Raw genomic sequence first — 144179 nt, 5'->3', positions numbered from 1 at the left:
AGATGATCTGGGAGACACAGAGCGTTCAGACAGCTTTGCCCCAGAATATATAATTCCATGCCTGCAATCACCCCGTGCTCGCTTAGCTGGCCTTCAGCAGACGCCTGAGCATCCCCCTGATGTGATTTCCAGTGGCAAACTGGGTTAATGGGACAAATTGTAAGAATTATTTCCTTTCCACAGAGTACAATTGTATTTGTAGCCAATGTTTGTGTGTGAGTGTGTGTGCTTGCATGCACTTGCTTGAGTGTGTTTTTTCATGTTTTTTATTTTGAATATATATAATGTATGTGGACTTTTTTTAGGTTAGTTTGAGGTCACACTTCAAAATGTTTTAATACATTTCTCATTGAAAAGGATTCATAACAGTGATGCTAATCACCTTTGCGAGTGAACAGCATGACTACACAGAGTTTTCTTTAAAAAGAAAAGGTTCAATTTGCAGAAAATTAGGATTGCACTGAAATAAATGAAAGGTTTTTATGTGGTTGCAGGAGTTCGAATGTTGTAGAGAGTGGGTTCTCTGTAGATCACTGCTTTTCTCCCTCCAACTGAAAACAGCTCTGTTGAAAAGATTTAACAACCGCTTACTTAGGATGGGGGATGGGGTTGGAGTGGAGTGGGGCACCGCTGGGTCACCAAAGATGTGGGGGCCTCTCTACTGCAAAACTGGGAAAAAAGGAGCGGGGAACGCAGCCAAAATCCACATCTAGCCAAGCCTAGGAGAAGAGGTTGGGGGCGGGACTAGCGGCAGAGTGTGGCTTATTGGTAGGCACCGGACCGCTCGCTTGATGGATTGAATCAGGGAATGGATCGAATTACAGCGTTTGCCGTGCATTAGTTTGTTTTTCTCCAAGCCTGCACTGCTCTGCTCTGCGAGAAGTTCTTAGACTTCAGGCTTCTTGTTTGGATTTGTTATAATACACAAAGGATACAAAATACTTTCAGATGAGGTGAGTTTTTACATAGACGTGTTCATGCTCGTGCTCATTACAACAGTTAATGTATAGAAGTGAGGAGATAAAGATTTCCGAATATCGCAAGTGGTGGAATCACAAGATCAGAAGCGCTCTATGCTAACTGCGCTTTCGAGTAGTGGTTATGCACAAAAATAGTAGCCTATCCAGCTGGCCAAGCTATTTTTGTGTATAGTACATTTAGATATTTTGCGCGTTCACTGTACATTTTTAATTTAAGACAAATTACTGTACCCTTTAATCATTACGATACATTTGGATTTGGAAACAAATGATACAGCAGTTTATTGCATAGGCACAATGTTTTCCTCCGTGATTTCAAGTTACGGGGGGATGGTCGAGTCAGGGGAGGGTGCTGTCTTGGTGCCATTTGATCGGTGTTGAGCTTTGAAGATCACAAAGCTTCGAGTCGGTCCCAAGGACGGAGTAGTCTTCGGGAGCGTCTTTTGCCTCGTATCGGAATTATTGCTAAGGTTTTCAACTGGATACAGACGAGAATGGAGTCACTGTGGTGGTACAATGGACGGGGATCATTTTAACTTACCGAATGGATGTTCATATGATCTAGGGAATGTATTTTGTGGATATGAAGACCCGCTAGAATCTTCCGTGATTGTTTGGAAACCAGGTAGGCAATTATTGACTCTTGTTGGTTCGGGGAAGCAAAACAGATAGCGATATAGTACATTAGTCTATCGCGAAGGCTATAACCCAGTTTGTTTTACACAGATACCCCGTTCAAAATATACTATAACACTTAAATTGCTTTCATGCATGATATGCCTTGAGAATGGCCAACTCTCAACAAGAATAAAAGTAGTAATCTTGCTACGAGGCTACTACATTCATTCCGATGAAACGACCGGGGCTGTTGTGTTCAAGCTAGAGGTGGACAAAAACTTCTTCCACAAATAACCATTGACAATAGCTTATGCTAATGTTTGTAAATGGTTCGTTGTAACCTAAGTAGTGGACTATATATGCATATTAAAAATAAACAACTGGACACTTTTGAAGTGAAACAAAACCGTGTTTCTATTAATTTTTTTATCAAGGACACAGACGTGGATTCAGCGCATGTATTTATTAGGGTTTAAATGGACACCTCTAAGCTGTGTCGAGTAGATGAGCGGCTGTGCTTCTAACTTTAATAAGTAAACTGAGCTATATACGTACAGAGGCGAATTCATATAGATTTAATTTTCGAAAATAATACCGCGGACCAGGCAAACTACAAGAGGGAACGAAATGCAAGGTACAAAAAGTGTCCTCCGAATATACTAGCGTAGCCACCTCCCACTGATAAGGAATAACTGACCCTCCAATCTTTAATACGAGAACATGTTGACTATGTCTAATAATAATAATAATAATAATAATGGATATAGGCGTTGGTGGTTGTAGTGTTGCATTCATTAAATCTGGCCCCGTAGTCATGCATTAGCGGAGAATCAATTTACCAGCAAATCCATTAGGGTTACTGTTTTGGCACTTATGCAGCTCTCACGTCTTTGTTGGCCAACGCATTTAATGTACCACGAAATATTTACCACGGATCAATTCTGAATGCATTTACTTACTGCACAAAAAGGTTGTATGTCAATGTTTCCGGGATAGGATTCTACGAATGTGTGTAGAAAAAACACACTTTGTGTACTATAACTATAATATAAATGAATTGTCATGCCAGTCACAGGCATAAATGTTTCCTTGCCAAACTGAAATGCAAATTGAGTTAGATCACTGAGTGACAGGTATCTCATGTCATGTCAGCAGAACATTTGCATTCAATCAAATTATTTTTGAAATTTGTTTATATCAATACATGTACTATCTTAATAGGCGAAATCAAAGAAGTAAATGCTTAGATAATTAGACAGTGTAAGATGTGTTTTAAACTTTTAAAACAATTGTGTAACAATTTACACCAATTTATGGTCCAAGCCATTTCTTTTTTAATATATAAAATGTTTGAGTTCGGCCATTATTTTCTGTCCAGTCTGTAAACATATTCTTTCCAAAAGAGTTTAGAATGGTTCCCAACATTGGCATTATTTCACATTTCTTCCCAAATGACCTTTATTAGGGACTGATGGCATGTGTTGGCCAACTCTCTGGATGTCTGAAAAGTCTGCAACAGATCATCAACAAACCTGTTCCTGACCACAACAGGATGCTGGTGCTAGTGCAGGATAATCATCCCCAGCCCCCACGATGATCATTGGCCTGTTAACAACACAGCTGGCCACTGCAGCAGCTCTCTTCCACGTCGCTGCCCGCGCCGTCAGGCTAGAGTAGCTCAAGTTAACCCTCAGAGCAGGGAGAGGGGGGGCTCCATTGTGTTCTGTCCAGGCTTCCCGGCCCCCCAGCCCCTATTGTTCCAAGCCACACCTGCAGCAGAGAGCTCTTTATGGGGGAATTAAAGCCGCGACACAGCTGAGTTGGCCAGGCCTCTCCCGTTTCATCCTTCTCACGAAGGTAAGGGAGGGGTGGGGTTGGGGCTGGTGTGGATCAGCGCTGCCAGGTTCCTTCTCAGTGCACTCCGAAGCAACAAGTTCAAACTCCTCACATCTAATCCTTTTTGGATAAATACCTAAGGACCATACACTATTGTCATCGAAGCTGAAAAGCAGTCATCTTTTCACTGTCATTGCTGAGGTCTCGGTCTCATCAGATATCACTGTCCCCTTGAGAGAGGGCTCTGATTGCTTTGTAAAAGCACAGATTTGGATGAAATCGTAATATTGTTCATCCAATTTAACAGCCTCTTCCCAGCAGACGCCTCAGGGAGTGCCAAGAGTTCTCCACAATACTGCCGAGGGAGAGAGAGAGAGAGAGAGAGAGAGAGATAGAGGCGGAGAAGGAGCAAGTGTCCAGTTCACAAGTTATCTGATTTTGTGGTCTTAGACTTTATGGCACAGCATGTAACACAATTGACCTACCCAGTGCCACCAAAATGGACCAAAGGCTTGACAACTGTTGTTCCGTCTGGTTAATCCTAGCAATCTCATTGTTAGGGGGGACTGAGGGACACCTGTTTGTATTGTGTGGCAGGCTTTTATTGGCCCTATTTCTCCTGTAAGACCTGGCTGCAGGGCACAATCTGACCATGTACTGCCGCAGGCAAACTTTCCTGAAACAACCTGTGAGCCAACGACCCCCATTCCCATATTTTTTTTTATAATAAAATGAAACCCAGCCAACAACATCAGTGGACAAAGTGCGTGATTGTAGGACATTCAAAAACCCTATAATAACAGGGAGAGTATGGGTGGGGGGGGGGATGCTAAATTGTAAGAAGTTGCGTGACTAGCGGTCTACTCGCGTCCTGGAACTTGTCGAGGCTCATACACTGGAGGGCAGGAATGAGAAACCGTACCGAGACATTCAATCGAAAACATGTTGCGCTGGCTGTAGATTGCTGAAGTAATTTTAGATCTCTGACCTTTGGTTGTCCTTTTGTTTCTGCTTTGCATTAAGTTCCTGGGCAAAACTGTTCTGCCCTCCCTGGCACTCTAATGCACTGTGGCAGGGAATTACAGCCCAATGACATGTGTATTCAGCTCTTTTCCGCTTTCCCATGAATAATGATCAGTGAGCATTGGGTGCTTTAGTTGTCTGGTGGGAATATGATTCACTTCAGTGAAAACACTCATTTCATTTCCAGGGGTTATACAGCATATAGGGAAGTTCCAAGGCAGAACGTAACAGAATGGTTAAAGGCTGCTAAAGATCCTGAAAAGGAGGTCTATGATACAGAAAGTTTTGCAAGGACATCACCGTTTACAATAAACTGGTTAGACAGTGAAAACTGCTGACTGGGGCTATTCACAGACAACTGGAAATCCAGATATCATTTGTTAATTAAAACTATAGCATTTCCTTCAGATGCATCGACCCAAGAGAGAATACTACGTGCCTGCCCTTTTGTAATCTGCATACTGTCCAGACATTAGAGTCTTTAATTTCTCAATCGACAGAACTAATTTGGGTGAAGGCTCATTATCCCTATCAATCTGTTCACTAATATAGCTCAGAGTTTCTGGCAGTTCATTTATCAGAAAGTAGTTATATTCACACAGCCTCACGATCGCATACCCAGTCACAAGGAAGTCATACAGCTGGATGTTTTACTGCTATCACATGGAAACAAAGCCCCTTCATACTGACAGCCCATTAAAAAGCAACAGAATGGCTAATCAACTCTGCTCCCTTTATCTCGATATTGGCAGTTTGTGCCTAGCATGGCCTTGGAGCAGGTGTGCAGTGTAGGCTAATTGAAAACGTGTCAATACCAGTGTGTGCGTGTGTGAGAGGAAAGGCACTCTGGCGCCCGTGTGCTCGACTCTCTGCTCACCGCACGCTGCCGCTTAATCCATTTCCCTGGCTGTTTGTTGTCTCCCAGTGAATTGTTTATATCCGTTCAGGCTCAGCCCACATGAATAATTTGTTTCCCTTATAAATATTTGACTGGACATCGTTCATTAATATGCACATACACAGGGCTGTCTATAACTACTGTCTCTCCAGGACACTGGCCAGCCCCAGCGCTGGTATGACTGTCATTTCCAAGCCTAGCCTGTGTGTGGCCAATTAGCATGCTAACGTGAACATCCCTTCATACACACATATGTCCAGCGCCACAACTGCAGTATTAAACACACCGTCTCAAATGATACAGAAACACACACTAGATTGGGTGGCGAAGAATAAACAATTGAAACGAAGCTGATGGGGTGCCCTTGTGCCAAACAGCAAGGGTATCTGTAATATGCCTCCTGTCTGCCAAGCACCCCTGCTGCTCAATAATCTGCCCTTCCTGTGAGGACCAGATGTAATAATGGCTCTGAGTCACCACTGACTGTCAAAGTCCTCTGCACAGTGTTTTGAGAGAGGGCAGGATGTGTTTCATGCTAGAGTAACACTGAGATAACAGTGGGCCCCACCACTTACCAAGCATACCAACATACCAAGCACAACGTACCATCCCATAATCTTGTTGTTTCTGTGTTTTTCAGGTAACATCACAGTTTTTGCCAAACAGGAAGTGTCCACTTTCTGTGTCAACCATGGGCAGCATACCTTTATTTCCCCTCATCTTTGTTCTGCTGATGGCATCACATCTTGAGGCTGTCAGTTTTCCAGAGGACAATATTCCCATCGATGTGGTTGACTACCACTGTAAGTATCAATTATTAACTAAACACTAAAAGGCATGTGCTTATTGCCAGAAGCTATGCTTTCTATTGTGACCTTTGGCGGCCTTTTGATTGTAGGCATTTTGACTTGAGCTAGCTTCTGTATTGACATACCCAGTAGTCAGCGACTGACTCCCAGTACAACTTAAATCCATACGTTGAGTCAGCATGGAGTCATATATGATATGATCTTTTTCCATGAGTTGCTGTGACAAAAGAGAGAAATCTGCAGACACAGCATTATGCATTTAGGTTGCAGCTCCAGTTTTCATGACATTACCATGGGATTTCTTCAAAGCCATTATACATGGCATATATACAACCAATCAATACATGCTATTGATTGTGTGGCCCAGTAATCCCAAATAATGCTGCATCTTATTCCTTGTTCAGATACACGGCAGTACCCAGTGTTCCGGGGCCGCCCTTCAGGCAATGAATCTCAGCACAGACTGGACTTTCAATTGATGACAAAAATCCAAGACACCCTCTTCATCGCTGGCAGGTACGTCTTTAGGGGGAGAGAAATCCTTGATGATATTGGATCTGGTAATGCCCAGACTGTAATGTATACTGGCAGCATCGATCGGTAGAACTGAAGTATGTCACACCACGGGCCATACTCTCATTACTCTTGGCTACCTTTTGGTCCTCATGTTTGCCTCTCTTCTTTCCTAAAGAGACCAGGTCTACTTGGTCAGCCTTCGAGAATCCTACAGGAATGAAATCATTCCTTATAGAGTAAGTAATGTTACTACATTAAGTATTATTACTCATAAATGCACTTACTGCAGTCAAGCTTACAGTCATGTCTCTGTGTTTAAACAAACTCATAAACTACAAGTTTAAGAGCTCATAAATGAGAGACTGAAAAAACTGAAGAGCGTGTTAATCATTTTTTTCCCCACCATTAAAATAACAGAAATTAACATGGAGATCGGGCCAAGCAGACAGGGAGACGTGTGCCTTGAAAGGAAAGCACAGAGTAAGTGTCGCGATGGCTAATTTCCTCAGTGCTTTACGTGCCTTATGAATCTGAGAAGGCTCTTAGACCTTCAGTTCTTGACTGTGCTAGTGGCTAATATGTTCTCCCATCACTTTTGGCCCTCAGGATGAATGTCACAATTTCATCAAAGTGCTCGTCCCCAGAAACGATGATCTGGTTTTCATATGCGGTACAAATGGCTTCAACCCCATGTGCCGATATTACAGGGTAAGTAATCACAGAGGATGCTCTGTTCTCACCAAACCGCTAGTCACACATGTTGCTATGTCATCGTCAGCGGGGGGCATTTTGTCCCAGCTCTCCATTTATGCTTTGGTTTATGCCTTGTGTGGGTTGGACTGCATGCAGCTAAACACTGCTTGTGCCTGGCAAACAAACTGTCTGGCACAAATACAACTGGAAACATCTCTGTAGTTTAATGTGAGGCTGAGATAAGACGCGGCTGTTTATACACGCTCTGTTCCCTTTCAGCTGGATAACCTGGAATTTGATGGGGAAGAAATTAGCGGCCTGGCCCGGTGCCCGTTTGATGCCAAGCAGACCAACGTTGCCCTCTTTGCTGGTATGAAAGACCCCTCTAAATAATAAGGCAGGATGATGAATGGCTCTTTCAAGTGTTGTGGGGGGCTTCAGGCTGAAAATTAAAGGGCGACGTGAGCACCCCATCACAGACATTAATCATCATTTTTCTGTGGCCCCAACGAGTGGTGTACTAACAGTATCCATGGCAACAGAGGCCCTGGGCCTGTCAGTGAACAAGAGCACAACCTGTTTTGTAATAAAGAAATTGTTTGGTGTCTGTCAGGAGTCTCAAACCAAGTAATGAAATAGTGACCCTGTGCGTGTCCTTCTAGATGGGAAGTTGTACTCGGCTACAGTGGCAGACTTCCTGGCGAGTGACGCTGTTATTTACCGAAGCATGGGGGATGGCTCCGCCCTAAGGACCATCAAATATGACTCCAAGTGGTTGAAGGGTAAGCACACTGGTTTACTGCCTGAATAATCTTGACTTAGTTATTCATTTAGAGCCAGCAGAGGGGAAACAGAGCTCAATGTATTTCACCTTCCTTTGTTCATATTTCCATAGCCCTCTGTAAAATGAGAAGTTGTATTTTAAGATTGAATAGTCTCTAAATAGACAGAGACGTGTTGCTGACACTGGGTGCTTGATGATTTATTGTCACAAAAGTGGCTCTAGTTTTTACCTATATTTTGGTTCCAGAGGTTAGCCCCTATCCTGTACTAACCTGCATGTACATTGTCCCTTCAGAATAAAGATGTCTGCTTTGTGTACAGCACAGCATCCTGTCAAACAATCTAGGTCAACTCGCAGACACTCTGAGCTTACTGAAAATGCTGTATCAAAAATGTAGCACAGGTCATTGACTATATGAAAACCTCTTTTCCAGAGCCACATTTCCTGCATGCAGTGGAATACGGCCATTATGTATACTTCTTCTACAGAGAAATAGCAGCCGAACACAACAACCTGGGAAAGGTATGATTTGTTTCAAACTAAGACTGCATACTTTATGAGGATCCAGTACTCTTTGATTTATTTCATATAATATATGTGAATATATTGCCATGCATGTGCACCCACTCCTCAAGTCGTCTTGATAATAGATGGTTTCCCTCAGGTATTCAAAAACACTCTACCCCCTGGAGCTTGGTTTAAATTTACCAATACATCACAAGCGCATTGCTAGTCAGATTTAAAGCGCTTTCGCTTCACCACAGGTTAATAAATATTTCAGTCGCACTAATGCGGGGGATGACACCTGTACTGGGGTGGAGATTTGGCCTGGTAAATTATTAAACCTGTAACACTTGACTAATTTCAAGCCTAAAGCCCATTAGTCAAGCTTGTCCTTGCTTAGTAAGCAAACGGTATACTGCAAATGTATGCTTCTAGTTCTCCAAACTGGAAGAATCCGTTTTTGAAAGCGGAAGCTGAAATGGTGCTTGTTTGCTGCCTCAGGGTAAAAGAAGCCCTCTTCCCGTGTTGGGGAAGGCGGTAGCATGTGGAGATGTATTATTCAAACCATGGAAGTGTTTTCCCACTGCTGATTCTGGACTCTCTCTCTCTCTCTGCCTTGTGCTGTCTTCGCAGGCTGTGTATTCCCGTGTGGCGCGCATATGCAAGAACGACATTGGTGGATCCCAGAGAGTGCTTGAGAAGCACTGGACCTCGTTTGTGAAGGCACGCCTGAATTGTTCCGTCCCCGGGGAGTCCTTTTTCTATTTCGATGTCCTTCAGTCCATCACGGATATCATTGACATCAACGGGGTCCCCTCAGTCGTTGGCGTTTTCACTACTCAGCTAAACAGGTGGGGAGTGTGTCTCCGGCTTCTTTCATAGCCGAGGATCTGAATCACCTTCACTAAACTTGTCGAATCTAACACGTTTTATTGTGTTTCGTCCACATTAACAGCATACCGGGCTCTGCAGTCTGCGCTTTCTCAATGGCAGACATCGAGAAAGTGTTTAGAGGAAGATTTAAGGAGCAAAAAACACCAGACTCAGTTTGGACACCTTTCCCTGAAGACAGACTGCCCAAGCCAAGGTGAGGGTCTGACAGCAGTGACTATTTCAAATAGGTTGAGAGAATAGGTTTGAGATGAAAACTCAGTATACAGTATGCACCATTTAGGCACAAAAGAATGCACAGTGGGCACAAACTTATTTTTTGGTGCATTGTCCACCTCTCACCTTTTAAGGCCCGGCTGCTGTTCGGGGCATGGTCAAGCAGAGTCCTTCAAAACCTCCATGGAGTTTCCGGATGAAACTTTGCAGTTCATCAAGTCCCACCCCCTCATGGATTCAGCCGTGCCCTCAATTGGAGATGAGCCGTGGTTCACCAAGACACGAGTGAGGTAAGTCGCCGCCCCCTCGCCATCTCTCGGAGGAGATACCAGGTTAAGCACCTGGGGGAGATATTGATGTCTGTTTTCTGTTCCTCTGCAGGTACAGACTGACAGCATTGGCCGTCGACAGTGAAGCAGGACCCAACAAGAACTACACAGTGGTTTTCATTGGCTCAGAGGCTGGCATTGTCCTCAAAGTCCTTGCCAAGTCGTCCCCTTTCTCTCTTAATGACAGTGTGCTGCTGGAGGAGATTGACGTCTTCAACTCGGCAAAGTATGTGGGCTTCCTCCTCACACCTGTTATCTCCTGTTTAGTCATCCTCTTAGAAAATTCCCAAGAACTGCTTGACAAAGCACCCCCCCTTAGTTACCCTGTTGCTTGTTTGAACCATGTTCTGTTACGTCACTGCTGGGCAGCAAGGCAGGGAAGACACACCTCACAGTGTTGTTTGATGGGACTGGAAATAATGGTGTGTCAGTCCATCTGTCTGATCCTCCCTACCCTATCTGTCTCACCCTCTGCTCACGTTCACTCCAGGTGTTTATTAAGCAATGAGGACGACCGGCGCGTTCTGTCATTCCACCTGGAGAAGGACACGCACACGCTGTACGTGGCTTTCTCTACCTGTGTGGTCCGCATCCCCCTGAGCCGCTGCGAGCGCCACAGCTCCTGCCAGAAGTGAGTCTGATACATCTGGACTTGACCGCATATGAAGAACACCTGTTTGACAATTCAATTGGCAGCAACCATTTTTTTTTTGACATAATGAAAGGATTTGTTACAAGATTTCTCGCTGAGAAGCCTCTGCACTGTTTGGTTAATAAACATTCGTGTGATTTAGGTCGTGCATCTCCTCACGGGATCCATACTGTGGATGGACGCCTGAGGGTTCCTGTGAGAAGATCCCTCCAGGAGTCCTGTAAGTAGCTGAGCTTGCTGTGCACATGGCTGAGAAACAAATGGCCAAATGAATGTGCATTCCTCTCATGTCTCCCCCCTCTGTCCAAATTTACAGCACGGGCTATGAACAAGATGTGGAATATGGCAACACAACGCGACTTGGTGACTGTCATGGTGAGATTCCAGTGGCCATCCATACTCATGCTCACAAACACCATTAGCTTGCAAACGTCACACTAGTAACACCTTAATACACACCTCAGCCTTAATACACACATCAAGCAGCCACCTTGTACTAATGGCACATGTAATGCATAAACATAGCAGGCAGTGCTGGCACAAGAGACAGCAAGCTGAACTGTCAGACTGGAACAGTTGCTTGTCACAGGAAACTTTTTTTTCCCCAGTGGGTGCGACTAAGAGGATAATTCAGCTAACGACTTTTTGATTAAAACTAAAACACTGGGCGTTTTTTATTTTTGTGTTCTATGATTTTAGATTATTATTTTTATGCTGATTTCCTGTTCCTTTAATTCCTTTAGAATTTTTGGCTACTACATCTGCGCCAGATTACAAATCATATGGCGACCCAACCTCTGGTTAGTTTTGATTTCCTTCAATTGATTTCTTCCCCTTCTGAGTTCAGCATCCTCCAACCCCACTCTCCTCCTCTGCCGCTGGCCTCAGCCCCCTAACATTGCTCTTCATCCCTCATCACCTCGTCATCACAGCCACCCGAGACAATCAGCGTCCGAGTCATTTTTCTTCACCTATGAAACCTTTTATAACACCTCTTCCTGTTTTCACTTCCTGCATGGATATCACCCACCTGGACTATGCCCTCTTCACCTCATGACCAGCCCCACCCCCTCTCCTTTCCACTTTCAAATGAGAACTCTGATCCTTTTCCCCTTCAAACTGTATTATGTCTGCGAAATGAATGTTGCTCATTGTAATTGGCATCAAAAACAGTTAATGGTTAAGCACTCGGACCGTTTCTCAGGACGAATACAACAATGCTATTTTGTATTTGTTGCCTTTAACAATTCAAAAATGCATACATTATTTAAAAAAATTCTGTTAACTAACCAATGACCATGACCCATGCCTACTAACGAGGTTGTTAACCGTATGCTTTGCCCACTGTCTGACCCCGTTTGTTGACAATTTGTTTGCCACCACAGACATGGAGTTGTCATCACCATCAGTCACGCCAAAGGCTTCTGAGCCCATAGACTCACCCAAAATCATTGCCACACAAAAACCTGAACTCTTTGGTTCAAGGAAATTTGTGCTCCAGGACGACCCAGCCACTTCCCATTCTTTTGACTCATTCCCAGGTGTCCCGGAGGGTAAGGGAGAGCTCTGCTCTGCTGAATGGAGTCCTGACTAATAGCTGCCATTATCGAGCCCCACTGACAGTGGACCAGCAGCCCTGAGAGCATGCTATTCTAGCCACACTGAGCAGCACAACACACATCACAATAGCGAGACACGGAACATTTGGGAGCCAAAGTGTCCTATTCAAAATAAGTGCATGTATGCCACAGAGATTTTATTTACAAGGCCAACCCTACTTTACAACATGCCATCTGGCTCCCCACCACACACAGTCGTTAGCAGTAGGATAGCAAAGCAGCTATGCAGGACTTCCATCAGCTTACATGGCAGTTTTTTTCTTTGTTCTTCTATTTCACTGTTTGTCTATGATTTATGTATCCTCATGGTATTTCACTGTTTTATGGGTTCTTTTCTCCATGTATAAATATTCTTTGATGGGTTTCATGTCTGTTCCTGTTTCCTTTCACCTTAGTTTTCTGTACACTTGCCTTTTTTTTCCGTCACTGCCATGACGCTATTAACCTTGGGAAATTAGGACACCTTTGCGGATCTTGACATTAACTCACACTGCTCGAAAACAGTTCTCGCACCAATGATGACTAACTCCTTCGAATGTCTGTGGTAACTAACAAATCCTAGACTTTGAAACACCAACCAGGAGGTGTTGACAACCCTTTTCTTCTCTCGATGCACAATGGTTAATCATTATTTTCCCTTTTCTGGCAGAGGGCAGTCTTTTCCATTAACAAGGGAAATACTACCAACCTTTTCTATTAAAATGCATGCCATTTAGAACAAAACCCAGAATCTGTAATGAAACGTTAAGTCAAGGTACAGTATTTAACCAACTTAAATATGTCTGCTCGAAAATAACAATTTCTCCTCTAGTAAAGACAACTAATCCTCCTCTTGTTCTATCTCTACTTTCTATAAAAGAATAATGCACAAGCAAAATTAAATGCGGTGTATGTAACATCCTTTCCCAGGCCGATTCATAAAACTTCTCTGAATGAAAATTGACAAATACCTTTGGGGGAGGGAAAGGTAGAGAGTCCATGCATTTCCAATGTGTTACAAAATGAGACTGAGAATCTGAAGGCTTTACAGTAAATTATTTCATTAAACTTACACTACGTGATGTGTGTTCCAGGTGTGTGGGAGGTTCAGTCAGGAGAGTCCAACCAGATGGTACACATGAACATCCTGATCACCTGTGTGTTCGGTGCTTTTCTGCTGGGTGCCTTCATCGCCGGAATGGTGGTCTACTGCTACCGCGATGCTTTCCTACGCAAGCCAAGGAAGATCCACAAGGATGCAGAGTCTGCCCAGTCCTGCTCAGACTCAACCGGCAGCTTTGCCAAGCTCAATGGTTTGTTCGACAGCCCAGTTAAGGAGTATCAGCCCAGCATCGACTCCCCAAAGCTTTACACCAATCTCCTGAGCAACGGGAAGGACATGCCTCCTAGTGAAGACACAAAGACAATGATACTAAGCAGCCAGCCACCAGAGCTGGCAGCCCTCCCAACACCGGAGTCTACCCCAGTCCTCCAGCAGAAGAGTATGCAGCCCATAAAGAACCAGTGGGAGAAGGCCCATTGTAAGATCAATGGATCCCGCAAGGAATTTTCCTCGAGCCCTCCGCCACACATCGTGGTTGGAAATGTCCACATTCCCAGTGCTGTTGTTCTCCCCAACGCCACCCATGACCAACGGTCTGCCTTCAGCACCGCTGAAATGCCGCGTTCTGAAAGGAAAGTTCAGAACACTGAACAGCCTGTTTCTAAATCAAGTAGAAAGGAGCAACGCCGCACTGTGGATGCCAGGAATACCTTAAACGATCTTCTAAAGCACCTAAATGACAGCAACGGTGCACCAAAGGCTATTCTTGCAGACATGCCACAGAGGTCCAGGCAGCACTTGATGCTTGACCCCATGGTGAGCATGACGGAAATGCCGCCAAAAGTTCCTAGCCGGGAGGCTTCCTTGTACTCTCCTTCCTCGTCCCTTCCCAGGAACAGCCCAACTAAACGGGTGGATGTGCCCACCACTCCCACCACGCCTACAGGGATGATGAACACTCTGGAGAGGCAACGGGTGTACCACCGGAGCTCCTCACAGAGGCATTCCATTTCATCTCTGCCTAAAAACATGAACTCTCCCAATGGGGTGTCGGTGTCACGGCAGCCCAGTTTGAACAGGGGGGGGCATATGCCTCCCAGCCCTCCGTCGAGGATGGACTCACACGGGGTTCCCATGGGCATGCACCCGCAGCCCTCCGTGTCCCGACAGAGCAGTTACAGTGGGCATGGCTCACTACCCCGCATGGGTGTAAAGAGGACACCTTCACTAAAGCCCGATGTGCCCCCCAAACCCAACGGCTTTGTGCCACAGACTACACAAATGAGGGTGGTAAACAAATACAGTTACTAATTTTGACACTGATTTTGATTTCACTCTACTGATTGACGGTGGGGTGAGAGGGTAGGCCTGTGCAGGTGTGTCCTGGCATTGGTGGAGTTCCCCAGCGAGTGCTTCAGCACACTCGGGAAAAAAGGGAACTCACAAGTGGCCAAAGAAGCTACTCTAGGTATGTCCACCAGTTGTCATTTCTGTTTTCACACCATTCACAACTCAAGTGACAGGTGGCAGCCTGCTGGGAGAGCCTTCCATTTCAAGACCTTGAGAAGAGGCACGGCCAAGTATTCAGTGGCACTCCTGCGTTGGATGCCAGGGCCGGGGTTGCGGCATGGAGCATCCCGGTGGCCCATCTTGTACAGCCTGGCTGTCCTGGTCATTTTGAAGTTATGACACACGGGAATACTTGAAGAATGGCTTTCATTTATTCATTGCCGCCATGCTCTGTCTTCCCATTCAATGTGAACTTCACGAAAGTAAGAGACAAAAATGTATGTGGTTGAAGCAAGATCAAGCTGAGCGAAGGATACGTGTGGAATAACAGGCACAATGGAGGAGCAAATAAAGTGCTAGTGTTCAGTAGTGCAGAGTAGGTAGCGCCCGTGGGCTATCTAGTGTGCACCAACTTCACAGACAAAAGGATGCACTTAAATTCATTTTGCAGTCAGTCATCTGTAAACAGGACCAAGTCATTCATGTCATACAATTGAATCCCATTTCAAGGTACATTAATACGAGTTGTGTGGATGTAGAAGTGCAGACATTAATCAAGAGTTTCTGTGTGTGTGTGTGTGATGTCCAGGGTGCCTACTTGGACAGCTGATGTTTTTAACTCACTGGGGAAATTACTTAACACTTTGCTGCTATCAGTTGAAATGAAAATGATCATTGTTGTGTATTTTGGACTCCAAGCTTGTTGAAATCCTCTGGCTCCGGTTGTCTTGTCTTGGTTGCATTTTGGTTTCTTAACTGTGTGGAAGTACAGAGTGGTAGCATCAGCACAATACCATGCTGGATGCCTAGTGGTGCACTACCGCTGAGGGCCTAGCAAGGCAAATCTTAACAACGTGAAGGCAGGTTTGGGAAATGCTTAATGTATCTTCTCATCCAAAACCAGAATCATGGCCTAACAGGTCAAACAAATAACATGTCTTGTCATAGGCCATGCTATTGATTTTGTTTGTTAAGATTTTTTGCATAAAAAGCTTTTGGTGAATTTTGCCATTGAGTCTTGACACTGGGCACTGAATGAACAACAGGACGTTTTATTGAATCAGTTATTACATATTATTTTGCCTTAAACAACAGGTACTCTTTTATTTACCTCCCAAGTATTTAACAATTTCTCATTGGTATTACTGGCATTTAATTATACATTATTGGTAATGCACAGTAAAGACAGTAATAGTTATGATAAAATTCCTTCAAAATATATTAATAGTGTTTCTGACGCAGCCCATTCCGAGAATGAAATGGTATTTGCCCGTGTGGTTTGCTTGAGCTTACGTACCGTGTCACCTCAAAAGCTCCACAGAGTTGTTCAGCACCAACATGAACGCCAAAATGCATGTCTGTCACTAGTGTTTGTCTCTTCGTGGTCTTGGGAACCAACACATAACTGCATTGATGTCGCTGCAAAGTCAAAGGGCCAACACTGCTCTCAGTCTAACAACTACTTTAGACACAGTAGTAAATATTCTGTAGTTCTCTCATTTGAATGAATATTGTACAATCATTGCAACATATACCAAGGTGTCCTGCGCTGTCATGCCGGTAATGACAATGTTGTAAATATAAATATATTAATATTTTTAGGCAAGTTTACCTAAATCTGTGCATTGTGTGCCTTATTCAAAGAGTAATTCTTAGACATGCTCAATTGGTTCTGAAGATATCATAATCTTTCCACAATCTGACAAATTTGATTGGCAAAAGACAAATGTGTGTCCTGTGAAACAACTTCAACTGCAGTTATTGGGATATAAGAGTCCATTTAGTGACAAACATTCCATTTCAGGATGTAAAATCTGAATAATCTGATCATTTCATGACAGCCTTTCGAAGGGTGCTAATTTGAAACACTGAGGTTCCACATGGTGAATGTATTATGACAGTGGGATGTACACCAACATACTCTCATCTGAGGATTTAAAAATACATTTTTTAAATTAAGTAAAGACAGTAACACAAAAAAGGAAACATTCTCAGTGTTTTTTTGTTTTACTCCATAAAACCAAGTAATTTCAATATCTTGCTTTTCAGTATATATCGAGAATGAGGTGTCAACAGCCTGTACGAGCCCAAAGTTTCATTTTGTTTACAAGCGATGATTGTATTTGAATAATTGCCTGTTTGTTCAGTTGGATGTCATCATCTGCTAATATAACATTTTTGTACTGACTGAGAGCTGCACATGATTTCCATCCTCAACAGTGTCATGATAAGCTGCCTTGTATATTGCAATATGAATCGGAGTTTTTCTGTTGCAATCTGAATCCAAGCCTTTATTTCAGTGTATGTGCAAATAAACCAGATTGGTTGAATTTTCATTTTTCAATACTGTGCGATTTGGCAGTTGGAATACAGTTGTATGTTTTACAGAGTATTTTAACGTGTAGATATATTGTAAAGTTGTACTGTGAATGTGTAAATAGTTATGTTCTTTGTTTTAAGGATATTTTTGTTGATTTTTTTTAACACGGCATGTATAGTTGAAATAAAATATCACTGCACAGATGAGTACTTCCCTCTGTAATTATAATGCTAATCTGATAGCATGAATAGCACATCGCATTTAAAAACCAGGCACATGACTCACACCATCACACCTTTCAGTAAGTGATACTAAAAAGCAAAACATAAATCATTCTGAAGCAGCTGAGGTTGATGGACCGGGTGAGGGAGGGGGGGGGGCTTTATTTTTAGACACTGTCTTGTTTTGAAGTTCCAGGCCAGTAGAGAGTCGAGCACTCCAGATAGCATTGGGAAAGTTTCCAAAGTCGTTTGTAACCGTAGTGGCCAACATCTGGCCGGCTTGCTCCTCTCTACAGCTGCTCAGAAGTGGGGTCCAGCGCAGCTGGCTGATAAGATCAGGTATGGGAGACTGCAGCAGCAGGGACAGGCCCGCGCCAAAGGCAACTGCGTGAATGGCTGAACGTACAGTAATTACACTGTCCACTGAAGAATGACATTTCTTCTGAGCACGGCTGCAAGCTCCACCAGCTTATCTGCCGTGATTCATAGTGTTGTCATTACCGCTGCAGACAAAGCATTGTTTAATGGGCTCTTAGTTTCCGCTCCATGTGGGGACATTTCTCACTGTTCAGCATTAAAATGTCATGTCCATGAGGACACCATCCATCAGCAGGTCATTTTCACCACCACTGCGGAGGTAGAAGCAGTCAGATTTAACTCCAAACAAGTTAGGGACCACATCAAGAAAGATTATGGCCCATAATGTTGCCTATTGGGAAGGGCTTTACTGCAAATGGCTTGCAGAGCCTTGATGAAAAGCAAGTATTCTTCTAAATCACCACAGCAAACAACCAACATTATTTGCTTGCAGTAACACTTTGTGCAGTTTCTACTCTGTTTATCCTTGCTGAACTTCTTCTATGTTTGATCAAGCTGCCTTTGTGTGTCGTTCCTGCCATCTCCATGTTGGCACAAGTGGCCCTTCATTTGCTTTTGCCAGGGAGCATTGAAAATTCACAAACGCTGGTAAACCCACCATTCCTCCTCCTCTTTCACACAATAGTGGCACATTCCCAACCCATGTCACTGGCCTGCTGAAGGGGGGCCAACACAGGGACGTCTTGATTCAAATGCAAGCCTCATCGGGCCCTCGTCTATCAGAGGATAAATAACAAGGGGACGGGCAAACACACGGTGCTTTGCTTGCTTTCATTCAAACCATCAGCACTCACCCCCTCTGCATTTCACCAGGGGGATGTGACACAAACACAGCAGAGGACTGGGGGAAGAAAGGGTGCAAAGGGGATGAGTGAATGAAGCCTTAAAACAAATCCAGACCCCTGCTGCCTCCCAGTTCAAGTGGGGCAGAGAGAGGACAGAAGACGTGACACAAACTGAAATAATTAAATGGCTATAATCACTGCTGGTAGCAACCAAACAACAACAAAAAAGTGGGAAAAACCATTAAGAGTGCCAAGCTTTGGTCCTGCATTTACGGCGCAGGGCAGCTCTAAGGCATACCCTCCGTGATCCTCCGTGATCCTCCCTGATCTAGGCCTTGAGAAAGTTTCAAAGGTTTAAAGGCAATTGCAAGGTAGCAATTACACAGAAAATTGTGAGGCACATGTATGACTGTTCTTTTTGTCTAGAATATCTGGGAGGTAAAGCATAATTACTATTTGGGGAGCAGCTTGAACAGCGCTGACTTAAGAGCAGTTTGCGCTTTGAAGGAAGCTATGAGACACAGACATTTTTCAAGCATAAACATTCAACGGGATAGTAAATGACTTCAAATTGCGCTTCAAATACATCCAATAATTTGATTTGGGTGCCTTCATTTTAATTAAGGGTTTACGGAAAGAAAAACAGCATGATAGGCAGATGATTCAATTCAGTCCAATTCAGTCAAGTCCTTGCAACCACAGAACCACAGAAATAACAAAGAGAAAGAAAAAACTGTCTATGTTGATGGAGATGTTCTGAGCTCCGCTGAGAAAAGTATTAGTAACTAGAGGACAGAAAGTCCATATGGACATAGATTCTGAAAAGTAAACCAACAGAACTAATGAAAATAACAAACAAGGCTTGTTCTCTCTCTCTCTCTCTCTCAGCCAAGCTCAATCAATCTGACAAAATAAGCAGAGCGCAAAGCTTCATTACCAAACCAAGGAGATAAGAGGTTGAGGGTGAGGGAGAGGAATTGCCCAGTTGGGATTTAAGTAAGAGCATAAATTGGGTTGCCAATTGGGAACCACTGCCCTGAGTTCATGTAACCTCCTATCGGTCAGACTTAATCCCCGGCTCTCCTTTTCTCCTCTGTCCATCATGCGCCTCCCGCCCCCGCCTCTGTAACTTTTTCACGGCTAAAGAAAATGGCCTCTCTGCACCTTAGCACACAGCAGCTGTTTCTCCTAGCTTGGCAAACTGTCACAAGACATCACTCAGAGCACTAGGCATCGTCTCCCACTAAGGCAGCAGTGTTTCGACAAAAGATTAAATCACGAATGTGACTCTGATTTCATGATCACACGAACTTTGATTAAATTGCGCTACATGAATATCATAGCTGTACAGCACCGTAAGCACAGTAAATGAAAGATGGAAAACAAATGATACGTTTCATAAGAATCCCAAGTTCAGAAGGACACAAGTACTCCACAAGAGTTTCTTACACTCCCACCAGAGCTGGACTCAAGCTCATTTTCACCCTAATGCAATTCAAATGAAATTCCTGCTTCGTATCCAGTAAATTTGACCTTAACACAAACTATTATGCAAAATATTCCAACCCTCTGTTGTTTAAGGGCTGCTTGTCAATCAGTGAGTTTCACAGAAAAAAAGTTTCATTGAACTACAATGCATATGACTTTCCTTCCAGACCTCTATTATGCATTCTTGACTGGGTGTTGAGCTTGAAAAATAAGGGGAGCGTTTGGAGGGCTTTTCCATTACTGTTGAGTATTGTTGCTGACGTAGCAGTAAGCAACAAACAATAACCCAGTGCGGGGACTTGGGGGAGAGAGAGGAGGGAAACTGAATTGTCTAATGCGGCTTTTTGAAACCTACCCACACAGCCAGCATGCTTCCAGTCGATGCAGGGAAAGGTGCTTAGCTGTCGATTCTCATGAGGAGGCCTTTGTCAGCTCTATGGAGGATCAGGCGAGTGGCAGCACGCCTGGTAGGCACACGCTACCGTGACTTGGCCCCACCTGGGGCCCTCCAACGCTGGGGTGGGGCTCGGGAAAGCCCCCAGAGCGGAGGGAAGCAGCCTGGCCATTATGTGGAAACACACCTAATCATCAGTCTTGCACGCAAGTGCTTTCACTGCCTGCCGTACAGGAGGGTTGGTATTAGTCACCAGCTCAGGGAGAGGTGTGTCTGGCAAAGGAGAGAGAACAGCAGTGATGCTTATTGCTTTTCTGACAGGCCAAGCTTAAAATAATAATAAAGCATTACCATCCCTCCTCAGGCAATGAGACGAGACAAATGACCATGTGTGCGTTGGCTCACCTGAGCATGAATAAAGGCCAAATTATATTGTCATGTTTTATGAGTCCATGTCAGGACCTCTCAGTTCGCTTGTTTCTCCATTCGTTTGAATAATGTGTCACTTTGACTCAGGGATGACAAAAGGATTTCACCTATTCTCATGGCTAATGCATCCCAGCATCCCAGAATTGAATTCAATGAATCATTTAGCACTTAGCTATATACAAATACATTACTTTTACTTTCTACAAAAATCCTTGACAAAAATAATAAATGACTCCATTTTCAAATGCATTTCAGATATTGCTATTTCACAACCATATTCCTAATCCTCCCACCCCCTGACCACGTCCCCTCCTCCACTGAGCTAAGTGATGAGATAGTGGGCTTGGCATGCACAGGCATACACACAAAGGCCTCCTGTGACCAAGACAGGGCGCACGGATCGATGGGTAATGACCGCAGCACTGAGATGAGCTGCCTCTGCCGCGTCCGTCCGCTGGGCAAACACTGCCCTTCTTGTGCCAGGGGGAAAGCTCACCTCAGGCTCCCCGAGCTGGAGGGTGGGGGGGGGGGGGGGGGGGGAGGGGGAGGGGGCTGGCAGGCAGGCTGACTGCTGCTGGGCAGTGCCAGTGAGAATCCCAACAAGGATGACTTTGTAAACCAGGGCAGGGTTTGCGATCTCCGGAGAGAAAACAAGTACAGGAAGCACTGAGGGACTGAGGAATGGTGAAACATATCGGTCAGTTGGAGCGAAAAACATTGTTTTGGTGTCCTACAGTGGCACATACTCAGAAGTGTGGTAGTGTGTGAATGTGTTGTGGTTCTTGGAGAGTGTTTTTCTTTTTTTATTGCACAAGTCTATGCTTGGCAAAAGGTCTGTCATATGGCCTGGCAAATAGTAAAAGCACTTCAAAAGCCCAGGGTGGATTTGAAACCCAGTTAAAGTGACAGTGGGCAACCAAGGGAGGGGGGAGGGTCGAGCGCAGGTTGAGACTGGCCTTGTTATAAGCCTGCCTGAGGAGAGCTCTTTCACCGGGGAATCGGCAGGGGAGAGTTCAGCCTCCCAAGCCTTTTGTGAGGAACAGAGGAACAGCTCCATCTCACCCAATAAGATGAGGTGAATGGAGAGGGGGGGGGGGGGGGGGGGGCAAGCCATTCTGTTTTGGGGCAGCTAGGGGTGCTGCACAGAGGGAGTGTCCACTCTTAATTATGAGTGTGTGTCTGCTGAACTCTGTGTGACAGGGCTCCATGCAGGCAGGGGACGGCGGTGTTATTGCTGTTCCTCTCTGATTGCCAGAGACATGAAGTGGGCTTTTATAATGAGAAAAGCCGTTATGTCAAGCGGTCTCCGGAAATTCGACACTCAAAAAAATGACATCACACTGAAAATCACAGCAACGTTGACCGAGCACACATCTCTTTATGAGCTTCCACTTCTTCTGCTCTCAAAAGCCTGGCCTCAGTCCAAATTCAGCTCGGAGAGCACCGACCACCTGCAATTGTGTCTTGGACAAATATTTGCTGATCCAGTGCTTATCGGATCATTGTATCCCTGCCTCTTTTCAACACCTCAAACTAAATGTTAATGAATATTGATGTTCAATAATGATCAGGCATTACTCCAACGAGTACAGTAAATATTTGTACTAGTTGTAATTATAACTGGGTAGTAGACAAATAGAGATAAATATGTTTTTAAATTTCAAGGTCATTTCCAACAAAGCTTCCAACATTAAACAGTTTTTGAAAGATATGCAGATATCCTTGGCGCAGAGGCTTCTAATGTGTACCAGTAATCTATGACCACAGTTACTGGCATGGGCAAGAGCTCTTACGTAAACAGCTTCCAAGTGAAATAAAAGTCAAACGCATCATAAGGTTCATCATCATACTATCACATGGGGGGATTGTCCTGCCTTTCACCCAGCGTTCTCACGTGGTCTGGTCACGTCTCATGCTCATGCTCATGCTCTGGCTGAGTCCACACATCAAATGTGAAGCATCTCCTGACCTTGGAAAGAACTTCCTGCCCTTGCTATATCTGGCGGAACCTTGTCCTTTAATCTGAGTTGGCTTGTCTTGTTCTGCCTGATTACTCTCCAGCTACTGGGACCTGACAGATCCATTTCAACACAGAGGGGTGCTGACTGACTAACAACAGCTCCAAACCCAGGGGTTCAATTACAGATGAGGTTTCCAGTCCCAAATACATTTACACATGCTGATGCCTGCTCTGTACATGGGGAAATGAAAAGTCCTCAAATCAAAGCTGTCCTGCGCCTTCCTCAGGCGGAAGATTGCACAAAGTCGGTACACAGCAGTGTGGAACATGGGTAAAAACAAAGAGCTTTGTGTTCATTCTCTGGTCTGCAAAGACCGTTTCAATGTTTAACCAAGTTTTACACACAACAGAAACAGTCCAGCAACTGGGGGTTAAAAAAAAAAAAGAATGAAAACATTTCTTCGAAATCTAAATGTAGGACAATAACAATCGACTTAGAACTAGGTGCACGGACTGTGAACAGCGTGAGGATCTTTCATCTTCAGTGAGGAGAAAGGGAAGAAAACATCAGGTGGTGGAGGAAGGGGCTCTGCACTTTCACATTCTGAGGCCCTGCCCACTAGTGTGAGAAGGTCATGAATTTGAATAGCAGGCCTTTGATCGTGGCAGGACACAGACTGACTTTAGCCCAGTGAGGTGGAAGTGAGGGGAGGGGGGCTTTGCCATGCTGATGGGGTTACTGCCACTCAGCTGGAAGCAGTAAAAAAAAATGATGGCGGCCCATGAAGGATAGGAGCTGAACCTCTGAGGAAGGAAAAGAGATCTAAGTGCTGAGGCCAATCATGTCTATTGTGAGAGCAAAGAGAAGCCGCTAACACTCAAGAAGACTATGAGATTTGTACTGCTGTATTTCAGACGTACGGGCAGGGACGGAGCAAGAAGCTCTGTTTTTTTCCTTCCACGGAAAATGCCAGCAGCCTGCAAACCCTTGTCTGCACAACTGAAAGGACTTGGCTTATCACTGACTAAATATAGTGACAAGTGACCTGTCTGCAAACAATGGTGGTGCTGTGAATGTGGTTCACCTGTGGATGTGATGTAGGTAACGGTTGGGTGAACACAGCTCCAGTGCTCAGGCTGGAGAAGGAGTCCTCTCCTCTCCTCTCCTCTCCTCTCCTCTCCTCTCCTCTCCTCTACTTATACCCGCATTGATCCCCTGTTCCCTGCAGTCTTACATTGACCAGCTTGGGTTGTAGGCATTGTTGTCGTTGTTTCACTTGATTTACCATGGTTGCACAGAGAGGGGCCAGACTGTTAGGTTAGCCATAAATTAAATCTTTACCACAGTAGGGGGTTGAGGCTGTTTTTTGTATGTTTATGTATGAGTGTCTATGTGTGTCCATGTGCGTATTGTGTGAGTGTGAGTGTGAGTGTGAGTGTGAGTGTGAGTGTGTGTGTGTGTGTGTGTGTGTGTGTGTGTGTGTGTGTGTGTGTGTGTGTGTGTGTGTGTGTGTGTGTGTGTGTGTCTGTGTGTGTGTGTGTGTGTGTGTGTGTGAGAGAGAGAGAGAGAGAGAGGCTGTCAAAGACAAAGAAATAGAGTTTGTCTATGAAGGCCTGTGAGGAGGAGTGCAAGGGAGGGAGATATTGGAGGTTAACCCTCCCGTTCCACTCCCTGTTGTCAAATCACTATCACTTACGTTTTGCAGAAAACAAAAACATATTTCCAGCCCAACACATTGAGATTCTTTTACAATGGCCCTGTCTCATATTGTGCATGCCGCCAACTTCTCGGATTAACACAACTGTTGACCACAAAAAGGGAAAGCAAACAAACAAACCACAACACTGACCAAATATGTCAGCTTTTTGGTTGATGAATTGGACTCTCTGTTGCACCCACAAGCAAGTGCTATGCTAGTATCAGATGTTGTCCTGAGGACAAGCTCATCCATTCTTGCACAAGAAAACACCCCACACTCTGAATGGTACTACCTTAAATCCAAGCCCACATATCCCTTACAATTTCAACAAAAGAAACCTTCACTGGCCAGTAATCCATTCCTTTCCATATGTATCGCCTGAACAATGCACTCCATTATATGCCTGTGACAAAACCTTTCATTGTCTCACTTTACAAAAGACATCATGTGTGTGCAAGTATTTGTTGATAGACTATGAACAACCTCCCTTTTTCATATTTCATTTATCTTGGAGAATTCTTTGAGATCTTCAGAGAAACTCATCCTTGGTTGCGCATACACAATACTGGCATCGTATTCATGGTTTGAAATTATTTCAATTTTCTCTCAAAAAAAGTCCCTCAAACTAATATTGTTTGCCAAAACCAAGTCACAGACATTCTTCCGAAGAACTGAGAAGAAAAGCAGAGTTCCCTACATTTGTCAACTCAGAACAAATGTCCAATCACAGTGACTCTACTTACTGGCCACAAACTGCTTGACAACTTTGCAAAATAGGCATACTGTCCTCTAGGATGTTTCTCTCTTGAGAGGATGGTTAATTATGCACCCAATCATTATGATCATCAATAGTACAAAAAGAATGAATTGCTATTGAAAGAGTAAATCTTACAAACTGGGGGTCTACTACTACAGAGAGTGGATGCTTCAATTGATGGCAATGAAGGGGAAACACGTATTTCCAATAAAGTACATCCAAACAGGCTGAATGTCCAGGACATGCATGTTAGCCGTTCTATGGACATGCTTCTGATCCTGTATCCCTTTCAAACAGTTTTTGTCCTGTTTGGTGAGCTTAAAGTGCATCTGCTGCCACCCCAGTTTCTCTCCAACTATAAGCTACTCAGAGGTTTTCCCAGCATAACAAAACTAAAACAAAACAACTTGAGAACGTTAACATTCTGAAGGAACATTTGGACTCCATTCTACCCATATGCAAAGCTCCAACAGGCCTGCTCTGCAAATGGCTCTCCTGGAGTCCTAAACGGACAGATGGCCACTCTGTTTAGGTGGTCTTTGGTCAAGGTTCGGTGGGACAGCTGACTCAGCACACACTGGCAGAGAGGGAGAAAGAGAGAGAGAGAGAGAGAGAGCGCAAAACCCCTTTCAGTGCACGCCACTTCACAAAAACAAGCCTGCACATCATGCAGTGGTGAAACAAAGCTTGTCCTTATTGACCACAGGGAAGACAATGAGCTGGACACCCCAGGGCCTCACCTCTGGGCCGGCCCAGCTATACAAACAGCACGGGCTGTTTGGGCAGCTCCAGTTGGCCCGGCAGTGCCCTGCGGTCTGAAGCCATTCAGCCAGAGACAGCTCAGGGAACATCTAACTCCCCCGAGTCCATACAACTCCCAACAATGACAGGTCACCTTCCATTCACCCAAGGGCCTATTCAGCTGGCGGGCTTTGTCCAGCCTGACCCTTGGCTGTGGGTCAATCAGAGAACGTGTCAAAGGACAACCAAGGCCCATTTTAATTTCTTTAAATAAGTAACATCCTGACACCCATACTTAGCTCAGCCTGTACAGTCGAGAGATATCGTTTGCTGTACACTGAGGTTCAACAGCAAATTCCACCCCTACTCAGTTCAGTGCAAAGGGCTCTTTTGAAAGACAACAACAAACAAACGGGCAGTGATGGTAGATTCTCAGTAATCTATTTCTTAATTATACGAGGCAGTTAGGACAAATGCTAATGCTTGGCCCTCTTCCCACCGTGTCTTCACCCCAAAGAGGAATACACCAGGCAAATAAGCACACAGCCTACTCAGTGCTTTGAATTGCGCCGGCCAGCAGATTCCTTTAGGATTTAAACCTGCTTGGCCAGGGCAGCATGGACAGCCGGCACTGAAGTAATCTGACATATGGCAATCCTCAGGCTTGGAGCAACAGCCTCTCCTCTCCCCGAGCACTTTCACTGTGCCCACAAACAGCAATTAAGAAAATGTGCAATTAATTACCAGCCGGGGGCAATAGGAACGGAGCATTGATTGGTTGCTGAGCAGGACGAAACAGTGCTTCATAAAATATCGACAGTTTCGAGAGGGCATTAAAAAGTAGGGCCCTTTTAAAGGAGTGGCAGGAACATGCGGGGAAAAAGTAATTTGATAATCAATCTCCCATTTAGACTGATCAGAAGATCAATTAACTCTGGGCTACTCATGATGAATGAATAAAGTCTGATAGAAACAAAACACTACATACAAAAACACTTAGAAAGAATGTTATTGGGAAATTATGCTTCATGTTTTAGTTACACATTACCCCAAACCCGACCCCCCTCTCTTCTCCAAGCGCATCACCCAGTGAACTCACACCATGTCAAATGACTGTGTTGTGAATGCACTCAGTGGCTCTGCACCTAGTCAGCTGGAAAGGTGAGTCGGTCCGCTGACACGTGTGCACAGTCCTGGTGAGCACACTGCAGACAAAGGTTACTTACTACCCTCAGGGTTCACACCCTCAGCAGTGCAGAACATAACCACGCACAAAGTGCATGTTCAGAGATACTCTTTCACAAATAGCCTGTTGCACACAAACACACCCTTTTCTTTTTCTATTACGGACTATTTTCAGGTACAAACAGGAGGTTTTCTTTACAAGAGTAAAATGAATAAAATCAGAGAAAGACTTGGAATCGTTCCTATTTGACAGTAAATAGTGTGTTTATATTGTTGCTCAAGGTGAGAGTTAAGCAGCCATGGTGCTCTGTCAGAGCCCTGCCAGTCATACAAGGATTTGGTCATTGTTAGATGTTGACCTTCAGACTATCTCAAGGATACTATTGCACAGCCTGTCAAAAAAACGAATGCTTCTTCATCCTGGCTTGTCAGAGCATATGTCCATGGAAAAGAACTGTCTCGCAGCAGAGGTCAGCACCATTGATCTTTTTCTCTTATTTACAAAAGTCTTCACGGATATCTGTGCCAGCAAAGTGGCATGAATTACATTTATCCTGAGAGAGCATGGGCTCTACAGCGATATGTAGCTGGCAAGCCTCTGTCCGTTAGGTAACTGAATTGCACGAAAACAGGCAGCAGAGCAAGTGGTGACTTGACTGCCCTACTATATTTAATCATCTGCCATTATGCTATCCTGCCAGAAGATGGCGCTACTCACCCCAATACTGTTCACATCTCAGAGGACTGCAGAAGGTGTTGGAGACTTTTGATGAATGTCCTGAAAGGTAAAGTGATACAGAAGTTGACTGCCAGTCCCATTCAAATATTTAACAATTCAACCAAATTTAAATCAAATGCAACTTTAGAGGTCATGACAAGTTTGTAATCTCTGTTACCGCGTTACGTTCTGCCTAATTCTATATTACCTGATAATAGTCTTTATCGCATGCTAATACATTGGAGAAACCTGACCATGTCTCCCGAACCAATACGAACACAATTTCATAAAGCCTTAAAGATTTAAAATGACACTAAAACTAATATGAGAGCACAATAAAATACAATATAATATAAAATAAATGTGTCGTTAACTTGAACTTGAACGATTTATGCAACTATTCAACTCCAGCAACTTGGCCAGTCCATGACACTAACTCATTCAGTCTTTCATTAGTAAAGGGGAAAACATTGACTCAATAACTTTTTACGCTTATGGTCCTAGATTTATTCCCTCAGCTTCAATAACATTAGACCTCATGGCTTTGCTAACCACTTACCCACAAATTGGATTTCTTTTTCCAAGAATGTTTTGTTTCCCACATTTGTCAGGCCCTTCTTCAATCAAGTATATTTACTATTCATTATTGTTATTGCTCCAGGGATGAAACTAAGCTGACCACTGTAAATTGAATTAGCGCACTTTAGATAATGCAGTGGTAGTAGACACAGGATTCAAGAGGAACCTTTTTTCACAGTAAAAGATTTAGTGTGTGAATTTAATGAATGAAGAAGACAACTGAGTTCCTCAGACACTTTTGATGATTCTTGAATGCTCAGATTTCATTAAATACAAAACGATGCAGATCTCTTGATGCTGAAAGGCTTCCAGAAGAGGCAGGAAAGAAAAACAAATGTGCTACACTTGTAGTCATGACAGCCTATCTGAAATGTGTATACGCACATATATGTGCAGATTCACTCCCTCAGACACACACATGAAAAACACAAATGTTCCACAGTCTGCAGTTATTACTTTTGCATGGATCACATACTATTGCTATGTTTACCATTAAAATAAATCCTCACAGAATATTTGCATGGTCTGATTTTTGGGTTCAGCTCGAGCGAAAAGCCAACAGACTGTTAATGAAGTCTACCCACTGTGCAAGCCTTCACCAAAGCCTCTTTTCTTCCTCCAGGCAAACTCTCCTACTCCACGGACTCATGACTCTCAACACAGCCCTCCACAATATAGCACGAAACCTTTGCTGGGCTGGGCACTTTCAAAAGAATATAAAGGAACTAATTGGTCCGTGTAGCTTCAGCCCCTCATTCACATCATGCCTTGGAGTGCAGCATGCTGCTCTTCAACCCATTACGGGCACTCCGCCTGGAGACGCTCACATAGAAAAGCACGCCCTAGATAAAGGCAACCGTGGCTGTCCAAAAAGTGTCAAGAGGTCTCCTAACTGGTAGTCAAGAAGGGGGAGAAGTCATCCTGTTGGATTATTTTCTTGCTAATTAATGAGTGACTTTTAATATCAGGCTACCATGAGGGCCTCCGTGACAAAGTCAGACCCTGACACCTCCCGAGACCCCTTGTACAACCTCTGAATATGAAATAATGGGGTAGGCCAGCAAGGTGTGAAGAGACTCTCACTCCCCACCAAGAGGTAATTACTGCCTTGCACTCTCTCTATGCACACTGGACCAGACTCTTTATTACGGGGCTTCCTCTCTAGGCGCACGGACAGGGGAAATTGATGAGGCTCATTGTTAAACATACTTTTTAATTGAACTTGGATTGCAGAGGGCTTGAAACTCAGGTTCTGACTTGTGGGAAAGAACGTCTGGAGAAGCTGCCTGAAGGAGGGGCTCTCAGAGATTTCTGTGTGGTTTGTACGTTTGCCAATCCAGTGGCCAAGCTTCACACGAAGTTGAAGAGGAGATATCTGATTGTCCTTTGCCTGAGTTTCCCCTCTTTCTCTTGTTTCCCAGCTGGGTAGCTTTACTTGTTTCACACAAATGTGTAGGAAATCATTTAATCCATCCAAATGCCACAGGGAAGACATGCAAATTAATTCCTTATTACATTAAAGCACCAAAGAAAAGCACCAAAAAAAGTTACGACGCAATATTTTTCCAAGTTAGGTGCAAATAGTCTAACGTAATCGGTGGTGACACTGAACATTTTCCACCACAAGCCGCAGAAAAAAAAGAGAAAAAAACAACGAACTGTGAAGCTCCAGTCTGGCAAGTAGCAGAAAGATGAAATTTAAGCTGGTCTGTCCCCTCCAGGGCCTCACACTCAGCTCCAAGAAAGCTCAAAAGGCTGCTCTGCATTTAAACTCAGAGTATGGAAAAGACAGAAAACATATGGGTTTAATAAGAGGGCAATATGTTTGATTTTGATGTAGCACAAGGAAAAGCAGATGCTGTCAATTCATGTAAACATGGCTGTGTGCTAGAAACTTGCAGAAAAGATGGGGTAGCACGTCTAATAAACGACTTGATATACACAGTCTGCTTTGTTTCAGCACGCAACAGCGAAAGACTATGTCAACATTTGTGCTCCAATTTCCTGAGTCAAATAAGGTCATTGCTCTAATCTACTGGAAATGGAAAAATACAAAAGGAACACCCCTCAATGGGAGGATGGACAACAAAAATGATTTTCTGAAAAATGTTAGATATGAACTAATACTGCCATCTGCTGATTGTGTTGGAAAGCACATGGGGAACACTTTGTGTCGGACATACTGAGAGGTGCTCATTTAGAGAGCTCAGAAAGAAATCAGAATCAGAATGGCCGAATCAATAACTACTTGCAGTATTAAGGTTAAACTAATTAGTGAGATTTCTCCAATACCAATCAGAGCCCATAGTAAACAGGATTTTTGTTGCACTTCCTATGTGAATACAATTCAGACTAATATGTCAAAAGTTTGTTTTTGTTATGCATAACAGTGCTTTTTCACACGAAAATGTGTAACAAAAGGCAGATTTATGTATAATGCATATGGCCAAAATGCTGCATCTGCCTATACTGTAAAATGCAAATACTATTTTCAAAAAAAAAAGGCCTGGATACAATTCATATGGTACTGTTTTCCATGATTTGTTAAAGCCTGCAGACTTAGGTAGGTGGATCGTGTCTAGCAATATAGGTAAGATAGGTAAAGCAACAGACTGAGTGCACTGTCTATTTGAAACTCAAGAGGTCACTATACCCAAAACACAGAGAAGTGGGCGTGTAGTGCGACACAAATCAATACCATGCTATGAAAAACAAACATAAGGGTTAAGTTCTACAAGTCATGTTTTCGCCATGAAAAGGAACCTTGTACAAGGATTCAAGACAGGAATCTTTAGAAATGTCTCTAATTCACATATTAATTACAAATAGAAATTTGGTAGGTATAGAGAGCCACCTGTAAAAAAAAAAATGCTTTCAATAAAACGCAGAATTTTGCAGATAGCCTGGACTACATTAACGTGTAAGATTGTATATTGCTCAGGCAAGTTGAATATTACTGTATATTGCAATAAGTCAAAAGTCAAAGGCCGGATAGGCTACACGGGGTTCATCCCCTCATTTCACGCGTTGTCTATCCTGTATGAATGAAAAGCAATGGCAAAATCATTCAACTTACCGTCCTTATCGTTTGAGAACATGATAAAGTGTCGGCCTACTTCGAGCAAAGCAGAAAGTTAGACACCCCAAACGTTAAAAGGTCAGTGCGCTATCGGACAAATTCAGGAGAGTCCAAACAGCATCATCTCATCTTTGGGAAACAGAAGGCTACACAAGAACATGCCTCAACATGACCCTGCAGTCTCGTCCATACACTTCATCGCAGCGGTCCTCATATGGGCAGTGAGGTCAACAATACAATACCAAAGGTTACAACATATGGAAATGTCATGGTATGCCAGTGATACTGGTTACTACATAATTTCCAATGCTGGACTATTTCACAAATTTAAAATTCTTACAATCTCACTGGGCCTAGGCTACCACAACAGCTTTTTGCAACAGGTTTATACATTTATGCAGCACAAAAATAAATGCAATTTGGCCGTGCATTAATAATGACAATATACGATTTATGACAACAGACGTTTAGATATTCATATAGGCCCCAGGAATTAACCGTGGGTCAATTAGCTGTATTCTGAGGCATTCCAGCCTTGGGGTTTGATATGGTGATATGGTATTAGCCACAGGCACGGGGCCTATTCAGGCAGAATAAATGTGTCTCGTGATTTGCAGTCTTTTGTAGAGCAGCGTGCAAATGATACTTTCCTTGAATGGTCCATGTCGAGTATTTCAGTTGAGCTGTGGATGTAAGAGGCTTAAGACAAGCAAACTGTATGCGGGAGTCTCATGACTTGATGCTTTAGTAGTTTCAAAGTTAGTATAGGCATTCTAATTAGATAATGTATAAAATAGCAATTAATCACAAGAAAAAGAGGAGAGATATTTTATTATATATTTTCGCCTTGGTATTATTTTTGCATTGCTCGGTACAAATACTGTTCTACGTTTCAAAGTCCTTTCAGCATTTGCATTCTCCGAGAATACGCCGGGACACTGGTAAGAAACTAATTTGGATACTTATTTAAAGTCTCTGAAAGTCGCTCAGTGTAAATATGACTTCAGAACAGATTAAGTCAAATTAAGTTGTTTTCGATTCGTGAACATGCACATTTGCAGTCTTACTGTCTTAAATATTGTCTGTTTCTTTCAGAAAATGAAACGGAGTGCGTATCCCCACAGTCGTCGGAATTTCCAGAGGACTTTTTCACATTGCAAGAGAGAAAAGATGGCGGGATTATTATACATTGTATGATTATTTCCTATATGCTTTTGGCGATTGCTGTAGTTTGCGACGACTACTTTCTGTCATCCCTTGAAGTTATCAGTGAGCGTAAGTGGTTATTTGTATGTATTTGTTTGAAATATGTTGTTTTCACTTGATCAGGCCTACCCTAAGGATATGCACAGAGTAATGAACTTCACCGTTATGCAACTTCACAGGTCTCGGGCTCTCTCAAGATGTAGCTGGAGCAACATTTATGGCAGCTGGAAGCTCAGCTCCAGAGCTAGTTACAGCGTTTCTGGGTAAATAAAGGTGTAGGCCCGGCCAGGAATTAATTACCTGTGTAACTATGTTGTGTTTTACCAGTTTTACTTCTAAACTGTTCAAAAGGTCACAAAATGTAGTGACACTGTGACAATCTATTTGATCATCTATGTGATTGTTAACCAAGTTCTAACATGGTATATATGATCTAATAATGCATATACCACAGAAATTCAGACATATATTAACATTTCTCATAGGTGTTTTTGTCACAAAGGGAGACATTGGTGTCAGTACCATTGTGGGATCAGCAGTTTACAACCTCCTAGGTATTTGTGCGGCGTGTGGACTCTTAACCTCTGTGGTATGTAATCTTTCATAAAAGTCTCACTTAACCACATTTGTACATGAAATGACCATTTGAACTGGCACCCAGCTCTAGGTCAATTACAGAACTGTCACCTGTGTCGTTATGCATATACACAACACTGTGCTGAAGTATTGTCTTGACACTGTCTAGGTGGGACGACTCACCTGCTGGCCACTGTTCAGGGACTGTTTGGCTTATGCGATAAGCGTGGCTGCTGTAATTGCAATAATCTCAGATAACAAGGTGTACTGGTGAGTGCCTTAGGAAACAATCATTTCCTCAATATAACAGTATTGTCAGGAAAAGTGGTGTTGCATACTGTGCTTTTTAAACAAACATAGGATACCGACTTTGCTCCTACTGAGTCATGCATCATTAAGCAACTGTATTCTTTTTCAGTATATTTATGATCTCTTGTGTGATGTCATCTTCCAAACCAAAACAGCTCTGTACAATTACTGCTCTTATGCTCTTAAAATGAGCTTACTGTTCTAAACATGCTTTACCCCTAATGGTCTTGTATGACCTTGCATTGTGAACAAAAAGGAAATTTTAAAATTGAAATGCCACGTCAATGTGTGTACTATCATGCTGTTTGTCCTTTTCCAGGTATGAAGCAGCTTGCTTAATTCTTGTGTATGGGGTGTACATAGTGGTGCTCTGTTTTGACATCCGAATCAGTGGGTACATGATGCGCAAATTCAGCCCTTGCTGTACCTGGATGGCCAAGAGTACAGAGGAACACAGTGAGCAGCAGCCTTTGGTGGGCTGGCAGGATGACACAAGCCTTCACATGCGCCACAGATCCAGGGCAGACAGTGGAATCTTCCAGGATGACTCGGGATACTCTCACCTCTCTCTTAGCCTTCACGGGCTAAATGAAATCCCAGAGGGTAAAAAAAAATGAAATGTATTTACAGTGTGACAGCATGAATTATGGATTGGTCCATGTAAAATTATGTACAGTCCTTTTGTGGTTGTAAATTATTACATGTAGTTGGGTCAGGCAAAATTGATTATAGATGTGCCTCTGCACTTGGACAGCGAACATAAAATAAAAAAAATTGTAATTCATAAAAACTCTAATTCTGAAATTCTCTGTTGTTTCACTGCAGAGCCCACAAGTGTTTTCAAGTTGCCTGAGAATGACCTGAAGCGTATCCTCTGGGTGCTCTCCCTGCCGGCCATCTTGCTGCTCTATCTGACTGTGCCAGACTGCCGCAGGCGCTTCTGGAAGAAATGGTACATGATGACCTTTCTCATGTCAGCTGTGTGGATCTCAGCATTCACCTATGTACTGGTGTGGATGGTCACAGTACTAGGTAAGGGAGAACAGTCATTGTTTCAACTTTATAACACAACAATACATTTGTATTCTTTGTATTATTGGGTAATTGGCAGAGGAAAATATATTTAGGAATTTGGAATATTTAATTTAGTAAGTATACTTCTTTTGAGGGATGTCATGTAGAGAAATGCAGAGAAAACATCTACAAATAAATTGCCTTGAAGATCCCATGTTTTGAATGGTGGGCATCTGAAGCAGGAGAGAGCGGTAGGCCATGCAGAGTAAAATCACATGCTGCACTGGCTAATTCCTGAAATGCCGCGAGTTGTATCCCGGGGAGATTAGTGTAGCCCCCTCATCTTGGGGTAGACGTGACTCTCCGCCAGCCCAGGATTAAGGTCTGTTTTGCCCTGTGGGTTACCATGAGAAACCATGTGATGCTAGCAGAGGTTGTGGAGTATAATAGGATTATTATCCTGTTAACCATCATAAAAGTCTCACATGAGAAAATCAGGAGAGTAACCATCGTAAGCCAAATGAATGGACCGCCCAGGTACTACGACTGTGTAGCCCCCGGGGAGTGTAATGGTCACTGCGTACATCCTGAACGTCGTTGCCTCCAGGGAGACATTCTTGTACATTGTGTGTTCAATGTTGTACCACCGTCTTCTGCGAAATTTTTATCACGAGACGTAGCTCTCCATGTACGGCTTCTAAAATCCCCCAGGCCTACTCACAACAAACAAAGCACTACGTACATGATATTCGAATACATTACCAGTAAGTCCTTGTCTTCATTCCTTTTCAGGAGAAACTCTGTCCATCCCTGACACCGTAATGGGCCTCACTTTGCTTGCTGCCGGGACCAGCATTCCAGACACAATTGCTAGCGTCATTGTAGCTAGAGAAGGTGAGACTATATCAGAGGCCATAGATCAATTTGTTCGTAGTTGAAAGGACGAGGTCCCTCACCTCTGGTTTTCTCTCTTCTCAGGCAAAGGAGACATGGCCATGTCAAACATCGTGGGATCTAATGTATTCGATATGCTTTGCCTGGGTCTGCCATGGTTCATCAAAACGGCATTTGTGGACAATAGCTCTCCAGTTGAGGTGAACAGCACTGGTTTGGTATTCACGACGGCCTCCCTACTCATCTCAATCGTCATACTTTTTGTGACTGTACATGCAAACGGATGGAAACTGGACTGGAAGCTTGGACTCGTTACACTGTTTTTCTACATTCTCTTTGCCACTCTGTCCGTTTTATATGAACTGGGAATTATTGGCAACAACCCAATAAGAGCATGCAATGACTAACAGAGTATCCAAAACTGTTGACCCCACTCAGAAAACACTGGACAATTTGAAGTGGAAATACCTGCTTGGCCTTATCTTGCTTCTCAAATGAGTAGGTCGTGGAAGGCCGAAACTGATAAGCATTTATGATCACCATTTATACAAGTGACAGGAAGAGGGACAAACAATACAGAACAAAATAAAACAGAAAACGCAAAACATTCCATTCACCTCATTTGTAAGTGTTGCAAGGCCATGCAAACGGAAAAGTACCACCTCGCAACTTCATGGAATTTAACTGGCTTAAGGTTTAAGTGTTGTTCTCCGAGTACATTTCAAAGGCGTTTATGATATGCAAGCTAAAATTAACCTTAAGCAATAAAGACACTTTGATCTCACAAAAAGGTTACAAAACAGCCAACTTTAAAAATTAAAAAGTTTATTCTGTCATTCAAATAAACTGGTGGCCCACAAATTAAAAAGGGTTTACAAAAAAGAAAAGAAAAAAAAAACACGGTATATAAACAAACCTTATACACATCCAGTTACTGAGGCTGGCGGTGTCATTCACTGAGCTTGTGGTACAACAGCAGAGACTTATGGAAATGTGTTTTTACAACAAAACAAAAAACAGGGTGATGGGTGATTATTAGTACTATGATGTTTTTAGGCGTTCCTGTCGATACGGACATCAACTTCACGGCCATTAATTTTGGTGCCATTCATCAGCCGACAGGCCGTGTCTGCACTCTCTGGTGAGTCGAAGCGAACGGTACCGCACCCTTTTGACTTCCCATTCTCCATCTTGATCTCTGCAAACATCACCTGACCTAGGGTGCACATCAAAGCAGACAAGTCAGTACAAAAGAACCATGGGAATTTTTCAAGGTTTTGAAATATCACTAACTCTTCTAATGGGTTTGATTACAATCCACTAACACACTTACCACAATGGCCAAATTTTTCCTTCAGTTTCTGCCAGGTAAGATCATAAGATAGCTAAAATAAAAAAAAAAAGGAAAATGTCACTTTCAAGTCACAAATCTAGGCAACCAAGTGTCGGACGCTAAATTGAAGAGGTTAATGCTCATGCTTACATTTCTCACAAATATCTGGCATCCTCCCTTTGATCCTGATCCCCTGTCGGACATTCCTCCGCCCATGTGACCGGCACCACCACCGAAGCCTCCAAAGCCACGGTTCATGTCCATGCCCCCGCCCATCCTGTCGAAGCCGGCGCTCATGCGGTCCATGCCCATGTTCCCCATCCCACCACCTGTGCCAGAGTCAGAATTAGTCACATTCAGCCCGTGTGGCCTTTTCTGTTCGTTTCGGAAGGAGTTTCCTTTCAACATCTCGGGGTCTAAAAAGGTAGCAAGGAAATGGCTAAAAGCAAATGATAGATATTGCAGGTTGTGGGGCAGGGGGAGCAAACAAACTTGGGTTGAAGTGCATGGAATGTTAGCGGTGAGGGTGTGATGTACCTAATCCAGACCCCATTGGACCCATGCCAGCATTCCCCATGCCTCCTCCATAGCCTCCCATCCCTCCTCCTGGTGAGAGAACGCACTGGTAGTCAGAACTCAGCAGCAGGCCAAAAACACAGGCAGGTCCCAATCCATACAGACTTCAAACAAAACCACACACCACACTGCCCGCTCTGAATGTCACAGCGATACACAACTCCAGCCAAATAAGACTGCTGTAATGTCTCCCCACCCTAACGAGTCACCCTGCTAATTTTAAGCAAAGGATCCATCATGCTGAAGATCTGAGCAAATCAATGGCAAATCAGTGTCTTTCGATACCACAAGATGGCACACACTGTGTATGTCCTCACTCCATATATATTGACCATGTATATTCGCCATCTGCTGCACTATTCACCGGAGTGAACACATGGAGATTTTTAACAGAAAGATTTGTGTTTTTTAAGTGGCCTTGCCACCACAACCTCTAGGGGGCTGGAGTAGTGAATCCTTGCAACAGGGATTGTGACAGCAGCAGGTTTAAATAAACAATCTTGCCTATAAACATGATTCATTTGGATCCAAGCACTTTTCTTACAAACATGATGAATTTGGTCTATGCATACTTTAATGAGCTAATCAAATCCCCCCCTCATGCAGCTTGTCTTCTTTCTGAAGCCCCTCTAATTAGTGGAAATGAATGATGCAAAGGAGCAAAGCTCTACACTCTCACCAAGTCCACCAAAGGTATCACCGTAGGGACGATTCACTGCCATGTCATTTCGGCCAAAATCGCGATCCATTCCCATACCAGAGCGGTACATGTCTAGAGAGTAGGACACAAAAGTAGGCTGTTAAAAAAAAGAAGAAGCCCTGAAATAAATCTGTAAAGGCTCTTGTCAGAATGAGTGGTGCATTCGCCATACCTCCCATTCTTCCCATGGGACCCATGTCACGACCTCCATAGCCACCCATGTTTCCCATGCCGTCCATGCCACCATACCCACCGCCCATTCCTGAGGGAGGACAAGAATAGCATGATACAAATTGTAAATGAAAGAGACAAATAAAAATGGTAATGCACCTTAAATCTACCCTTGTCGGTAAAACGTGACACAGCTATGTGACTGGATTAAACCAAAAACCTTGCAAAGAAAATATAACAGATAGCAAGGCAATGTAGACACACAAATACAGCAGTTTTATCCTAAATGTACATCTGTCAGTGTCTGTGATTAGGTGAAACAGTTAAAAGAATAAAAGCATCTTTTATCTCACCTCCCATTCTGTTCATTCCATATCCTGGACCATCCATCCCTAATTAAAGACAGAAAGGAGTTTCACTCACTACAAGGAGCAGGGCCATCAACAAACATGAAAGACAACAGCCGCGGGTAAATGTATACCAGAATTACCATTCACTGGTAATTGACATTTGCTTTTGGGAACCTCTCTTGTCTAAATAACATTGTCTTATCTTGTCCTATTCTCCGAGACCAAACTAGGTCAAACCATAAATTCCATTGTAACTCAAATTCAGCCATCTTGTTAAACAATAACTTGAACACTGACTAACTCACTGCACAGGACAGTGTCATCAACTTTGATATTTTGGAAACCATTCCCTCATTGGAAATCAACAGTTCAGGGAAGGCCAAAAAAGTCAATCCATGAGGCAGGGCCTGATGAAATGGTTCTGATTAGGATTCAGTGTACGTGTTCACTTTATGGTTGCAAAAAAAAAAAAACATGGCCCAAACTAATCCGTTTTGCAACAGCAGCTTAATATTGAAAAACTCTCATTAGGACTTTGCAGAGAGCAGACAAAGAATGACTACGAATGAAGTCAGTGTGTGACTGTGGGAGTACCTCCGGGTCCCATGGCTCCCATTCCGCCACCTCCACCGCCACCTCCACCGGCCCGGTTGGCATTAATTGGCTGGCCACCAGGGCCAAGACCCATACCGATGCCTCCAAGACCCCCTGAGTGCACAAACATTCAATGCATTACTGACGAATTAAAATGGGATACTGGTATATTGTAAAGTTACAGTTGTAAGTACTCACTTGGCAACTGAGCCTGTTTCTCAACTGGACGGAAATCATCAGCGGGAAGAGACTTATCATCCTGCAACACAAATACACTAATGACGAAGGAGCCTTTATGGAACATTTTAGGCATCAGAATAAAAACACAAAATAGCAGAAAGCAATCAAAAACTTCTCACCATTTTGACATGCATGGGGCGGTCAAACAACATCTGTCCATTGAACATAGCTTTACGTCTGTCAAGGTCAATACAGAAATGAAGGGGGGGGGAGACGTACAACTCTAAAATCAGAGCTTTAGAGTTAAACAGTTGTTGGTGTGTTTAATGTTTAACAGGTAGGTTGTCTTGGTGTTGACACAGTCTATACTGCATTTCCTCTCAAATGAACTTAATGGAGAGTAGACCACTGACAGGCTCAAAATGTTATTAAGTGTCTGACAACATTAAAACAGAGAGAGACCAGCGTCTGTTTACTTCAATGACGGTAAAGAAACGGTAGAAAATGACTGTAGTTTAAGTTTCGGTAGAAAATGACTGTAGAAAAGATGGGAAAATAGGACCCAGGTTAAAAAAAATTTTTTTTTAAATCACAAAATGTCCCTTTAACGTAGAGATAGGCAGACACATTAAAGCTCTCAGTTTCTAAAATGGATACAGATAGCCTGGACCGCTTCCAAAGATTGCTCAAAAGTGACTGTTCCCATTCCGCGGCTCTTGCCATCTTTGTCTTCTTTGACGTCAGCCCTTTTCACTGTCCCAGCCATGCCGAAAACTTCTTTGAGCTTTTTCCAGCCCACTTTGAAATCAAGCTAGGCAAAAGAATACAAAAGAAGATATTTATATTAAGGGTTACATTGAGATTGCAAACCTTATCTATGAAATGTCATTCTTAGGACGAACAGTCCTCACTGTGATCAGTGTATGCAAGTATGTGTTATAGCAGTGTTTATTTCTTGGTGTATTTACATTGGCAGTAATGGTAACTGTAATACAAGAGAGAAAGATGTGCAGATGCTGTTCAGATCCAGCATGGTTTCCTTAACTACTCCAAACAACTAGTTGGCAAGTTGACATCTGGAACTATGAAAGTTTGGCTTTTGCTTATGTCTACAATACTGTAATTCAATACCGAGTACTGTACAGCAATGACAGTGAAAATAATCGACTAAAACAGTTCCATCAAATCCACAGAGGAAAGCACCTGGCAGACACATGAAAAGAGTGATCAAATCTTCTCACATTAGCCACAAACACCGTGGAGCCCAGTCTTCCTGCCTGAAGGCCATTCAGGATCTCATGTGGGATGTTGGGATTGTTGGCGATGGCAGGAGGGATGTTCATCATTCCTGGACCGCCTTCTCCACCCCGTCCTCCTGGGAACATTCCTCCACTGCGCTGCAGCACCCGCCGAGCGTGCTCACCATCAGGGTCCTGAAACACATTGATAGCAACACGGAGGTGAGATCCCCGCTAGAAGACCCTTTTGCTATCTACAGAAAACCCATCATAGAATGGTACATACCTCTTTGATATTGAGCGGTCTGCCATTCAGATCGTGTTTGTTCATGACCTCAATTGCTTTCTTCACAAACTCCTCATCTTTAAACTCAACAACACTGCCGAGAGATCAGCAACTATTAAAACACTGCATGAAACGTCAGCCCAGCCTCTGACACGTAGCTGACAGAATAGATAATATAATCTTACCCGCAACCCTAGGGGAGAGGCATGGGATGATCCAAACAGCACGGCATCAATCCAGAGGGACATAAGTGGTAAATAGTTAGAAATGGAAGGTATAGACAAAAACAATTTCATTAGACTTTGAGTAGCATGATGTAAATATAACAATCTTATTAGTAACCACAAGTGCTGTGGCTAAAGCACTGTCCTTGCTCTTGCGAATTTCAATTTATGACTATGAAATGACTCCCAGAGATCCTTTCTGAGGACGTGCTACGAAAAGGGAAATTTAAACATTAAAACGGACATAAGAAATGTGTAAGCTTTTATGTGAAATAAAAAAAATGACATTTGAGGACACAATTAATGGGAATTTTAAATACAAATGTTCATAGATCAATTGGAGGATCCTGTTATTCAAATTTATAATAAAATGAATGGGACATAGTACAGTGTGAGAAGCTGTGGGAAGAAGGAAGTTATGAATTGCAAAAAATAGCCAATAGTTTTCTCAAGAAGGTACTTTGTTAGTGAAGATACATGGCAACACTCATAACATCAGGTGTAATAAAACAAATGCCAGATTTGATGACAATCATCAATCAATGAAACACCTGCTAACAATTCACGTCATCTCTTTGCCATTGACAAATTGGAACTACCACTCTTGAAAACCACCAATTGAGAACTTCACAATAATACACTTGAATGTGCTTTTGTGGTATGAATTTCAGATTAGTTTTCCAGTCACATTTGAGAAAAAAAGCCTCAACAAACCTCTACAAAGCCACCAACAGTGATAGGCTCTAACCACAAGTCCCTTCTAGTTTAAGAACAATTCACATGTACATCGCCTGAGATATCTTTACCAGAAGGAACACAAAAATGAAACTGCGGAGGGTATTTAAAACCTCGTGCAGCAAGTCGTCCACATCACTTACCCTTGACTTTCCTTCAGCATCCTTAAAGAGCTCCACGTATGTAACCTCACCGACTACATGAGACATACAAAGGGGAAAATACCAAAGAAAACAATGCATTTAAGATCACCAGTCTTCTCTTCACAGTCGGCCTTGGCACACCGCTACAGGTGGAGAAGCTCCATTAGAAAATCAACAAATAAATCAATCCAGACCAACATTCCACTACACACCACCATGCCATACTGTTCAATTACTGAAACACCAATCAGCCAAGGACAAAGAAAGATCTAGAATCAGCATGGATACATTGAGCAAGTTGGTCAACAAGTTTCCAACAAGTCTTGACACTGTTTTAAATTGACCTTCCATCCTTCAAAAAGCAATGCACAGCAAGACATTAGTTGATTCGTCATCATTTTTCTCCTTACAAAAATCTGCGCAATTAAGTGGTCAGTGCTACAACTTAAACGAGGTTACATTATGGAGCTGTCAATACATCTAAACCAAAGGAATCTTCATCAGGTAATTTCAGACCACAACAGCTCAAAAACCCTCCCATGAGGACTGTTGAAATAAACAACCAAGACTACTGTTCGTCACTGCTCTACACTAGAAAATTCACAACATCACTACATCACAGAAGGGGGAGCATTTGGAATTGTTCCCAATTTGTCACTGAAGGGGTGAGAGAGCATCTCTTGAGGGAAGATTACACCTCTGGGTGTTTTACCTTTCTCTCGCATTAGATCTTTAATAGCCTGCCACTTCATATCATATGGGATATTGCTAATGAACACTCGGTTTCTGTGAGCGCTTTTCTTGTCCCCCGGCCCCGAGTGTTTGTCCTTAGTGTAGGGATGATAACGGTTTGCTTTTCGGCCGCCTGATTTCTCTTTTCCTTCCAGATTGTCCTTGGGGACTTCATTGGCTTCACTGTGGGAAGGAGGACAACAATCGGTACATTCTTAAAAGGCAGCTAAGCAACAATAAAGATATAACCTAATTAAATTAACAACAACAAAAACTTGCATATTTATATATAAAAAAGAATTTAAAAAAAAAACAAAAAAACAGTCCGACTTAAAAACATGGTCAACATGTAATCAACTGGTCTTTCAACTATCAATGTATGAGAAACAGGTTAACTCACCTGGCATCAGTGGTGTTTGCGGTAAAGATCATTGGAATGATATCCTAGCTAACCAACTAACTAACTAAGGTTAGCTTGCTAGCTAACGCGCTTGTTTTGTAGCATCACCTTACTGCTAATTTAAATCATCTTCACCGTAAATTACGCTACCAGTGCGGTTAAAATTCGGCAATAACGTGTTAATCACTCAACATGTTTTCACATTAGCGTTTGCCAATAGCAGTTTAAACTATCTCTTCGGATGATAAATATTAACTATTGGTTTCAATTAGCATAACGAGATAAGGGATCTTCTAGCAATCGCTATTTGGCGTAATAGCAAATATTTCCATCTAAGAATAACACCAAACACAGGGTCATACCGGCGAACTTTTGATCGGTTTCAAAGAGAAACGTTGGTTTTAATAATGTTTATGAAAACGCCGTCAGCTAACTATCCTAGCTCCGATAGCCATATAGATTAGCATTTCTCTACGGAAGCAATTTAGCTATTAGCGTAGCATAAACGAGCTCTTAGCACTTTGTATTTGAGACCTGCCTGTATTGTCAGATCGATTTTGAGTTTGCGGTAAACTAAGGCTACCACATATGTCTAATAATCGGTACATTGTAGAAACTGACTAACGTTGTTATTATCATTATGCTATGAATCGCTATAGCTAGCGTTAGATATTTTCAAGGCCACAGCAGACTTTGACCATAATACGTTCTCCATTTTAGCCGTTAGCATACCCCGGTAACGTCTATTACAACGTCTCTGGTAACGTTAGCTAGCTTTGATATGGTATGGTATGCTAGCTGGCTTGTGTAGCGTTAGCACACTCCGACAATAAACAGAATGAAAATAGTTACGTTTGAACGCCATTTGTGGTCTCTTCAGGTGATCCTTCTTCTTGTTCTTGTTCTGTCTCGTTTTCTGCTTCTGCCTCTGCCTCTGCCTCTGGTTCTGGTTCTGGTTCTGGTTCTACCTCTGCTTCTGGCTCAGCTGCAGGGGCTGTTTCTTCTATCTTAATCTCAGAGTCCAGTTCTACATCGGCCATGATTGCTTGTTTCTATCGGTCGGAAAAAATGCCGCTTTGACTGCGCAGTTCAAAATTACTGTCGCTCCCCTCCACACTGATGTTGTTGTCGCGAGATAAAATGAGAATACGTTTCCCTCTGATTTCTCGGTGCTATTTCTATTCTGACTAGACTAAATTGTTTCCAGTGAGAGTATGTTTTACCCTCGCCTCTAGCAAAATTTAGGACAATCAAACTGGTACCTAGTCTGTGTAATAAATTCATATATAAGTAATATTACTAATAGGCCTATCTCAATCTTCTGAAATGTCACAGTTAAATGGAAATAAATAGGCCATAACTAAATGAAAATTGAATTGTGTCCAATTGTACCAGATTACACTTCTTCTGGGGCAAATGGCTGAATAGGTGGTGTTATTGCTGCATTTAAACATGATTACAATTATAGTGTGATAGGAAGATTTACAAGGTTTGAGCTTCTTGTCTAGTAGTTCTGGATGTTATATATCCTGTCATGTACACGGTGGATTGAAACTCCTCATTTTAACACAATATGTTGTTCCATTGTTATTGTGAGGATATAACCAGGGTGGTGTATTCCAGAAAGTGTGTTTAGTTCAAACTTTGAGTATCATCATAACTGACTGAGTAAACCTTACCTGCTTGCAGGCAAGTTTTCTTTAACAAACCCTGCGTTTCTCTCTTCTCTCTTGCTGAGCCTGAAGCGGCTCTTGAACATAGGGTTTCCTTTCCTTGTTTACCCGATCAATGTTGGAGCCAAATTAATTGTCATAGCCTTAAGTAGGGAGAGACCCCAATTAGATGTGCCATGATTCCCTGCTACTAGGCCATTCTGATGTTACCATTATATAAATTAAAATAGAATTGTATTCAGTAACATTGCACCACTATGTCATCTGTAATATTAAAAGGAGGTGTGGTTAAATGTTAAATGAATAGACTACTGCATTCAGCCTCACGCAGCGATTCTCGATCACATCTCTCCTTTGCCGCTGCAGCTGAGCTCTGTGAAGCTGGGCCCTATGTCATCAGAAAAAGAATAAAAGTAGTGGAGTTTGTTTGTGCTAGTTTGTGCCGTGAAAATCATTGTTTGTGTTGTTAGGGTTTTAAATCATTTTTAAATCACTGGCCAGAAAAATGAATTACTTAAAACCCCTTAACAGCAAAAAACTATGACTTTTGCAGCACAAACAAACAACAATACTTTTATTAATTTTCAGACGGAGGGTCTGCAGCTGTGTGAAAATGTGCATAAGCACATATCAGGACCTCTAACTCCAGTGGGGTGAGCTGGAGGCTGGAGTGGGGCCAGGCCTGAACTAGGGACTTTTGGAAAAAAAGAAACAGGTAGGGTTGGTTTAGGTTCCTTAGCAACGGCAATGATTTAGCTTTTTCATGACACATTTTTATTTCTTGTCATTTTAATTTTGAGCGTTGATGTTCTCTGTTTGCCAATGTCCCTGATATTACAACTTCTCATGGACACAGAAGACAGAGGCTATTCACCGGCCCTGGTCTTTAGTGGAAAAAGGCCGTCGCAGGCATTTGAACTAACTCAGATTAGCTTTTCTGGAACCAAAACTGCAGAGTTTCCCATCTCAGGGTTCATCAACTCAGATTTTAGAGTTAGGGAACTATAAACCAAAACGAGTCCCTCGATGCAACTGCTCGGCCAGCCGTAGTTGCAGTTGCAGAGGTGTAAATTGCCCTTTAGGCTCAGTGTTGGTTGCTTGTGTTTAGGATCCAATTCAAGTGAAATGTTATATCTCTCTTGGCAATCTTGTACTCAAGATATTACACGTGGTATGCTCTGAGTGGAGTTTATTAATGTTAGACCTCTGCATGTGTGTGTGAATGTTTTGTCAATTTCTATGTTATGTGTTTTTGTTTTGTGTTTCTGTTCTTTCATAATAAATGTTCTATGTGCTTCGGTATGAGTGTTGCTCAAGCTACACATAGGCTTTTCTCACTGCAGCACACGCTCACCCAAACTCAAGAAATTACACAAGTTGCACTCTGCTGATCGTGATGATCATGCCTCAGATTTAATTGAACAAATGGCAGGCCTATATGTATGCCCAATGCAATGTGTATTAAGGATTATGTTGTGTTGTGTTAACTCTGCACCACAGCAGATTCCACCAGGAAAGTTGATCTGAGTCACAAAGTTGTTTTGAGGAGAAAGTTGAAAAGTTGAGAATAGAAATGACTAATTCTATACACATTTGACTTCTGCCAGGCCTAGGAATCCACATGGGTTATTATGATTGAATGAATTATGACTAATTGTTATGTAGATTATCGAGATGTTTGTTTCCACTCTTCTGGAAACTGTGACACCTTTGTGATCCTGTCATTCATAGCACTTTTAGTTGATTAAAGTCACTCTGTTGCAATAACCTGGGAATCACTCTCAAGATAATAGCAATCAATGGAGCCTCTATACTGTTGTAACCATATCATTAAGAGGACAGTACCCCCGTTTTTATCCATTTTATCCATTACCCTTTCTGTCCTTTGACCAGTTTTTATACCATGGTTTTACATAATGGGTTCAGTAACACATACTTGTGCAACTTGCCATATCTTTAAGAGATAGAGGTGCTATTTTGGGATCACTTTGAACAAGATCGTAGCAGTGTATACTAGTCTTATATGGGGGCATGTTTATTTCAAAGCAGCAGACAAAATTGCAATGTCTATGGATGTAATACTGTAACTGTGATTCATTGTTGTATTGACCTACATACATTGCAACACTGCATTGCTATCTCAATGGTGTTCTAGATCTGTTCCACAGTGTCCCTAGTTCTACTCTTTCAAAAGGGAGATTGGGACAAGGGCAACTAGGCTAAGCCTGGAAGCATTACACTAATTAGCTGATGTCTGAAAGTCCTTTCATCCTGCTACACAAAAGTAGTTCAAGTGTACATGCTGTGGTCAGGAGTTTTGGTAAATGAATTGAGCAGTTTCAATTATAACATTTCCAGATTTCCAGCCTCCTTACAATTGAAAAATCAGCAATTTGTCATATTATAGTGTAGCATTGTGCATTTTTGCCATAAACATCAGCATTTGGAACTGTTTATTCAAAATCACAACCTCTAATCCATCCTATTTCTGAAAACAATCAGGTCATCTCACCTATTTTGTTTCAAGGTCTAAGCAGTTACTGTTGCAACACATGTAGTTACAAACACGTTTTCGATCCAGTCAAGATGGAGAGACCTGACGTATACTCTGAATTCTTAAATTAAACCCCTAATTCAATTTTCAACAAACCACTCCAGACAATTAGGACACATCAAACAGAGATGGGTGGATTTTGTCATACTGCACAAGAAAATCCAATGTGAGCCCAAGTGTTTCTTGGCATGGATTAAGACAGCACTCTGCCTGCTGGCAAACACCAAATATCCCTGGCACATATGCGGGGGGAGTCATTTTGAAAATGGTCAAATAAACAAGGGAAAACATTTTCCTGTAAGCCACTGCTAATGGTTGCAGTGACTGGTGTCTGTGTGTGTGCGACAGGAATGTTAGGATAGGGTGTTATAGCCTAGCATAGACTGTCTAACAAGTGGTCATCGTGTTGAGAGAGATAGAGAGTATGTGTGTCTGTGTGTCTGTGTGTGTGTGTGTGTGAGATAGAGAGAGAGAGAGAGAGAGTGTGTCTGTGTGTGTGCATCTGCCGACAGAGATAGAGAGACGGAATGATAATGAAGATGAGGCAGCCAGTGAAAACCGTCGAGACTCTCCAAAAAGAGGCAGAGGCTGGGATTTCTGACCTTAAGACATCTGTGAGTGGTGAGCCGGGCTGTGCAACACACCATGAAACACGGTCTCTCATTCCCCTGATTAGCCCTTTCAAGAATCCGTGAAGCAGGCTGACCACACAGTTGAGGGGAGGAGGGGTCTAGTCTCCTGCAATTAACTGAGAGGGCTTATGGAAAAATCAATACAAAGTCCTCAGTATCTTCTCCTAACAAAATATTGGTGCATCACAGCAGAATCACAAGCAACAAGTTTGTGAGGATGAAGTCGAAATGAAGGTGAGTGGTATGCAATTTCCCTCTCTGCTTTTTCTTTTTCTTTGGCTTTATTCTTTTTTTTTCGTACACATTTCTCATCTGTAAACATAGCATCGTCTCCCTCCCCGGCTACCACCTGCTGCTCCTCGCAGCCTGTGGCATCCACCGCACAGCTCTCGCTCTGTTTCCTCTCAGCCTCCGGGGGAGTCAGGATTCATTCATTATGTCTCATATCATTTTCAGTCTTCATGCATTCTGCTCGTCCGCATTCCTCCCGTTCTGGCGTGATGAGACCACACGTCTGAGTGCTGCTCGCAAGCAACAGGTACAAGAGCTTTTCCCCTTTCTCTTGATGCATTGTCACACGCTATCTGTGGTGGGTATTTTTAGTGATAAAGGTAATGAGAGTCTGAGAGACATTCCAGTTGGATTGGAGCCACGTTGAACATTTGAGGAGATTAAATGGAACATACACACATTGCAGACCAATGTGTTGTTGCAGTTCTCGTTCATCCCTGTTCGTTTGAGCGTGTTCTCTATTTTTGTTCAAACTGCAACCAATTTTCTTGTGTGTTTTGTAAGATCATGCCGTGAACCTTTGTCACATTGCCATAGTGGGTGAAGGAGCAAGGCTGTCTAGATTTGATTAGATAATCACAAGTTATTTTCTCATATTGGTTGTGCCAAGTACATAATGACTGTTCAAGTGCCCCTTGCGTGATAACGTTTCATGGTTCATGCCCATGATTTAATAATGGACTAATGATCAGATTCTGGATTTATATCTTAGGTTGTAAAACATGAGATACATTTTTTCCTAACAAAAAGGCATACTGTTGGCACTGCAGAGTCAAAACACTACGAACCACAAGATTTGTATTCCTGTCTGTATTTCTCTTTCAGGGTAATATGCGGGCTATATCGAGCCTGATCTTAACCATAAGAAGATGAGCAGCCACTACAACCATTCTCTGGCGGCAATCAGTGGGAATGAACATATCGCTCACTCTCTGACACTGGAGCAGAAGACAGCTTTCGCATTCGTGGGCATGCTGCTGGTGTTTTTGGGGCTTCTCATAGTGAGATGCTTCAGAATTTTACTGGACCCTTACAGCAGCATGCCATCCTCTAACTGGGGAGACGGAGTGGATGGTCTGGAAAAGGGGACTTTTGAATACACCCTGACATGAGCCAACGCCCTTCCCTGTCGACACTTTAACCATTACCATTACCATTCCCAGGACTCTCTCATCCAGACAGGCCTTGGCAAGCAACTGTGCCACCAAAAATGATGGGGTGTGAATATGTGACAGCTGAATATGTCTTGAGTTCAGTGAACTCTATCACACACTTTTGTCTTTACACATGGTTTGGCATGAACAACCTGCCGTCTGACTGTCATTTTGGAACCTGACAGCTGTTGTTGCTGGAGGTGCCACAAACCACAATGATGGAAAAAAGAAGAGAAAGTCTCAGGGAAAAAAGGAATGGCTCCTTGAAGATAAGTTGAAGATTATGGACATGCAACGTAGCAGATTTTCACACGTGGTTGTACTGCTTTTCACACAGTAGCAGACATGGTTTATGTCTATACATTTTATACGCATTCCAAGTGCAATCTTATCTTGTGATGTTCCACAACACCTTTCTTCCAGGTAGCTGCTGTGTACAGTGACGATCTGGAACACAGAAGCATTTGTCGTGTCACATTGTTTTGTAATTGTATGTTGCAGCCTGACATAAGATAGTGATAGCGAAGTATATGTTGCACTGTTGAATACTCTGTGTTACTATGTTACATTGGAGCAAAAGACGTGGTGACTGAGGTATTTGTAGCTTTCTGTGGATATGTGGTGATTGGGGAAAGATCTCTGGTTAGGAATATATAGAGATTTCTCCGACTTTCTACATATATTACCCACCATTTGGGACATTACTCCATGACAAATGAAAAGACCAGGGGACTATACAGATATTGCCTAACATCATGACAGCACCATCATTCACTCAGAGCTCATCCGTTCAAAAAATGGGATGGTAAAATGTCTGATCGAAGATGCTTTGTCATCTCTGTGTATGCTTTAAAGACAGAGAGAGAGAGAGCAGGCGGGAGACAGAGAAATCTGTCACTGTCACACTAAAAGAAAAGGTCACTTCAATTACGAAGGTGGGATGTTGATCAGCCGTGTTCTCAAGTCATCCCAAGGCTCGTCTCCACTGAAAGTGAAAGAATGAAGCGGGGCCAATATAAACTACTCTCAAATGTTCAATATCTCAGCACATGCCAATTCTGTGGCAGGTCCAAAGCCAGCACCACACTACCAATCGCATGTGCCGCCAGTTATAAAACAGCCCAACCCTCTACTCTCCTGTGGTCCAAAGTATACAGTGAAACTCTCTCTGATGTTTCTTGTGCTGTGAGTTTGCCTTACTGTGACCTTGTATAGGGTTATGTGCCTTCATGACTTCAATGACCATTAGATTAGTAGAGATAGCTAAGGAACTGTTCTGAAGTGCTGTGTGGTCTATGTGTATGTGACACAAAATGAAGTGCTGCTGCTTGCTGTCCACATCTGTGGTTTTCAGTGCCCAGCTGTGGATTTGTGGACATCTTGTGGAATAAAACGACTTCTTGACTTAAACTTTGCCGACCCTTTTTCTTTCAGTGTCTGCCCAGGCTGCAAAGGCAAGTGTGAAAGCAAAATGAATGAAGAGAATGGAAAATTCCAATCCACAAGATAGAAGAGCCAATGCTTGTGGTAGTACCATGTGACACGATGTGTCATAAACGAGCAATCTACCACACCATGCAGTCGCACACAAATAAAACCCATTATCATTATCCTCCTCTCTTAAACGAGATAGGCAGATGAAAACCAAAAAAAATGTGTCTACCCAGTCGTTTCCCCCCATGCCTCCCTTTCCCTGTCTGATGCTGACTCCGTTGCCTGAGCCACAGGGTGGGACACAGGGTGGGCTCAGACAGCAACGTGCCGCCAGACAGGCTGATAACAAAGTGCCTCCGAGTGCCTTCAGCTGGGGCCTGTCTGTCACAGGGTGAACACTAGCAGCCGCACCACTGTCTGGCTTCTCGCAGCATCCGTCTAAATGTGTCCCCCCTCACAACAGTCCGCTCGCTCGGTGGGCAACAGTTGTGCTTGCCACTCCACCTGAGCAGAATTAGAGTGGCGGATCACATGGTGAGATCTGTTTGCACAGGAAGGAGTTCAATGGCGGCGTACACTCACATTGCTGGATGATTAGGAGTTGAACTGTGGACTTGCACCTGCACCTGCACCTTTGTTGTAGTATCAGAACTGGATCCTCCCCCATGTGGTGATGGTGACCTTGGCCTCTGATCACATTAAAAGACATTCAGTATCCTTCTGGAGACATTCACTTGTAACATCTAACTGAGTCTAAATGCTTTGTATGTAACAAAGTTTTTACCGTACCAATCTGTTTAAATCCATGCAATCATTTTAAAACGAAATACCAAGTAGTTCTTCATAGGTTTCCAGCACAGTATCTTGGCAATATTGGCAATAGCTGATCTTATGTGATCACAGTCACAGTCCTAGTCTACAGAACTAGGAGGTCAGTTTGAGGACATTGCTTTTTTTTTTTTTTTTTGGTCTGAGAACTGTGGTCATTTATAGGTAATAAGGAAGTATTCTTGTAATGACCCTTTAGCAAAAAGGCAGAAAGGTCATGACTTGAAGAGAAATGCCTTAAGCATGTTCTCAGTATATGTGGCTTCATATTAACTTTTGTCAACACCTTATATGCCATGTGATTTAGCACTTATTTCATTTCTGTTCATTTTTTTATGACTTATATAACAAGTCATTTTATACAAGTAATATATAAAAATATGTGTTTTTTTGTCACCTTTGAATTCACATTTTCCAGGAGAGAACTGTTAATATTTCAAATACAAGAAATTGAAAACAACATTAAACATAAAACTTGATTCATTAGGAAATGTCAGACATCATTACCCAACCAGAGATCAGAACGTGAAGACATAATCATTAGATATATCTGTGGCTAATGGTCCAGATGCTAACAAAAACAAAAGAGTACCACAGTTGCCACAGACAAGCTAACTTGTTTATCATTTAAAATGGGTCATACACCAGCAAATAGTCCCGCGTGTTAAAAACACTGGGCACTCTGACATACTGCCTCCAAAGGGTTTATAGTTGTATGGCATATCCATAATTGACCCCAGCCAAAATTGCTTATACAAGATATTTTCTCTCGTGTAATAAAAAACAAACTTCATTTTAGTAGAGAAACTTAATTTTCACATGTTTTTAAAAGCTAACTGGCTTTACACGCAGAGGTCAAGATGCTAATGGGAATCAGCTGTTTAAATTTGTGTACCATTACAAGTCTTGGTAGTTAGATTAGATTATACTGAATATTACTCTGTGAAAAGTATATATCTGATCTAAACTCAACTCAAGTTTTTGTAGGTCACTACCTGTAAAAGCTGCATTACAGTGGTCAGAGGAACTTTCCACAAAGGGTGAATAACCGTAACTTCTGTGTAACTTCTATTATTTTGCTGAAAATCTTGAAAATGAAAATAAATCTAAATGAAATCAAATCAGTAAAATCATGATACTGCATCTACCTTCATGTTTGGGTCCAACATGGGCAAAACATGAAAAAAGAAACACAGAACTAAAATATCTTTCAGAATAATCACCTTTATTTGAAACATATGCTCTATGTTCCCTTTACTCCATGGAAATTACCAGTTCGTAATTGATCAATAAAAGTGGTCCCTTAAAATGTACACTTACACGTGACTGTCAATCAGTCACTTGATGATTCATTGTAACTGGCACCTTGTCATGTCAAATACAGGTAATAAAATCTTAAATTGCAGGACAACATGTGCCTTCCCCCTTGCACTTCAGACAATAGTATTAATAATCGATACTCCTCAGAGTGGCTGTAAGCACCTTTATCTTTTCTTGGCCTTAATGACCTGGTTAATTTTTAATCTACTGCTGTGTTTCCTCTTTGATGGAGCAAGGACAGTTTTGACACCCTTTGCTCAAGTCTTTAAGGGTAGATCCTATGGTTGAGCCAATGGCTTTAGCTCTCTGAGGGAAGGTGAGATAGAGAGGGTATATAAACAGATGCACAAGGGTCACTGCTACCTGTTGTGAGACTTTGCATGAGGAATAAAGCTAGAGCTGACTGCACCTGCACCATGTTGTTGATGAACTAAACAACATACTGCAACAATTTGCTGCAAAGACATTTTAAAAAGACTTTTGACCTAAAATCTGGGCATTTCAAAACAACAACGACTGTTCGAGGCTTCTACTTCCTTTTTGTCTATTTTTGTACATCGACTGACTCAATTAACGTGCAAAAAGGGTGATCATTTGAAGATCCCAAATGGAGAATCCGGGATTCGATCCTCCAGTATATGAAGAGAGTGAGCACAGAGACATCAGGCCGTCCGTGGCCAGTGCCTTTGGGCATGACACACTAGACCGCGTGCCCAACATCGACTTCTATCGCAATGCTGGCAGTGTCAGTGGCCACCGCGCTGTTCGGCCCTCTCTGCAGGAGCTCCATGATGTCTTCCAGAAGGTAGGCTTCCCTCACGCTCCCACTCCCACTCACAGTGCAGGCAGTCTTTACAATACAACACCAAAAAAGGAAGTTTACGATTGAAGGCAAACAGTTTTGGGTTGTTTGAGCTCTGGTCTTGGGAATGAGAACATTTACAAAGCAGTGAGGTATTTATGGCCCATTCTGGTGTTTCCTTGCTTGCTTTGCTTCATTTGTGTCCATACGGGATGATGGATAATACACAATGGTTACAGCCAATTAAAGTTTGTTATTTCTATTAAGCCTATAGATTCACATATTCTTATGACTTTGTTATGAAATAACCTCTGGTAAAAAAAAAACTGCTAAATTGAAAAAGAGTGACAAAACTACAGGGGTGAAACTATTTCAATAAAATTGTTTAAAGGTACTAAGACAAAATGTATTACTGAGGTGGAATGGATCGAGCCTGTGATTAAATGCAGTACCAGTAAAGTTGAATAACTGGGCTAGTATTGCCCTGACAAACTCAACACTGAGTAAGTTCACATATTCTCTCTGTGTGCGTGTTAGTAGGGACAGCTTTCTTATCAGCTGTTCAATTTATACAAATCCACGTGCTATAGTTTGGGGAACATAGTGCCCTTCATTTCATGTGTATTATAAAAGCAGTGACTAAAGCCAGTGGAGTTAGTAAAATATGGGGCAGCATAATATGCCTGTGTGTGCTTGGTGGCAGTTACAAAGAGATCATACGCCATGCCTGTTGCAGTTCTAATGTGAGAAGTATAAGGAAATATTATCATACCCCCAAGGGAAACCATTGATTCATTAACCTAAAATACGCTTAACTTAAAATGCAAATGAGGACCAAAAATGGGTTCTAAATCACTAGGCACAGACTAACCATCACTGGAGGGGCTTGTACATCTGCAACTTGAGAAATCTTTTGCGTTTGCAACTGAGAAGTATTAGTCTCCTTAAAAAGCTGAAGCTGTGTTTGCCCCAACTCCCCGTGGTCCCCGTTGCAAATAGCACTGTGAAGGACAAAGGTACACTAATGGGCATGGTCACTGTGGACACTGTGGATTGCTCTTCGTTAGGGCCGAGCTGCACGGCATCCAGTTCCTTCCCAATCGTTTCTCTTGGGCAGAAAACAATACATTCTTGTTCACCATTTTGTGAAAAGGATCGGGTTTAGGATGAATTAGAATGGATTGATTAGATTTACTACAACATGACATGTTTTTAGGTCAAAACAAGTTCAAATATATATATATATATATATATACATATATATAATACATTGCATACAGTATTTTATATTATACCTTGTTACTGTTCCTCCAGAATTAAATCATTATCATATTGGTGCAGAGTTGTAGAACTATAACAACAAACTAATTCACTGCATTGTATTTTAATTTATGACAAACAAAAACTATATATTGTACCGTAACACTGCGAAATGTTTCTCCTGTCTGATCAGAATGGAGGGCTTGCAATCCCTGACACAGTGGAAGATGTCGATGGGAGTGTTGATACGCCTAGCGACGATGCTGAGATGGCTTTACCTCTCCCTGGAAAAAGTGGTGGTGGTGGTGTTAAGTTTGGCTGGATAACCGGTGTTTTGGTGAGTTGTCCAAAGTGAAATGAGATGATACTATCAAAACTGAGATTCATGTAGCTCATCAATAGCACGAGTTTCGTTCACCATATGCTGTTATTTCTCCAGGTGAGATGCATGTTAAACATCTGGGGAGTTATGCTGTTCATCCGCCTTTCATGGGTGTTTGGACAAGCTGGTGCTGGTGAGTTTCTTCTGCCTGTGCGCCTCACATTTCTCCTCTCCCCTCTTAAATGACCCTTCAAGTAATCACTTCAACCCCCAGCCCCCTCCGTAAGAAAACACTCATCAATTCCTGGTGAGCTTGCCCTCTCTGCTGAAAGTCACATCCACATGTATAACTAAAGGATCCATTTTTTATACCCCATGCCGTGACAACGGGAAGTTAATTACATCTGAAATGCAGTCTGAATCTCTTCTGATTGGTTTGAGGGGAGTTGAGCTAATAGGGAGAGCACTGTTGAGGGCGGAGGTGTGCAGATTAGGGAGCTCAGCTGCCCAGAGGGGCGCGCTGTATCCTGGGGAGAGGGAGTGGGTACAGAGCGAGGCAAGTTACCAGAGGAACAGGGGGTCAGAGTGGGATATGCAAGGGATGAACAGCGGGGGCTGCGGTCTGGCTGATTATTTGCTTTCCCACCCGTCCTTCAGCTTGAGGTCAAATAACAGGAGATGTGTGCAGCACTTGTAATTCCAATTGAAATGGCAGGGGGGCACTTTGTGAATGTGAGTGGCTGACGGACCATTAGGATGCCCATTAGTCTCTAACACAACCTAGTCTTCTGGGTACCAAAGTCCTTCAGCACTACTTATGCATACAGTCTTATGCAGACTGTACATTCCTGATGGACAGGCAGGCGCTAATGTTCTTTATGGTCTGTGACTAATGACACGCATGGCCCCGCAGGCTACACACAGAAAACTTGCAGGTTGCAGTGAATTGAGTAAGAGTTCAGGCCCCAGAGCAAGATGAAATTGGGTACTTGAGAGCCACTGTAGTGTTACTTTACTTTTCAAGGTGTTAGAGGTGGTTTTAGCCTGTGGTGAAATGATTTCATTAGGAGTCCATCATGGTCTGGAGTTGGCACCGACTCTTGCAACATTTAAAACAATGGAGTTTTTTGAAACACTGCAGCTGTACATTGTTGCTTTTTTCTTTCTGTTTTAGGTCTAGGTGTGGTGGTCATCCTCTTGAGTATGGTGGTGACCATTATCACTTGTCTGTCCATGTCTGCCATCTGCACTAATGGAGTGGTCAGAGGAGGTAAACCCACTTAAGCACAAATCACAGCTTACAGATGAATCTTGAACTGTATCTATTGTGATTTCTGGTCAGGTTAAAAAATGATGGTCATGCTATGTAAATGTTTTACAAACATCACAAAGCACTGGAGGTTAAAAGTGTGACAGATAACACTGTATTTTTAACCTGCTTTTGGAGCCAAAACATATTTTGAACAATATAACAATTAACTTTTCAGGAGGGGCATACTACCTGATCTCTCGTAGTTTAGGACCAGAGTTTGGCGGCTCCATAGGGCTCATCTTTGCCTTTGCCAATGCTGTGGCCGTTGCTATGTATGTGGTCGGGTTTGCTGAGACTGTTGTGGACCTCCTCAAGGTGGGCTATATTACAATAACTAAGATGATAACAGTATAAACATTACTTTTTGCTTGTGCTTACAACCGTTTGGATCATTCACAGGATTACGATTCCATTATGACGGACCCAACCAATGACATCAGGATTGTTGGCTGCATCACTGTGGTTGTGCTTTTAGGGATTTCTGTGGCAGGCATGGAATGGGAAGCCAAGGTGAGTGATGTTCAAAACTGGACCGAATATTGATGTCCTGTCAATCCAAAAATACCAAAGACATTACAAATGATGAACATTAGATGAAATAATAGCATAGCTTTACAGTTTTTCTTTTTGACTTTCTTCCTGTCTAGGCCCAGATCGTTCTTCTTATCATCTTGCTCGTGGCCATTGTCAATGTGTTTGTGGGTACATTCATTCCTGCCACTGTGGACAAACAATCAAAAGGGTTTTTCAACTACCATTGTGAGGATAACATACTAACATTGCGCTAAAATAAAATGTTTTTTTTTTTAAATGTTTAAAAAATGTTTTTTATTTTAATTCAAATCATTTTGAATGGCATTTTGGTACCATTTTGAAACAGATGTCACTGCAGACGTCACAAACTTGCTGTCATTCTACCAAACGAAAACAACTTTTAATTGAGATCCTTACCTCTCTTTCTCACAGTATCTATTCTCTCGGAAAACTTAATGCCTGAGTTTCGAGATGGGGAGAACTTCTTTACTGTCTTTTCCATCTTTTTCCCGGCGGCCACAGGAATTTTGGCTGGAGCCAACATTTCTGGTGATCTAAAGGTATGGAAAACTATTTCTCAACCAAGAATTTTAGGCTAGACAAGCTGCATGAGTTCAAAACTGATGACATAATTCAGACAGCCAACATTAGCTCAGTTGACAAAACAATTAAATCCAACCCCTCAGGAAACACACCACTTCAAAAGGTTCATACTTGCATTTTTTTATTGAATATATAACTGAATGCAAAATGTTGTGTGGTCAAAATGTACACATTCATCCCTCAAAGTGGAATAACAGTTAACTAAGACAGTTTGTCATTTTAAAACAGTCATTTGAATAGTTCAGCCCCAAATTGATTTGAATTGTTTAGAAGACCAACAGTTTTCTATATGACACATGTCTATAATTGAGTGTCCTAATCCTGTTTATAATCCTCACCTGTTTTTTGCAGGATCCTAACGCTGCTCTTCCCAAAGGAACACTGCTGGCCATTTTCATCACAGGCATAACATACCTGGGTGTGGCCCTTTGTGTGGGTAAGTGCTGCTCTTCATAATGTAAAATTAAACGAAACAGCATCCATCGTTTTCCTCCTCACATAAATATATGCAATGCAGCCATTTGAAAGAATGACCTGAAGACGAATCACTTGGAGCAGACCTCCTTTAATTCCACTCTGAGTCAGACAACTCTATTAAAATGGACAGCTTCTTAATGGATTACTATTTTACACACAACATTACTTCACTACAGAATTCCTCTATGGCCTCACTGAGCCTTTTAATCAATAAATACTGGGGCTCATAAAAACCCCAATCAGAACCCTGGCGTTATGCCATCTTTGGGTCAGTGTTCTATTCGTACAAACCTTTCTAAAAATCACTGATACTCTAACACTGCCAAGTAGCCTACCAACCAGGGTCACTAAATAACCAAATCAAGTCTTTCGTTTTTAACCTCGCAGATGTTCTAGAATTTTCAAATTAATTCAACTCCACTATCTCATTTATTCAGTGTCAACTACTGTCCGTGATGCAACTGGCATGAATGATACCATTGTTGAAGGAATGTCCTGCAACTATTCTGTGGCATGCGATTTTGGATACGACTTTTCATCTTGTGCCACCGAAGACTGTGCCTTTGGATTGATGAACAACTTCCAGGTAATGGCTGGGTGACAATCAATGATTGCGATGCATTTATAATGCATTTACATTGTATTTGCTGCTCACGAAAAGATTTCTTGCAGGCAAACAATGTTGAATATGGCTATATGCCAATGAACACACTGGATATAGAGCTGAACTCTTTGCAGATGCTTCATAAGTTGATAACCAGAACATCTGTCCAGTGAGTCAGATAAAAGTCCACCCAAACACTGTTATCAATCTTTATTCTTACAGGTCATGACCCTGGTGTCAGGATTTGGGCCCCTCATCATTGCTGGCACATTTTCAGCCACTCTCTCCTCAGCTCTTGCCTCACTTGTCAGTGCACCCAAAGTCTTTCAGGTGGGTCAATGTCAGATATCCGTTATATGAATGCAGGACATCTAAGCATATGAAACCTATTTTTGTCACGAAGACCTGCCATATCAATGCCAAAGTAGACTCTGCAATAGAAAACGCAGGACATTCCTGGGTTTATAGTTTTGAAACATTCCCTGAAATATCTTGCACTGTATCTTTTGCAGGCACTATGCAAAGACAAAATCTACAAAGGCCTGGGATTCTTTGCCAAAGGATATGGAAAAAACAATGAACCCATTCCAGCATATGTACTCACCTTCATCATTGCTGTGGCATTCATTTTAATAGGTGCTAATATTTGATCAAGATACCACCATATGCCCACATACCAGGACTCTGTCTGATTTTTGTATCTTTGATATCTGTGAAAGCTTTCATTGCAAAAGTAACTGCACTGTATTGACTGTCCATACAATATAGAAAACTAAAATTGTATATGTCTCTCATCTTCTTTTTTTTTTTAGCCGAACTCAATGTAATTGCTCCCATCATATCCAACTTCTTCCTGGCCTCCTATGCCCTGATCAATTTCTCATGCTTCCATGCCTCCTGGGCTAAGTCTCCAGGTAAGTTCTGTCTTCATCCTCAGACTACAAAATAAAACACAAATCAAATTGAAATTGTTTGTCAGCTTGTCAATCAGTCAGTTCTATTCTCAACATACTTTTCATTGCCTGAAATATACATCTCTTTCTGACAGGATGGAGGCCTGCCTATAAATATTACAACATGTGGTTGTCCCTGTTTGGGGCTGTGCTATGCTGTGCTGTGATGTTCGTCATTAACTGGTGGGCAGCGTTGCTGACATATGCCATCGAAATCATTCTTTACGTCTATGTGACTGTCAAGAAGCCAGGTAATAGAAAAACCACCTAGGACATCCTAATAGAATCTGCTCATGATGACATGCGAGCGACTAAGGCATGTTTTCTCTCTCACAGATGTCAACTGGGGCTCATCCACTCAGGCTGTCACATTTGTCAGCGCAGTGAATAATACTCTTGCATTGTCTGGTGTTGAAGATCACGTCAAGAACTTCCGGTGAGCACAAAAGTTACACATGTCTCCCAAGATCAATGATCACCAGTACTTGCATTTTTTTCTAATTCCATGCATTTGTACGTCCTCAGGCCTCAGTGCGTGGTGTTGACTGGGGCTCCAAAGAACCGGCCTGCCCTCCTAGATCTAGCCCATTCCTTAACAAAGAACTATGGACTCTGCGTTACATGTGAAGTATTTGAGGTGAGATATCATTTTTGCTCTGTACAGTACTCTTATGCCACTAAAATAAACATGGTGCTGCCTAACTGCAATGACCTCACACTGGCATTTCTCAATGACCATCAGGGGCCTCGAGACAAGAAGGTACAGGAACTGAGCGCCAGTGTTGACATTAACATGGAGTGGCTCAAGAGTAAGAAACGCAAGGCGTTCTATGCTGCAGTGGCAGACAACAGCTTCCGAGAGGGAGCTGCTTGTTTACTGCAGGTGAGTGCTGTGACAAGAAAACTGTGAAGTTAATGACAAACCCAAATCTGCATCCTTATGGCCTTATTATCAAGGGTCTGATAAGGATGTTCTATCATTGACAGATCATTGTTGTTTTCAGTCCCTCAGTAACTAAAAGCAGGCCATAAATATTGTCCTTGTGTTGTGCCTCAGGCTGCTGGGCTTGGCCGTCTTAAACCCAACACGCTGGTTCTGGGATTCAAGAGAGACTGGAGGACGGTTAAGAAAGAGGATGTGCATGACTATGTTGGGGTGCTCCAGTGAGTCATTCTGCCGGTCTACATTCACATAGTAAAGAGCATGAGCATTGAGAGTAAATGTCAGCATTGTGGAAGCTGAGACAATGAGCAGGCTGTGGATTTTTTTTTCAGTGACTCCTTTGACTTTGAGTATGGAACTGTGATGTTGAGGATCAGCCAGGGACTTGACATTTCCCCCATCTTAAAAGTCAATGGTAAGCCCGAGCCAGAGTTGTGGTTATATTCAAGGGTGGAAGGGTTCATGGAAATGTACTGGCCCAGTCCTAATTATAAATGAACTGTTGATCATCAATATTCAACTGCATACTTCATAAAAAACTTCTCTAGATAAAAGCCATATCAGAGACACAAGAAACAATAAAACAAAGGTCAGTCATTATGACAAAAGCAACCATAGGACTATCACCAAAAATAACTTTTAACCTTTGCTTGATTTGAACTTGTAAACAGTTAAATAAAGAGATTATTTGGTGTGATAAAATGCATGATGGGATGAGATTGTATTGCATATCACATCTTCAAAGTAGGAATAACACATCAAATCTCTGTTTGTGCATCTTCAGAGGAAATGTTGCAACAAGCAGACGAACAGCAGGCTGAGAATGAGCAGTTCAGAGATGGAGGCAAAGCCTTCTCCAAGAAATCCAAAAGAAAGTCACAGCAAGTGCTTACAACACGAGGTACTGTGAGAGATTTCATTCTTGTACATTACCCGTCTGCTTTACAATGTTTTGCAGCATTTGTTGGGTGATGATCTATCATTATTAACCTTTGATGGAGAACACATTTCTGTATCAGAGATTCCAGGGGTCTCTCTAGTGGCACGGGTGCTCTCTACCCTTCTGAAAGGCTTCAGATGAAAAAGCACATTTAACAAATGAAACCAAACACTGCACAGCCCTTTTTGCTCAGCATTTCTTTAAACACACACACACACAGAGTAGATCCCCCTGTCACAATAAAATCTAATCAAATGTCCTTTTATGAAAAGGTCAGTGCAGATGTAATCCAATAATGTAGTCATTTTAATTTTCTGGTGGCTAGGAAGCCTATCTAGGTGCATCCTTTTTTTTAAGGCACTCAAGAATGCTGGCAGAATGTCCAAGGTTCTAAATGTCAGTCTGTCTCCTACAAGCAATATACACTATTCGAATATTTTGTAACTAGTATTGGAATGCTAAGCAGAGAGATTAGCCATCATATCAAATGTGGTCTTACGATTTCCTGCAGTCAAGTTTATGTCAGTTTTAGTTGGTCATTTGTATTAAACCTTCTTTAAAACGTCCTTCCTTTCTCGCCAGTGTCCGTGAATGTTCCACTGTCTGCAGAAGCGGCAAGGACAAACCAGGGACTGATGGATGCAAGTACACAATTCGGAAAGAAGCTTGGCAAAGGCACCATTGATGTGTGGTGGCTGTTTGATGATGGAGGTAACCATAACACTGTACTATTTAAAGTTAAATTATTCAAACTCAGAACATTTAATTGTTGCAAATTAAACTAAGCTAAACATTAGAATAACAAAAAGCTGCAATTTCACAACTTCAGTGCTATCAGACTATGATATTTCTTGGCGAGCGCTGGTCCTTTTAATTTTTACAAGACTTGTGGAAATCTGTGAAAGGGATGCAGGCATGAGCTGTCTTTTCAGAGACTGGACCTACTATCAACACATTGTCACATATTGTGTGGGTTGTGGGGAAGCTTGTGGCCCTCTGTGTGATCGTCAAATGTAATTAATGTCTTCACTGCCACAGGTCTGACCCTGCTGCTCCCCTATATCCTCACTACCCGAAAGAAATTTAAGGAGTGCAAGCTGAGAATCTTCATTGCGGGGCTGCCTGGCCGAATCCAACAAGACAAAGAAGAGTAGGTGGTCCCCAAACACAGGCAATACAGACACACCCCCAGTGAAATGATACATCTGATCAGACAAGAAATGTATCTCAGCACAACAGTGACCTATCCAGTATCAAATATTGAATATGCTCACCAACTCGATATAACCATGAAGTCAGTGTAGACAACACACTGTGTAAAAGTAAATATTAATAAATAATCTGTCCCCTTTTTGTCCTCCAGGATGCAGTTACTCCTAAAAAAATTCAGGATCAAATGTGATGACATCCTTGTCGTTCCTGACATGAACGCCAGACCAAGCTCTGGGAGGTAAATTGGATTAGACCACATGATAAATGTTATCACTCAGAAAAAAATACAATAGAATAATGTATAGAATGTTTGTCTAATGCATATCTCTGTCCCACTTTAGCTTAAAGGCATTTGATGACATGATTGCACCATTCCGTCTGCACGAGGGCACCAAAGACACTCCTCAAGCAGAAGCTCTGAAAAAGGAGAGCCCCTGGAAGATCACAGATGCTGAACTGGAGACATTTGAGGAGAAGGTAAGGACAACCACTAATACCACAACTATTCAACTATTAGTCCAAAATGAAAGTATTCCATAAAAACAAGGTCAAAGCAAGAGTATGTCTCACACAATAAGAAAAGGAGTAAAGTGTAATTTAAAACTCATTTCTTTCCACAGACAAATCTTCAAATCCGCCTAAGCGAACTCCTTCAAGAGAGTTCCAGCACAGCCAAGCTCATCATTGTGTAAGTACACTAACATGTCTTTTAAATCAAACAGAATGTCATATTCTGATGAACTGCAGTATGAAATGAAAAAAGAAAGAACTTTGGACATTTTTAAACTCTGATTTCACTGAACTGGCAGCCAACTAAAGACAATAACCTCTTGCAGGAGCTTGCCCATTGCTCGTAAGGGATCTATCTCTGACCACCTGTACATGGCCTGGCTGGATACCCTGACAAAGAACCTACCACCAACACTGATGATCAGAGGGAACCACAAGAGTGTGCTAACCTTTTACTCTTAAGCTGACAATGAAATTCCATTCCGTTTCACAAACAAAAGCCACATGTATGCTATTGAATGGGTCAGTTACATGATCAGCAGCTATGCTGCCCTCTTTTGGAATTGTTAGTATACAGTCTTTCATTGTTAAAAGTGTACATAGCTCATGATAGGCCACATATAATGATAAAGACATTAAGATTAGTGCATTTTAAAAGCAACCTTGTAAATGTCTGGTTAAGAAGGCCCACTCTGAGGGCAGAGATAAAAAGGGTGAAATGTAGATAAAGAGATTGTATAAAGTAGGCTAATTCTTACGCTATATTTCATGCAGAGACAACCATATCTCCAGCAGTATATGTTTAAAGTAATTCTGAGAACAGCTGTACATTTTGAGAAATTCTGCTATTTTTATTCTTATATCAGCAAAAATAATTGGTGAAGGGTTATCTTACTGCCTGTGATGCGTTAATGCTTTCGTGTGTAGTCTATTTAACACTGTTGTTGGTTTCTTTGTAATTTGTGTTGGGAATAAATAAAAAAAGACTATAATGTGACTGATTGTTTTTTTTTTTACACTAGCCTACGCTACATGGTCATTCAATGTTGCAAGTTATCAACATGATGTTCCTGTTTGAGTCAGTTTAGCTAGTTAGTCAGTGACCCTAGGCCTAGTCGAAGCGATTAACCTACATAAAATAGCCTTCCCTGCAGTGAGAGATTTGTAAGACTGAACAATAAGTGACCAATAGGTGACATCTTTACATGGGATGTGGAACTGAACACATGGAAGGTAGGCTTTCATGTTTTCACAAAACCATCAGAAGTCATCTTTTAAAAATGCTAAAATACCCTTGGTGGAACTGTGGAGGTTCAGGGTAGGTTACATATGTACGATAGGTTGACCGTCTGCATAATCGGTGAATTCATTAACGGTGCTAGTTATAGGCTACTGAGGCACGCAAGATAACATTTCCAGTGTGATCGGCATGATTCACGTCGTTATCAACGTCAGACGTGCGTCAAGGCGGAAATGTGAACTGATGTTTTGAACTTCTGAATAGAGATTTAATTTAGCATTGAGTTATATCATCAAGTCAGTGACACAGTCAAGGCACTGGGGAGATAATTAAACACCGGCCATTCCCATTGACAGCAAAGGCCAGTCCAAAAAGGAAAAACGACGGCGAAAATTAAGTAGTCTGCTTGTGCATAGGTCGTCCTTGTACATGTGTTAAATTATCGTCACATGCCGGCACACCGAGTCTATCGAGAGAATTTCGAGAGAACAGCAAAGAAACATTTTGTATCACAGAAGAAATGGCCCGAATAGTGCAAAATACTATTCGTCGGTGCTTTGGCTGTGACACTACTGTTGTCATGTTTCCCTTTTCAAGAGGACGCACACCTCACTTTGCGAAGTATTCCGGGAATCTTGGATCTGCTGGCAAAGGTTAAAACGTCTGTTATTTACACATTTAGGTGAAACTTTTGACAGGATTAATAAAACAGTCGTGATATTACAATACAACAGATGCTAGCGTGTATTCTGTACTAGAAGGCTCAGTGCTAGCGGAAACAGCTGTTGTACGGGGTGTTTTGGCTGCAGCACTCTCTCGCGAGAGTATGACGGTTGCGCGGCAACAGAGACTTGTAGTATAGGATGTATTTAGGAATTAAGTTTAGGAATTAAGCAAGTTATTGTTTTTAAGGGAAAGAATCAAGCAGGACATTTTTATTTTTTATGGTGTGTATTTGGAAAGAAAATTTTAAGTTTGTTAGGCCGGATATTCCTGTTTTGATTTGGCGCGAATTATTGGCGGGTAATTCGTATCTGCTTGTTGGCTGGACGCTGCAGTGACACAGTTGCAAACTGGTGTGAAGCGTATTAGATACTGCTCCGTGGATGTTTTATAGTTAGCTTTTTTTTTATATAAGAGCCTACATTTAATTTTATATATTTCACCACCAATTGCAGATATGCCTTGCTCAGAGGTCACAGAAGCAACTGCTGTGTCTCCCACAAAGAAGAGTAGGACTGAGTTAGTTACAGACGTCTCCAAACCAGTCCTGAGGTTTGCGAAGTTAACCAAAAATGCTACTGTCCCAACACGCGGATCATCAAAAGCAGCAGGCTATGATTTGTACAGGTAAGTTGGCGTTTAAGTCCATGTTCGTATTTCCATTGACCCGACAAACTGAACTGATGGTTAGCTAACTTTAAATTGAAATGAAGGAGCCCGCCTTAAGGATGCTGTTAACGTTATCCATGCAGTGCCTACGACTACACTATTGGGCCGATGGATAAAGCAATTGTGAAGACCGACATTCAAATTGCAGTTCCCTCTGGATGTTATGGGAGAGTGGGTGAGTGTGAATGTTAATACCAACGTTAATATTAAGGACTTTGCCTAATGCAGGCCGACAGTAGACTGCTGAAAATTGGCGTTTACTAAAGTCCATAGTAACGTGCTGTCTTATAGAGAAGTGACATCTGCAGTAGGCCGTTACTAACTGGTTTTAAACTGACTTTTCTTTTATCTCCAAAGCCCCTCGTTCTGGACTGGCTGTTAAATATTTTATAGACGTAGGAGGTAAGTTGGCTATATTGCATTAATAGCTTAGATAGGTAACATTTGGCCGATAAAGTAAATAGGCTAAATCCAGGTTATTTGTCATTGGCGTGTGAAACAAGCATTTGGAGGTTAGAATCTTTAGCCTTCATTAAGTCTTTTTTTTTTCCCCTGAACATTCCTCTTATAGCTGGTGTTGTGGACGAAGACTACAGGGGAAACGTCGGAGTTGTGCTCTTCAACTTCAACAAGGAGACTTTCGAAGGTGTGTTTCCTTAGTAGGAGCTATGTGTAGTCCGAACTCCAAGCGTTTACAAACGGTACTGCATTCCAAATTCAAAATATTGGAGTGTTGCACTTAACAGCAGTCAAATTAACTTGTTTTTATTCCATGTCATTGGGAGTGAAAATGTGTGATATTTAGAGAGATCCCTGAGATTCAGTGTTACGTAGGTCAGACATGAGAAATGTTGAAAATTCGTGAGCCTCACGGATAAGACAAGACTTGACAGGTATGGTCCTGGTCCAAGATGCAGAGTACAGGGAGGAAGAACGACAGGAGAAAATGAGCCAACTTGGCATCCATCTTAAAATCCTTCTGGGATCTTGGCCGTCTCCATCTCTGGTCATGCAGCTTTTTAGAAGGATGACGTGGCTTTTTTTGGTTGGGTAGAATCAAACATTATCTCTGTTGGTCCAGTTCGTTTGCTTATTTCCATGGCAATTGCTGTGTTCGTGTTCTTATCTGGCAACCCAGGGTGGCAAAGTGGTACTGGAGAAATGGGCAAAGGGTGGCAACACACAGGCCAAAACAGACGTTCCACCCTGAACGGACATTTTAAAAGGAGAATATACTGGCTGTAGCATTTTTGTCAGAGAAGCCTGTATTTCAGTTTAGCATGTTTCCTTAATCTCTGACATATTATGTGCATTTTATGATTTAGTACAGGAAATGTATTACATATTGGTCCTTCAGCATATGCAAAAGCAGGTGTGGATTGTAACAACCAACTAATGTTAAAACCATGCAGGTATTTTAAGATAAGGATGTTCTCTCTTTCCCTATATGCACACACTCACTCCTCACCTTTTTTTTAAGTGAAAAAGGGGGACCGTATAGCTCAATTGATCTGTGAGATGATCTGCTATCCAGATCTACTTGAACTTGAGGTATGTCTTGAATTTGTTGGCACAGAAAACTGATATGTGAGACTTCATATACTCTCACACACACACACACACACACATATACTGTGTGTGTATATATATATATATATATACACACACACACACACACACACACACACACAAATGAAAGTCTTCAATTCCTACAGTTTGTAAACCTTTACTCAACACAATTGTTCCACCTCTGAATTCTACTTTCATAAAGCTGTGCTGTGTATCCGGTGTTATAAAAGTGTTTTGTGTTTAATCCCAGACTTTGGATGAGACGGAGCGTGGTGAAGGTGGATTTGGCTCGACGGGAAGGAATTAACTGACTAAACTAAACTTGAATGAAATTAAATGTATTGTATTTCTGTGTGCTGCAATAATAAAGGTCATGTTTTCTAAGCCTGCACTCTTCTATAATAATAATTAAGACCTTTGTCAGGTTTTTCATGGCACACACGACACACTGGAACACTATAGTCATCTCTAACAATGCAAGAGCAATGATCCATATCGGAAACACTGCTGTACCCACATAATGTACTTCATTATTTACCATGAAAATGAACAATTGTTAGAAAATAATTTGACTAGATTGAGGGCTCTTATGGGGCTGACAAATATAAAAATGTTCTGTACATCTTGGTTTAAAAGGCAGTAAGGAAGACTACTGTAGTTGTTAGAAGATAGATTAGTAGGTTGTTTAATTTCTTTGTTTTCCTTTCTACATATCTCACAGAATATGTTGGTAGGCCTGTTTAATTTGGTTCCAATGATCACTTGTTTGATGTCTGCTCATGAGGGAGACAAGATTTATTTTTTCATAAGGAATTTGCCATCAACAAATCTCTATCTTTATGTCCAAAAGCCATTGTTCAGAAGAACAGGCCAGATTCTGAAATTGAGACCTTTGAAATTTCACCTTTTATCTTTTGACAAACTGCATCAAGATGGAATGTGAATTTATTTGTAGTGTTTGAAAGACGCCCAACAGTGCAGTACCTCTGCTTACCACAGAGGGGAGGCAAAATATCAATTTAAAATCCCTCATGGGTTTTGGGCTTGGCCCTGGTTATGTTAGCAAATTTAGATACATCTCAATTCTTTTTATGTGTAAATGTCTGAAAGGTGCGTAGACAGTTTGGTTGAATATTTTTCTTAACAGTATTTGGGCACTATTTCGTTTTTATTACTTGGAATTTAAGACTCTGTGGTGAGACATGGCCCATGATGGGTGTGACAACATTTGTGAAAGATCTAGCCAACCTTTTAAATACACATGAATGTCAAAGAATTGTGTGTGCTGCTCTGGAAATTAAAATACTCTTTTTTTTGATGTTCACCTACCCATTTTGACTGGATAAATCCAGTAAGCCTACACAAGGTTTTTATGACTTTTTTTGCTCAGCTCACTCAGACTTGGAATGGCCCTTCATCTGAAATATCTGTAAGTAGCCTATTGGTAACATAGCTGCAAAAGATGCTATGCATATCAAACAGAACAGCTCATAATGTCTTGACAGTTTGAGGGAGAGGGACAGCCTTGCTCTGCCCATCCCACATTCACTGCGTTCATTGTGGTCTGGGATGGATTCATTGGAGTCTATGGGCTGAGCTAATGTGTGTCAATCCAAATTATATTTAAAGTGATTATATCAGCTAGTGGTTCATGTCACAAGCGCTAAGATCGCAGTACTGCAAAATTGTCTACTAACAGTTTGTAAAACAAGTTTGGCGGATCCAGCGGGGATATCAACCATAACATAGTTTGATTTAGTGAAGACCTTTGCAACTTCCTGCTGTTTCCATGATCTAATCGCATTCATTATAAAACAGCCAAATGCAGCATCTTGTCCAAGCAAGCAAGCAACCATATTGACTTCACTGCATATCAAAATGATGATATTTTGGTCATCACCTAAATCTTAAATATTCCTCCATTGCTCACAGATACTTTGACTGTAAAAACTCCTCAATTGTTATAAACCCAACGAAAACTGACTTTGGAATACCCAATTTAGTTTTCAGCTTTAGTAATGAAATGCCTACTTTGACATGGTATGTTTGGATCCTTGCTGAAGTGGATATGCGTGGAAGTTTTGGCGCACGGCTGCTGCTTCATAGCCAGAGAAATAAGGCCTCTGCTGTGGCAAGACTGAGAGATCCCACGACACAGCCTTGAAGGGCGGAGCAGGGGAGGAGGGTGGGTGAATTGGTGCACACTCCCACAGCTGGCCACTGGAGTTCGTCAGTAGTTTGGTCTACTTTCATGGTCTCTTCCTGATTTTCGTATACCTCGGAGGTTGTTCCCTGACTATGCAGTGGTTGAATAAGGAGAGCCACTCCTGAACCCCATAAAACCAAAATATTTTTTTATTGTGAATTTACACCTATACCCCTCACTGATGTGAACACAGAAAAGAAACTGGTACTTTAGTTGGTGTTGATGTCGTCATCATGGGGGATGACAGCACTGATTGTACTTGCGCAAGAGTGTGTGGCCATGAGGACCTCAGTGCATCATTTTGGTTGAAGTCACAGATATTTATCATTGGAACGGTGTACACATTAAAAAAACAAACAAACAAAGTAGTTGGTCATTATAAGCACCATAACAAAGCCCTCTTCAATTAAAGGCTCCATCTAGTTTACAAATGCTTCCAAGATTAAAAAGTGGCATGATTACAGTATAAACACACTTAATTTACACATAGCATAGGCATATACTGAGAACAGAGAGGCTATTGAACTAACTGCGGTTGGTTGCAAAAGAGATGGGAAATGACCAGCTATTGGCCAGACTGCGTACGGCCACTGTGCTTGTGGAGTATTACAGTGCATTTATAAATCTATGTTGACATGTTACTAGCACCAGTAAATATGATTAGCATTGATGTAGTCAGTAGAGAAGATTGAGGAAAGCATAATTATGAAGCGTAGTCCATCAAGCTTTAAAAAATAAGAACACTTCTGACTGCCAAGCGGTGAAAAAATCTCAGCATCAGTGCCTTCCTGCAGTCTTCCTTGTCCCACTAAGTGTTGCCAGATTCAACATATCATAGTACAAAATCTTATTTCAAGACATTTGTTTGTTTCTTTTTTTTTCGTACATTGCATATCAAAGTGGTTTTTGTCAGCAGAATCCATTATTAGTGCTTTTAAGAGGCACCACGGTGGTAATTCTTACTGGAATGCTAAGAAATTGTACCTATGATATATGGAATCATCTTTGGGAATCGATACTGTAGTAGTCCCACCCGCTCACTTCTTTGGTTGCAAGCCCTTCTGTTGTTGTCCAGGTTTAATGGAATACAATCTGCACTTTCATTTTCAGTGTGTCCCCCAGCTGTCCCGTGAGGTAGTCTTTGTCATGCCTGTCCTCCAACTGAGCCAGTTCTTTCTTCTTAAACAGAGGCACACTGCTGACTTGTAAAAAGAAGGCCCCGGGGACGAGAGCTTTTTTCTTGGCTAAATGGAGATAGCTTATGCCCTCCTTCTGGTTGATTTTGAAGAGGCCCTCGTCGTTGCCGAAGTCGATGGTGTAGCGGACATGGTTGTTGAGAGTGGAGAGTGCTGGGATGAACTCCAGGATGTGGTCCTTGCTCTTCACGTCACTGATGTTTAGGTTGAACAGGAGGGTGTCTTCAGTGTCCACACTGTCCAGGCTGATAGTCTCCTGCTCATTCTGCAAGTCATTTACAGACAAAATGTTTTAAAATACTGACAAAACTCGAATGTAGCAATCCCAAAAGAATGTTCTAGATATTCACTTGGAATAGAAGAATGTTTACAGAGATTTTCATGTATACTTCTTTCTATAATTCAACCATGGGAACAAACTGTTTGATCTAACTTAAATGACGTTATAATAACAACCTGTCAAAATTTGCCAACTGTGTTTTTAGAACAATACACTTTCGATATGTGGTGTAATTGTGGATATATCACTGCTAAGAATGTTTAAGATATCCCACTATTTCTTGTTTATCCAGTGATTCCACAGCCAGGGTCTCTCACAAGTGCCATGTTCCCCAGTGGAGTTAATCATCTGTTGCATGGGCCTGGTCAACGTTTTTGTAAATCATTCAATGACATTTAGGTTTGTAAGGGCTGGGGCTGGGGGTGGTTGGACTATACCTGGACAAGATAAGCCCATCTGTACCAGGTACAATATCAAAGCAAAAGATCTGTCTTAATATTCCTTCTGTTAAGATTGCCTGAATTTCCAAAACAGCAATGGTCTATCATCATCAATGAAGTACAGACGACAAGCTATTTGCTTTGGACAGTAGAACTGAAACTGTACTGGGAAAAGGTATTTTGATGCATTCACAGAAATGGACTAAATCATTCTAAAATTCGAAGAACAGAACAAACCTCAATCACAAATCAAATATTGGGGCCAAGTTCCTAAACCAGCCACAGAGATTCCCTAAGATAAATGCCTTGTGTTATTATGTTGTGCCTGGATTACCTGTGAGTCTCCCAAAGCTTCATCAAGAGTTCCATTGGTGCTTCTGCGCTTCCTGCCTTTCTTGGGATAGCCGTTGATCTTGCATTCATAGCAGGCCTCTGGGGACAGGGAGTTGTCGTCTCCCTCTCCCTCTCCCTCTCCACCGTGACCGTGACCTTGACCTCCTAGTGGAACTCCAGCGCCAAAGCCCACGCCGGAGACACAGTGCCTGAAACACAAGCACAGGTTAAAGGTTAAAGCACCTGTCAAAATATATAATGAGAAAAACTGAAATGCATAAATCATTTATAAGATTCTTTTGAATAACAGTTGGACGACTTTGCTGATTCCCATAATGTCAAGAGTAATTCCATAAATGATTTGTATAAAGATATCTATCTGCTTGAACACACTCATTGCAAAGTCCTGCAAAGTTTTTTCTCATAATGTCTATGACATCTCACTGACATGGACACTAGTTCCAGTTAGAGATCCACATGAAAGCCATTGTCTGGGCTCACCCTTGTCCTGCCCTGAAGTAGCCCGGTGGGCAGCCGCACAGGTACCCTCCGTCGGTGTTGGCGCAGCCGTAGTTGCAGGGGTTCTGCGTGTGCGAGCATTCGTTGACGTCCGCGCAGCCGCCGCTCATCTGCTCAAAGTTGAAGCCGTTGGGGCAGATGCAGCGGAAGCTGCCCAGGGTGTTGTGGCAGGAAGCGCTGCCACAGACCTGGCTGTTCTGGCACTCGTTCTCATCTGGAATGCCAAGGCAGATGGGCAAGGGTGTGATAATCCGCAGAGCAACTGTCCTCACACATTCCTTCACATCACTGCTTATTATTAGGGCAGTCAAACTGTATCTTACACTTAGAAATTAAGCAGTGCCCACAAAATGATATAATGCTATTTTTTTCCTGAAAAATAGGAAGCTCTTGTGTGGTTTCTTGGGTTTTAAAAAAAAAACTGTTGTGCACGTGTCCACATGAGCATGCTCTGTTCACAGTGGTACTCATTTGACCCAAATCTGTTGAGTCCTATCCTTGCCCAAATGTTACTTAGCATAAATATTTATTTTCCAACTGTGAGCTCAGACAGTGTGTTTTTGTGTTAGAAGGAAACCGAGGGAGGTTCGACTGTGAGGTCAGCGCTCTGAAAAGATTAGACATCCTTTTAACTCTGCATAATCTGGAGGGGAAAGGTTGCGCTTCCAGGAAAGGGAAGTCTTGCACTCACAGAGCTCACAAGAGAGAGGCTATGGTGACAAGGAAAGATTGAATGTGTGTGTGGTGTGTGTGGTGTGTGTGGTGTGTGTGTGTGTGTGTGTGTGTGTGTGTGTGTGTGTGTGTGTGTGTGTGTGTGTGTGTGTGTGTGTGTGTGTGTGTGTGTGTGTGTGTGTGTGTGTGTGTGTGAGTGCATGTGTGTGTGTGTGTGTGCGTGTGTCACAGACACAGACAGACAGACACAACAGTCCAGATAGCTTCTGTGCGCTACTCACCCACACACTGGTTCCACTGGTAATGCTGCAGATAACCTTGAGGACAGCTGCAGCGGTATCCACCCACCAGGTTCTGACAGCCATGCTGGCACCGGTGATTTCCATCGCACTCATCCATATCTGTCAACACACGTATTGTTCAAGCATTTACCAAGTTATCACTGATAGTCATCAAATACAATAGTTTCATTGAATTCCACAGCAGATCATTTATGAAAGGCAAAAGAGGACTGAAGACTAGTCTTAGTTTCAGAAACAAGGCATTGGTCTTGCTAGTGTCTGACCTTCACAGCTCTGGCCGTTGTGGTCCAGAGAGAAGCCGCGCTGGCACTCGCAGTTGAAGCTGCCTGGACTGTTCTGACAGACTCCATTGCCTCCACAGAGCGCAGGATCAGCGGAACACTCATTATTGTCTGTGTGAAGAGGGGAATCGGATTTGACTTTACGAAATTTGAACAGCAACATAGAAGGCAAAGTGGTGAGCTTGGTCAAATATCACACAACTGTATCATTAGTATTAGTATGTCAGGGTAGTTAAAGGTACCCCTATTCATCTTAATTTGAAAGACAAGATCGCACTGTCATCCACACATGTGAATTTCCTTACCAAGCAACTATTATGTTACCATCAATACAAATCAGTCAAGCTTTATTGGACTTTTTGAGACATCACACTGAATCCATTAATTCCAGGACAAAGCCATAAAAGAGGCCATAAAAAGGATTGGAAGATAAGTAGTAACACTTGAGCACTGTGGTGTGTGTGTTTGTGGGTGTGAGATTCGTACCAATGCAGGCAGTGTGGTGTGTGTGTGTTTGTGGGTGTGAGGTTCGTACCAATGCAGGCAGTGTGGTGCTGCGTGAATCCTGGAGGGCATTTGCAGGTGAAGCCTCCGATAGTGTTGACACACAAGAACTGGCAGTTGTGCTGCTTGGTCTGACATTCATCCAGGTCTGCGATACAAGGTAACAGTACACACAGCATGCAGTACATAAGTATAGTTTTATATAGTAGTAAAGAATTATATAGAATTCCTTAAAAAACCAAGTGGGGCAATTTCCAAAACAGTTTTTGCCATATTTCTCTCCAATCCAATCCAAATCCAAGTGTTCTGAGTGTACAAGCTTAAGTGCCCCTTGACCGTCTACTTCAGATATTACATTCTGTCCCTTTCAAGAACAGCCCTAGCTTAACAATTGGATGCTTCAAGAAAGACTTTCCCTTCAGATGAAGGAAAAAAGAGAGAGAGTGACAGATAAGAGGAAGCAGGGAGCATTCATTCACTGATGAAATTCCCCCCAGAAAGAGAGGGAGACAGAGAGAGACAGACGAAGAGAGCGAGAGAACGAGAAACTGTCTGGGATTGGAGCTCCAGGAAAAGGGAGAAGGTGGCTGCCAAGTAACACAAAGCTCTGGTGTGCTTTAGCTAACACACACAGGCCCCTGCTCTCCAGGCAGACTCACAACACAAACACTTCACTTAGTGTGTGCGTGCATGTATGTGAGTGATTGTGTGTTTGTGACTTTAATGGGGAGGGGGTCATTGTTAATTGTACATTACCCCCTAAAACCGTGACCTGTGAATGAACTATCCCCCGGAAACACGGTGGGGTAGAAAACCTCTCCAGCCTGCAACTGTAAATAACGATGAGGAATGGCAATATAATGACTGCCGTGCAAGTTCCGTGGTTTAAGTTTTGTTTACGAGCTAACGCTAACTGGTAAAAAAGAGCATTTCTGGCAGGATGCAAGGGACCACAGCCTTTATGTACTGAACTGATAGCTGGCCAACAGGGGAGGGAAAAAACGAGGTGTTTCCCATGGGGTCTCATAACTCTCCATCCTAGGCAGCTGGTCTGGGAACTGTAGTCATGTCTTGCTCACAATCAGCGGAGAGGTGTGGTTTGGGAATACTGATTCTAGATCAGCTTGGAGAGAGAGAGAGAGTAACCAGAGCTGAAGTGTAGCAGCAAGCGAGCACTCCCTCTTTTCTCCAGAGCAGGGAATTGGGCAGAGGGCCCGGCGCTCCCTCCCTCCCTCCCTCCCTCCCTCCCTCCCTCCCTCCCTCCGCCAAGTGGTGACCTTGAAAGCACGTCAAGGGGGAATGTGAAGTTTTGTCTAGTGAAGGACCCCTCACTGAACTCTAGTTAACTGGAAAGCCTGCAGAGTTCACAGACTCACAGTGCTTAACTGAATGTGAACATAGCTGAATACAGTAGGGAAGTTCACAAGTGCCTTCAACTTTTAATTCTGGTTGTAAAAAACCTTGTATAATGTGAGGCCTAAAGGTGTTTGTGAAAATAGCTGAGAAAACACTTGATTTTGACGACGACTAGTTAAGAGGGGCTCACTATAAACAGATTTATATTACCTCTAAAATTAAATTCATATGTGTAGCTGAAGATGGTCAAACTGTGATGAAAAACTAGGTTGAATAGTTTTCTGTGACATACACTGTCTACTACAACTATCTGTTTATCTGCTGTGTGGGGACTTAAACAGTGAGAGCACGTTACCTTTGCAGCTCTTGCCGTCTTCCTGCAGGATGTAGCCTCTGGGGCAGGAGCACAGGTAGCTTCCCTCTGTGTTCTTACAGATGAAGTTACAGGGCTTTGGAGCCTGTGAACACTCATCCACGTCTACAGAAGGACGGAAGATTGAACAGAGGAGTAGTGTGGTGAAGACTGTTATGACAGGTGAATCTGCCACCTAAGATGTTGCTAAAAGAAATGCTAAACAGCCCGGACATTATGCCTGGACAGGTTTGCAGTCACTCACCGATGCATAGAGTTCCAATGATATCAGGGGTATAGCCTGGCTTACAGACACAGTTGTAGGAGCCCAGCGTGTTGATGCACTGGCCGTTCTTGCACAGGTTACCCATCACCTTACACTCATCAATGTCTGAAATATAGAGGAAGGAGATTTTTTTTTACCATACAATCTAATACAGATGTCGCACTTTCACATATTTCATCCCCCGAATTGGGATAATTCATTGAGGCGAAAGACCGAAGAAGTCACCGTGCTAACACCGTGCCACATCAAGCCCATTTAAAACACTGTACTGTGTTCCTCGTAGGTATCTCTTCATTGGTAAGTTCATTGCTAAAGGAGGGATTTGCCTACCTTTGCCATCGGTTGTGTACCCAGGGCCGAGTGGGCACATCCTCTTGTACTGAGTGGTGCCTGGCAGAGGGCACAGTTCACAGGTGGGCCCCCAGCCGCGGCCCCCGTCGCAGCAGCACTCAGACTTGGTGACACTGTTGCGACTGCTGGATGTCATCTGGCACAGGGTCTGGAGGACCTCCGTGAAGCAGAAGCCCTGCCTGTTGTCTGCAAGCAAGGGAGGGCAACAATACAATGGGGGGGTTTTGTTTCAACAGAGTGGATCATCTTCAAAAGGAAGGTAAGGTACTACTATCTTTTAAAATATTAGTTTCCAGGTGATATTCTCATCACATTAAGCATTGGCCATATCATTCCTACACTCCGCTGTCAACGCAATCCCTTTTCTCGTCAAATAGTGTATGTCATATCAAACCATGGTCAAACATGAAGAGGGGCATGCATTACACTTCTACAGACATGAAGAGAGGAGAGAAAAGCCCAAATGTTTTTTGTGAGAGGATGAACAGCCACTTACCGATGCAGTCAGTCTGTGTTGGGCTGGGGTTGAACCCTTGGTCACACTTACAGCGGTAACTGCCCACCGTGTTCTCACAGCGTCCATTCTGACAGATGCCTGGCTTAGTGCTGCACTCGTTCAGGTCTGACAGAGCACAGCAGAACACATAGAACAGCTTCAAGTACTATTTACTAATTCATTTGTATTTCAGATAAATGAGGCCCTAGTGATTCATTGAATACTTGGGGTTGGTTCGTTGACTAGTGACAAGGCTATGTATCTTTCTGTGAATATGATTTTACAACAGTTATCTTCAACATACAGTTTACATGAATTAACGCCAGAAATAAAATGGTATAAAAATGGAGAAACTGCAGAAATGTTTTATACACATAATCTGTTATCTTAAAATGATCTCCCATTAGTAACAATGCTTCAACTGGCTGTCATATGGCATCTCATTTTTGCTTCATTACTGAAAAAAATAAACATTCTTTCATTTTTACTTCAGTAAAACTTAATTAATCAAATCAAGAAAGACCACTCTTGATAACCTGCATGGAGATCATCAAGATTTCGGATCATTTATACTCCTCAATCTCCCTGTATATACCCTTTTATAAACAAGCCTAAGCACCAAACTCATTTCACTGAGCACCCAGCGGAGCTGAGGCAAGTGTGATACCAACGCACGAGTGAGTCATGAGAGCCATCAGGTGGTTTCTCTTCATCAAGAGGTGTTTGCACTATTGGCAGCTGCACACAGTTTTTGCACTAAAACCCAGTGTTGCGGTCGTACCCATACAGCCCTCTCCGTTGGGCATCCGCATGAAACCTGGAGCGCAGATGCACATGTACGTGCCGATGAGGTTCTTGCATGTCATTCCTCGTGACTCGCAGTCGTCAATGCCATCCTCACACTCGTTCTGGTCTAAAAAAAAATATAACAAAGAGAACATTCTTGTTATACTACAGCCTGTGTGTGCATGTGCGTCAGTAACAATGACAAATAACCATGCTGGAAAGTCAGAATCTGTGACCTCTGACCTTTGCAGTTGCTGTGTGAATCTGAAAGTATTATGTCACACGGGCAGTGTGGCCTGAGAATAGCGTAATCCACTCTTAAGCCAGTCAGGTTCGGGCCTGCTGCGAGTTTGAAAATGGAGCTTACGGTTCTGTTTATAAGTGAAATGTAAATAAGGGCGTATATAGCACAAGAGACTGAGGGATTCAACCTGTTCAGAGTTTACAGTCTGAAAAGCTCTTGTCCTATTGCACTTCAGTGTCTCCTCCAAGAGTGGAAACGCACTTCTGTGTATTTTCCATCCTCATAAAGACTCCAGGAAAATGTCTATCCATTACGTAACGCCAAAAAAATTGGATTTACATTATGAATTCTTCATTGAAAGACAGCAGCTGAGGTTCATGCCACCCTGTCTAGGCTTCTTTTCAAAAAACACCTCAATGACATTTCAGGAACGCCGTGGGAAGATACAGCCTCCTCATTTAACACCTCATCCAGTTCAAACTCGCAGACTGCAGCTACAATTTCCCTCCAAAATGTTACCAGGGAGATGAACTACCTTTAAGAAACAACATTTCATGAGGGTCTGTGTGTATATAAACAATCCTCTCTTTAACGATAACACAAAATGTTTGATAGAGTACCTTTGCACATCCTGCGGTCCTCCCGGAGTACGTAGCCGGTGGGGCACTTGCACTCGTAGGAGCCGTGCGTGTTCACACAGCGGAAGGCACAGAGCAGAGAGTTCAGGGCACATTCGTTCACGTCTGGAGAGAGAGACACAGGAGATGAATGACTGCCTCAAGAGTACATGTGCAATTAGCACTTCCATATGTTTAGCTAAAATGTAATAATCATGATCAACATCATGTTTTTTTTTGTTTTTTTTTAAATATGAAAAGCTTTTATGTGCAGATAGCTCCCCATACAGGAAGTGATTGTTTTAAATCGGTTAATCAGTGATGGTGATACATCACTGGCCATCATGGTGCCATCACCAGCATTATGCCTTGGCATCCCAGATTCCTCACATCTGTGTAAACATCTTGAGCAAGAAGTGCATTAGCTGAGTTTCTGCGGATGAAAGGAATCACACCATACCCTCGCATGACATCATCGGTCCCGGCTCAAAGCCCTCATCACAAGTGCACTCAAAGGCCCCGATGACGTTGGTGCAGGTCCCGTTGCCACAGGGGTTTCCAAGGTCACACTCGTTGATATCTACGGGGGGGGGGGGGGGGGTGGGAATGTACACCAAATGTTAGTCTGAATGTGCACAGATCATTTCTTTTCACCATAGCCTTTTATGCTTACTTTTCACGTACTACTTGGATCTGTATGTATTTGAGTTGATGATATTATTGAGGCAGATACGGAATTCCCAGGAACTCACCCTCACAGTTGATACCGGTGGTGTCCAGTCGGAACCCAAAGGGGCACTGACAGCGGTAGGATCCGTCCGTGTTGATGCACTCTCCGTTAGTGCAGGCATTTGGGTTGGTGGAGCACTCATCAATGTCTAGTCCAAAACATCAGGCATTAAAACCAGGCTTGAACTGTCTTGATGTGACTATTAGTCTGCTATCATTCCTGAGGCATTTGACTCATAACAATTCATATCACTGAGTATAAATCAAGCTTACCAATAGGCTTGTCATCGTGTCCAAAGGTCTGGCCAACATTGTGGCACAGTACTGTAAATGCCTCTGGAAAAAAGAAATGGAAGCATTTAGCTTAGCGAGCTAAAAAATGACATTCTCTGGTCATGTTGTGAGCAAAACAACAGCAGAAATCCTACTTATGCATTGTATACATAATAACTTATGTATTATCATTCAGGTGTTCAGGGTGTGATTAATATTAAAACGCTTATTATTTGAGAAGCGAATGTGTTTTGGTGTCCTGTAGGACTGTGGGAGAACTGGACTGACCCTCGCCCATGCTGGGGCAGATCTCACAGGGGTCGCCCCAGCCCTGGCCTGGCATTGCACTGCAGCAGCAGCTCCCCTTGGTGGTGTTGAGGTGCTTCGGTGCCAGGCAGCGTCCATTCTCAAACTTGGTGTAGCAGTAATGGATACGCATATCTGAAGGACAGAGAGAGAGAGAGAAAGAGAGAGAGAGAGAGAGAGAGCGAAACGTTTAGTGTGTGTTCATTCGTATTCCACACTAGCTGAGTGAAGACACAGAGTGGGATTTAAGGTGGGATCAACGTGTATTTTAAGGTCGTCGTTTGTAATCAAAGCACCAGATGCTTTCTGGGGCTCCAGGAGCCTGACCCAGGCCCTTGGCTCCAGGGCCCGCTCTCTCTCTAGATCTGCGGTGCCAAACCGGGTCATGAGGATGTCCCTGGATCAGCCACAGAGGTGCAGGCTTCAGGACCTGAGAGCGTTAGCGCTCATCACGCGGTCACTGTAGCATAGACGGCCGTGGCCGAGCCAGACACCATCCTTCACTGGTGCTCACTGGATCCCTGCGAGGGACCTGTTTCTCTTCTCCTCAGACACCATCCTTCACTGGTGCTCACTGGATCCCTGCGAGGGACCTGTTTCTCTTCTCCTCAGACACCATCCTTCACTGGTGCTCACTGGATCCCTGCGAGGGACCTGTTTCTCTTCTCCTCAGACACCATCCTTCACTGGTGCTCACTGGATCCCTGCGAGGGACCTGTTTCTCTTCTCCTCAGACACCATCCTTCACTGGTGCTCACTGGATCCCTGCGAGGGACCTGTTTCTCTTCTCCTCAGACACCATCCTTCACTGGTGCTCACTGGATCCCTGCGAGGGACCTGTTTCTCTTCTCCTCAGACACCATCCTTCACTGGTGCTCACTGGATCCCTGCGAGGGACCTGTTTCTCTTCTCCTCAGCTGGTAATGAAAAGCAGGCGCTGGAGATGTGGCCTCTGGAGTGTTTGTACTGGCCTTCCCTTGCTCTACACAAATAATCCGTCTGACCCCCGTAGATCATACGACACACACACACACACACACACACACACACACACACACACACACACACACACACACACACACACACACACACACACACCTGGCTGAAAAGCACCGTGGAAGAATGTGCAGTGAGCGTCTCGTTACTCCCTCCACCCACCCCCCCCCACCCCGCAAAGTGATTTATCAGCTTATTTTTTTCCCCCGTCTTTCACAAAGAAATTTGACATTATGTCTCTTTCACATTTCACAGCCACTATACCATCAGCACCACCATCCCACCCACGGCATCTGCTTGTGTAAAAGACAAGGAAGAGAGGAAAAGCCTATGGTATTAAAACAACACACCCAAGAGCCACTGAAAACATTAAGAATGCACCCTATTACCATATGGCACTAAGGATAGTGGTGAAATACTGAAATGTTGTGTAAAATTGAAGGGAGGCCTGGGGGCCATCTATTATTCAATTTTGTGTTTTTCGCTCAAATTCCCAAGAACTGCTTCTCATTTTGGGTGGACCTCGCCCATCTCCAGGCCGCCATCCCACGTGTGGGAGAGGGAGAGGGAGGCAGAGGCCGTAAACCTTCACTTTCAACTTATGTCATCCCTGTCCTCACTATGGGGGAACTCCCAAACACATTCCTGCGCCATGGATGACGAAATGGAAAAACATCGGCCCGACGCGAGGAACCTGCCATTTCTTTTGCATCCCTGGGGGAGTGGTGGCCACACAGCCCCGGTGTTAATTGCTTGTGAATGAGGATGAATATACGATCTGGTGATGAAACCCTACCTCAAGCACTGAAAACACAAGCTGAGAATGTTTCCACATTTAAGTAGATCACATATCTGTGGTCACAGGTCACTCCACTGCATTTCCTCATATGGTGATCTGAGCTGTGAAAAAGTAGCCTGATGTAGCTGCACACGACATGACACATACTGACATTCAGAGCCATTTTTTCTTTAACTATATTAAAGCTTTCCAGATTGAATTTAATGTACTAATGTAATTTTGAAACATTCTGGCTCCCTTCCCTGAAAATGATGGCTTCTGGTTTGACCAAGCTGGTTTGGGTATGAGCATGCTGAAGAGCCTTACCCAGGCACCTCCGTCCAGACGAGGTCAGCTGGTAGCCCTCGGGACAGTCACATTTGAAGCCCCCTGGAGTGTTGGTGCAGGTGCCAGAGATGCAGATATCTGGGCTCTGTGTGCACTCATCAATATCTGCCACAAGAAACAGACAAAAACAAACCAAATAGTCAAAATGCTGTTACAATTAATAAAAGGGTGAACGTTTTCAGAATTCAAAAATGTTCGCTAGGATTTTTTTTATGGCTCAGAACCACACACAACTTTATGCCCGAGTATTAAAACATATTAGAACTTTGCAGGAAACTGCATCAAACATGAAAATGAAGCTGAACTTGAAGAAACTTCATCACATTATAATCAAAGGGTACAACCCTTGCTAACCCATCTGTGGTTTTCAGGGGAGACTGAACAAAGCTGACGGGAGGCTTTTTTTTTTTTACCAACCCTGCGCTTCCTGTCGGGCTCAGCATGACTTGCCCGTGAGCACTCTATGGTAGTTTGATCCAACCTGAGTATTACAAACCACAGAACTCCTAACCGCAAACTTGTGTGAACAGGTGTGTTTCTTTGAGTGCCTGCCGTTCGTATGGGACACTGTCAGCAAATGCCAAATTACGTTCGTTTAGAAGTTGCATAGTTTTCTTTCACTCTTATAAAAGTGCTTGCACTCTAAAGTGCTTGCAGATCTGTTTCTTTCTAGAAAGGAGGAGAAAATCATCAAAAACTAAAACATTAAAAGTGTATAGCTGCTATGGGTTACTGCCTTGAACTCACTGTATTCCATAAAATATCCTCTTTTAAACATAACATTTATCAATACCTCTATTTAATTCCACTTCCATTTACATCTATCTATCTATTCATCTATCTGTGAAGAAAAAGAGCCAGAGAGAGGTGGATGAAGTTCCACTTCAGTGCACAAAGTGTATGCAGGATGTGAGAGAATGTCCTTCATCCTAGCGTATACAGTGTCTGTGTGTTAGTGTGTGTGTGTGTGTGTGCGTGTGTGTGTGTGAGTGTGTGTGTGTGTGTGTGAGTGTGTCTTTGCTTATTTCAATCACATACGTCAACAAAGCTCAACAGATGGAGTGGCACTGGAAGACAGCTGTGCTTAATCCAGCAGACCTGTGACCAAAGAACAATCCTCTTTTTATATCTCCAGACACTGGGAACAGGGGTGTGTGAGTCTCTGGGGTCCGTCTGCATCACATTATCATGCTTTATAAAGCTCAGGGCACACATGCCACGTGCACTCCACCAGCCTTATAACGATGGGATCGCGCGGTGCCAAGTTTATACCTTCACACTTCTCGTCCACGACGTAGTACCCATTAGGACAGATGCACCTGTAGGAGCCGTCCAGGTTCTGGCAGGTTCCGGGGCCGCACGTTCCAGGGTTGTCGGCACACTCATTGATGTCTACGGGGGAATACAGAGCATTACATTGGAGATAGATATATCATCTGTTTTCAGGGCAAGAACATTTGAGCCTACATGTGATCATCTATTACTGCCATACACATTGAACCAACAGTACATGTGATCATCTATTACTGCCATACACATTGAACCAACATGTGATCATCTATTACTGCCATACACATTGAACCAACATGTGATCATCTATTAATGCCATACACATTGAACCAACATGTGATCATCTATTAATGCCATACACATTGAACCTGCTTGTGATCATCTATTACTGCCATACACATTGAACCTGCTTGTGATCATCTATTACTGCCATACACATTGAACCAACATGTGATCATCTATTACTGCCATACACATTGAACCTGCTTGTGATCATCTATTACTGCCATACACATTGAACCAACATGTGATCATCTATTACTGCCATACACATTGAACCAACATGTGATCATCTATTACTGCCATACACATTGAACCTGCTTGTGATCATCTATTACTGCCATACACATTGAACCTGCTTGTGATCATCTATTACTGCCATACACATTGAGTGTTCAGGCAGGGATCTTTTTTTTTCTTTCTTTTGCACAACCTCAAAAATTAGCCACAAGAAATCGTATCCTGTTTTCCTTGGCAGCGTGCGGTGCGATGGGGGCCAGGGCCATCCTCTTACCCACACACATCCTCCCATCTGATGTGAGCTCGTAGCCGTCCCGGCACACACACACGAAGGAGCCCACCGTGTTCAGGCAGTTTCCGTTGCGGCACAGGCCTCTCTGCGTGGCGCATTCGTCCTGGTCTGAAACGCAGTCACAAAACTGTCACCATGCAGTCGACAGTAAACGACAAACAGCCATAAAAAAAAAAACCCTGGTCAAAAAAAGCCTGGTAGGAAACAGTGAAACAATGAAGGAAGCTGTCGTGAACAGAACACATTCTGCTGTGAGCCTTTAGCTCTACGGAGAGCGGGCAGTTTTACGAACATTTCTACATGATAATCATCTCAGTTTTGAGCACGGCACCACTGAGGCCAAATCTGTGTGTGTCGGCCATGAGAAACAGGAGCAGCATCGCGCTCCCTCAGGCTTACCAATGCAGTCGTTGTTGTGGGAGTGCTCGAACCCAGGGTAGCAGATACAATTGTACGAGCCCAGTGTGTTCTTGCATGTTCCATTGCCACACGGCTGCCTCTCGCATTCATCCACATCTATGAAACAGCAAGCAACCACACCCACACATAAATCCACTTGAACTCACAAAGAGACACATAGACACACATAATAAAATGAACACCCGTATTAAATGTGACTGACCTATACACATGGATTGGTCCAAGGTGGATTTATACCCATTGGGGCATAGGCAACGGTAGCTCCCCACGGTGTCAATGCACTGTCCAGGGTGGCAGACATTGGGATTCTCAATACACTCATTACGATCTGCAGAAAGAGGAGAGAAAGAAGGCCAACAGATCTAATCATCATCATCATCATCATCATCATCATCATCATCATCATCATCATCTACTACCGTACCCAATTACAATCTCTCCTGCTTGTATTCTGCACTGAAATAGCAATATAAAAACAAATACTAACATTAAGTTCTATATACCATGATCACCATCAATATCACAACAACTGTGCTCATCACTATCCACTATTCTCATCACCAGTCTTACCAGGGCCATTCATATGATCACCACCATCATCATCATCTTCCTCGTTGCTACCTTTGGCCACATACCAACAGAGAGCTGTGCCACTGAACACAAAACAAGCCCAGCCGGTGGGAAGCCAGCAGGATGAGAATTCCCAGACCCTGAGTCATCCTGCGAGGGGCCTTGTGCAAAAACCCCCGCAGCAGCAGCAGCAGCACCAGCAGCAGCACCAGCACCAGCACCAGCACCAGCGCTTGATCCATGCTCCAGGGCGGCCAGGCCCCTTGTGATGGATTGCCCTCCTCCAGAGCTTGAAATAGCTCCCGCTGTTGTCCAGTTATAACAGAGCATAGCTCATGTCTTAATGTTTCCTTTCATGCGAGAGCAGGGGGGGGGGGTTGTATCCCGAGACGCTGCTCTCGCAGGGCACAGTTCACAGTTTCACAAACTAGGCGGCCAAGAGCTGAGGGGGATTTTACATTTCACAGTGAAACTTCCTGAGTGCGACTTAAGGCCTTTGGTTTTGGGTACCCACAACAAAGATGAAATTAATTTCAAGGTATTGTGAGGGTCTGTCATTGAAAGTATCTTGAGTCAAAATATTAGCATGGTATTTGGGCTTGGTATTCTCGGCGGTTTGACTCTCCTTGTGCGTGAAGCACTAACAGGGAACAGAATCATTGGATGTCTTGCATTAAAAGTGAATTGAAAACGGCACTGAAAGGACACTTGAGTTCAAACAGACAGATCTGTTTTTCTTCTTTTCTGCTTGGTGTACACTGCTAGTCACTGCTAGTCATTGGTTACACAGCTAGTCTTCCTCTCAAGAGTATGTTCTTGACTAAATGGCCTACATCACCATGGATACCATGGATTAGCCACTGTCTCTAATGATACGGTAGAATTCAAAAGAGGTAAAAACTCAAATAATAAATCACATTAACAAATGTCTGACATTTCATCTACTTGACTTTCTAACTGTGTGTCAATAAGGTGGAGGCTTACCCAGGCACTGTCCTGTGGAAGTGAAGCGGTAGCCAGGCTTGCACTCACAGCGGAAACTTCCAGGCAGGTTCTGACAAGCAGCATTCTGCTGGCACACTGGTCCATTCTGGCACTCATCAATGTCTGAGAATATGGGCACGCACGCATGCACACACACACACGCGCACACACACACACACACACACACACACACACACACACACACACACACACACACACACACACACACACGCACACGCACACACACACACACAAACACACACTTGAATTAATATAACTAGGCCACAGCCCATCTTTACAATGGTCTTACTCATGGTGACTCATGAGTGGCCACGATGGCCCATGACAAACAGACTGAAAACGATGTTAACCATCTGCATGTGTTTCTGTGTCTGTTGGTTGTCATGGCCAGGGTAAGCACTTTGGGCATGGACATGTAAGGTGCAGACTTCCTCAGCCAGAGGGAAGTGATGTACCAACCTTCACAGATGAGCAGCTTGTCATTGTACACAAATCCCATGGGGCACTCGCACCGGAAGCTTCCGATCATGTTGATGCACACTCCATTCTCACACAGACCAGCAATCTCCCTGCACTCATCGATGTCTGTCAAACCGCACAGGAGAGAAGACTTAGCTTTGTATTACAAAAAACACATTGTTTGAGACATTACCGCAACAAGAATGTGATTTTCACTACTGCTTACCAATGACCTGCCCAGTGTATATGTCAATGTAATATCCGGGTCTTTCACTGCCACACAGGATGGCAAATTCAGCTGAGGAGAGAAAACAAATTCACAAAATCAAAGTTTGAGATTGAGCATGAAGAAGTTAGCATGCTAGGCCGTTGGCATTTGAACTGTGCACCCACTTGTGCTTGGCACGGGACACTGTTCACAGGGCTTGTTCCAGGCTCGGCCGATGTTGTATGAGCAGCAGCACATCTTCTTAGTCACGTTGAAGTTGAGCTCTCCATCACAAGTGCCATTGTCTGAATAGAAATTCCTGAAGCAAAGGCTCTTCCTCATGTCTGTGTTGACAAAATGAATCATGTATCAACATATGCAGAGTGAAAGCTTTCTATAATTGAGGTGACACTTTAATGTCAAATAAGCCATGACATATTACACTAATGAGACTTCTATCTGAGACTATTTGAGACTCTATCTCTGACTAAGTCACAGTTACAAGGCGAAATCATGGAGCAAATACTCACCCATGCAGTTGTTGCCACCATTGACTTGCATGTAATCTGGTGGACAGATGCAGGTGTAGTTGCCGATGGTGTTGTAGCACTGACCGGGACCGCAGATTCCGGGACGCTCGCACTCATTCACATCTGGAACAGGGCGAGACACAGAGAAGAGCACATCTCATTAGGGAAGGCTCTCTTTGTAACCATGCCTTCAAGCCTCTGGAGGACTGGAAACAAGTCAGTTCATCTTGCATTTAGCAGAGTAAAAAAAAAAAAAAAGAACGAAAGAAAATGAAGCACATCCTCTCCAAAATGATACGGATGCTTGCAAATTCCAGACACGACCTTTTTGTTCTGCCGTCCAACGACAAGGCCCAATTAAAATGCCGTTAAGCACATGTTTGCCAGGGAGGCGATGAACACTAGTCTCTGAGGGGCCATGCATTCTGTGAGAGTGTTCTGTCGTGGGGATGTCAACTGACCACAACACAGGGCCCAGTGACGGCCGTATGGGCCTTCTGGAGGGGATTAGGCCCGAAAGTTAGCCGCTCTTCTGATTTATCGACAGATGGGACGGCATGGAGTGAGCACCACTACCAGAACGATGGCTAGGAGACAACAAATGCGAGCATTGCTTGTTTTGATATTTCCTCCCCCTTCTCCTTCCTAGGAAAACAAATGGCTGGTCTCAATTTCCTTTCTGCCTAAAATGTTTCAGAAATGGAGCCTGAAGGGAGAGAAAACTGATTTTTTTTAATCCTTTACCTTCACAGACCCTGGTGTCTTCGTTCAATGCAAAGCCCTTTTGACATTCACACTGAAAGCTCCCAAATGTATTAATGCAATTTCCTCCTTGGCACAAACCAGGAAGCTCCAGACACTCGTTGATGTCTGCCAAACATAAAGAGTGGGAGAAAGAGAAAAATGAGGGGAAAAAACAGTTGATATGTTATATTTGTTTTTCAGTATGTATCACCCCTATGCTCTTATATACCACAAATGAGTAGCAGTCCAGGTAGCACTGTGTGTGTAACTGACAAACACAAAAAGAGACAGTTACCCTCCAGGATGACAGTGATGGGGTTCGGCCGGAAGCCCTCTCCTCCAGGACACAGGGTTTTATACTCCGCTGTAAGAGTTCACATCAGACCACTGTATACCAGCACCAACTGCATCAGCTACACACAGTCATAAACACTAAAGCTAGCGAACAAAATGGCTTACATCCTCCAAACTCCACACTCCCCAAAACAACCCCACCTAAGTTGTAAAGCTGCTAGATTTAATAAGGCATTTGTCTTCCCTCCAGATTGCACAAAGAGGTCTTTTGTAAACTACTTCATTAAAAAAAAAAAAACAGACAACAACACAGTTAAGTCCACACTGACACTGCTGGCCTGCCAAAGAGGCTGGGGTGACTCACAGGAGTTGAGCGAGGGGCATTCCTCACAGGGCGTCCCCCACGCCCGGCCCTGGGAGCAGCAGCAGGAGGCCTTGGACACCCCCTGGCCAATTTCGTTGGAGCAGCTTAGGCTCTCTGACGCGTCGCCGCGGGACTGCACGTCCAGGTAACAGTTGCCAGATCGTGTATCTAGAGAAAGCCACACACAGCGGGTGTCGGCACAGAGATACATTTTTCCAAAGGGAAAACATATTGTGATTCATCATGGGTAATACTGACTACATTTACATGTGACAGAGCCATCTACTGTGGTGGGTCCTAAACAGAACTGCATTTAATTAGATGTATAGTTAGTTCTCAGACGGGTCCTCACGAGAACTCCAAGCACAGGGCAAACTCACCCACGCAGCCAACCCCTGATGGGTTGAGCTCAAAGAACGGTGGGCAGTTGCACACATAGCTGCCAGGTGTATTAACACAGTGCCCACTGATGCAAATGGTAGGATCAGCACACTCGTTGAGATCTGTGAGGTAAAAGAGAGAGACATTATTAACATATATGATGTACAGTACAGTTTGTTATTTATCTTCCTTTATACTTGACTGCTTGTGTAGTTGGGCAGACTAGGGGCTGCCACAGGAAAATATAGCAAAAAATGAGCACTGCACAATATTACGATTTTTTGTATTGTGTTGTGTTCAGCTTGTGCGTGTCTGCATGTGGGTGTGTACGTGCGGTGTCTACATGAACACAATCGCACTTGTGTGAGCCGGCGGACCACAGGCGCTGCGAGGGACGACCCCAGCCGACCCTGTGTGGCTCTGCAGTGTTTCGTCCTCCTTTGCCTCCCACTATTTAGGCATGCGCTCATTCCCCATGACAGCGCAGCCAGGGAGGGTTGGGGCCAGATCACTCTTTCCATTCCCTCCATGTGAGGGGAAGCAGTGCCATCCACTGTGCCGGTCTGTCACGACCTCAGCGCTGGCTGGCTGCGGAACACTGCCCCGAGACAGGCCTGCAACCTCTCCGTGGCCCGGCGCCCGCAAACAGCCCCGTGTTTACCGTGAACTCAGTGTCATTACCCACCCCATAATGGCTGTCATAAAGACAGAAGTTATTAACGACCCCATCGATGAAATTTGACGCAATCTGCCCCCGAGGGGGAATGATCAGTTTGGCCCGGGCCCGGTGACTGTGTAATATCCGCCTGACCTCATTCCTGAGTCACAAAGTCAGCCACCTCAGGACGAGGAGACTTGAATTTCCACTGGGCTGACAGTGGACCGAAAAAAATCATCTTTATCTTGAGGTTCCCTGGCTCTGACCCTGACTGCGGGGAACACTTACCTGTGCAGTTGCCACCACTTCTGTCCAACTCGTACCCAATGTGACATTCACATCGGAACAGGCCCGGCATGTTCTGGCACCTTCCGTTGATGCAGACGTTTGAGAAGGTGCACTCGTCTACGTCTGTGCGGACAGAGAGAGGAGGCCAGCTGTTAGGGATTAGCAGATCATGGGATGGAGGGGAAAATCAACAGAACGCGGGGAAGAGAGGACGTGTGAACCCCACAGCGGAGTGACAGTTCTGGGGCAAAGAGGCAGGATGAAGCCCTGCAGAGGAAACCCACACCTCTGCTGGAAGCAGCTGATTACAGCAAGCTGTTAGATCCACTAACATTTATACACTTAACACTCACTCATAAATGGTTATTAAGACTGAGTAAACAGACGTAAAAGACTATTAAAAATGTTTATGTAAGCTCAGTCATCCAACTAAAAACACAAGTGATCTCAAGAATATAGGTAGCAGTTTGTTACAGCCCTTTGCACATGTTTAATTAAGTTGCAACATATGATGCCAGGTAGAAGTTACACAAATGCAATATGACTGTGGGGAATTCAGACACAGAACTACAGCATGCCATCTGAGAGTGTCCTTACCATCGCAGGCTTTGCCGTCAGGGGTAGCATAGAATCCCATGTCACACTCACAACGGTAGCCCCCGGGAACGTTTAAGCAGTGGCCGCTCTCGCACAGGTTCACATTATCTGCACACTCGTCACTATCTGCAAAAACCAGAGGGGCAGCCACTGGGTTACGGTGAATTGTCTGGGGCAGGAATACTAAATCAGGGACTAAATCTGGCACACACCTGAGCAGTAATAGCCGTCGCCGGCGAAGCCGTCCTTGCAGACGCAGCGGTAGGAACCCATGGTGTTCATGCAGTCAGCGTTGTGGCTACACATGTGGGTGCCGTTGGAGCACTCATCCAGATCTGAAACACACGTTAACATAAGTCATCTTTGCTTACAACAACACACACTGGAGTCACAGAAATATTAAAGTCTGACAGGTTGCCAAAGGCCAGAGTGCTCAGGGATTAGTACTCGTAGTATTGGTAAACAGGAAATGGAGTTGTGCAACCCAGGACATGACCTCAGACTACTGATGGCTCCAGGCTCCAGGATCAGTCCTGACAGATAATGAATGGGCTCATCTCAGTGTTCATATCCTCTGACCGGAAGGCTCTTACCTGTACACTTCACCCCGTCACCAATCCAGCCCGGGGCACAGCTGCACTTGAAGCTGCCTGCTGTATTGGTGCACGCGGCATGTCTGTCGCAGTTGTGGGCGCCAATCTCACATTCGTTGATATCTAAAAAACAATTCAAGAAGAGACGTTTCAGCTGCTTGACTTAACAGATTAAGGGGGGGTAGAGGCGGAAGTTGCTGTTTTGTGAAGCTGATGGACATTTAATCACAAAGAAAACTGAACAAATGCAGAAACCTACATGTGTTAGTTAATAATGACTAATGGACACTGACTCTGCAGTCTGGACACGGACAAGGGCCATGTTCTGCTCAATGACACACCCCATAAGGGGAGAAATAAGCAGCAGCACTGATCTGCTTTTCAGCTGCAGGGTATCTCTGGGCTCGCTATCAAGCCTCCTGACCGCAGAAGCACTTAATAGAGCAAATCTAATCCTCCAAGAATGCAACAAACTTATTTCCAACTGGAGCGGCACTGGTACGACACGGGCCTGACTGTTGGCCTGCCGTGGAATGCCCAGAAAGGCAGTCTCTTTGTCCGCTCGGGAACAAGGGACTCCCACATCCTGCCCCCCCCCCATCATCCGTGGGAGGCTGCACTCGACCTGGATCAGCTGCCCCACTGCCCCCCTTCAGCGCGACTCTCTTGCCCCCACCTGGGTTCAACGAGCCTGCCCCTAATTGGTGTTCATGTCCCGTGTGTGTGTGCAAGGTTGTATATAGCTGGGGGAGCGGGGTGAGAGGTCCTCGGCACGGATGAAGAAGGAGATGTCACAACACTCCCACCATCCCCTGCTAATCGAAACCGTCCTAAAAAGCAACACGCTCGGTTGCCAAGTGACGTAGGCGTCCGCACGGACAAACACAGCTGGCAGGAGCTGCTCCGTGTTGATCTGGAGCTGAGGCCGGGGTGAATGTTTGCTGTCCCACACCCCCTAAACTACAAGACTCACTCGACTTCAAATACGACTCTAATAAAGCACAATGGCGTGCCTGCTCTAATTTGCCATATAAACTATCGTCTTTTTATAGTGCGGCCGTTGTTTGAGGACTAGATGTTCTAGTGGAGAAAACAAGTGAACACGGAGGGTTTCGAAAATAATCATTGAATTCCTTTTGGACTGGAGTCACAAGGAGATCGACATATATAAATGGGACACATCAGCTTGATTCTCATGACACAGGGGATGACATGCTAAAACCTGACAGGTCTGCTTAAGGCTCTCTCAATGGACTAAACGGGGCTAAATCCACAATGAGTCCTCCCATCTCGCGGGAAGCAGGGGTCTTTCAGGCATCATGCAAATGTGTCTAATACATTGGCTAAAAGACACAAAACAGATATGTTATGAATGTGTTGTTTGTAACATTAAAACTTTGCTGCATGTAGTCTTTAATGCCATGTGAGATTTATGAGCTTCTCTGAAGGCTTTTATCCAGAGGACCCTGTTGCCGAGATACAAATAGTTATTTTCTTAAATAAAATTCCAAATTATATTACAACAAAAATCCCATATTAAAAGACAACTACACCTAAAACGTTGTAACTATTGTAAAAATCTCAAAGGAAATGAAGAATATCTGATTTTAAGGGAAAATATGATGGTCTTCCAGTATAGCTCGATAAGTACATTTGATTAGAACAAAGGGCTTTTAAGTTGATATCCCCTCAGATCTAGTATATTTCTAAATATCTCAAGTGGATTTCTGCATTGAGCACTCTCAGGTCAAGATGAATAAGATTTATCGCGTAGATATAAGATGATAGGCTTTGGCAAGATGAAGATTATTTGCAGTGAAAAAGAGAGAGTTCAGAGCACATAACAAAAGATGTACACTGACTCTGGAAGCATCTGGAAAACTTTCATGTGAAACAATCCCTGGCCTGCTGCCTGCTGTAACTCCACAGAGGCAAGGCTCACGTGAGAGGAATGAGTGGAGGCCAGGCACTGCCACACCAAGACTTCAGACTGCTCTCTCTCTCTCTCTCTCTCTCTCTCTCTCTCTCTCTCTTGTGTGTTTTTCCTTGACTCGGTATTCTCTCCACTTTCTGTGATCTGTCATTCAGGCGCTCCAAAGTCAAGGAGAGCGAAACATCATAATCATGCTCAATCTCGTTAGAGAGAGGAGGGCATCCAATTTTCACTGTGCAAATTTGAGGCCTGGTCCCATGAAAAAAAGATGCCCTTGTGTTAATGTGAGGGCCTGAGAGATGTTGTGAGCTGATTACAGGATGCCTTGGATATATTCATATGATTACAGATGCTTAGATGCTTCCTGTGAACCTTTGAAACAAAATGTGGGGGTCCAGGATAGGAGGAGGGGGATCATGAAAACAACTGCAGCACGCAAAGAATGTGGAAACTCCACCAGCAATAAAAAAAAAAAAAAAACGAAAGCAGTCCTCCAACGCAGTGCAGCCCAGTCTGCTCAAGGAGAGAGAGAGAGAGAGAGAGAGCAGGAGAAAGATCTGTGTCTCACTCACGTGCCAGTTCACCTCTCCTAATGGCAAATTCAGATTGCGCCTTTTTAAAATCGAGGCTAATGCCTTGCATATGGACGAGGGAGGGTAGTCTCTCACAAAGGCAGGGGGGAAGCCATGACTTTAGACAGGGCTGAGATTTCAAGCGTATCTGCTGCACACAGTGGACATCCCATGTGCACAACAAAGAGGGCCCTCCGAGGGTGATTTAATGTGGACTTACAGTACACAGGGCCACTCCTAAGCTTGTAAACCCCTGTGCTTGACAAATGGGCTCCCACCCTATCTTTATACGTGCAGCAATACTCAGTGTGGAAGAGAGCGAGAGAGAGAGAGGTGGGGATTATTCCCCATAGGCAATCATTTGCAGCTGGATCAAGTCAGAGTGAGGGCGCGCTTAAGCCAACATGGTGAAGGAAGGACCCAGCCCTTGACATTTCCATTTCCAAATGGAGTGGAGCACAGTCATGGCCATGCTTTACCTAAGTGTCAAAAGGGCCCAGTAAAATCGTAACGGTCACAATTCCAACTTTGGCTTTTTGAAGGTGGTTAACCCATGTTCTTTATCGTCAAATGGAAACTAATCTGGCCATTGTAAGTGCAAGCTACAGAAGTGGTGGGAAACTCTTGTGGCTCTCATTTAAAGGCCTGAGGTCAGATGTGTGTTGAGGGGCCAACACGTGTGTGCATGTTCATGACTGGTTAAAGATTATACACTTTCATAAAATCCCCCTTGACCGTCCTGCTATCCTGACAGGCAGCCAATTCAGTCTGCAAGCAAGCAGGAATTCCAGTATCTTAATTGATAGAGATGGATCATATCAAGTCCCATTTCTGAGGAGGAATATTTACACATTCTGAGTAAAGAACGTGACTGTTCTTCAAGTATTAGAAGTAATAGTGTTCTAGGGTGGACCACAAGTCAAACAAGTGTCTGCTTACATCAGACAGTATCATGTTTAGGAAATTCAAATGTTATTTGAGTGTTTAATTTCACATTCAGAATGCTGCTTTCACAAACTTTTACTAAAGCTGGGCTTTCTACCTTCATTTAGGAGATCTTGTTTGTTCACTTTCCTTTGTTCGATTGTAAACTCCATTCTATTATTATCCAAAGGTCTAAATTCCAATCAAATGGACCAAAAACTTAGTATGCTTTTTCCACTCCAGACTCCCCTACGATACTTTCATTAAAACACATGGCAAATAACATCTGCGTAGGATAGGAATGCTTGTTGAGCTGCCGAGCAGGGGTGGGGGGATTCTCCGAAGGTTGTTTCATGATTTGGTCCCACTTGTTTGTTTGTCGAACTGGAAACAATCGGCGATGACAGGCCAACTGAGTCATGCAGATGGATTGCTAATAAAACCCAGAAAGTTGGCGGCTGAGCGTCACGTGCACACGTCTTGGTTTCACACAGTCTCACTCCCTCTTTCTTTCCCCCTTCTTTCTTTCTTATACACACACACACACGCGCGTGCACACACATAGAAACACATGCTCATCTTGTAGGGTTTCTTTCCTATACACACACACGCGCGTGCACACACACATAGAAACACATGCTCATCTTGTAGGGTTTCTTTCTTATACACACACACACGCGCGTGCACACACATAGAAACACATGCTCATCTTGTAGGGTTTCTTTCCTATACACACACACGCGCGTGCACACACACATAGAAACACATGCTCATCTTGTAGGGTTTCTTTCCTATACACACACACACACACACGCACGCACGCGCGTGCACACACACATAGAAACACATGCTCATCTTGTAGGGTTTCTCTTGTGGACCATATTGGCCTTTCTGTTCTCCTGCTGCTCTGCTGTTCTCTGTCGGCAGCTCTCTTTCACACTCTCTTTCCACTCTTTCACTTTTCTTCCCCCCTCTCTCTCTCTCTCTCTCTCTCTCTCTCTCTCTCTCGCTCTCTCTGAAGGTCATGGCCCCATTAGCCTCCATGCTAGGACGATTCCACCTCACTTCCTTCACATTTACAGTGACATCACCAATCCTGCACTACCCCTATCAGCACCAGGCCTTCTGGCAGAAACATCTGTATCTCTGTACACACACACACACACACACACACACACACACACACACACACACACACACACACACACACACACACACACACACAAATCAAGCAACGTATATGACTGTAACACTGAGACCTAAGTGTGTGCATGTGTGGGTTGGTAGTGTGTGGTTGTGTGTGCTGCATATAAAATGCAGCTATCAAACTTCTCCAGCAGCTGTCTGGTATTAGCTTTCCTCTTTGGCTTGTATTCACTTATCATCAGTTAACACCAATTAACAAAACTATGTCCTTCCCACTGCCTGTGGACACGGAGCTCTCACGACCTCTATGGTCCTCACGCCTCCATTAAGAGTTCATCCAAACACTCTGTGAGTGATGCGATAGGGCTAGGAAAAAAAAGGAACTTCCAGTTCCCCCCTCGATCGCCTTATTTATTTGTCTTGGAATGGTTATTATGTTTTATTGAAATGGCCCAACCATAACGTAATGTTTAACTGGAGTTAATGAAAGGACAACAAAGGAACAAACAACGCGTAGTTTGAGGCATACGCCATTCGCCAAACAGCCAACATGAGTTCCCGGTGACCTCACGCACCGCATGCGGCGGCACGGCCTTTAGCCTATAGGAGCGTGTGAGAGGCCAAGCAGGGATGACCCAACACAACAGGCCAGCTTCACAGATACGGTATCAGACATCCGTACGCTGAGAGCAGCTACTGTAATGTCACATCTGCTCGACTGAAGCTCTGACTATGGAGCCTTGGCAGAATAACAGCCCCTGTGTGTACTATGTCTCCTCCTTAAGTTATGTTGCTGGGTTGCTGGGTGGGCCCTTGGTCAAGGCCAATCCAGTCACTCTTTACCAAGAAGATGTCGGGAAAGAGGGTTCTACAGTAAGCATAGGCCAAAGCACGTCAAGCAACGATTAACTGGAAAGGGGGTTTCACCCTCTGCCAAGTCTACCCCTCTCTGCCTCACTGCTCCACTGCTTTAAACTCCTGTTTAATTACTGGCAGCTTCCTTTTGACTCAGTAAACTTTCGCCTCCATATGGCATCTGACTGACATCATCCATCTGCGTTCTCAAGTGGTGGTGGTGGGGGGGGGGGGGGGACTAGGCTCCGTCCGACTCCGCCTGGAAGAAAGACCTCTTTCATTCATGCAGAGTTGTGCTCTAAACTCAATCAGTGGGCTGTCTTCCTTGCCCTGACCAAGTTTGTTAGGTGTGAAAGTGACCCGTCATATCCATGTGCTCACTCATGTTCCACTCCTATCACTTAACCTCTTGGCATCTGTGTTTTTAAAGCTAGGTGCTAGCTTCCACGGCTAGCTGGGATTTTATTGTGATACTAGCTGTCACATAAATATGCTCTGTGAAAAAAGGAAAAATCACTTCTGCATGGGTTATGTAACCACCAGCCTAAAAAACAGCTCTACATTAACCATTCAAGTTCAAAAGTGTCAGGCAGAAATAGGGATGTTTTACTGCAGTGGCTGTCTGGTGAATGTTAGCAAGAAAGGCTAGCTACAAACAGTTCATTTCAGTAGTGCTACCAATAACAAACTGTATGGTTTAGGTTCATGCCACAGGATTCTTCCTCATGTTTGTGTACTTGTGGCATTCTTCCAGGATGAAGGGCATGTTTTCCGTGAGCATGTTACCTGTGCAGCCGGTGGTGCCCTTCCTGACGGAGTAGCCCAAGTCGCAGTGGCAGATGAAGGAGCCTCTGCTGTTCTCGCATTTCCCGCTCAGGCAGATGTTTGGGTTGAGCTCACACTCATCAACATCTTCAAAACAAAGCAAGGGGGAAAAGAGGTTGCTCAACCTAAAAATACGAACTATTTATTCAGACCAAAAAAGGACCGGTGCTCTTTAACTGTGCCAGAGGAGGATCTGGTTTCAATCTTATACATCGCTCTTGTCATGTTTCTCCCAAATATCAAGCATTCCCCTTCCCAGCAAGCACTGTTGTGATTACCCTCAAAACTAGTCGCATACCATTCATTCTGAAAAAACACATCAGCTCTGATTTGTGAATAGAAAACACAATGGAGTATTTTTTTTTTGCACTGGATGGGTGAAACTTGAACAAAAAAAGATTACCCAGGCATGTCTTCATATCTTCAGAGGACATGAACCCGTCGAAGCACAGACACTGGTATTCACCCGGGATGTTTGTGCACTGGCCCCCATCACATATATTTGGATTCTCCTCACACTCGTCAATGTCTGTGAAAACATACAAACAATGGGCAAATAGCATTGTCAAGCTAGCATAAATATGGCCTCTATGTGTGCGACCTGGTTATTTCATTCCTGGTATCTACAGTAAGACAGCAACCATTTCCACAAGATACCATGGAAACACACCAGCCATCTGTGAAGGAGTGCAACAGCTGGCGAATAGCTTAGCAACGGTCATTGTTTGACTTTATTTCAGCTATATACCTTTAATCCATCTAGGGAATTTCCTATCTAAAGAGGTTTTGTATCTGACCCTTCTCACCAGGGCAATAAAAGTCATGAGGTCTTGAATAGACTATTGAGTCATGAGACCTTTATTAAATCAAGTCATTTTATTGCATACTCTCAGCGACATAAAAAAAGTGGTTGTCTAGAGCATTGAGGTTACACGGTGCTCATTCTCCGACCTCGCTCAGCCTGTCTGTGGGAGTTGTGGAGAGTGTGTGAGGGTGGGGGCAGGGTGACCAGGACTCCACCTGGCCTAGAAGGCCCGCAGATGTGGGCTGAGAGGTGGAGTGACTCACCTGTGCAGCTGCGCAAGTCAGGCATGAGGGCGTAGCCACTGCGGCAGCTACACTCGTAGCTGCCCTCCGAGTTGGTGCAAAACGTCTCACAGCCGCCATTCTGGATGGTGCACTCGTCGATGTCTGCGAGAGGAGGGCACAGAGAGCTGTGACTGTGAAACTTTATGTTCACCCATCACCCAGATGTCAAATCTTTCATTATTATGCTAACTGTAACAACACACAAGCTTTCAATATTATGCTAACTGTAACAACACACCATCTTTCCTTATTATGCTAACTGTAACAACACACGAAGGGATGTTTTATGGAAAGGTGTATGTATTTCTCACCTATACAAGAAAGCCTGTCCTCCGTGGATTTGTATCCGGTGTCACAGGAACACTGGTAGCGTCCGATCATGTTAACACACTGGCCGTTTTTACAGAGCCTGTCACTCAGTTCACACTCGTTAATGTCTGTGGAACAAACAAACACATTTTATTAGATATTTTTCATCATGCACCTCCACATCTGGTAAAGCACTTGCGTGAGGATGGTGGCCACTGCTTATAAAAGCATTTAAAGTCTTTCCTGCTCGCTAATTGCAAAAAGAACAGAACAATCCTGTTCGTCCCTGACCGAGACGGACGGTTCACTTGGTCCCCGGGCGCTGAGAAGCTGCCCACTGCTCCTGGGGGGTCCTGGAGGAAGGACGTCCCGGGATGGGAAAAAAGCAGAGCAAGAATTCACGGCGACCTCAGGCCTGCGTGTGCGTGTGTGTGTGTAGTGTGTCCTGGTCGCCTAAATATATATAACACGTGTGTGTTGCTGTGAGTTGTTCGTGCAATAAAAAACTGACTGCAGTCAGCCTTGTTTGTTTGTTTGTTTGTTTGTTTAATTCCCAGGATTCATCCCCGCAATAAAACAATACCAGCAACACAAATAATTTACATGCATGAGGTCATCCACTGAGGTCTTCACACACATGTGGTCAAAATGATGAATTTTTCACTTTAGAAGTATAATCACACCATTATATTCAGATCACTGGTACAATATAACTTCCAGAGGCATTTAGGGCAGGCAGCCGTGAGAGGCATGCTCTTATAAGGCCTTTACTGTGATTGGATACAGCTGGGTGCTGCTGCTTTCAACAGTGTGTATTTATCTTTTCATGTGGAGGAGAACTTTGGTGAAGGACTTAGTTGGAAAGAAGTGCTTTCCATCTGCTGTCCTGGAGTTCAGTGCCTCACAAAATCAGGGCACAGTGAAGAAGAGGGTGGTTTACTGGCGTGGCATGGCACAGTGCACCAGGCACAGGGGGAGAAGAGAAGAGCAGACTATAGGACGGTTTGCCATGACACAACATAGCACTCTATAGAGGAGCACAGCATGGAACAGGGCCATGCATCTCACTCACCCAATTGGTATAGCAAAGCACACAAAGGATCAGAATATCACAGGATATTAACATTCTGTCTCAACACATCACAGCACACGTGCACACAGCGCAGAAAACCCTCAATGACGCCCGGGCTTTTTCAGTGAAATAAAATAAGGACCCAGCCCAGCATGTCAGAGTGTAGCTCTGAATGCACACAAGGCTTTCACCATCCACTTAGAGTTAAGCAAGCCTTCTCAAAACACGTTTCCTGCCAGCGCAGGCTTTCACTCCGACAGACTCTATCTCACCCTCGACACGCCCATCATTCCAGATAAACCACACACATGCAGACAAACACACATGCATACGCACACACGTACACCCATACGCACACAGATACACACACCCACCGACACACATACAGACACCAGACATCACCGCCACCCCAGACAAAAAAAAAAAGAGAGAGACGTCTAAATACTCTGTATCTTTGTTATCTCAAGGGCCTATTAACACATCCATCAGGCAGACCAGGAAAAGACCACACACCCACACAGACACAAACACATGGACTCATTCGCACCACTTGACACCAGGGCCAAAACATGTTCATCTACACGTGTGGCACAACCACCCTGGACACCATGTACATCTGCATGCATGCCCAACTGTGGCTTGACAGTGGTCCAATTTGACTAAGCGGGTTTTTACGGATTCACCAAATGGCCGCCGCATTAAAAAGGCTGATTAAAAAGGCACGCCTAAGGTCGTGTTTGATAACTGATTTGTGTACTCCACATGAAAAAACTCTTCCATTGTTTGAAAATGTGTTCATCATTATCATCATCCAATTTTGGCACGGTCATTATGGGAGTGCTAAGTGCCTATTTATTTTCACAGCAATTTTAACACATTATCTCAAAGACAGCAATAATGACACGCAACACCCACAGTGTAAATGAACCTCTTTGTTTCATCATGGCCGACCCCTCCCTCCTCCTCCCACCCACCCACCCCACACTCACTCGGCTCTCCGTCCTGTCTGTGAGCGTGCGAAGCGTTGCTCAAAAGTTCTGGCAGCGTCGCCGGCACACAGCACTCCGCTGGTTTACATTTAGTGGCGACATCCGAGCTGGTTCCTAGAACCCCGTGGCATGGCTCCACCGATCCCACTCACTCACCTAGACAGGCGGAGCCATCTGGGGCAATAGAGTGGCCGTCCGGACACAGGCACTGGAAGCTGCCCTCGTTGTTGACGCAATCGCCGCCACGGCACAGCAGAGGGTTCCGCTCACACTCGTCGATGTCTGGGAGGAAAGGGTAGGTGGGGGGGGGGGGCAAGGCGCCAGGGCACACAGACACAAACACTTGCATCACTCACTTCAATCTCTTCTCCACTCATCTCTAAGTCTAAGGTGCTTAGAGTGTATCACAGAGTCTCAGCAACAGCTGTAATGAATTCACCAGAGAGAGAGAGAGAGAGAGAGAGAGAGAGAGAGAGAGAGAGAGAAAGAAAGAAAGAAGTGAAGAGATAGGAAAGACAGAGAGAGAAAAACAGATAATGGGAGCCTGGTGTCCTGGCAAACTAATATAAATGTATATATTTTTAAGAAGTCATAGATGAATCAACAAACATTTCCACAGATGGTAGGATGTGAGGAGGGGATAATTGTGTGTATAAAAATAGTTGAGGAGGGCCACTGAACGATGGCGTGTTTCTCTAATGGAAGGGGAATCCTGGCACGGCGCGTGGGGGGGGGTTCTGCTCGGTGTCGACACAGCTGAGGAGCACAGGCAGCGCTTTTAAGCGCATGACTGTGATTCCCATAAAGCTGATTCAACATGCTGCACAGACCCTTTCAAGGAAATTGCCTGAGCAGCCTTACAAGCACACGTCCCGTTATGAGCCCGGCCAATTATTCTGCCGAGCCACTCATTTCAAGCCGCAGAAAAAAAAGGAGAAGGAGAAAAAAAAGAAAGAATAAAAAAAAACATTTAAATTACATGGCAGTGCCTTGGGCTAGGTGGTTGGCAGACTGGGATCCCCATCCTGTTTTGCGGATAAACGGTGTGAATAAATCTCTTTTATTTGCATGTGAGTGTCCCTTTGAGGATCATTAACCAGGCTAAGGGTACTTTGTCTGAGGTATGTTGCAGTGCAGCGGGCGGGCATGCTTGTGTTGTAATAAAGCAGGCGAAACGTCACGTCTCAGCGGTGAGGTGGTGGAGTTTGGGAGCGTTCAGCTCACCCATGCAGTTCTTCATCATCATGAAGCCGCTCTCGTAGCCCTCGAAGCACTCGCACTCAAAGTCTCCCGCCGTGTTCACACACGAGCCGTGACCGCAGAGATCAGGGGAGATCCGGCACTCATCGATATCTAGAGAAGACAGATTTCAGTACAATGAGATCCAAACAACCCACCTGAATGCAAGTGTATGTTTGTGTGTAGCCTATCTGTGTGTGTGTGTGTGTGTGTGTGTGTGTGTGTGTGTGTGTGTGTGTGTGTGTGTGTGTGTGTGTGTGTGTGTGTGTGTGTGTGTGTGTGTGTGTGTGTGTGTGTGTGTGTGTGTGTGTGTGTGTGTGTGTGTGTGTGTGTGTGTGTGTGTGTGTGTGTGTGTGTGTGCGCGCGCGCGCGTGTGTGTGCGCGCGCGCGCGTGTGTGTGTGTGTGCGCGCGCATATGAAGGAAGCACTACATATATTTCAGACAGTGGTAACATTGAGACAGTCCAGCATGAGGCTTGATGGACTGCCGCTGCCTATGGAAATTGTAGTTGTACACTTACACAAGCCGCCACCTGGCTGGGGAAAGCATTAGTTAGCGGATTTAGCGGCGGAACTCAGCCGAAACAGTGGGAATTGGAATAGCAGCTCAGACCATGAGCTCACCTGTGCAGTTCCTTTCATCGGAGTCCAAGGCAAATCCATTATCGCACCTGCAGCGGAAACTGCCAATGGTGTTTCTGCAGCGGCCGTTGGTGCACAGACTGTGAATCATTTTGCATTCGTTGATATCTGCGGAGACAGACAGACAGACAGACAGCATAAATGGATTGGCAGAGGTGACACTTGGTCAGGTCCGGAGGCCGGCAGCAGCGCGGCGAGCTCATTTCTGTCAGAAGTCTGACACACAGCGCCAGTCTAAGGTGCTTTTTATGTGTGCACTACTTGGCACCGCTACCAAAGAAAGTGCAAGTAAGCCTTGCAGATGTTGATGCACCTGGTGTGCAGCAGTGGATATCAGATGGCTGTGAATGGAGGGTGGTGGTGGTAGTGGGGGGGGGGGGTGTGTGGACTGTGTTAAACTACAGCCCTCCTGGGATACCATATACACCAGGATTCCTGCGCGGTCACTGTAAACCTGCGTTCACTTGACCGCGGGGAGTGCATGTTTTTAATCATGCTGAGGAGATGCATGTAAAGCTAGGGTTTTAGGCTGGGGTTTCTGTATGAGTGCGTACTTCAGGTCAGTCCTTTACGGGGCTCTGTGGAATACCCAATTCTGATTGGTCAGTCTAAGACGTTAAGAGGTCTGTACAGATGTCTGCAGAACTGTGTATCATAGGCATGGGAAACGACACACTGCCACCAATGGAGTTTTAATGGACCGTGCTGAAGCTAGTAAGCTAACACTATGTCTAACTGCTATTATTAAACTGTTATTGCAAAATGAACCCCTCAAGGGCGATACAATATCTCATTTGCCTCACCTTATGTTCCAATACCTCTTAGCTGGCTCTCCATTCTCCTTCACGTATATAATGTATAGGGTTGTTTAACAAGTGTAGGTGGGAATAGGGAGGTAAGAGGTGGCATGTACGTGATGCATTTGAGGACTTCTGTATGATAACAGAATCTGAATGCTGTTACCAGCCTGTCTGAGAGTCCTACCTTTGAGGAAGGGCTTTCCGTTGATGAAGTCTCCCCTGTGGGAGAAGCCCGGCCCGCGTGGGCACAGCAGGTTGTACTCCTTGCTGCCCTTCTCTGGGCACTCGTCACACTCAGGGCCCCAGGCTACGCCCACAGAGCAGCAGCAGCCGTCCACGCGGTGCCGTCCGGGAATGGGAGCTCCGCAGCGCTCGTCCTCGTGGGAGAGGTAGCACTGCTCAGTCCGCAAGTCTGAAAAATCACACACACACACACACACACACACACACACACACACAAACACACACGTGTCCATGATCGTGCGCAAACACACACATATATACAGTCTCACACACAAACGTACACACACACACAAACAAACATACACACACACAAACGTACACACACACACAAACAAACATACACACACAAACACACAAACGTACACACACACACACACACACACACACAAAAACATAATACACACATGCACAGACATGAGCTCCAGGGTTCATAGCCCGTCACGTTTTGCCAATAACAGTTGAGTCACAGCATTAGCTACAGCCAAGTCCATATTTATAGCTTCAATTTCGGGTCTCAAGATTACACTCCACTATAATTACATTTACGGTTTCTTATAAATGAAATCCATTAGCGGGGATGTCATGGGTCGAAGGGGGGGGGGGTGTTCAGTAGTGACTCGGAGACACGTCAGGGCCGTCCCGTCGGGTGGACCTACCAATGCAGGTTCTCCCAGCCGCGTCCACGGTCATGCCACTGGGGCACTGGCAGATGAAAGATCCCACCGTGTTCACACACTTGCCATTGATGCAAACGCCCGGGAACACTTCACACTCATTCACATCTATCAGCAGAGAAGAGAGGAGTTAAAAGCAGTCTGTGTCAACAGCCTTACATTAATAAAGGACAGAAATAGGTTACTGATGCAATGCAATTTTGATACATTTCTTAGGATAGTGCAAATCAATATGATGGACCGAAGCATTCGGACACATTGAAATGTTTTTTCTCTGCTTAGTCATAGCTTTTTGCTTTCTGGACTTACCTTCACATACTGATCCCTTAACTCTGGCAAACCCTTTTGTGCAGAATGGATCTGAAAGAGAAAAAAAAAAAAACATTAATTTTCAAACACCACCGAGAATGCCCACGCATACTTCAGACACAAAGATCTACAGATCGATGTCCATCTTACCTGGCTCACACTTGGTACAGGGACTGCCCCAAGCCTCGCCAAGCGTGGAACAGCAGTGGGACTTCAAGGTGGCTCCATTAATGTTGATCTCACAGCGGCCATTCACTACCTTCATCCAACATCTTCCTTTGCTGGTCTCTGTTGGTTTACAGTTCAAATAAGGGTTACCCTAAGAATATATTTAACCCAACCCATAAAACGAAGACACCTAGAATACATCTGCAAAACGCCATTCCTCTCCAAGCTTTGATGTCGTACCAATGCACTGCGTTCCAGAGCTGTCCAGCGTGCTGCCAACTGAGCACTCGCACAAGAAGGACCCGGGGCTGTTCTTGCAGCCGCCGTTCACACAAGGACTCGATTCACACTCGTCAATGTCTGCATGGAAAAGACCCGTCCAAAATAAACCAAGAATATAATACCACAAAACGTTTTTCAAGTTATGGGAAATTCAAAAAAAAGACATTTTACCACAGTAAGGTGTGACCCACCTTCACACACGTCTGTCTCAGGGTCGAAAAGAAAGCCCTTGGGGCACTGACAGGTGAAGCTGCCTGGAGTGTTCCTGCACAGCCCGTTGTCACACAGAAGTCTGTTCACAGCACACTCATCAATGTCTGAGAGGAGAAGAGAAGAGTGCTGAGATGGTTGCATGGAGTCACACACATGACAAAGTTAAACGGCAGGAATATAGCAAAGTTTCCCCCTTCTGCCACCTTCCCCCGAGACTGAATTAGGTTTTGTAAGTGGCAAATGCACTCTATGAGAAACATTCGAACCACAATCACTTTTTTTTAAATGTATTCTTGCAGTTTATATCTAGTCCATTTAGTTGAGTGCTTATACGTTTCACGGATACATACCAACGCATTGTTTGCCAGTAGAATCCACCTCGAATCCCAAATTACAGTTACATTTGTATGTCCTCAGCATGTTCTCACAAACTCCATTTTGGCAAATATCAGGGTCAAGCGCACACTCATTAATATCTGGAACATAAATAAACACGTGGGTGACTCGTTTTCTAGGACTAGTATCTCGTTTTCATAATCACATTTCAGTCTCCAAATCAGCCATTCTCTGATTGTTTTGTTGTTCCTCCATGCATATCCCACCTCTGCCGTCAGTGGTGGTGCCAGGGCCGTGGCTGCACAGGGCCAGGAACTCCGCTGGAAGACAAATACACACAGAGCGGCCTCAGTGTAAACCCAAAGCCAATAATGGAATAAAAAATATAACTTTTGTAAAAATCCAGTAAGACATTTAATACCATGTCATTATGCATTTCCATGCTCCCGCGTTTGGCCTTAGTGTATATAAAACTCGCCTGCTTAATGTGGTGCAGCCTGGCGTCTTTTTGATATTGAGACTTTAATGGGCAGAACTAACGAGAAATCGCTGTTTTACTTGTGGCGACATGGAGCCTCGGTGGATTTCTTAAAAAGACATCAAAAAGATGAAGAACCAAACACGTGCAAAACGAAAGAATCGATACGTGTACACGTTATGGGTTCATCTGTTTAGACGTTTCATGACTTCATAAGGGAATTACGTAGGAATTATACTTGGATTATGAAACAATTCTAAATAGAATTAGCTGAGTTTGAGAATTAGCTGAGAAATAACATAAACGCAACAGCTCGTGTCATATCATTTAGAGATTGTTTTCCATGTCCACGCACTGGCCTGTGGGGTCTGCACCTCACCCCCAGGAGCGTCATGCAACATTTGGCTACAGACACATATTTTCTGCTGATATTTTTATATGGGGTCAAGCCAAGGCAGACTTTTTCAGACTAACCATTGGTCTCTTTGGCTTGTGGAACTTGCGTAAGCAAACAAGTAACACTATCCATCATGTGGTGCCCACTGCCCCGTGCTCACCGTCCTCCTCCCCTGGAGCCTGCTAGACTCGTCTTAACCTCACAGCGGAGTCTGCTGCGCTCCTCAACACGGAGGTACGACAACTGCATTTCTACTAATAATGTCATATTTCATTGCCGATTACAAAACGGAATGGTGTTTTTATTTCGGCTTCACTGTTCTCCGTCCTCCTGTCATTGTCGATAATAAAAAGAATCAAGAGGGACAGAAAAGCCACACACTCAGTTTCCACTGCAGTATGCCTGATGCCCAGTGCAGCCAAAGCAAAATTGCCTGTACCCATTTAGTGTAACGTGTTTTATAAAGTAGTGGGTAAGGGAGGGTTATTTCAAGTGTACTTTTTCTGTGGGCAGTTTACCCTTTTCTCTGATGATTGAAACCAGAGGTCCAGTTAGATTTTCTTATTAAACTGCACAGTAAATTGTGACTCTTGGAGAAAGAATTTAAACAGGCATAGCTTGCCTGAGTCCGTGTGAAATATCACCAGTCTTCCAAGCTATTATATGATGAACAATTAGAGAGCAGTAAAAATTGACCATTGGCTATCTTTAGCATCAGCACAAGAAGGAGGTTTTCATAACTGGGTATCATAATAGAGCACTAATTAAAATAGCCTACTAAAAACATTGCATGGAAGCCTTGTGGGTACATTAGTGAGATTTTATTTGGAGGGCAGTACCAAAAGCCTCCTTTGTGTTTTCCAACCGCACGGAAATTCTATAGATCTTACAGAACTTCAGGAAGATCTTTTGTAGATTAGCTTGACTAATATCATCATGATCGTCATAATTGCCTCTCTCAAACTAGAATCCTTTTCTCAGCTGGCGGTGGGTACAGATTTAATGTTGTTCATGTATACACATCGAATATGTTTTCTTTTCGTGTGTAAGCGTCGTGAGGAAGCAGCCAGGACTTACCTTGACAAAACAAAGGACTCAAACAAATAGACCATTTCAAAAAAGCATTTCAGAGGGTCTAAAGGAATAAGGAAGACATCATTCTTGTGCTATTGACACCATGCCCTCCCCTGCCATAGCTGCTTCATCTGGAGAGCACACATACCTGAGCTCTGAGGTGGGCACGACTGGCACGGCTCTCCAACATACCTGAGCTCTGAGGTGGGCACGGCTGGCAGGGCTCCCCAAAGGCATAGTTCTGGTTGGAACAGCAGCACTCGGACTTGGTGACGGCGCCGAGGAAGGGCCGGACACACTGTCCCCGCTTGTACCCTCCGTAGCATGTGCTGCGCATGTGTGTGTCTGAAGCCCAAGACAAGACAAGAGCCAAGGGACAATTAGTCAGAGAGAAAATTAAAATGAAAAGAGGCAAAGAAAACTGTCTGGGGGAGAAACAAATAAGAAACCACTTGTACAAATTTGTCATCTATGTACAATCCTAACATGATTTCATCACTGAAATGAACGCTAGAAAATAATAACAAGACGATATGAGAAACTTCATTTGTGGTCAGAACATGGGGTGCAGTAGTTTACGCACTCATTTAGCACAACAGCTAAAAGGCATTAAAAACTGCATGCGATTGTCACAGTGAACAACAACAATCACTGTCTCATAGGACTTAAAAGACATACACACATTTGTATTTTCTATTGTCTTCACAAGGTATTGTAAGATACATGGGTGCATGTTTCACAGTGACGGCTGTACTCACCTACGCACACACGCCCATCCAGACCCACTGCCAGGCCTGGCATACACTCGCACCTAAAGGAGCCCTCGGTGTTCACACAGCGGCCGTTCATGCACATTCCAGGAGTTTCACACTCATTAATGTCTAGAGTGGGAACAGAAAAGAACCAAATGTTGGACTATATCGTATTACGATGTCAGACTACGATTCAGATGTTCTACCATGCAGTGCACTACAGGCAATGAGTGGATTGTTCCACTCTGAAATATTGTACATGACATTTGTTCAGGGGGCTCTTTGCTGTGGTAAATCACAAACAAAATCATATTAACCTTTTTATAAACATTTCTTCCAGTCACTCCAGCCAGTCAGACAAGAATCTCCTTTGTTGGTTAGTCCCACAAAGCCCCTTAGACAGCGAAAGCCGTGCGTTATCACAATTATGATAATGGGGTCCAAGCCCCTTAGACAGCGAAAGCCGTGCGTTATCACAATTATGATAATGGGGTCCAAGCCATGATATGCATGGGTTGGGTATTATGTCTGAGCTCACTGGGCTGAGAGATCAGTTTACGCTAGCATAGACACGGAGAAGGGCTGCGGCCCCGAGATAGACTATACAAATCATTAATGAGAGCATTCATCAACGCCGCCACGCTTCACAAGGCTTCCTCTCACGGACAGATCTGCAGGCACTGCAACAATGAAGACATGCACACACACACACACACACACACACACACACACACACACACACACACACACACACACACACACACACACACAAACCACACATACACACACACACACAAACCACACATACACACACCTACCCAGGCAGAAGCGTCCGGTGGGGTCCAGGTAGAAGCCAGGCTTGCAGATGCACTTGAAGCTGCCTTCCTCATTCATGCACATGCCGTTTTGGCAGATGTTCCTCAGGCACTCATCCTGGTCTGAAAGGAGGCCAGATGAGAACATTTCTATCAGCTGTGCCCACACAGTCACGCAAGTAAGACTTTGAGCAACACAGACACCTTTTGGGCAGTTTTTAGAAACCAGAGTTTACATGGAATTCAACAGAGATTCAATAGAAACAAAAGACGTCATTGACTTGGGAATGTTTCTTTACTGGATTTCGAAGGATAACTGGATCTAAATAACAGTTTTACAAGACATTTTACAATGGCATCAAACTCAGTGCATAAATATGATTGCTTAAGCCTATAGCTACACTAAATGAAGGATACTACATCATAATCATTGTCACATGGCCTTAAATCTGCAATATCAACGTTTGCAGTACTTATATCAGCGAAATAATGTAACTTGACATTGGCAAAACGTACAACCTTAAAATAAACTAAAACACCATACACTAAACCAATGAAATATGATATTGTAATGATTTAGATTAGAAGTCACATACTCACAATAACAAAATAGAAATTGGTAGTTTTAAGGTAGTTTTACCTTGGCAGTTCTTTCCATCTAGTGTGAGCTCAAAGCCAGCATTGCACACACAGTTGAAACTGCCCACGGTGTTGACGCAGCGGCCATTATTGCATATGCGTCCATTGGCCACACACTCATCCAGATCTGTGAAGAACAGTCAGAGCACTGCATGAGTCTGTGTGTTTGTCAGTCTCAATGTATGTGTTTGTGTGTGTGTGTGTGCAGGCCTGTCTCAATGTGTGTGTTTTTTGTGTGTGTGCAGGCCTGCCTCAATGTGTGTGTTAGTGTGTGTGTGCAGGCCTGGGGTTGTTCAAGTGTGAGCGCTGAAGGACATCGCTGCCGTACCTTTGCACTCAGTCCTGGTTGCTGTGGTCTGGAAGCCTGGTGGGCACTTACAGAAGTAGGAGCCTGCCGTGTTCACACACTCGCCATGCACACACGGACTCCTCTCACACTCGTCATCGTCTGTGGGACAGAGCTTTTCAGTCAGGCGGGCACAGTATGGCACATACATAACAAAACATCCTCAGGAGGTCATTTAAAGAGAATGTGAACCTTTAAAAATGTGGAAAAGAGTGAAAAACCCTTGGGCAGAAATCAAAGTCAAAGGTCTGTGCCTCCACCCCCAGGCAACCTGTACCTTTCCACATACCCACTGTGCTGTCAGATTGTAACCGGGAAGGGACTTTTGTTTTGAAAATACAACTTTTATTGTGAAGCAGGAAGTGGTCCTCATGACAGGAAATACAGGAAGTCAAGTCACTTAAGCACAGGTAGTGTGAGTGTTTGTAAAGCATATGGTGACTGCTAATGGGGCACTTCACCATACTTCACCAGACTCACCGATGCACTCTCCACGGGAGTCCAGACGGAAGCCCATGTTGCATTCACAGCGGTAGCTCCCAGGGGTTGGAACACAGCGCCCGTTCAGACAGAGATTGAGATACAGCTTACACATGCTGGTGAGGTTCTGGGTCGCGACGACTGTGGGAGAGAGAAGCAGAAGCAGGCCTGTCACTCCGACCCAACCTCTTAAAACTCAGAATATCCTTTCATTGGGTGATGACTTGGTTTACAAAACATAGCCATAGCAGAGCAGATCAGTTCCATGATTACTGAGAGCTTCTATGGTTATATTACTGATTCATTGCTGTCACTCAGAAAGGACTCACCAGCGGGAATGCGTGGGTCGTATGGATCACCTCTACCAGGAACAGTTTGACCAGGTACGGGGGGGTAGGTATCAGGACGACCGGGGATAGGTGGACCAGAGATGAGTGGCGGCTGGATGATTGGACCACCAGGGAATACAGGACCTGGACCACCGGGGTATACAGGACCTGGACCACCAGGGAATTCAGAACCTGGGCCAACAACTGAGGTTTGGGTGCACAGCCGCAGGTACTCATCTGCATGGAGAGGGGCAATTATGATCAGTTATAACTGTCATACATTTGGAAAATGAGTGTTTGGTCATCCAGATTTTGGAACCGGTTTGGACCTGTTTGGAATATTGTAAATACAACATAAAACCTACAGACAAGACAGTCCCACTTTAGCACTTTAGACTACGAGGCTGAAAGTACCAAATAGCAATCGAATAAACTATCAATAAAGTATAATTTTACAATTCGTTGTAATTTAATGGGTACAAAATATACATAATTGCTTTCTGCTTCAGTAAAATACACTTTGAAACAGAAAAAGAGTATCTGAAGATAACGAGCTTGGCTCAAGGCTGCATTCAATTGATACAGACCCTGTTGCAGCACCCACCTGTCCCCCGCATAGGGCACATCTCTGGAGTGGCCGTGCTGGACCAGCAGCGCCCGCTGTCACAGCAGCATTGGTACTTGGTCATGGGCTGCTGGTTGGGGTTGACACAGCGGCCGTTCACCATGCTGGCGTAGCAGAAGCCTCCGCGGGCATCTGTGGAAGAGACCAGGTTTCATCCCGACTCATTAGGTGGCCAAATGGGATGGTGTATTATCACATTAGGACAGCTGCTGTCTGTGGACGCGCATTAAGTCCTCGGAACATGTCAAACAAGCGGGGCTGAGGCATTGGGCAGGACTGGAGGCAGGCCCCTCATGCTGCTCCACAGTCATGGGAAATCGATAGAGATGCTTGGCAGGGCTGCACATTTGGAAGGGATCGCTTCATAGCGGACATTCCTTCCGGACAAACATCCTCCAGGGGGAGAGGATTTTTGTCTGTGTGTGTGTGTGTGTGTGTCTTTGTGTGTGTGTGAGGGAGGGGGGTGTGTGTGTGTGTGTGTGTGTGTGTGTGTGGCTGTGTTTGAGAGCTGAAATTCTCTGACCCAGTTTCCCCCTCTGTAGCGCTTTCCGAGAACTCAGGCAGAACCCAATTGGGCTTGATAAGAGACGGCTTTTCTCACACCAGGTTTAGGGGGGAAAAGTACCACGTGTGTTGTGTGTTGTGTGTTGTGTGTGTCCCTGCACTTCCTTCCCCTGTGATCTCCCACACGACAGACATGGCCAACACATGTCTCAGACACACAAGGGAGGTCATAGAGGTTGAGACAGTGAAAAGAGGAAGAACAAAAAGAATGTGGTCCCAATGCTGCTGTCAGATGATTCCAATCCCACAAATCATCCCAAAAGTGAACATCATCGTGATATCCACACGACGGATGAGAGCTTCTAGCATCTTACAGTAAACGCAACTATAAAAGGCCGGCATGATGTATTTGTCAGCATTACAGAGCACAGTGAACTATAAAGCAGACATCTGGCTGTATGTCATTGGCAATGAGTCTGAGGCATTGACAAGAAAATGAAAGCAACCTGTGGCCGGCAGCTGTCGATGCACAGCGTGGTGCAGCGCATTTTCAATTTTTCCAGCGTCACCGGATGACAAACCGATTCACGCAGGGGTGGGCGGGCGGGAGGATGATTCCCGTAAGACGGGTTTTTGACGGGTGACTTGGCCAGGGCATTTTAATGAGTTGGAAGCCCCACGGAGGTGGCATGCCCAAGGGCCTAATGAGACCCGAAAAGGGAGACGGCGGCATGCAGGTATGCACAGCGTGATGCTACGCCCCGTGTACCCCCCCCCTTCTCCTCTTCTCCTCTTCTCCCCTCATCCCTCCCCTCACCGCCCTGCAAGAAAATAGCTCATTGTTGCGGAATTATGAGCAGGCGACTACTGACCTAAATTCAGACAGCCGGGAGTTCCTCTCCTGCTTGCGCCTGCACTCTCTTTCTCCCTCTCTTTCTCTCTCTCCCTCTCTCTCTCTCTCATTCTCTCTCACTCCCACCCCCCTCCCCATCTTTTTTTCCCCTTCCTCTTCTTCTTTCCTTTGGCCGTGGTTCAAGTGTTCTTCTCAACATGGCCTCCTCTGTGCCTGGGGAGCCGGCTCTGCTTACTCCCCTGTCCTGAGCCGCAGATCTGCAGCCACAGTTCCCATCCCTGGAGCTCACATTAATCACTGCGGGCGAGGGCTGGACGGAGGAGTCCAGAGGGGCAGCTTAAGGACCCCATGTTCCTCCCTGGAGGGAAAGCTCGGACTGGAACGGGCCAGAATCCAGTGGTGGTCATTAGCCAGACTTAATGGCTGAAGGGTGGTCGAGAGTTTTGCATGCTTGGGGTAGAGGAAGGGGAGGGGAGCAAGGTGAGGGGGCCGAGGGGAAAACCAACTTGACACCTTTCGTTCTCTGTGCAGAAATCTTCATTGAAATCCATCCTAATTTGAGATAGTCTTGGCAGGTTATCTTGGCCGTCTTGGCAGTCTTTTTTTTCCAAAAACAATGCCTATCCACTCTGCAACAATTCATCACTTGCACTTCCTACATGTGTGGAGCAAAAAGGAGCCTCTGCAGGCCTGCTTATACACACCTATGCATCGAGACCCATCCACTGCTGTGTCGTAGCCCTGTGGGCATCTGCAGAAGTAGCTGCCGATGGTGTTAGAACATTCGCCGCCGCTGCATAAACCAGGGATGCTGGCACACTCGTCACGGTCTGCCGGAGAAACAAAAATATAACGTGAGGAGGCTGGCTCCAAGGAAACAACAGTGCTTCAAACTGACACCTTGTGTGAGATCTCCAAGCAATACATAAATACAGACACTAGACTAGAGTTTTCAAATGGAAAGTCTAACCTCATGAAAGCACAGAGACAGTGAAAAAAGAACATGATCACAGGATATTATATGCAGAGTCTGTTCGGCGGGCGTATCGTCCATGACTGTTCAAACTACATTTGGTTCGTGATTGCAGCAAATTACATCGATGTGAAAACTACCAATCTTTCCAACTGTGACTTACTTACGGAACCATTCTAAGAATTATGAACCATTCTAGGGCCCTGAAGGCTTAAAGCAGCTAAAGGCTATAAGTTGCTCATAACTTGGGTGTGTTAAATAATGGATGTGTCAATTCTGACTTTGGGAGTCCTAATTTTCTGATTAAGAGTTATTTACAAGGTTCCTCGTAAAGCGTTTAAAGTAGCACCTAAGTCTGGGAGAACTAAGAAGTAGTTCTCAAACAATGAATGCTATACATCACCAACCGAAACAACCCACTCAGCGCCGAAATGGAATTGAATGTAACTAGCTCCTGTCTACACAAAGGTGTCATCATACAAATGCATTTTGAAAACGAAGATACTGTGGGTAGCCTATTCTGTTATTTTTTCATGTCTTATTTATTTGTTTGTTTGTTTGTTTGTTTGTTTAACGTTCTTTGCGGCAGGCTATGAAGCGCATGCCTACTCACAAACCTGTTTCTCATCAACCAATCACCAAACAAGCTCGCGCATGAGACTTGACGTCAGCCATAGCAACAGAGTCTTTCTCTTAGCTTAGGAGTTCTGGCTATTCCTTAGTAAAAAATGGTCTCAGCAGATTTGTGAATAGGATTTAGGAGAAAACTTTTAGTTAGAAACTTTTAGTCCGAAGTAGGAGTACTCTTAGTGGTAAGATTAAATGCTTTGTGAATACGGGCCCAGATTTTTTATTTCTGGGCAAAACAGTGCAAACATACTTCAGTATGAAAATGATCACCGCAAATGCATCCTTGGCCAACACTGTACATTTAATTGAATCAAATTGGACTGTATTGTCAAGACTGGTCTGGAACTCATATCTTGCTAATAAGCCAATACTCCTGCATACTTTAATATGGGTATGGAAGAGGTTCTTTAGTTGTATCAGTTTTGGAATGGATGCCCAGGAAAGGTTTCCAAAAAAACTTGAACATTTTCTCTAGGCCAACGAGCAAAAAAAAAGAGAAAATCTCTCTCTTTAACATGAGACCAAGCCGTATACAGTGTGTATGTGCCAGCAGAGGATGGAAGCTTGAGTTTACTTATGGATTAGTGCTCCGCAGCGCATTATTGAAAGAGCTTCCACGCTGCCTCCTGCTGAGAAGGCAAACATGGGAAATATACTACAGTACGTCCTGGCTGCAACTCAGTGCTGTGTGAGGAGAGAGTAAAACAACCGCAGAGTGACCCGGAGTTCAGTAGCGGACTCGGCACACTGACCACAGAGCTCGGCACTGGTGATTTCAGCCTTCTTCTCATGGGGACAAGGAAAACCTAAAGCGCGTCGACTGTTAGAGTTAATGTTGTGTAGTTAGATGTAGTGTAGCATCTGGGAGTTGTAATGGCTACATGGAAATATAATACCAAATTTTTTTCAGGCATTTTGAATAATATATCTTTTATCTTTGCTAAAAATCCAACACAGCAATCAAGACAGAAAATACCATCGATGGATGTATTAAAGACTAAGAAATGATTTATTCTGTGCTAAACAAATGTAGGAAATCTTTTCGTTTTCTGTTGTATTTCTAACGTGTGGCACTCCTCTCCTGAATGGTGCAGCAGCTGCTGGCTTGAGCAAAGCCCTGCTGAAGCACTTCAGTTCCAGGATGCCAGCCAGCTGTGGACCAGCACGCTCGTATGGAGGACTTCACATGTGCTGCACTTAACCTGGCATTCACGCCAAACTGCCTCAACTTGGCAGCAATTAAACCAAATAATTAAAAATAGAAAGCATGCCTCAATGTAATTACATCTAATTTAAAAGATGGCCTGGAGTCTAATTGATATACAGCCATGATAATTAAGACATTAAGAGCGTGGAGGAATGAACCACAGCCCATAGGAAGTTGCTTTTACAAGGAGACAGAGTTCTCTTAAACTAGAAACACTAGATGAAATCCTTTAAATTACGATGCATGTGAGAGAGGATGTGACACATCAAGTTGAATAAAGTTGCTACTGCGAGCCGCGCTGCGCTCGCAGTGAAGACTTTTTTGACATATCTTTTAAGGATATTAGCCAACACACTGTAAATGTTTTGTTGCTGAACTAGGTGTGCCTCCCAAATGACAATAAAAAGAATCTACCGTCGCATTTCTGGCTGATTTCGTTGAACTTGTGTCCGGCAGGGCATCTGCATTCAAAGGATCCCACTGTGTTTATACAAGTTCCTCCTTGACAGAGTCCAGGGATGGCCTGGCATTCGTCCACATCTGCAGAGGAAAAACAACCCGCAATGAAAAAATGTCATGGCAACTCATTTGTTCTCACCAAAACTACTCATCTGCCAGAGGATATCACTTAAACAAATGGAGGGCGAGACACAGAGAAGAAATGAACACGACCACACTGAAACCAAACTGCATTGGTTACATCCTCAGAGACAGAGATTTTTTCACCCCAAAGCAAAACATTCCAAAGTATAGCACAGTAATGATTTAAAGTTACTCATTCCAAGTCCAACTGTTTGACGCCTGACAGTAAACACTACGCAGGCAGTGTACAGTGTCGCATGAAACGCAACTAGAACTCTAAGGCATCGGATGCATTACAGATCAAGAACCTCCAGTCCATAACGCAGCATGTTTATTGATATTCCCCAGTCATCTCTGGGGCATTCCATGACCCTTTGAAAGGGGAGTAAATGTATAGGCTGCTTATCTTCTGGTATTTCATATGCAGGCCCCAAACACAGGTGCAAGCACTTCCAAACACCCTTTGTCATTTACTTGGACTGTTTTCATCGCAATGTGTATGAAAGGCTTTATGTCTGACTAGAATTACAAGCCAGCAGGAGTCCTCCCATGTAAATTATCATCTTAAGGCCACAGTATACATGCATGTCTATGGGTGTGTAAGCATGTGTATGTGTATGGGTGTGTGTGTGTGTGTGCATTCACACGTGTAGTGTGTGTGTGTGTTGGAGGAGGTAACTGCTGTGCGTGAGAATGAGGTGCACTGATGAGCATTCGGAGGGGGCTGCTCTGTGCTCGCGCAGACGTGCAGCCTCATGAGTGCACTAAAGCCCCAGCCTGCTAGGCAGAGGCAGAGGCAGAACAACTAACACAGACCCGGCACTGCACAGGAGACAGGAATGCACCCCACCAATCGCACAGACAAACACGCAGTGTGTAGTAAATCAGAGCGCAAGAGAGCAGGGGGGAGAGTAAAGAAGGGCGAGATCGGAGGAGAAGGAGACACAAAGAGTCAGAGGGAGACAGAGGGGGGAAAGCAGGAGAGAGAAGGAGGGAGGGAGAGCCAGCATCCCACAGACAGCCAGACGATAAAGGAATTTATACAGCTGGAGGAATTAGAGAGGAGGCCAACACTCGCAGCAGAGAGGGCCTTCAGAGGGCCGCGCTGGGCACCAACGTCCTCAGCCACATCTGGAGGACAACAACACCTTAGCAGGAAGACATCTAGCCGGGGAGAGAGGGTTCAAGCCGCAGGGAAAAGGGTGCATGTATGTGTGCGTGGGAGAGGGAGAGGGAGAGGGAGAGGGAGAGGGAGAGGGAGAGGGAGACAGGAGGGGTGATAATGCGTCTCCCTGGGGAGGTCACAGAGAGGGAGCGCCAGAGTGGAAGGAGAGAGAGTGATTGAGTGAGTGAGTGATTTGTTGCCGGGCTAACAAAAGAGACAGTATAAGAGGCAGCTTAATTTCTGCCTGATGACAGGTGAGCGGGGACATGTGGCAGGCTCCTCCGGCAGATCTGACCCGTCTGTCTGGAGCAGGAGCGGGAGCGGGAGCGGGAGCGGGAGCGGGAGCGGGAGGAGGAGCAGGAACAGGAGCAGGAGCAGGAGCAGGAGCGGGAGTCCTGTCTGAGGAGTCCAGCTCAGGCTGGCAGCCCGGCCACTTTCAGGGTCAGCTCCAGCACAGCAGCCACTCTAGTTCTGCCCCACTCACTGTGGTGAAGACTGAGGTAGAGACACACAGTCACGTCTCCTCATTTAAACATGGTGATTGTGGAGCTCTGTATCGGTGGCGCCTGGGCCACTGAGACCCACAGTGTTTTCAGTCGTTTAAAGGTGTGGTCCTTGATTCTGGTGATATGTTGTTGACATTTGAGCTCAACAGCCAAATAAATGACACCTATCCTTTCCGTGCAACATGTTGATTGGCTGGAAGAGTGTCTAAAACTTAGTTTTTTTTCCCATTTACACAAATGGATGGAGAGCTAGAGGAATGAGAGTAGAATTTTCATTGAATTCAATGAAAAGTGTAGTGGGTTATAATCAAGGACTGCACCTTTAAACGTGGGGATGTTGGAACTCCATACTGGTGGCACCGGCGCCACCAAGGCTCATGTGGCGAAAGGCACCGTGGAGAATGCAGGAGGAAAAGGTGTTTCCAACTGACCGTGCCACGCAGGGGAAGTGATGCGTTTCAAAAAACTCCTTCTGTGAAAATCCTGAAGATTTTTTTCCCCCTGACTTTTGTTCCATGTGCTGACCTGCAGGTGTTTCCAACCCCTTTTTTTAAAGAACTCTTTTCAGCTAAGTGCTGCAGCAGTGGCCAGATGGGACATTCTGTGCCTACCAGCCACATGTCCTTACTCAGCTACCCTGACCGGACACTTTTAAGAGGCCCCGGAATCCATTAAGTCTGCCATAAAAATAGCTTGGCTCAGATGAAATCAGATTTCAATGGGGTATAACAGATGAGGCTTCGAAATGACAATGACCCATCAAACCTTCTAAGTTCCAACAGTAGTTAGGAGGGCTCTGATATTATTACATTTAAAGGCTTAGCCATAATGAGGATAGTCTATAAAAAGAACGCCTCGTAGAGCTGTTCCACTCTCTATAACTGCCCCGTGTCAGTGGTGGGGCGTCCGTGCTGATCTCTCTCCCTGTGTGTTGGGCCTGAGAGGCTGGCTTCATTCTAATGAAGGTGCCTCCACATGGTGGGGCCAGCCAAGCACAAACGCTCCCTTCTGACAGTCCACTTGGCCCTCGTGTCCGACAGCATTCCTGAGACAGGGGGGACCGAAACCAATTTAACTCAATTATGGCTAATCCCCCTGGAAAGGGGGACATCGGCGCGGCGGGTTACCTTGACAAGCGCCCGTCCGGTGGTTCGGAATGAAGCCGCGGCGACAGGGGTGGGGCTGGGCCGGGCACATCTCGCAGGGGTGCCCCCAGGCGCGACCCACGGTGGCACAGCACAGGGTCTTGGTGCAGACGATGCCACTAAGCTGGCCCTGGCACATCTGGTTGGTGACGGAGGCAAAGCAGGGCCCAGTTCTGTAATCTGTGGAGTGAATGGAGTTGGCACACACACACACACGTGAGGAGACACACACACACACACACACACGCACACAGATATGTGTAGAGACGCACACACACACACACACTCACACACACACACAGACAGACACACAAAGACACACAGAGACACACACACGCACACAGATATGTGTAGAGACGCACACACACACACACACACAGACACACACACAAACACACACACACACACACACACAGGCTTTTGAGAATAGGTGTGGAAAGCAATGCTGAGCATAGAGAGAGCATTGTGTGGCTTGTGCTTTTTAAATCATGATTTGGCTGGCCTCAGAGGTGGGCTGGGGAAGTTCATGTTTTGAGCTGAAGTGAACGGTACGCACACAGTGAAAGTGAACGGTACGCACACAGTGGGACAAAGGAAAGACTCACAGGATACTCTGCAGCCAGTTTAAAAAAGGCTGTTGTTCTTTGAACAGACTGTTCAACACACAATACACACATAAACATACACCCACACACACAACACAGACATGACATGAACTTTCTCTCCTCTTGCTATCTATTCATCTCTCTCTCCCTCCGTCTGTCTCCCTCTCTGTTTCCCTCTCTCATGTGAACACAAACAAGCACACACAATTTAACTTGGAGATGAAAGACTGAGAATGCCCAGGAGTAAAAGGCCTTGCCAGTGCCTAAAGACTTCAGCATCACACACATATAACCACCTCAGCCAACGGGGATTTATCGTTGGCAGACCAAGATAAAGTGATGACTATTTCACAAGGCAGTGTTCTCGAGGTAATAGCAAAAGTATGACTGGGATGTTGACATCAGATTTCAACATGCAAGTCTGTTGAGGGAGAAAAATGAAATTGCTGATCTTTGTTGTTGCACTGATAGAAATATGCTTGTGATAATGCACCACAATCTGCCAACTGGCCTTTCCTTCTCATTGTGCATTGAGCGATACCCAATCGGAGTGGAGATGTTTCATGTTTCATGCACAATAACAATCTCAACTCGCTTGGTTTACCTGTCATAGCTCACGCTGACAGGTTTATTGTGCCGTTTAACGCGGCGTTATTCACGGGACGTGGGATATCCCACTTCTGCTCCGGCGTTACTGTGAAGTCTCTGCCCTGCCCCTGAATGCCATTGGAATGAAGTCTAAACAGGCGAGATCCGTATCGGTGGTGTGAGCGCTTCACTGCTCCAAATTGTGACTGGCAGGCGTCCAGAGACAAAAATCATTCCCACATTTTACAGCAGACAACAGTCAGCACGAGGAAAAGAGGCAGAGCACAAAACGCCCGTCCTGTTCCAATAGAACCGCCGTTTTGAAACAAATGAAACATTGTGTCCTTCGTACTTCAAGAGACAGTGCACGTGACTCACGTGCACTAGCGTCTCACTGTAACTTTTGTTTTGTTTTGCCCTTTCCTTTTTCTGGCATATCAAGTACTTGAAACATAACTAGGTCATTCCTCTCCATAACGTATCCTCTTCAGTACTTTTACAGCGTTGAAGCTCTGTGCTTGAGAAGCCTCATTCATTTTCATATCGGGAGTAATTAATTACCCAGAAGTCCCTTTCAAATTCTCTTCTGAAGTCACTAAGGGCCTGGGAAAGGTTGAGGAAAAGCTCACACTTGAGAGTAATATCTGTCTAATGCTACCACAATACTCTGCGTGCTGGAGTAATCCTTCTCACGCCCTTTGCTTACAGTAGAGAAGCCATGAAGCCAGCAGGAGACTGCATGGCTGTTTAACAGCCCAGCTCTTATGTGGAGTCTGAATACAACTTCCACTTCAACTTCAACTTCAACTTTAACTTTAACTTTAACTTTAACTTCAACTTCAACTTCAACTTCCACTTCCACTTCCACTTCCACTTCAACTTTAACTTTAACTTTAACTTTAACTTTAACTTTAACTTTAACTTTAACTTTAACTTCAACTTCAACTTCAACTTCCACTTCCACTTCAACTTCAACTTTAACTTTAACTTTAACTTTAACTTTAACTTTAACTTTAACTTTAACTTTAACTTTAACTTTAACTTCAACTTCAACTTCAACTTCAACTTCAACTTCAACGTCACTGCATAAAAGAGACCTCACTTTCATAGTGCTCTGACAGAGCTTTCATATATTTCATCTATGTTCCAAAGTGTAAAGCCACAGCAAATAGCATAAGTGATGGCAGCAGCAATAAAGAAAGACCAGCAAGATCTGGCATAGGTCTCTCCTGGGGCTCACACGAGACAGATAGGGAGTTCCTGTGCGGAGGGAGACGCTAGTGTCATTCCAGTGTTCATCCAAGCTCTTTGTCCAAGCACATCTGTGGGATACTCCCAGTGTCTGCAGACATCTGGGAACAATCCGGACGGCAAACAGCTCTGCAGTCTCCCCTCTGCTGGAATACAGCAGCCCCCGTGCACAAGCAAGTAGACACTGGGCAGCAAACGGTGAAATTATAACTTTTACGATGTCTGAGGGAATGTCTTTATGATATTAGCGTAGTCCGGAGACACTGTTTACACATACACCCACACACAATGTAAAAATACATGAACTTTCTGTTCTGCCCTGAGTTAACAGTGAGTGGGCTTGAATGAAGAGGCCTTGAACTGGCCATATGGGTCTTAACGTTGGCTCCGTCTGAGTTCCTCCGTGTTTACACAAAAACAATAGATTTGGTGTGAAAGTGAGAGCAACACAATGAATTAGGTCACCTCTTTTCCTGGAGGGGTCCCAGAAAACGTGTTTATACCAAAATGCCGTCTAACGTCTCACTTTTTTTTTTCCAGCTCCAGAGTTCCAAAGTTAAGCCCAACCTTCCCCTCTTTCCTTCAGCTCTTGGATTACCTTCACTGCACAACCATGCCAAGCCTTCCCCTGGCTACAGACTGGGTGACCTAATCCACCAACATGTTCCTCAACTGTCTTGTGGATTTGGATATTTGGGTGGAACTCTTTTCAAGACAGCTGTCAGTATTCATTCGTTGCTTTTAGAGACCATATAACGCAATGACTGTACTGTGAAAGGCAGCTCAACACAATAGTGTTCCTGTAGCATTTGTAACATTTTGTATGCATATTATCACATACATTTAGCATCTAGCCAAGTCTAGATTTACAACTCGGTCACAGCTTTATGTTTAGGTTTTGTCTACTTATTTCCTCACTTGAATGAACATACACAGCATCCTTTAAATATGTGCTCAAGAATGGTTGCCATTGTGCATACTGAACTGTCAGAGTGGTTACCCGGACATGCTGTCTAAAATCTGATATATGAGAATAATTGCATCTCACTACATTGTGTAGTGGATAACTATAATTGAACTGCTATTCACCATAAGTCATAGAAACGTGGGAAAAAAACACTGGCAACAAGAAAACAAGAGAGCAACAAAAGAAAAAGTATCTTGTCTAATTCAGGCGGTTGCCAAGTGACCAAAAACAACGTGTTTATTTTGTGGTTGCCTCGTAATATTGCAGCCCACGTCATATTTTCAGCCTGTGCAACCAGATTCAATTAATTAGCATTTAATAAAGTCAGTCTACAACCTTGGACTCATACCCTTGGAACGGGGCAGGACAGTACATTCCTTTGGAACATCCAAACAATGCCATTATCAGCTCTATTATATTTACATGACATGATAGCAGTCACTTCACTGTCAACAATGTAAAGTTCAGATTTAACCTGATCCAATCTTGGATAAGAATTCCATCATGAACCTAAAATATCTCCAATTACACTTGATACTGATGAAGTTCTTGACTTAAATGCCAGTGCCAAAACTGAACCTTTTTCAGAACTTGCTACATGTGTCCTAAATTACGGACAAAGCCCACTTTTCCATCTAGACTACAGTAAGCTGCCTTGGGAATTACAGAAAGGATCATTTAAAAGAATAATCCCTATCCAAACCACTGGTATTGACACAAACTAATTTCACTGACAGTTAAGGCTGACAGTTGAGGCTGAACTTCAGCTCTAACGCTATGACTGTCATCAGCTACAGTTGTTTTCCTTGCCTGGCTTGACTTGTGGCTATTATTGAGGACACTAATTTTCTTCCGATAGAAAAAAGACATTTTTTTTTTACATATTTGTTGAAACACTGGAGAAAGATCCAAGTATGAAATCACATGGACATCCTTTATGGACATGGCATAGCACCTTAGATTATAACAAAAGGCAATTGTGATTTCACCGTTCCTGTATTTTAACAGTGAAACAAAATAGGTTTCTGCTGTTGGAAACATTATGTTGCTTTTCTTTATTTAGGCTTTTGTGCCTGTGTTTTCCAAAAATGAGGAAAGAAAAATGCTTGGCAACAAACCGAGGCAAAGAATAGTCCTCTCTTTCACACAACCACTTCCAGCAGCAAACTTCCAACACATCTGCATTGAATAGAGCCAGGAAAGCAGATGAGACCAAAAGGACAATATATTCCAAAATGTAGCCTCAAAAGCACCAAAAAAGAAAAAGTGTGTGTGTGTGTGGGGCGGGGGGGCAAAATCAAGCTACATAAATGACTATGCCACACACACACACAAACACAAAATAAAAAGCTAATCTGCGGTTGCAATATCAGAGGGGTGGCCAACCAAACATTTCCTTGACAGAAACCAAAGGCTTTGTACCACCATCTGCATGCAGGCTATTGGCTCTGATGAGACTCCAATGCCATTGGCTCGAAGAAGAAACAGCCCTGTTCAGCCGCAGCCACACAAGGCTCTGAGACAGACTTTTACAAGAACCTCCTTCAGACAGAAATGCAAATAGGATCTTTTTCTCTCATCTACATTGAGTGATATGGAATCAAAGGCACAGCCCACAATCAGGCATGAGGAGTAATATTTCTGATATTGTCTTTGGCTCTGAGCTTCTAGGCGTTACCAGTAAACTGCCCAGAACCCAGTTTTCCCATTTACACAACTCATGCTTTATTCCAGGGCTGTTTATAAATCTGAAACACATTTTCATCCCACCCTTCTCAACAGGTAGAAACAGAATGTGTGCCAACCCATTTCATGTATACAATAAACTAAACTAGCCTGCTCAACAGAGGTGCATATTCCAGACAACATAGTCCATCTACATCATGGCTGAAAAAGACAAGACTTTATCCTCCCTGAATTCTTAACATGTATGTCAAAAACTGCAGAGACTAGTTAAATGAAAACAAATCTGAGTGTCTCTACAGAATCACCTTGTTAATCATGTCATTCACAGAATTTAGGAGGTCCAATTAAACAACCCCCACTGACAATGCAAGCCATACCTCTGTTGCATAGCATGGATAAAAGCTGGATTAAAAGTTTTCTTTTATCCAAAACAGCTGTCATGGGACACAGAGAAACAGCAAATCCTTGTCTTTTACCTCTTTCACACTGGGCTCCTGTGAAACCGTAGGTGCAAACACAGCGGTTTGGAGCCACACACCGGCCCCCATTTTGACATCCATTCTCACAAACGGCTGTAGAAAAAAAGACAAAAACACAAAGTGTACTTTTAAGTAGTGGCCAACTACATTCTCTGCTCCGAGTCAGAACACGGTAGAGATGCATCCATAGCATAAACAATTGGAGCCATATCAAGTCCATTGCATTGTTATCATAAAATGGTCCTTACGTTGACCGCAGTGAGCTCCATTGTAGCCTTTCTGGCATTGGCAGTTATCCTCTGCACAGGTCCCTCCATTCATGCAGCGGATGTTGCAGTGTTGAACTACATTAACCACAAACGGCAGCGAGAGGGAAGTAAGCGTTATGCATAGGTGGCCCACTGACCACTAGATTATCATTTGACACCCATCTACTTCGATTCTATTAGGCTGTGAAGATGTAAATGTAACTCAGGAGAATGTCCTGTCAGTGTCACTATTGTGAAATACTGTTTTTTTACTTTTTAGCTTATAAATGCATTATAAATGTTTCATAAGACAATGACAAGACACCAGAGGGTCTGAAAAAAAATCACACATACTTCAGCAATTTAATTGGGGGAAAAACCAAATGAGCAGAGTGTGTAAACGTGCTGTGTTGCCTACACAAAGACATGGGGTTGTTGCCCATGGATCATGTCCAAAGAACACACCCAGTGCAGACAGAGGATTTGAGAGCATTATGACTAGCCTACATTCAAAATGTGTGACTGAGCCCTGGTAGATATTTAACATGTTGCAACTCACTAAATGATGCGACATACACAAAGTACGCTGCCTTAAGTGAATTTTAATAAAGTACCTCTGGGCAACCCAGTTGCAATGTGGACACAAACACGGGGGAATTAGGCAGGGGACAGGATATAACATCATGCACGGGGCAGGGCAGAAAACAAAAACTGATTTCAATTCGAATGATCTCTGCCAAAGTGCAAAAACCATCCCAAATGAACAGGAGGAAACATTAACGTGATCCTTATCCCAACATTTCAAGAGACCCCATTGTTTTCTTTCCCATTTATGTGTAATGGGCTTACTGTTGGTTGCCAGAGGGTTATGGTTACACGTCAATGTAATGGCAGTGGTTACATTAATAGCACTAATACAAGTGTAGCAATTGTGATAAGACATTGTGGCAATAACAGTGATAACAAACAGTGTGCACACACTCTAAAATGGAGAGGGGGTGAGTATTTAGTTTCTGCCGTGAGGCACAGGCAAACTATCCAACAGTAACTGGTGTGTGTGTGGATTGTACAGGATCCCCTACTAACATCTCACATGACTGATGGGAAATTTCCAGCACATTACCTGATTTGGAGCCACAGGATGGGGAGATCTGGCCCGTTGGACAGGTGCACATGTTGGGCCTGGAGCAGAACCCATCTCCACAGGAGCTTCTGCAAATGGCTGCGGAGGGCAGCGAGATCAAAGAGCCTCAGAATGGGACAAATCAGGCCAGACTAAACAAAGAGAGATACTTGTTTATCACACGTCGGCCTGAAAGGCACAGTGCCGGGCTGGGCTGGGCTGGGCTGGGGCACTGAATGAAAGGAAGGGAAATCGCACAGCAGTGCGCCGCCCCCTGGGAACGGAGCTGGCAAGGTAATCCAGATCAATCAGGGAGAATGTCAAGCTTGACCCCACTTCCTTGGTTTCAACTGTGAAACAATATCATGACCCTGTCCAGAAAAGGGCAGACAGCCAGACTGCAATCACAGAAAACAGGCTGATCGACAACAGCCTTCCTGAGTCCTCACTCACGTGTGGGAAAAAGCAGCTTTCTATTTGGTCAAAGGAGGAAAAACAACATTGTGGAGAGTGGATCTGTACCAAGCTTGGGCTGCCCACACTTAAAGGCAGGCCTACTACCACATAGCTTTTTGGCCCATAACTCTGCCTATGACCTTGCTAAAGAAACACACACACACACACACACACACACACACACACAAAAATGCATACACACATATCTAGTTCCCATTCCTGTGTCCAAAAAGTCTGAAAGTAGCAAGTCCTATATTTTATTATGACTACAGCGCTATAATGTACTATACTGCACTCGTGCATAGGCTGCATACATATATGTATGTTTACATATATGGATAGTGCATACGTTTATCATGCATATGATCTCCCTGCTACAGGCCCACGGATTGCTTTATTTAGATGCCAGAAGGCAGTCCCTCTCCATAACTGAAATTTTCTTTCAAACAGTACATTTTACTAGACATTTGTTTTAGAATAGGGAAAATATGTACAAAGACTGTCATACTTACGAACAATGCACTGGTTTCCTCCACTAAGGGTCTTCCACCCAGGGCAACAGTAAGAGTTGAAACGTGATCCACACACATTTGGCCTGAAGTTGAGCATAAACAATTCAAGAGACTTCACATGAAGTCTTCTGCACTGAATTTAGTGTGCATGTTGTCTGTCCTAAGCAAAGCATATGGAGACTATTGACTTTCTTTTACATTCTGGGCGACATGTTCCTTTAATGACTTACTACAACAGTCATCCAGAGTGACATTTCAACTCAAGCTGCAATGAAAGCACTTGAGGAAATAGCACAACCTGTTGGCCATGTTCTAATCTAACAAAAACCTGAGTGCATTACAAATCATGTATCTGACACACTTCACCTGAATACTCAAATGCATACCATATCTACATGTGTTACTTAAAGTGACACTAGCTTATAATCAATGCCAAAACAACCACAGCTAATGCACTGTGTGGTAAACAAAATAGCCAGAGCAAAACATGATTTTACACATCTTTCAACCTGTTATTACATGCAGACAGGCACATACACTAGATGTGCACGTATCTCTTCCAGGACGTGGTGCAAAGAAAGAAAACGAATTGAACGGCATCTGCATTACAATGGTCTGCCAGTGTTCTGCGGAGCATTCCTAGAGGAACGGATGTCCAATGGACTCCTTTGTTTAAAGTATAACTTATTTTTGCAGCAAAGCAGGAATGCTGCTGCTTGCCAGTATTTAATTACCAAACTCTCCTCCAGCCTTCCCATCAGCCGAGCTCATTTCTTGGCAAACTAGAAACAGAAAAGCCTGAGACCGAATGCTCTGCTGATGACCGTTGAAGGGATTATTTAAAGTAAAATGCTCAGTTCTGAAGGTAGTTCATAACTACTGTAAAAATAAATGAGACGATAATTTAATATTTAATTTGGCAAAAGAGCCCTGACTGTACTCAATACACTGTTTGGTATACAAAAGCTGATGGTTATGATATACAACATTCGTTGTTGATAATTCAGGATGCCTACTGTCTTGCCATGGTTAATTATGAGACTGATGAGGCAGGTGGAGGTGTTGGGGGAGGGGGGGACTTGCTTAGATCTTAGAGCAAGAAAAAGTAGCCTACCCCTTGAGAACATCTTGACCTCCGCCTCTCCGCTTCGACCTGTTGGCTCTTGGCTCACCGGATTTACCAGCCTTGCTTTCTAAAGTGCCAACCTCTTCGGCATCGATTGTAACCGACAAGACCGCTGCAAGTCCCAGGGTAAACTTCAGCAGCCACCCCTGCCACATACTGCCTTTATGTTCCTTCAAAATTCAAAATGCGCTTCTTCTCTTTTAAAACGTAATATCACCGAGTAGAATCCCTCTTCTTAATGCAGTATGCAGCCTGTTCCTATGATCAAATGGATCGACCAATTCTGGAAAAAAAGAAAACCATAATAGTTTACAGAAAACGCATTTGGGTCATATTCCAATGATGAAACCAACCTAACGTTAGATTAACATTCGCTGCAAGACAAGATGCGTCAGAGTTCTAAACTGTAAAAACGCTTAGCAAAAGTTTGCAAAATGCATGACCACAAGTTCTTATGAAGAATAACAAAGAACAAATGCAATACAGTAGAGCAAAATCCTGCTGTATCGTACCTTTTCTCCGAATGGAGAGTGCTCCTTCGCGACCAAACCAACAAGATGTGCGATTGTTTTTAAAACACAGCGCTGAATAAACGTTTTCAAGGGACACTTTTAAGTCCCAAAACAGAAGACGTAGTCGTTCAAGTGCTATGTGAATCACACCATTATGCTGATTTCCGTGGAATATGAGGCATCTGTGTGATATAGGCTTGAATGAGATGATAATCAAAGATGTTTGGGCATTTAGCAAGATGATGAGAAGTAATCCCCTCGCAGACTCCTTCTCATCGTCTCTGTTGAACTTGCTCCCCTGCTCTCATCCACAGCTCCACTTTCCGACGAAACTTTCTCTCCTGGTCTCGCGATACACTAATTCCTGCTCAAATTAAGTGCGGTGGGTTAACTTTAAAAAAAGACGACAGGGAGAGAGAGAGAAAGAGAAGGACAGAGTGGGAGAGTCAGCTCAGCGTTTACTTTCCTCTACAAATTGTTGTGATTATGCTGTTGAATTTCGCTGATGATTTGGCTGATATTTAGAGACAGATTTGAAGACAATTGCTTTAAATGAGGCATAATTAGAGTGATATCAAATTGCAATATACACATGTATTGTGAATCGCTTCGTTCCATGGCTAGTTGTATGTACACCACTTTGGGGTCAGTTTTGTTAATTCATATCACTCATACACAAGTTAACAGCACATGTTGCTTGACCTGTATTGCTTTAAGAGGATACTATGTGCTATGTCCTGTCTTGTGACTTTCTGCTCATATTTTGGACACAGCATCATCTCTTGTCCCCATCCCAAGGCACGTTTTTGCTTGTCTGCTTTGTGTCTGGCAGTCTATCACAGGCCCTTGAGTCATGTAATGAATCCGCTGAGTGGCCATTTGAACAATGCACAATTGACTCCCCTCAGCCTCTCTTGAAACCTGACATTGGACTTGGACTGTTCCATGTGAGAGAATTTATTGCCTTCCTCCCTCCAACTGCTCCCCAATAATGAGGCCAGTGGTACTCCCTCAGAAATAGTGAGTTTCACATGTAGCATCTCAGAGAAATAATCGTCAACACCGTCTTTAAGCACTGCAGTGGGAAGGCATTTGGGGAGATGATTTCAACATAGACAATACTCCAAAGTGACCTGTACAGCACACTACATTCATGTTCGTTATACCTGCAATGTATTTGATTTGTATTTCTCCAGATGTGTACTTTTAATAATACATCTCATGATGGAATTTCTATAAGGGTATATACTATATCTTACATATTTTGTAGATAATCCATCAACAAAAATACAAAGCAATATATTTCATAGCAGGAGCTCAGGTCAGGTCAGCAACATAATTCAGTTCAATTTAACTGAAAACATTTAAATTCATTCTATTTGTGTTCCATGGATGACAACCAAATTATTTTGAATGTTAAAAATGGGTATATTTTGTTCACAATGAGTAACGATTCTAAAAGCCATGTACTTCTGTAAATTATTTTCTGAATGAATGATTTTATATATTTTCTGCTGATGCCATCAATATACGGACACTACATAAAAGGAGGAAGAAAAACACAATTTACGTGAAATATTGACAGTGTCACAACATCCCAGACATGACGACTGGGTCGAAATGCAGACCACTTGGCCTAGTATTCTCTTTTAACACATAAGAGTGCATGTCTGTCTTTGCATGAAGTATTTCTGAAGGCCTAATGAGGGGCTGTTTGAGAGAAAATATTAGGGAATTTCAGAGAGAGGGTGGGAGAAAACGAAGCAGAACTCTCTAACATGGAAATGATTTGTTTTGTGAGCCACACCCGGCCCTTGTTGGAATAAGGTCTGAAACAAGTGAGTCGACTTCTTCCATGCAGCCAGACCTTGGTGTGGAGATCTGGTGGGAGGCCAAATGCCTCTCTTTCTCTCTCTCTCACTCTCTCTCTCTCTCTCTCTCTTTCTCTCCCTCTCTCTCTCTCCCACTTCTTCTCCAGATGAGGAGAACAGCTGGTGATCGCACTGGGTCTTAGGTTTCCTCTCCCCCTCCAGAGCAAACAGTGGTGGGGTACCCGTCACTGGTGCCGAGCTAAGCCTGAAATCACTCTCCACAGCTTCACGGCCCTCTCATTAATAACACAAAGAGTAGCCTCATCGCCCGCGCTAGGGAGGAGCACCTCCAGCTAGCCCTCTCCAGTCAGAGGCGAGGCGAGATGTGGTTTCGTACTGTAATGAGTACAGTGGATGGGGCCATTGATTCATTGTGTTTACTCTCATCTTACTGGGATCTTCTCTGCACTTAGTCATAATCAGCTGAGATGTTGCGATAGCCCCTAAATTAAAAGCGTGGGGCTAAGGTCGGCCTGCGGTTGTTTATGGATACCGCAGATTCATTGGTTTTCGCTCCGGAACATTTGACCCGCACCGCTGCTGGACAGGGTGCTCAAACCGCCATAGCATTCCAGCCCTGTGCTCTCTGGCCATTGAGTGCCTGTGTGCGCGCCGAATGGCGGTAATGACAAGGCTATGTCAAACTGACATGTCCTCCACGAACTCATGAAGATACGAGGGGCTCAGAGGCCAGGGTGTCGGAGCCGCGGTTAAACGGATCGCTCTAAAGCTCGGCCCGCTTTCTGCCAAGTGCTCTGGCTTTCGTTTGTTCATCTGCTGTTTTTATTTGTTTTAACTCATGCTCTCCCTCCACAGGAAATTGTATGCGAAAGGCCATTCACACTAAACCAGACTCTCATCTCCCTCCCCAAATTCAAAACGGACTTGTATCCTTTTGCTGTGGGAGGAGACCTTTCCTCTAAAGCCATGCCGAGAACAGAAACGATTACACTAGATATCTTAACTTCAGCTATGACCAAACAAGAGCACTTACTACTATTTTTTGAATGTTATTCTCCACGGCATTTCAGGCTGTTTATCCTCAGCCTGAAATTGCCTTATGGGCCATACTGCATGTGAGCTCAAATACTATGAAGAAAACAGATGTGGGAGGGCGAAAACTGTGACCTACTTACAATCTGATTTTTTTTGCCTTCTTTGTTGCCGTCTTAGCATTTTCACTTTTTCACCGGACACAATATGGCAGCACCATCTTTGGCCTTTCACAATGTTCTGCTAATAGCTGAGATTCTGATCATCAGTCCCTTTGCTTCAAACATTTATTTTCCTCAAATTTTCTCACACTATTATTGTCTTTGGCCCCATACTGCACGTCTTATTTCATTTCCTCCTGTCTTTAGCACCAGGACTTTTGCCAGTCTTCCTGCCAGATGCCTGAGGAAAATGAGACGGAGCAAAGATGAAAATGTATTGCTCAAACACAAAGCTGTTTCCTAATGTTTCATAATTCACAATTAAGATGCTTTTAAGAGTTTTGACATCGGAACATGTTAAATGTTCATTCATGATTCATGAAGCCATACTAAATCAACACATTTTCAAGACATGGACAAACGTTGAGTGTTATCAAATGTAAACATTTTCATGATGCGTGTAGACTATTTGAAGGGTGAATATACTGTATCTAAGGGTGCGTCCACACTAGCCCGGGTAAATACAAAAACGCGTATTCGCAATGAAAACGATCTCCGTCCACACTAGCGTTTTCATATCGTTTTCCAAATGTTTGCCGTCCACATTAACACGGGTACATGACAATCGTTAACATACATGGAATGGGTATACCCTCAATTGTATAACATGGGAATGTGGATGTACAGCATTGTGGATGTTGGGCAAGTGACAGCCAATGATACGGGTCAATATGGACATGTGACCCATCCAGATATAACCGTGTGCGCATTAATACATTCTCTTTAGTTTCTGTTATGGATGAAGTTCCCACAACTGTGTCTTCGAGCAGTTTATACCTCCAGGTTTACTTTTTTCATTGTGTAGGTTATACCAGTAACTGTATGCACGAGTCTCTGTGCAATTAAAATCTGACAACAAGTCATGGGCTCACAGTTGGCCGAAATGTTTGATATACCCAGAGATAGGCAATATAAAAAGTAAGGTCCACTTGTGCGTGAGCTAGCATAGGAAAGGATGGCTAGCAGGAGCAACAGAAAAACTGGGCAGATCAAGCAGCAGCCGTTGGTCTCGGCTACTTGTGGCAAATGATTTTGAAAGGACTGCCCGAATGTTTTAAGCCATTTACCATTCACGTTACTCAGAGTGATGAGACTGTCTTTTGCTGCATTTAAATTAAAACTCCGGAGCTACGAGGACACCGAGAAAATGCGTTCTACAGCCACCAATGACAACGTGATGAATGCAGAAATCGTGTGCTTCAATTGTGGACTGTCCACTACTACCTTGGGAAAAGGAGGAATCGTGCCATCTTTCAGGTGCTTGTTAATCTTCGCCAGCATCGTGGACACTACCGGGCCATTTCTACATCAATGAAGCTGTATTTATAGTTATAGTCAGTATTTGTTCTTGCTAGCTAGTATTAGTATTTGTGTGTGCCATCGACAGCTCCTATGCACTGATGTATACCATAGTTTTGGAAATTACTGGTAAGTGCTGCTACTGCAGGCTCAGTGAGTGGCAGGGTGATGTAGCCTACTCAGAACCCAGGTGATTGGTGTTAGCTGTAAATACCTACCTGACCGTTTTTGAGACCGTTTCACGGGCCAAGCCAAATGAGTTAGCGGTTTTGCACAGCCTGCCTTCGTTGCTGAGGTAGTACAACGTACCTCCACTGGCTCTCTCATTCGAGTTGTCTGGCCTTCAATATGAGGGCGTAAGATTGCACTCAATCTGTAAAGGCTCCCTCTCGACAACCTGAAACTCTCCACTCCACGGGCAATATTATTCTATTTTGTAAAACATTTATCTTTTATTTTTCTTGCTTATATGTTTCGTGTGCATCAACCACACCAAGTTCATTTCCTGAAAGAATTATGAGTCTGATTCTGTACAAAAGTGTTGTCAAATAAAGAAACTGGTTATCATTTACTTATTTTATTGTCAACTCTGAGTTCGTCTTACATACGTGACCTATCCCTGTTCTTTCGCGGCCTCTTCACCTGGCTTCCGAAGTTCGCGTTTCCCTTAACTCTACTACATTGTAAATAACCCCAAAGAAGGATTATTATTTAGGTTAGTTTGTGCCTAATTTGATATGTGCCTAAATTATCATTCATTATTTAAGGAATTTATAGAGGCTTTATGCCACCTTCTTTCTTATAGATACATAGGACTTTTTTTGATAAGGATAAAGGTATCGCAAAAATGTTTATGCCACTGTGTGAGTGTGAACTTGTCTGTACGCTACGGGTCTCGTCAAAGACGGATGCATATGCATATGATTGAGTAATTGTATAGTTTAATGGACCCGTATGAGACTAGCTCTTACAGTGGTGTTTTACCCGTTTATTGAATATACTGTTAGAAAAGTAAGAAAATAAAAAGGGTCATTTCACCAGCAGTAAACGTTTCATTGCCACTACATATACGGGGATCCATTACAACATTCACTAACTATACTAAGTAAATTGTAGAGACAGAGCAGCATATTCATTTGACCTCCCATGTTTATTTTAAAGTTATAGCCTCTGGAGCGCAAAGCTACCCCCAGTGTCATGGCAACCGAACGTCATCGTATCTGAAAAGCTCCGTGGACCCCGTCCCCACTACTACTGGAACGCAGCGTTTTCAGATGTCTCCGGCCAGGGGAGCGTATTCGAAAAGCTCCGTTTTCAGTCTCCGAATACGCCGTATTAGTGTGGACGGTAAATGCAAACGCAGACATATTTATGCGTTTCTACATTTACCCGGGCTAGTGTGGACGCACCCTAAACCAGTGGCGTAACGTAGTAACGACAGGCCCAGGTGCAAGGTATTATGACGGGCCCCCCTAGTGAACGCTAAAAAAAAAAAGAAGAAAAATCGTAGCGTTCCCTACTTCTGCGTCTAAAAAATGCTAATCAAAGATGTTTGTTATCGATATAAATAGTGTTTAATTAATCAACCATACATATTTCAGAAGCGATGGGTGTGTACACAATGAACTAAGTCTAGTTTGACTCTCAGCGGGAACATTTCTTTCCGTAAAAAATGTAGTAGCCTAATAATAATAGCGACCACTATTTACCCAACTTGTAGCCTAGTAATCCTGCCCTACCATAATGTATGAAGGCTATAATTTTTCTTGAAATGTATATCTATCACAATAGCCGTAGGTTACCTGTTGCATGGTTGCTGAAACACCACTGAGGGCAGCGATGCTGATCCCAGCTGAACTGCTGCACTGCTGCTAGCAGGGTCCGTGGTGGACTATGTGGGCTGGCGAATAGCTGACGGGCTAGTTAAAACGCCAAAATAATCTAATTTAGGCAGCTTTGTCGCCTTCTCCTGTTCTTTTTTCCTCTTGCCTTTTTCTACTTCCACTCTTATGCGTAAAAGGCATTGTTACAAGTTGTGCTGTGCTCAATGAACTAGGTTGTCGTGACCTTCGAATTAGTTTAACTATAGCGTACTGTATTGTCACATGATCAAATAGAGACTTGACATTGGACAACAACATACATATTAACCAGCAATCCTCATTGCCAATCACAAAAATACCAAAGAAAATAAGAACTCATTCATTTCATTGAATAGTTTTTTGACAGTTTCTATAGTGTATGTAGGATAAGCATATGATTTTGTTATAAATTGCTACTTTTCCCCCAAAAATTATAAAAACCATGACGGAGATAAGTTTGCCTTTTTAACAGGATATAAAGTATCAGACACTGCCTGTACTACAAAACAGTTCGTCTTTGAACACAAGCCTAACTGACAGAAGGAAAAATCAACGCAGGATAAAGGGGGCCCGTTGAGAGACGTAAGTACATCTTTGGGCCCCGACACCCAACGGGCCCAGGTGCAGCCACCTGCTGCACCTCCTATAGTTACGCCCCTGATCTAAACGTATGTAATGTGGAGGTTTTCTCATTCTGAAACTGTGTGTTTTGGCGCAATGGAGTGTCGAGCAATCTTTTTGCCTAGCTCAGGCTTCTCTACCTAATGGCTGACTGCTGAGGTAGTTTGTTAAGGGGCTCATGGGAAGGGGATCCACTGCCCAGCTGGTAAAGCATAACAGATACTGAATGAAGTGAGGGGAAAGCCTGTCCAAGCCCTCCTTGTCACACACACTCACACACAAACACACACACACACACACACACACACACACACCCCTGCCTCTCTCCTCATTCAGCCACATGTGCTTTTGGCTCCACCAGTCCAGAAAGATAGCAGGAACGGGTGGGTTCACACAATACATCAAACGCCATGCTCAGGACACAGTGGAAAAGAGCAGTGAGGAGACAACAAGCATTTCCAAGACCTGACTCATTCGTCAAGCAGGAGGAGTCTATGGGTAAGTCCCTCTTTTGTCCACTCGACAGCGCTTGGACTGCTGATGTTACAAGAAGCTCTAGGCCCTAGTGAGGAAGGAATGATTCTGATTACAGAAATATTCTGGGCTCTCATGCTGAGCATGATCCCAACTGCTTCCTGTCAGACCAAAATGGGATGAAAAGTTGTGCTCTGGGAAATTCATGAGTGGATTTGGCTTCAGGAGGCCTCATAATGAGACCCTCAACAGAATGTAACACAGTCTATGAGACTGGAATGTAACAGAAGATTAGGCTTAGATGGACAGGATCACAATTGCCCACTTGTACAGCTCTCATCTTCTAACACATAGCGAAAATGCCTGGAGATATCTAAAATTCCAGAGCCAGTTTCCAGGTAAATCCTTTTTGGATTGAGGTCTGCAGCTTCAAGGCTAACTCTTTGTTTACCCTTTTTTCTTTTTCTCCCCCCGAAAACCAACCCAGACCCTGCAGACCACTGAAGTCAGCAAACGTTCACTTTGGACATTTATCTCCACATGCCGTGTGAGTTAGCATGTCTCCCCACATCGTTGACCATCTTAGGGATGGAAAACACTCTGTTCTCCATTTACCCCCAGCTACTCCACCAAGCCCATCTGTAGGGGACATCTGTGCTGATATGCATCTCATTTGGAGAGTGAAGTATTGTATTATTAACTCTGCCGACGGCATTCTCCATCCTATGTATACATATTGTGTGTTCAGTAGAAGTGGTGGAAGTTGCGATGCGCTACCACTGAGAAGGTGCAGCAGCAAGCATGCATGTAGCAGAGTGCACTGAGCCACAGAAACACCATAGGAAGCCACCATAGGAAAATGGCTTGTTTCTTAGGATTCCAATCTGCAATTTGATGTGAAACGGGACAATCTGGTTGCATTGTTTATCAATGATAAATTAAGGTTGACGCCCACAGGTAAATTAACTTGAGATGCCATTTTCTTGACAATTTGGCGAGTCATGGTACATGGTTCACAGGTTCATTTTGAAATTGGATCCTTACTGTTTATCTTCTCATTTCAGCGGATGGCACACCAAGCAATTTTACTGAGAAGCTATCATAATGTATCTACAATATCTCATTATCATATTGAGACAAGACAGTCATATATGATAAAAATCATCCTTTTCTGTACAAATATACAGTAAATGTGTCCTGTAGGGGTGGGAATCTCTTGGCACCTCACGATTCGATTCCGATTCAGAGGTCAACGATTCGATTCTAAACCGATTATCGATTCTAAACTGATTATCGATTATCAATTCTAAACCGATAAAACGATTATCGATGCATTTGAGTTTGTACTCAGAGTCTCAAATCACTTCCTACCTTGTGTTTGATAATTAAAGAAAATCAACAGATGAATTACCTTCTCTATTTTTTTAATAGAGAAAAATAATTTCCTTGTCACAATTATGACTTATGCAATAATCGATGCAGCTTGCATTTCAACACAAAATTAATGTGTAAAAAAAAAATCGATTATGAACTTTTCTGAATCGAGACAGAATCGTTCTAGAGAGAATCGAGAGAAATCGAAGAATCAATTTTTTTTCCCACCACTAGTGTCCTGTGATAATTAAAAATTCTGAACGTTTGAATAAAACTTAATTCACGCTGTCCAAGATAATAATTTTAAGGTGATTTCGTCACACAGAAACTGACCTAGTTTCACAAGGAGAAGAAATTGTGAGCAAGGGAGAGGGAAACAGACAGAAAGAGTGAGTGAGAGCGAGAGAGAGAGAGAGAGAGAGAGAGAGAGTCAAGCTCAGGGGCATACTGTTCCTGAAGCCATGAGGACACGCCATTTCCTCTAGTCAGTCTCACGCTGTGGGAAAGGGTCTGAGAATGTGCTGCTGCGAGAGAGAGGGAGAATGAGGGAGAGAGAGAGAGAATGAGGGAGAGAGAGAGAGAGCCTAGTGCAGCAGACAGCAGCGCTGTCAGCCCAGCCCAGCCCAGCTCAGCCCTGCCCAGCCCAGCCCATCTCCCCCTGGCTCAGGCAGCGGCACGTTCAGAGCACTTGCACAGCCAATGGCGGCAGCGTAGAATTCCACAGGGCCCCCAATGGGACTCCACACCCCAGTCAGCCATGTCCAGGTCACCGCAACAATGGAGGTTTAACATGCACGGTCACATGTCACGCAGTCAAAGCTAGAAGACTTGCTTGAGGCCTCCAAGCCCCATGGGTATGAGGGATTTATGATGTGGCATTGCTACTCAAAATCCTATTACGCCCAGACCAGCACATGTGGGTGGTAGAGACAGTGGGGTTTTCATCAATCTGAGATTTTCCACATGTCGTTTAAAAGTGACTCACAGAAAAGACAGATGCATGCATGGAGGTAGGAGGACATGTCAACAAACGTATTTATCTTGTCATGTTTGTAATGTGAAACTAGCAGGTTTTAAACTTCTCTATAGCATATTTCCATGTGACATCATCCAAATTCCAAGTTGACCACCTCAGCATTTAGTACCTACACATGCATGAACGCTTCAAAATCTTTTAAACATCAAGATTTCAGGTGTGTTCCAGTATGTCTCCGTGGAAAATATGCATTTCATACATACATAGACATACACATTTGTACTTACTACTTGTGCTGCTGTCTTTTAAAATGAGTAAAAAAAAGAAAAATCCCAAACCAAATTAAGAGCAGAAAAGGCAAGTAGACATGTTTCTGACATTGTCAACTGGTCTTCCAGTGAATCCCCATTGACTGACCCTTGGACAGAGTGCTCGTACATTCATTACTAACCACAAATGAATGTGCTCCCTCATAGACTCCTCTCCAAAAAACTTCCTGTTGACTTCTAAACTAAAGTCAAACAAACTCCTCGAAAAAGGAGACATGGTTTATTTCCCTCACAGATCATGTTCTGAGGAACTCGGTACGACTTTGAAGGAGCTGGGGAGATGATTTTATTTCCCCCCGTAAATGCAGTTGTTTATGGGGATACTGACCCTTTTCCGTCATGCAAAATTGCCTCGCCTATGTTTGTTTCTCCCCCCCCCCCCCGCCACATCAACAGATAGCGCCGGGAGCGATGGCTTGTTTTGGAGACGCTCACCAGTGCCAGCTGCCTTTCCTTGCACCAGCATGACGTCTGTATCCTGGAAGCCAGTCCACACTGATTCTCATCCCGAGATATTTTCCCTCACAGAAACATGAGCAAAAAGACAGAAAGAGGAGGAGGAATGCGTATGGTACAAGTCAGTCGGAGGGCTGAAATGTACACGGAGTTAGCCTGCACACTTTGAGCCTAGTGTCAGAGATGGGTATCAGGACTGACCATGGGCCATTCTCTCTCCCTATCTGTGGTGGTGAACATATGGCCGAGGCCGACATAGCTAATTGTGTATTCTCAGCTGCAGGCACTTTGCTCCTCACTGGAACTTTAATTATTCTCCATGACCTGAAGATTTCTCTCCCAAAGAACTCCGCGAGCGCAGATATGTTTCACCGCATCTGTTTCCACTCTGTGGCCCACAGGAAATGATGCATCCAAATCTATCGTGCCTTACCTCAAACCAGGAGTGTGCTCGGTGCACGCTGGGAAAGGGGGGGGGGGGGGGGGGGTTGTGTACATCATAGTCTCCCCAACACAAACAAAGCCCTAAAACAAAAACAATGATCTAGCAAAAAAAGAGACCACACTCTGTTCCACTCAGATGTTGCTACTCAATGCAACGCCGTGCATAATGTCTATTTCAACAGGAGCCACTTCTCAGAAACGTCCTCTCGCCAAGCCCTTGACTCAGACTTATTTCATCCCCTGACGATGTTTATGTGTCCCCTCCCTTATCTGAGACATGCTATTCATTAGCTGCCATCGCTGAGGTGGGATGTTGACTTCTCACTGCTGGAAGGCATGACTCAGTACAGCAGGTTCACATCACAGGCCTGGTGAGGGGAGACCTGTGGAGTTGGGGGTGGGGTCGGGGGGACACGTGCAACACTCAATGCTTCAGATGACCTCATACAGTAGGTCATTATTTTTCTTGGGTAAATGGTCCTGGGCGAGGTAGATATGAGTCAATGAGTCTATTACCTAATGCTACCCCACTGGTGGGACTGGGAGTGGGGAGAAGGCCCAGGCTCCTCACCCAAACCCTTCATGTTCCTTTGTGCAGGTATCCACAAAGTGGATTCCTGCCATCTTAACAACATACCCCAAGAACGTTTGCTATTCTAGAGCAATGACACAACGTTCCAAAGCATTCTTTTCTCTTCAGGAATGGTCTACTTTCTGTTTTTCAGACCAACAGTCAGTGTTTCAACTGGAGAGTCTGTCCTTTCCGAGGAGTGCAAATCTGGGAGAGGGAGCGATGCTGTGTTTACAGCTGTAGGAAACTTGTTTTCGCCCCGAGTCCTCAGCGTTCCTCAGTCTTTTTTTGACCTCAATCTGACAAAACAGGCTCTCGGAGCGGAGGCATTGAGATTTATGTGACTAGGACCCCTCCAAATGCATCTTTCCGTTGGGATGCGAGCGAGCGAGCGCCACAGCCTCAACTGTCAACAACATACTTTCAGCAGTATGTCACACTTTGGACAAGCAAGGATCTTCTCTGGAGTGACAGCTGTCCCAAAGCTTGCATGAAAACGGGTTTGTTTGTGCTGTGTTCAACAATCTATTGGTTTTACACAACAATAAAACAAGTACAAGACCCCACTCGACCACAAGCTGCTTTTTTGCTATAGAGGTCTGTCTTTGCATGGCTGGATACATGGATGTCATCATCAGCTGGTACTAGCCTGACACACATTGTTTTTATCTAAACAATATGGCATTTGGAGGCCATTTTGAATGAACTGTCTGAGAGGATTTAAACACCAAAGAGCCCCAAACTGACACTAATCCTATAAACATGCCACAAGGGGGAACCAATGCACTGGGATGAGTGTGACTTGGCATTCATATCAGTAAGCGCAGAACATCATATCTCCAGAACCACAAAGGGTCTGTCACAAACAATAAAAGAAATGATCTTTATGGGTATCAAGAGACTGGGGGGAAATGGATAGAACTCCACTTACTCAAATAAAAGGAATTATGAGGAGAAACAATAGAAAAATATTCCCAAATATGCTCAACAGCCTGAACAGCGAGGCTGACTGATAAAAAAGAATCAAAGGCCCATGGTCTTTCATGACAGTGCTTTATATAGGCCTGGTGATTTATTGAAGTATTAAAAAAAAGAAAAAGATGAAAAAAGTCACAGAAATATGCTTTGCTCCCTCACTCTCTGCCTATTGCTGACATTCAAGTGCATTTGACATTTTCTCTCTTTCTGGGATTGACAAGAAACGAGCTACAGACTGACGTGTTGGACTTCAGCTGTCACAACCCATATCTTGCCTTTCATGTTGTACAGACACCATTCAAGCAACCTCCTTGCATTTAAGCCACGCTACAGCGAGGCTTGCTACAGTGCCATATTTCATACCCACAACATGAAGAGCAGTTAGCGTCTATGACACTGATGTAGTGCTCATTGCTGTCAAAGCCTGAAATGAGCTGAAAATCCCATGCAAGCCTCTCTCTGCCTCATGGGCTACGTGACTAGCAGACGCTGGTAGCAACATAATAACAGACTTGAAGGAACACCATCCCTAGCCTAAACCACGCGCACCACAGCCCATAAGCGAGTTGTGTTAGACTGTACACAAAACAGATGCAAGGAAAAGACATATGTTCCCCACTGTCGGGGCTGTGCTCATGTGCATCAGTGTGAAACAGTCACAGCCAGAAACAATCAGGCAGCTGAGCTATGTTTCCAGGATGAATTATAGCAATAATTACCTCAGAAAGATGGCAAGGTCTTTGAGCTATTGCACAGAGAACTTGCCACTCTTAAGACACTGGATGCTTTGTTAGCTCTCCCATTTGTTTCTTTTGCTGAGTATTTGCTGTATGTAAATGTATGTATGTACATATTTCATATGTATTGCTATTTTAGAGAGGCTATTCATCTCCACCAAAACCATAGTGGCCGGAACGGTAAACATTTTATGAGAATCAAATCTAAAGTGTGCTGCATGCTATAAACATTACATGCTTCAAATATGGGCTATGTGCTGCTGTTCCTTTATCTTCGCCTTAAAAGCAATACAAATATATGCTACGTCTTTCAGAGCACGCCACAAATCAGAGGTGCAATTTGTATAAAATTGTGGATCAACTGGTAGACATTAGACTGAAGTCATTAAGGGCAAATCTTGGCTCCCCATCAGGGCTTGAGGCCCCAGCAGAACCTCTCAGCTGAAGCACAGCTCCAATGAGGACATTGGCCTCTGACTGCCCCAACACAAACAGCATGAAGACCAAAGATGGGATATAGTGTACATGTAATCTTAACAGCTAACAGCATGAAGACCAAAGATGGGATATAGTGTACATGTAATCTTAACAGCTAACATCTGTAATCTATAGATGGCTGAAATCTGTTTTCAGAGTGTCACTCAGAACACATTGGATTTATAACACTAATGACTTTTCATAGAAGGAAAAACCATGAACAGAGCAAAGCACTGATTGAACGGAGGGAGTCTACTGCTCTCTTTACCAAAGCTAATCAGCTAGACTCAGAATAAGGGACAGTACTTCTTCTGATCACAATCTTCATCACAAGGATATATACAAATGAGAATGAGTTCAAGACATTCGTCTTGGTTACAAAAACACATGAAAAAAAAAATCCATTGCAATGCGTCAGCCTCGCCCATCCTGAGGTACAACATACTGCACCTCATTTCACATTTCATTTCATTTGGACGGGCCACTCATGTTTGCTTTTTCAAATCTGGCCGCTGCAGACAGGCATTCCCCTGAGTGGAGACTGGGCTCTGAGTAATGGGATGTGACAGGCGTGGCCACTGGACTTACTTGAGATGAGGAGTTATAGTTTCATCTCAGTCCCCATCTTCTCAGTGGTGACATCAGCTTGGACATGAGCTTGGGTTCCTAACGGTGCATAACTGGACTGCTGCCATTATTCAGCGTACACAGTTGAGTGGTAGCGTAGAGAAGACATATCCAGAGAAATGCACGCTTGGTCAGACAAGGCCTACAATATCTGACCAAAACAAAGAGAGGAGGTCACACTTAGTCCAACCACAATGACCACTCCTAAGGATCTAATGTAATGACAATATGGGAGCTGAACACACACGTCTGGCTCTATCTGTGCATTCACACTGCATCTATATACTCGGCTCACTCTACGGTGTAGCCCCAGCTCAGACCTTGCAGATGGCCCTCAACCTCCATGTGAGAAACAGGGCTTCAGACGCTGAAGGGTGTAGCCGGAGGTCAGCGCTGCGAGGCTCAATGGAATTTCCCCTTCTGGTTCACCCAGAGGACTGACATCACTCCACCAGGACCC

At 43.8% G+C, this 144179-nt stretch overlaps 6 protein-coding genes across 11 annotated transcripts; 4 read left to right on the top strand and 2 right to left on the bottom strand.

Annotated features, from left to right (window-relative positions):
- Nucleotides 1-783: 783 nt before the first annotated feature.
- Nucleotides 784-17440, top strand: sema6dl (sema domain, transmembrane domain (TM), and cytoplasmic domain, (semaphorin) 6D, like). Of its 4 annotated transcripts, XM_012814790.3 has the most exons (19): nt 784-1605; nt 5996-6158; nt 6569-6680; nt 6856-6916; nt 7098-7160; nt 7287-7388; nt 7653-7743; nt 8036-8155; nt 8591-8679; nt 9295-9512; nt 9617-9748; nt 9903-10058; nt 10150-10323; nt 10588-10728; nt 10892-10969; nt 11066-11124; nt 11493-11549; nt 12135-12302; nt 13442-17440. In XM_012814790.3, the coding sequence occupies exons 2-19, from the start codon at nt 6047-6049 to the stop codon at nt 14719-14721; spliced, it is 3213 nt and encodes a 1070-aa protein (XP_012670244.2). In that variant the 5' UTR covers nt 784-1605; nt 5996-6046; the 3' UTR covers nt 14722-17440. The 4 variants fall into 4 exon arrangements, with proteins under 4 accessions (XP_012670244.2, XP_031425522.1, XP_031425523.1 ...); XM_031569662.2 differs by lacking the exon at nt 11493-11549; XM_031569663.2 differs by lacking the exon at nt 12135-12302 and having other exon boundaries at nt 785-1605.
- A 14734-nt stretch (nt 17441-32174) lies between these two features.
- On the top strand, nt 32175-36268 carry slc24a5 (solute carrier family 24 member 5). The gene is made up of 9 exons (XM_012814770.3): nt 32175-32594; nt 32749-32928; nt 33039-33122; nt 33345-33448; nt 33605-33705; nt 34064-34347; nt 34570-34776; nt 35551-35652; nt 35737-36268. Exons 1-9 carry the CDS (start codon nt 32438-32440, stop codon nt 36057-36059), a joined length of 1542 nt encoding a protein of 513 aa, XP_012670224.1. The 5' UTR covers nt 32175-32437; the 3' UTR covers nt 36060-36268.
- A 192-nt stretch (nt 36269-36460) lies between these two features.
- On the bottom strand, nt 36461-44452 carry myef2 (myelin expression factor 2). 2 transcript variants are annotated; one of them, XM_031569661.2, is made up of 17 exons: nt 44167-44451; nt 42895-43097; nt 42183-42235; nt 41266-41273; nt 41081-41174; nt 40798-40989; nt 40214-40367; nt 39736-39785; nt 39575-39635; nt 39377-39490; nt 38786-38824; nt 38434-38523; nt 38241-38333; nt 37523-37591; nt 37136-37314; nt 36986-37037; nt 36461-36868 (listed from the first exon to the last, which is right to left on the bottom strand). In XM_031569661.2, exons 1-17 carry the CDS (start codon nt 44352-44354, stop codon nt 36705-36707), a joined length of 1803 nt encoding a protein of 600 aa, XP_031425521.1. In that variant the 5' UTR covers nt 44355-44451; the 3' UTR covers nt 36461-36704. The 2 variants fall into 2 exon arrangements, with proteins under 2 accessions (XP_031425521.1, XP_012670376.2); XM_012814922.3 differs by lacking the exon at nt 37523-37591 and having other exon boundaries at nt 44167-44452.
- A 9087-nt stretch (nt 44453-53539) lies between these two features.
- slc12a1 (solute carrier family 12 member 1) lies at nt 53540-64669 on the top strand. The gene is made up of 26 exons (XM_012814787.3): nt 53540-54005; nt 55456-55599; nt 55702-55777; nt 56759-56854; nt 57072-57211; nt 57296-57406; nt 57544-57655; nt 57863-57990; nt 58385-58469; nt 58948-59096; nt 59337-59444; nt 59627-59750; nt 59927-60028; nt 60163-60318; nt 60404-60503; nt 60593-60704; nt 60810-60950; nt 61125-61231; nt 61343-61425; nt 61795-61911; nt 62533-62661; nt 62989-63100; nt 63314-63400; nt 63504-63639; nt 63783-63850; nt 63999-64669. The coding sequence occupies exons 1-26, from the start codon at nt 53808-53810 to the stop codon at nt 64132-64134; spliced, it is 3057 nt and encodes a 1018-aa protein (XP_012670241.2). The 5' UTR covers nt 53540-53807; the 3' UTR covers nt 64135-64669.
- A 60-nt stretch (nt 64670-64729) lies between these two features.
- On the top strand, nt 64730-68257 carry dut (deoxyuridine triphosphatase). Of its 2 annotated transcripts, none has more exons than XM_012814808.2 (7): nt 64730-64905; nt 66106-66262; nt 66388-66479; nt 66662-66706; nt 66876-66950; nt 67785-67855; nt 68124-68257. In XM_012814808.2, exons 1-7 carry the CDS (start codon nt 64878-64880, stop codon nt 68178-68180), a joined length of 525 nt encoding a protein of 174 aa, XP_012670262.2. In that variant the 5' UTR covers nt 64730-64877; the 3' UTR covers nt 68181-68257. The 2 variants fall into 2 exon arrangements, with proteins under 2 accessions (XP_012670262.2, XP_012670261.2); XM_012814807.3 differs by lacking the exon at nt 64730-64905 and adding an exon at nt 65100-65565.
- Nucleotides 68258-70205: 1948 nt separating this feature from the next.
- On the bottom strand, nt 70206-129770 carry fbn1 (fibrillin 1). The gene is made up of 66 exons (XM_012814881.3): nt 129410-129770; nt 128886-129180; nt 127772-127854; nt 126804-126902; nt 125681-125776; nt 125430-125525; nt 119839-120036; nt 116873-116998; nt 114353-114478; nt 112271-112423; nt 111667-111903; nt 111338-111478; nt 110840-110959; nt 110513-110638; nt 109876-109995; nt 109064-109186; nt 108498-108650; nt 106623-106676; nt 106371-106496; nt 105999-106124; nt 105766-105885; nt 105508-105645; nt 105358-105408; nt 105031-105156; nt 104316-104543; nt 103314-103439; nt 102675-102803; nt 101607-101732; nt 99392-99517; nt 99060-99182; nt 98395-98520; nt 97953-98078; nt 91737-91859; nt 91356-91478; nt 91144-91269; nt 90547-90669; nt 89600-89722; nt 89220-89387; nt 88857-88925; nt 88562-88687; nt 87818-87940; nt 87473-87631; nt 87306-87377; nt 87080-87205; nt 86600-86722; nt 85248-85373; nt 85025-85141; nt 84608-84733; nt 83797-83916; nt 82504-82629; nt 80385-80537; nt 80097-80159; nt 79847-79972; nt 79555-79674; nt 79098-79220; nt 78229-78360; nt 77448-77573; nt 76931-77137; nt 76580-76705; nt 76318-76440; nt 74638-74754; nt 74085-74213; nt 73801-73920; nt 72830-73061; nt 72330-72537; nt 70206-71540 (listed from the first exon to the last, which is right to left on the bottom strand). The coding sequence occupies exons 2-66, from the start codon at nt 129050-129052 to the stop codon at nt 71157-71159; spliced, it is 8703 nt and encodes a 2900-aa protein (XP_012670335.2). The 5' UTR covers nt 129053-129180; nt 129410-129770; the 3' UTR covers nt 70206-71156.
- Between the last annotated feature and the right edge of the window lie 14409 nt (nt 129771-144179).

This window comes from Clupea harengus, chromosome 6 (genome assembly GCF_900700415.2).
Source record: "Clupea harengus chromosome 6, Ch_v2.0.2, whole genome shotgun sequence".
In the NCBI taxonomy this organism is placed as follows: Eukaryota; Metazoa; Chordata; class Actinopteri; order Clupeiformes; family Clupeidae; genus Clupea; species Clupea harengus.
This window is presented reverse-complemented; position numbering and strand designations above follow the sequence as displayed.

Coding starts and splice junctions, on each gene's coding strand:
- dut (XM_012814807.3), top strand. CDS start 65,433: ATGGCCCGAATAGTGCAAAATACTATTCGTCGGTGCTTTGGCTGTGAC. Junction 66,707..66,875: donor ATATTTTATAGACGTAGGAG/GTAAGTTGGCTA, acceptor TTCCTCTTATAG/CTGGTGTTGTGGACGAAGAC. Junction 66,951..67,784: donor CAACAAGGAGACTTTCGAAG/GTGTGTTTCCTT, acceptor CTTTTTTTTAAG/TGAAAAAGGGGGACCGTATA.
- sema6dl (XM_012814790.3), top strand. CDS start 6,047: ATGGGCAGCATACCTTTATTTCCCCTCATCTTTGTTCTGCTGATGGCA. Junction 7,389..7,652: donor CCATGTGCCGATATTACAGG/GTAAGTAATCAC, acceptor GTTCCCTTTCAG/CTGGATAACCTGGAATTTGA. Junction 9,749..9,902: donor GACAGACTGCCCAAGCCAAG/GTGAGGGTCTGA, acceptor TCACCTTTTAAG/GCCCGGCTGCTGTTCGGGGC.
- fbn1 (XM_012814881.3), bottom strand. CDS start 129,052: ATGTGGCAGGGGTGGCTGCTGAAGTTTACCCTGGGACTTGCAGCGGTC. Junction 89,723..90,546: donor AAGTGGTGGCAACTGCACAG/GTAAGTGTTCCC, acceptor TTTACCTCACAG/ATCTCAACGAGTGTGCTGAT. Junction 82,630..83,796: donor CGTGGACGAGAAGTGTGAAG/GTATAAACTTGG, acceptor TTCTTGTGGCAG/ATATTGATGAGTGCACACAG.
- slc24a5 (XM_012814770.3), top strand. CDS start 32,438: ATGTATAAAATAGCAATTAATCACAAGAAAAAGAGGAGAGATATTTTA. Junction 33,123..33,344: donor GCTAGTTACAGCGTTTCTGG/GTAAATAAAGGT, acceptor CATTTCTCATAG/GTGTTTTTGTCACAAAGGGA. Junction 34,348..34,569: donor GCTAAATGAAATCCCAGAGG/GTAAAAAAAAAT, acceptor GTTTCACTGCAG/AGCCCACAAGTGTTTTCAAG.
- slc12a1 (XM_012814787.3), top strand. CDS start 53,808: ATGGAGAATCCGGGATTCGATCCTCCAGTATATGAAGAGAGTGAGCAC. Junction 57,212..57,295: donor CTGTTGTGGACCTCCTCAAG/GTGGGCTATATT, acceptor GATCATTCACAG/GATTACGATTCCATTATGAC. Junction 57,656..57,862: donor AGGGTTTTTCAACTACCATT/GTGAGGATAACA, acceptor TCTTTCTCACAG/TATCTATTCTCTCGGAAAAC.
- myef2 (XM_031569661.2), bottom strand. CDS start 44,354: ATGGCCGATGTAGAACTGGACTCTGAGATTAAGATAGAAGAAACAGCC. Junction 42,236..42,894: donor AGATCTAATGCGAGAGAAAG/GTAAAACACCCA, acceptor TGTCTCATGTAG/TCGGTGAGGTTACATACGTG. Junction 37,038..37,135: donor GCCAGATATTTGTGAGAAAT/GTAAGCATGAGC, acceptor TTTTTATTTTAG/CTATCTTATGATCTTACCTG.